The sequence below is a fragment of the Euprymna scolopes genome, chromosome 23 (genome assembly GCF_053919585.1).
Source record: "Euprymna scolopes isolate OS-2025 chromosome 23, ASM5391958v1, whole genome shotgun sequence".
Lineage (NCBI taxonomy): Eukaryota > Metazoa > Mollusca > Cephalopoda > Sepiida > Sepiolidae > Euprymna > Euprymna scolopes.
In genome coordinates this window covers 46,741,668-46,885,846 of record NC_136504.1, presented here as the reverse complement: position 1 = coordinate 46,885,846, position 144,179 = coordinate 46,741,668, and the positions used below count along the sequence as shown (strand labels likewise).

The 144,179-nt window shown below is 34.8% G+C and overlaps 1 protein-coding gene across 2 annotated transcripts; it reads right to left on the bottom strand.

The window, feature by feature from the left end:
* Positions 1 to 44,389: 44,389 nt before the first annotated feature.
* LOC145245875 (actin maturation protease-like) lies at positions 44,390 to 138,504 on the bottom strand. Of its 2 annotated transcripts, none has more exons than XM_080107590.1 (7): positions 137,983 to 138,504; positions 62,969 to 63,159; positions 60,576 to 60,659; positions 56,283 to 56,404; positions 51,053 to 51,170; positions 46,838 to 46,908; positions 44,390 to 44,839 (listed from the first exon to the last, which is right to left on the bottom strand). In XM_080107590.1, the coding sequence occupies exons 2-7, from the start codon at positions 63,154 to 63,156 to the stop codon at positions 44,505 to 44,507; spliced, it is 918 nt and encodes a 305-aa protein (XP_079963716.1). In that variant the 5' UTR covers positions 63,157 to 63,159; positions 137,983 to 138,504; the 3' UTR covers positions 44,390 to 44,504. The 2 variants fall into 2 exon arrangements, with proteins under 2 accessions (XP_079963716.1, XP_079963715.1); XM_080107589.1 differs by lacking the exon at positions 137,983 to 138,504 and adding an exon at positions 71,532 to 71,663.
* Between the last annotated feature and the right edge of the window lie 5,675 nt (positions 138,505 to 144,179).

The window sequence follows — 144,179 nt, the reverse complement described above, 5'->3', positions numbered from 1 at the left end:
TTCACACTGGTCTTCAAAGACCTCTCCTTGATAACAACCTGTGGTGTTCCAGTACTCTCCACCTCTTTCGATAGCATTTGCAAATGACTTTGCATTATCGCAACAGCCGCTTACCATTAATTTCTCACTGGCAGCGGCCATTGGTCTTCACTGGAATTTGAGTGGAAATAAGCCTCTCCAAGGTCCCAGTTCTCTTCACACTTGTCCAGCGAGGTCAGTGCTCTCCTCGGTCTTACTCTATTTGGGGGGGGGAGTAATGGGGAGATGGAATGGGGGAGGTAAAGGACTTATCGGTATGCCATTTCAACGTTCTTGGTTCCCTGTAGCGCTTCATGCTTTTCTTCTGCAGTAGTTTGTCTGGCCCGCGCATGTGGCTCATGTGTGTAGGTGTAGGTCTCCACATTCAAGGGTTTTTTCAGCTGTTTTTATTATTATTATTATTATTATTATTATTATTATTATTATTATTAGCAGCAGCAGCAGCAGCGGTAGCAGCAGCATTAATATTGTTATCATAATCACTATTATTTCACAGAGAAAGACGTTTTATTGGAGAAGAAACATTCTATCGTTATCACAACTACGCATTCTTTTCTTTTTTTTTTTGTTGTTGTGTTGATAAGGATCATTTATTTTGTAATTTGTTTTTCTTTTTATCTTTTCGTTATGTAAAAAAATTAAAAAATTGTTTTCAAATGAAAAGTATACACATATATACGTTATATACGTTATATATATGTATCTATATGTGTATTTATATGAAAATATATATATATTTGAAATGTGTATGTACATGTGTGTGTGTTTGTATATGAAAAGTGCATATATATATAAACTATATATATGCATATATATAATTTATATAGATTTATGTATATGCACACATATGTATAATATATAATGTATATAAAATATATACATATAACATATATTATATCTAATATATGTAATATATATATTCACGAACATGTATATTTCTTGCAAATTGGTGTTGGTACGGGTTAAGATATTATTTTTTTTTTTTTTTAATTATTCAATTTCCATATTGTTAAAGAAGGTAAAAACCGTCAACACTATGGCTGTGTTTGATTCGGTAAGGGACAAGCATTTGAAGGTGAGGTTCAACTGGTTCAAACCGGTTACGAATATTATAAAATTTCACAGAACCAAATTGAACACTTACTTAAAACAAAAGGGTGTATGCTTATATCTACTTTTATTTATTTATTTTATTTATTTTTATTTATTTTTTTTAGTGCTTGTTCAGATTGGCACTTATGGCGGCATTTAAAATAAAAGAAATTGCAGTAATGTCTGTATGTACGTACATTTACTTTAGGGCGAGGAGGGGGGTTAATTACAATAATACAGTTTCAGTTTTCATACCAGTCACGGGAGGAAGATGAAAGATTCCAAAAATCACGTAATTTGATCGAATAGGTTTTTGTGTTTTTTTATTATTAAAGAAAATAAAATTTTACTCTGTTTCGATGAGGGGGGGGGGGAATGAAATCAACGAATCGGTGAGCAAGGGCAAACATGCACGAGGAAATTGTCAAAATAATCACTGATTACTTCCCCTTATTATGTTCTCTAGAGAAATATGTCCTCGTCTGTCACTTATCGGTAAAAAGAAAACAAAAAAAGGTAAATTTGTTTTTTCATAAATAAATAAAAACTACTTGATCAATTTTTGAGATATTTTTTTTTTTAATATAAAATCCTCATTCCGTGACAAGTAGGTAAAATAAAAACGTTTTTCTTCATTTTTTTTTTTTTATCGCTATGAGTTCCGATCTGATAAGCACCATTTTTTAATATTTTTTTTAAATTTCTTTGCGCATTGTTTGTCTTTGTGTCTGTTCAATATTTTATATGTAATAAACTATTGATGTAATTTTTCAAAGGTTCACAACATTAGCCAATTATTTACACTGCTGAAAAAGAGGTGATAATATCTAACATATAAAGTAATCTAGTCGGATCTTCAAAGTAAGACGTAAATAGCATTTAAGCTGACAAATTAAACTTTGCACCGGACTAGTCAATTTCATTTGTTATTGTTGTGTCATGTTATTGGCAATATAATGATATACTCGACTGCAATTTCACATCTTTGCTCAGTCCAGCTCAAGTTCTTTTTTATTGTAAACCGAAAAAGGTTCTTTTAAAGTCTATTTCTGATATCTAATTTCAGTCTAAAATGTTCCCACGTGGCATGTCATTGATGTCTGCCGCTCTCTCCCAAGATGGCCGTTTGCAGCATGTCATCTTCTGCTTTTCTCGTGTGAAGATGCACTGACTGTTATATCAGAGTGACTCTGCCTCTATAGAAAAAAGGGTTACTTCCCCTTGGCCATGTTATCGCCCTAACAATGAAACGTTTAAAGTAACCACCTAAGAATAAAAATTAGCATTGATTTTAACTTGTTTTCAATTGAAGAATACAATTGATGTTTTTTTTTTTAGCCTAAGTTTAAAAATGTGTCCGGCAATCATTGCATCCGTGGCAAAGCCGTTTAGGTAGAGTTAATTAATAAATGGAAAAAAAAAAAAACAATTTCAGAAAAAAAAAAAAAAAAAAGAAAACGTCTTAAAACATAATGAAGATTTCCTTCCGAATCCATTTTAGACGACGGAGTAAGTGGGTCGTATTTGCTTTCTTGCTTTCTCTCTTCTCCTAAACACTTGAAATTTTTTGTCTGAAAGTTTTTTACGCGTTAAATTTTGTTTAAATTTTGTGTAACAAAGCAGATATACATTTAGGAACAGTCTTTCCTTTAGACATGTTTCATTAAATAATATAGACAATTCTTGTATCTGTCTGGTTTGGTTTGGATTCTTTCGAACCTTCTTGTTAAGAAAAGAACTGCCTGGTGTAACTGCAATAGTCACTTTTAATTCGAGTACTTTCAAATCCGCTTGAATCCCTCGTCAGAGATAATTAACAGAACAGATTTTAGAATATTAATAGAAGTATTATCGGTTTTTTGGGGTTTTTTTTTTTTTTTTCGTTTTTATTTTCAGTACTAGCAGTTCAGCCCTGCTTTGCTCGGTCTCTATGTACTGTTCATAACTTTATGTGCATATGTAAATATATATATTAAATCTAAAATTTCAAGTGTTTAGATCCAAAATTGGCGGAGGAGTTTGGCAGAGTCTGCAAAGGCCAAATCTTTCAACTTTGACCTCTTGGCAGCCAAATTGTCGCCCAAAAACTGATTAAAAAGCGTGCTGCATATCTGAATACCCTTTACATAAAATTTCAAATGTTTAGACCCAAAATTTGCTGAATAGTTTGCTAGATACCGCAAGGGTCAAATCTTTTGAATCTTGGCCCCTTGGCAGCCAAATGTTCTGCCAAAAACCGATTAAAAAGCTTGCCCTATGTCTGAATACACTTTATGTAAAATTTTAAATATTTAGATCAAAAATTGGCTGGATGGTTGATTATTTTTTTAACTTTGACCCCAATTTTGACCCCATAACATTTGTTTTGGGCTCAAATCAATTTAAAAACTTTGATCCATGTCCATCTAAAATTTCAAGTGTTTAGACCCAAAATTGGCGGAGGAGTTCTTAAAGGTCAAATCGCTGACCTCTTGACAGCCAAAATTCTGGCCGAAAACCGATTTAAAAGATTTTCCCAAATCTCAATACCCCTTATGTCAAATGTCGAGTCTGTAGACTGAAAATTCTCTCAGGGATCCGAAATCGAATACAGTAGAATCCCGGGATACGGCATTAAAAATTAGTAACAAAAATACAGTACATTATATAATACACATAATCAAATAACATTATAAATAACACCGTAAGGCGGAACAACTACCGTAACCAGGGACCGGAAAAACATCGTATTCCACATCGTAGCCTGAAAAAACAAACGTATCCTAGAGTCACCGTATCCCGGGGTTCTACTTATGTGTTTGCGGGAGGTGGGCACTTAGAGTCGATGTAAAACATTTTATTTATTGTTTGTTGTTTCAGTAAAAATCAGTTATAAATTTCTGTTTTGTTTAATGGCTTATGACGCAACAATATGCTGATAGAATGCACTTATATTGGACGTAGAATTGAACAGATAGTAAGTTATATAATATTGCGTAATAATTATTACTGGTGTTACTGCATTGTTACTTTATTACTACTGTTATTATCAGATTATTCGTCGTTGGCAGAACTCGTATACGAGTATACAATTTTGCTCATTAGGATTGAGCCAGCCCCAGCTACCGATGTGTTTTAAGTGATCCACGAGGCGCAACTTCGTGTCGCACACACTTCAGGTGTCATCATTTGCTGCGGCAAACATGTGCATAACATGCAGGTTCAGGAAGGCATCCTGCAGCAGGTTGCTGGTGCACCATGACGTGGAGTACGGCCTTGTCGCCTACCAACCAGGCGAGTTTATTCAGGGGTGCATCTTCCCGAGTGAATTAAACTCGCTCCCAGATACTAGATTATTACTACTATTATCAATCCATTATTACTATTATTAATTAATTATTACTATTATTAATTAATTATTACTATTATTATTATCAATCCATTATTACTGTTATTAATTCATTATTACTATTATTAATTCATTATTACTATCCTGGGCAACAAGTGTCAAGTAAAGACCATATGTGGGGGAAACCCCACACATAAGTTATTGTTTAATGAAGGGGAGACCCTTCATACCAATTGTCACTATCCAGCTCCCTACTCCCCGGGGAGCTGGTCCCCATTTCCCCAATTTATGCACATTAAAAAACGGCCTTGTGCCTAATTTGTTCAGTGGGGAAGCAAATAAATACATACTATATTATTACTTATTCATTATTATCATTATTCCTATTAGTATTACATTATTATTACGACATACGTCATAGTCACGTTGACACACATGTTCCCGTTATATCACCGAAGTTAAGCAATGTTGAGACTGGTTAGTACTAAAATGGGTGACCAATTTGGGAATTCCAGTTGCTGTATGTGCTCTCTGCTTATCTCGGCATTGTTTCCAGTCGTATTGGACTTCTCCTTGCACCTGCAATCAAGCAGTGCCGATTCAGGAGAGGTGTGGTTGAGATTGCGTAATCCTTGTCTCACAATTTCACGCACGGCTACCCTTACATTGTCTTTCGAGACTGAACTGAGACTTCCGCATTATTATTATTATTATTATTATTATTATTATTAAACAACAACAACAACAACATTCATTACTAGTGTAACCTCGCCATCCAAAATGGCGGCATATTTTTTTCGTTGTTTTTCATTAATTGCATAACTTCGTCTTACTCGGTCGTGTGTGTTTTTACTTGCTAAAATCAAATACTTTTATTCATGTAAATAGAATATAATTTAAAATAACAAAAAAAAAAAGAACAAGATCTTATGTTCTCATTAACAATCTATATTGATATGCTTGGCCTTCGGATCAAGATCAAAGTGTAGTATCTGTTCTTCGGATGCTGCACTTCAATTTCTTGTTCTCTGTCAGTGGAGGAGAAAACTTCACGACTGAGACAATTTTTATTTTTGTTCCTTTTCTCCACATTAAAAAACGACCCTGGTGTCTAACTCTGTCCTGTGGGGAGGCATTGTAAATAGAGACAATCTATATTGATATGGTCTTCCCATAAATTCTTTACATTCCTGAAATAGTGTCTTCGCTTTCACGTTTCTTAGCTCCACTCCTTCTTTGCTCGTACTCCCCTCCACTATCGCCTTCAGTAAATGTACTCCCAAGCTTTTGGTTTTCTTATTTCTCTTTTTTTTTTCTTTTTTTTTTTTTTAAGACGTGTTCCACTTTCTTTTTTTTTTTTTTGGAATTAATGGTTTCTTGCTAGTCATCCTTTTACCGATACGCGTTCAATTTATTTTTGTTTCTTTACACGAAGTGCCAAGCCATGGTCCTTGCAAGTTTTGCAGAGTATATCTAATTATGTTTAAACGGGTTGTAGCTTCTTATCTGAAAGAGATAGAATTCGAGCACACTGCCCAGATAAAAATTTTTACAAGAACTTTACAAACGGGCACCAAAAAAATTAGCACACTGCTTAAAAAAGCCAATAAAAATTGTTGTTCAATATACGCAAAGTTGACCTTTTGACGCGGGGCACTGTTCATAACTGCAATGTATAGTATTTAAAAAAAAATACATGACTAAAAAATCATCTATCACAAGCATATATCTAATATATAAAGTTATATTGTCGGATTTTTTATGCTTCACTTAAATACATTTAACAAATCGATATTTGATCATGACAATCGATTTTTTACCATTTCATTATTGCGGTGTGTAATTTACACTTCGTTTTTTTTGGGGGGGTGTTTTTGTTTTTGTTTCTTTTCAAAATTAATTATTCCGGCAAGGTAGATTGTTATAATGGAGATAATTTTAAATAACGACCTAAAGCTCGAAATGCAAGGGAGATAATTCCAATTTTAACTTCATATGAATTATTGTACGTAATTATTTTTTTAGCCTTTTCCCATCTCTTTGTGACTTACACATTTTTGTTTTTTTTTGTTGTTATTGTTGTTACAAATTGTACTTAATGAATCCCGAGCTACGCCAAGTAAATACAGGTATTTTTTTTTAATGTATTGTTCATTAAATTTCTGCACAGGACCTACGGACAGATTTATATAGAATTACATCGGCCTAAGTTTGACCTTGGTCATCAGTAATTATGACTGTATCACCCAATCCTTAAGATAAATGTACCCCTGCAATGGACCAAAATTTAAGACTAGTTGTTTGATGAAAATAATGGCTTGTTCAGTACACGAGGTGCGTCCTTTAAACAATATAAGGTTCGCTTCGAGGTCTCATAAAAATATCGCCTGCAATAAATGACCGCATGCTATTCAGGTGAACATAACATTTTGTTTAAGTATAAAAGATGTCTTTAAAAAAACAACATTTATCATACGAGTATATACAGCAAACGAAACAAGTACCTGTCACAGCTTGAGTCGATGTTGTTTAAACCAGTCAAGGATACGTCCTCGGAAATCAGTCAGTCAGTGGACTTTGTCGATGTTGAACTGAGAGGTATTGTTCTGTTATGACCTAGGAGGTCCGCCCTACCAGGCCTGATCTTCTCCTCAGGGTGGGGGGAGTTGGTTTATTGTTAATTGCCTAGGGTGCTCCCACCTGGGAATGTCGACGGGTCAGATTAGGCATTTTTTGTAGGCTAGTGTGAACTTTACCTAATGCGCTGGCTTTTCAAACCTTCACTGAAGCTAAATAAAGTTGATCGAATAACAATTAATGTAAACGTTGACAGCTGTTAAATAAATGTCCGACAGACAGACAAAAAAAACTTTTATTATGATATAATTCACTTTTTTATTTATTTATTTTTGTTTCCATTCTTATCATCATCATTATCATCATCTTATTTTCTTTTTCAGGTTTATTATTATTATTATTATTATTATTATTATTATTATTATTATTATTATTATATTATTATTATTATTATTATTATTATTATTATTATTATTATTCAAAAATATGGGGGGGTATTGTTGATTGTATTGTTTCATTGTGTTGAGGATCTTAATGCTTGTTTTCGTACCTTACCTGAACACATGCTATGGTGTAAAATGACAGTTTTCTTTCTTTCTTTTTTTTCTTTTCTTTTTTTTAAGTATTTTCTTTTCTTTTTATTTTTTTGGTTGTACATATCGGGAGCAATAAATTATACACTTGATATATATATATATATATATATATATATATATATATATATATATATATATATATATATATATATATAGCCTTGTAAATAAACACACTCAACAGATCACATGTTTTTGTTGTTTTTAATTTCTTTAAAGTTTTGTATTAATAATGTGTCTGTTAAACTATACAACACGTTTCCATAACCTTTGATTGTTTTCCTCGTTATTAACTCTTAAATAATTTGAGTGAGCGAGTCAGCTTGTTCATATACAAGCTAGTACATATATTTGGTTAGTTTAGGAGGCAGGAAGTGTTCTGTATGGCAGACCAACAATGACTGGGAAGCCAAATCGTGAGAAAGGAAGTCTGTGTTACAAGTGGGCGGACGTGACGTTATGTAGGCGAAAGCGAGTTGACTTTGGTACAATAATCACAATTAGTCTCAGAAAATGTTTTAAGAAGAACAATCATATAATTAGTTATGTAAAAAAAAACTTTAAACTTATTTTTTTTTTCTTTTTCGTTCTGTTTCTGTCAATGAAGACTATGCCACAATCACGACTTGATGTAATTGGCCAACTACAAAGTTAGCAAGAAGTGGAATAAATACACAAAATATGCTGTCAAGTCTGCTGCAAAGAAGGTTGGCTCCCTCTACCAAGATAGAAAACTTCTCACTCCTGCCAGTATCCTGTAACGTAGTAAATGTCAGCACTCTGGACTCACACATTGTATGCAGACAGTCGTAAGGAAACAAAGACGAGGAAAGAATTCAACTCACTTTTTTTCTCAATTGAAACAACAGTCTTTTATTTACAGGTACTTCCAGAATAACACCTTGTCTGTTGCTCAAAAGTTTTCTCGCACTTCAATGTGCTTAACAAGACTCTTCCGTGTCGAACATGTATTTATAATATTTTTCTTTCCTTCTTCCTGGCTGTGACGTCACCTCACACACAGTTCGATCATTTGCATGTTTGCTGCTGCTGTTGCCATACGTGTGTCCGTGCTCTGATACAATCTTATAATCTCTATAGAACCACCATTCGCCTATGCATGGCGTATTGTTATCACAGATGGGATGGTACATCAAACACTATCCTTCCTAGACCGGGTCCAATAAACGAGCCACTAATCTAACAGGTCATATAATGTTTACCACGATCCAACTCCTGTCCTATTGTGGCAATGTTGCAATCCTGTGCTTATTTTACAAGTACGTAAGCTCCAACGATGCCACCCCTCCCCCGTCAATCTAGCCCCTAATTCACAGTAACTCAATTGCAGTGTCTTGTTTGGGGTGGATTGGAGTTAAGAATAAAAAGTAAATTATTTTACGTGATTAGTGAGTGGGACCTTGACATTTGTCGAATTAATTGCCTTTCATTTTTATGGGAAAAGCATGTCTTTCGACCTTTGATTTCACCTCTACATTGTGACAACATACTCCTGCCAATTCACACGTTGATAGCGGCTCTTAAAGACTGGACGTTTATTTTAGGTACTTGTCCAGTTTACGACCAAATCTTCGGCAACTGGAATATACCAAAGTGTAGATTGCCAGACGATTATTTCAAATATGGCATCCTCCCTCTTCCCATGTTAAGAGTGGCTCTCTATTTAGAAGGCCATAGCATATTGAAAGTCATTTCTGGTTTTAAAAAAATATTTGTTGATTTAATGAATTTCACGCTTTCATTAAAACTTGTCTTTTGACAGCTGATTGGATAATCGCTTCAGCTTCTTCTAACTGCTGATCATCCTTGAAAGGTTGCGAAGTCGGAAGCTATGAGCGTCGACCTTGACTCCTTTTTTTAAAAGAGATTGTAGAATGGTGGTTTATTTTATGTTCATAGAAAGCTGGTTGGTGGTATTTTTTATAGAAGCTTGGTTAATAATATGTTGGTAGAAAGTTGGTTGGTGGTACTTTTATATAAAAATTTTATAGTAATTTTTATAGAAAGTTGGGTGATGGTACATTTATAAAAGGCTGGTTGTTACTACATTTATAGGAGACTGGTTTGTGGTATATACCGGGTGTCCATGAATTGAGGCAACACACGTTTTGTCCTCTACCCTAAATAATAGAACACAAAAACTATATTGCTGTTTATGATTAAATGGGTTAAGGTAAAGACTTTCAAAATATGTATAATTATTCGATATAGCGCCCTTTGTATTTAACTACTGCATTTAATCTGGATGTGAACGAGGCACAAGTGGCAAGGAGTATTTTTTGAGGGATGGCGGCCCACTCCTTCAACAGTTTGGCCTTAAGTCCCTCCACAGTTGGATAAAGGGTGGATCAAACCTTATTCTCCAAGATAGACCAGATGGAATAAGCTAAGGGGGTTCGAATCCGGGCTCTTTGATGATTTATGAAGGAGGGGATTTCCGTCTAAATCCAGGATTGTGTGAATTTGGAGCCATGAGAGGGAGCAGGGTTCATGGTTTGCCTTGGAAGTGCTGATTGGGTCAAGGTAGCAGACAATCCTCTAAAATGTCAGCGATATACCATTGGGAGTTTAATTTGATTTCAGATGGGACAAAAAGGAAATGGTGATCTCCCGGTTGTTGTGACAGCTGGCCAAACCATTACAGACTGGGGTTTTTGACGTCTGGTGACGATCCTTCCTTTAATGGTGGACGAGGAGGCTCAAACTATCACTTTGCTGGTTTACCCCCTGATGAATGTCGAATTTCTTCTCGTCTGTGAATATCAAGTAAGGCAGCGTGCGTTCATCAATGTCCTTCAAAGTTTTTCTGCATTTTTGGGCCCGCATTGCCACATGACTATTTGTCAGCTCATAATGATGCAACATTTCAAAAGATCTTAATCCAAAATCGTCTCTCAATACTTGGTGTATGGCTCACACCATTTGCTGAAGCCAATGTCTTGCAACTTCGACGAGGCTTTCTGCACAGCTTTTTTCCCTCGTGTTTTGGATAAGTTGAGAGGTGTGAATACTTCGGTTTCTTTCTCGCCCTTCCCCGTCAAAGGTGTTGCCGGTCTTCTTAAACTTCTTAACAATTTTTCAGACTGTGGAACGGTTCATTTTCAGCCATTTTGCAATTTTTACATTACGTTCACTAATTTTGTGAAATTTAATAATTGTATTTCGATCTACAGCCATATATCTTAAACTTTAAAATGGTGTTTTATTTCACCCAGAAAAAAATTAAATGCACCTTATTTGACCATAAAAGTTGGTTGCCTTAATTCATGGACACCCTGTAAATAGAAGGTTGGTTCATGGTACACTTGTAAAAGGCTGGTTGGTGATATGCTTATAGGAGACTGGTTTGTGATATATAAATAGCAGGTTGGTTGATGGTAGGTTGTATTACATTTTTAGCCCAGGAATCCTGCAAAGGTGAGTAGGATAATCTACTAGCGAAAATGCGTCATCCGATTCTCTCCCTGTCATCTGAAAACCTATGAGACTGGTGGAAATCTTTAAATGACATCGAACTGAAAGCATTAATGGAAGGTTAATAGAAGCATGCACACATATAATAAAATAAGAACACGGATGCGGAGACTTCAAAATTTTCCGTTGGTTTTTATTTATTTGATTTATTTTACAAATAAATCAAATAACGAAGAAGAGAAAAAAAAGAGAAGAAAATAATAAAATCTCAATTGTGATGAGAAAAAGGGGTAAACCAAAGTTCTGGAATACAGGGTACAGCCCCATATTATATTTTCAAGGAAGAAACAAAAGAAAGATAATAATCCCAATAACTTATAGAATATAATATATAGGAGAATATGGGCAAAGAACACCGGTAAAGAGTTACTTCCTTTGAGGAACACAAGGACAGCCTTGACAAGGAAAGTACGTTTATATCCCTCGTAGGAACTATGCCCACTATGAGACTAAGTAGAACTCTAGCCACTTCTAAAGTGAGTATCGATATATTGTTGTTCTATATTGTGATGTTACTTTATTCTTTACGTTTGTTAATTTGTAATAAAGTTGTATTTATGTACTTGGGAACTATTTGTGTTTATTAAGTATTTGTGTTTAAGGATTTTTAGTTTCAGTGAATCAATCAACTATGAGACCCCGAATACTTACAACAATATGTTGAAGTGGAAATCACCACGTGTGCTGAGACGCATCAAAAAGTCGTTAAAAGTTCAAATTATATTTTCGGAAGGAAATCATAGTCCAACAGGTTTTCCGACCAACAGAAAAAGCACCAAGATTAAACAAAGAAGAAAAATAATTTCTTTACTAACCTTTGTTTTCTGATTGTATCACTAGATAGATTAAAAAAATATAAAAAAAATATAAAAAAAACATGAATGCGTTCGATTCACAACATAAATCAAATTACATAAATCAAATTACATAAATCAAACTACATAAATTAAATTACATAAATCAAACTACATAAATCAAATTACATAAATTAAATTAGATAAATCAAATTACACAATTTAAATTCACGATCCTCGAATAACATAACTTTTAACAAAAGCCCCTTTTTTTCATTTTGCTTCTCACAAAGCGAAACGTTCTCGTCGTTTTGCGCTGTTTTTCAGCTCATTATATATGAAGTAAAGTGTCCGTTAACTTAGCACCTCTGTTTTTATGAATAGTCGACTCGGAATCGAAATTCACATGTCGACAGCTGATTTCAGACTGATTTTTTTATTTCTTCAATCTCTCGCGCAAGGTCTGGCCCATGCAAGACGCACATGCATTCAACATGTCGCCATGCTGAAATTCTAGAAAAAAAAAAGGCTAGGGTCTACGTGATGAAATGAGGGAACGACGAAATGGAGTTTCATTCTATATTAAAACAACTTTATTTGTCATTTTCGTTAGTGGCGTTATTATAAGAGTACAAGAGAGAAACGGGTTAGTAGATTGAAGTGTTCTTGTGTAGGGATAAGAGAGAGAAAAATGCTCAATGTGTTTAAAGATAGAATTAATATCATGCCGGCTGGTTGAAGAAGAGAACAGTTCAGTCCACACGTGTTTATAGCTAGCAGTAGCCGTGGAAAACGAAACAGATTAAAAGAGAAAGAAAAGACAAAGTCTTCAGTGTGTTGGCGTGCGTGAGTGTGAGTTGCATGTCCTTTAGCATGACAAAGAATATTCATTTGGGCAGTCCTGTAGAATAATAAAGTTTGTGTGGGTACAGCACGTGGAAATACATGGTAGTTACCAGAGAGCCATAGCTAGTTTGTAGTACTCACGTTCAGCCTGCAGCCTAAGCCTCAGGTTACGTCTGCTCCCAGGCAGGATCAGGTTGAAAGAGGATTAAAGGTTCATGGTTTCGCCTTTTATATACTCGGTCACGTGATTGAGAGCTGGCTTGTGATTGGACAAGCCAGGGAGAAAATGGATTTCAAATCTCGTCGAGCGCTTCTGCCTGTATGTAGTGGGTGTCGGCTGCTACAGGCTTGTGGTTAATGTCCATGACGTCGCCAACTGGATCATTCGCGTTACTTAGCTTCTTCCAGGAGAGAAACATCATATCCTCCGCCTTCAAAGAATGAAAAAGAAAATGAAGGGAAGCATCACCCCTTCCCCTCACTTTTCTCATTCCCTTTTACTTTCTTCTTCCTTTTATTTTGCAGCCATTTCTCAGACTCAACAGTCTCAAGTCTTTAACATTTCGACAGTGCACCAACTGTCTGGGTTTTGCATCCTGATATGTAATTAATTTCCGAGTTATAATTTTGCAGTGTTAAGTTCCAATCTTTCAACATATATCGAATTTCCTTTCTCAAACTTCCCAGTCTCCTAATTCGGGTACTGTTTCGTAAGTTTGTATAATTCAAATTTAAATTCTCGTTAATGATGTTGTACATCCTCTGCTGATCCTGTGCTTTTATAGGAGCTTCACTCTCCCAGGCTTTACCTTCTTCCTTTTAGAACGGGTTAGTTTATTTGTAAGTAAGCATATTCCCTGAGAATATGCAGACGAGACTTTTCTTTTCTTTTTTTTTTTTTTGCAGATCAGAGAGTTCTTCTTCTAAGACATTGGCTCTTTAATCCCACTTTCCGACCCTTGTGTCACATCCTCTCGCTGTGGTAGGGAGGTAAATACCAAGAGTCTGCTGATTTTCAAGTCAGACAGGGAATCTGTCCGGCTTTGTTGCCCTTTGTTCACATGGCGCATTGGTTTGAAGGAGTTGCCCGCAGCCATACTAACGTCATTCGCACTACTCGCAACAAAATTGAATGGATGAGATGGAAAACCAATAGTCATGACGGGACGGGGAGAGGGCAGCAAGTAGAGAGTTGATAGGAAGATAACTGCAAAAAAAAAAAATGGCCAAGTGCGGCAAGCCGTGTGCAGCAAAGTGTAGATGTTATTCACAATCACATGCAGCAGCTTTAGTTCTGGGTGTGGTTGGCATCGTCATGACCTTTCATAACAGGTTGCTCCACAGAGCAGAAATACGGTTAAAGAAATGCTGGCCTTTTTTTTTTTTTATTATTGGAGTGACAGTTATAGATCGTTTGTGGATGCTCACAGAGACCAAGATTTAGCGTGGGGGTAAAATAAAAAATTAAAAAAAATTAAAAAAAAACTCATTGAAAAGACGCGAGGAGATTTGATTCTGTCATACAACGAGAATATGGCCCAGAGGTTTTTTTGGTTGGTTTATAGACGGAGGAGGGGTGAAGGAAATGAGGCCATAGAGGTCACATCAAGGAATACATTTAATTGACAACGTTTGAAATATGTAGAATCTGACTCCATGCAATTAAGGACAGACGAATATTGAAGTTGAGAACCGGTTTTATTTATTAATGACAGTTTTAATTAGAAGAGGTAAAGTGTTCGTAGGATGTTTGCAGGTGTGTATGCATTGATAAGGAATGAACTTTTGTAGGCTTGTATAATTAAACAAAGAAAGAATGTTCGTAAGCGTACTTATCTTTTCGGACGACGGGGGTGGTAAGTGGGTGGCCGGTCGTGCTACTTCGGTGATATGTGTCTAGGCTTTTAACTTGAAAGCGGCGACTACTTTCATCAACAACTAGCAGCGCGGCGTCTTCGCCTCCTGTGTTTTTCTCCTTCTTTTTTTTTTTTTCTTTGGTTTGTTTGAATTAGACATTGTTTAGAATTGAAGGCGTCTTGGCCCATAACTTGAGAGCGTAGTCGGTTTCAGTCTACTTCACTGGTGCCTTATTTCTTTTTCTTCTTCATCTCCTTAGGTCGGGTGGGAGAATGTCCGTGCGTTCACTGACGCAGCTGGGCGAATCTCCTCTTTTTCTTTTCTGGTCCCCTCATTTTATAGTGGCAAACAGGCTCCCAGCGACTGTGATATTTTAGGCCTTTATTTTCGGCGCGGAGCTCTGCCATTGGTTGATAATTCTTTTGTGGTTATCTTATTTTTCTTTTTCTAAACGGAAGCTATGCGTGGAGCCATGTGCAAAAGACGACTTTTCATTTTGTCTCTTATGCTGGAGACGTTAGCATCCGGTTGGCTGCCAATTCTCATCATGTTCCCACAAGAATCTAAATCTGAATCCCGTTCTACAACAGAATCAAATTTCCTCGCGTCCTCTGCTGCTCAAGTGAGAACAGTCTATAAAGCTGGGGGGGGGGGTGTAGGTAAGCGTGGAGAACCCCGTCACTATCCTGAATGCCACCCGTTGAACACGGTCCAGGCGTACGATATCTTTTTGTAGATAAGTATTTGTTGCTTGGTTGCCATCCTCAAGAATATTCCATACTAGAGTTATGTATAAAGGATAGAAAGTATCTGCCGTAAAAACTCTGGGTTTCTCTCGCCACCAAAGCCAACAACATGTAAGCCATTTTTTAAATCACTTTTTCCTGTTGACTGTGGTATGTTGCTGGTCCTGTTCAGTTCTAGACGGTCCACCCTTTTGAGCTTTGCTTTTTACCTTTTGAGAAGGATTTAGTTTATTACTAATCACTTGAGGGGAGTATGCCAACGAGGCATTTTTTTTTTTTTTTTTTTTTTTTTTTTTTGCATGCCAGAGGGTTAACAACAAGCACTTGTATTTTTATAACACTCTATCGCATATGCAAATAACATAAAATGTCCAAACCTCGTACAAAATATGAAATTTAAATACGCGATAACGCAGGGAAAATAATCGAAGTTTTGTTATTCCCCTTGTAATTCTTTTTTCTTTCTTTTTTTTTAAATTATTTAGTTTTGTATTCTGAAAACTGGAAGAATGTTTTGTTTTTGTTTTTTGTATTTGTTTGTTCTTTTTTTTTTTTCGTGATTTAAATGTTTATGATTCATGGTGTTTCTATATTATATTGAAAAATATGACTGTTGAGTCATCTGATGAGCTCGAGTAAGATTGTTTTAATCGGAGAAAAGTAAGTTTGTAAAGTTAGTTTAATTTAATAAAGTAATAAATAAATAAAAAGTCAATCTCACTTTACGACCTTGAATCACATCTTCCCACCATGAGAGGGAGATAAATACAGTGCGAGCTCTTGCAAATTACTCAATGGCTGACGGAACGAGATTAAATAAAGGGTCCCGGTCGAAATTCTGTGCAGATTCCAAAGTTTGATAGAAAGATTCCCAAATTTGACAAGATACACCAGAAAAAGGTCAGAGGTTACATCAGCCGAAACGTTATAAGAATAACACTCAAGATGAGCATAGTGTTTTGAAAAATCCACATAATACACATAAAGTTGAGTTCATCAACGTTTATTTCCTTAAAGCGTTTAATTTTTTTAATCACATGAAATACATGTAAAAATATTCCTTGATTGAGTTATGTTTCAAAAAACTGATTTTGTTTTAAGTAGTAATTTGCAATTAACTCTATTATTAGATTTTTATCTGTCATTGCTATCTTTTTTTACTCTATGCTCTTTGACTCCACCTTGCTTATTTTATATATTGTGTGTGCGTACGTGCGCGCGTGTGTACGCGCACGCGCTTATTAGCAGAAAAAAATTATTAATTATTAATTATTAAATTATTAAAATTATTAATTATTTAAAAAAAAAAAAGAAGGAAAGAATGAAACAATTATAAACAAAAGTAGAATAGCATCCAAAGTAATAATACTATTTAATCAGTCGCTGGAAATAAAATAGGTAGATGGTGAGCAGAAGGAGACTAATTTCGGATGTTTTTGTTTTTTTTTTTAATTTAACTGATTCTACGAACTTATTTTTCCCTGATTCAAACAATCTTACTCGAGCTCAGCAGATGACCCAACAATCATACTTTTCAATATAATTAAAATTATAGAACCGCCATAAATCACAAACATTTAAATTATGAATTTTAGAAATAAAATAAAGTCTTCCAGTTATCAGAATACAAAACTAAATAACTAAAAAAAAAAAAAATTATAGAGTTACAAGGGGAATAACTCTGTAAAGTAAAACTTCGGTTATTTCCCCTGCATTATCGCGTATTTGAATTTCATACTTAGTATGAGGTTAAGGAATTTTATGTTATTCACATGTCATGGAGTGGAGTGTTATAAAAAAAATAAAAGTGGCATGTCTTACATAGTAATATATCCCGAAATTACGAAAATTCATCGAGTAGAAAATTTTTTTTTTTTTTTTTTTAGGAAGGTAACTGAATGCATGGCAGGCTAAAATGGGCATGTGTCAGCAAAAGACTTTTTAAGTTATGTCGAACGTAATTGTAATAAAAACGTTTTGTAAAAAAGAAAAAAATGCTGACCTAGGTTTTATTTGTTTCTGGTTTTATTTTTATGAATTACTTAAGTGTAATGGCCGCGTTACATAAAGATCAAATCGAATGTGTTCCATAGGTTCAAATCTCCTATATACCAAGCTTCAAGTCAAAAATTGACAGAGGAGTTCCTCAGACAGACAACAACAACAAAAATCCGGCGATAGCAAAATTTTGCAAAATCTGAAAAGTCCACATACAGCAGGAATTTTGATTTTTTAGAAGTGTTTTTGTTTTTTTTTCTAATTAATTAATCCAAGAAACTCTGTGGAAAATATATTTAGAAGAAAAATTGACGTCAAAAAGAAAATGCAAATAAGATCTCCCAAAACATTTAAGGTTCGTGCACAGTTGCATTTTAAAAAAAACTTTTAATATATTTCAGATTTTATGTATTTATCACAGAATATCAGCTAAAAATAGATGAAAAATACATTAGATGCCTTTTTTTTTATGTAAATCACTCCAGACAAGGTATGAAGCCACTTGATATAAGGAGATTAAAAAAATATATTACTTCAAGGTCAAAAACCTTTCCCCTTTGTCAGAAACATCGCCCATGAAATGTGAGGAATCAAGGGAAGCGATAGCAAAATTTATGGCTTGCTCTAAATATTATTTTGCTAAGAATATTTCCTCTGATGAAATGAGTCATTTATTGAAAATCTATGGATTAAGGAAATAACTTTAAATTGTTGCATTCCTTGTCGAATGATGTGTCGTAAATGATTAAAAATTTACTGAATTTAATTCCAAAGCCGCACTGATGAGCTCCGGTACAACGAAACACTACTGTACGTGGATGACTATATATTTTAAGGCCCCTCTCTTTGGGTAGAGCACTGTCATAAATGTATCTCACCTGCTGCTTAATTGGCTATAAAGCGAGGTTCGCTCTTTGATTGTAAATAAGCAAGCAGCTCGAGCACTGTAAAAGCAGTGGGCGAATGTTTATTTAAATGGACATTTGATGAGGTCATTTGCGAGCACCGATCCCATGGGCCAGAGGTCAGAACTGCCGACTATCAACAAGATGGTTGTAGGTTCAATCAACGGTTAGGGAAAGGTGTTAGTCTGGCCACACTGATGAGCTGTGATACAACGAAACAGTACTCGGCGTTAAAACAATACTCGATATATTGGGTAATGACGTGTCCAGATGGTATTAAATTAGGCGAGACTAATAATTTTGCCCCCAACCCCGATCATAGAGATAGTCTAGCAGCAAACGGTAAAAGAATTTTCTTCCCCGCTCTCTCTCTCTCTCTCTCTCTCTCTCTCTCTCTCTCTCTCTCTCTCTCTCTCTTCGATTTCCTCACTGACAGTTTTGCTTTTACAAGACTCTTTTATTAAGAGTCTTTTTTCATGTACGGAAACATCCCATTTTCCTTTGAGTTCTCTCTCCCTCTCTCAATTATTCTAAGCCATAATTTGCAATTAACTCCACAACTGACCTATTACTAGATTTTTATCTTTTTTTTTATTCAATTTTCACGCCACACAAGACACAGTGCCACTTTGAAGTAGGGAGCTACTATCGGGGGACGTAAGTTGCAGGGATATTATGAAAGGAGATGAGCAGCAAGATGTCTGTTCACATTACACTTGAACTTCTGCATGTCAGTACAGTTGGGAAAGCAGAATCCCGGAAGGGAGTTCCAAAGTCTAGCAGTTCTGAGGAAGAAACTATTGGAGTAGAAGGCTTTCTTACACCTAGGGATTTCTACTGTGTAGGGGTGGGATTTAGCTGCTTGTCAGGTTTATCAGGGGTATTTACGTCGAGGGGGTACAAGTGCTTGTAGTTCATCAGAGCATTCACCATAAAAATACTTGTAGAACAGGCAGAGGGATGCAACATTTTGTCGATAGGACAGGTTCCCAATTCATTTCATATTCTCTCTCTCTCTCTCTCTCTCTCTCTCTCTCTCTCTCTCTCTCTCTCTCTAACTAGCAAGATTTCTTGCACTGCCCAGACATAGCGAGCAATCGATACCTCTGTTGCAATTCTCAACCACATCTCTCCTGAATCAGCACTGTTAGAGTCCAGTGGCAAGAAGTCCAGTGGTAATTGGAAACAATGCCAAGATAAGCGGAGTGCACATACAACACCTGAAAGTCCTAAATGGTAACCCATTTAATACTGACCAGGTTCAACATTGCTCCACTTTGGTGATCCAGTGGGAACCGGTGTGTCAACGTTATTATGCCGTGTTGTAGCGATCAATAGTCTGTATCTATGTATCTTATTTCTTGAATTAACTTCTAGAAAGTTCTAAGCCTCTCCTTGACTTGTTTTGAATGTTACTTTTACTGCCTTCGTTCAGGATTGAACTCAGCACCTTTGGGTAACTGTAAACTTTGATACAACGTCTAGGACCACTAGGCCATACGTCACTAGGACATATATAAAAAGTAACATTCAAAATAGAGAATCAGCAACTATGTCTCAGAGCCTAGCTAGAGTCCGAACATGGTACCCCCATAATAATAATAAAGGGTTGGGTTCGAGACTCCTAACAAATGGTTCCCCAGTTCGATGCAAAACACCTGATAAAGGCCGGAGGGCAAAACGGCCAAAACGTTGTGACGATAACAACCAAGATGAGGAAGTCAGTCCGACAATCTCAATCAATGAAAACACCTAATCTCAAAAATACAGACAATTACCATCTACCCGTCGTTCATGAGCAAGTTCTGGTTCCAGCAGGATGAAGCAAGTTCTCACACCTCAAACCTGTCCCAAGATTGGCTGAAAGAGAATTTCGGAGGCCGAGTAAGCAGTCACAAAACTGATTTTGAGTGGGCACCCCATAGCCTGGACCTAAGCCCCCCCCCCCCAGATTTCTTTCTTTGGGGCTATCTTAAGGACAAAGTCTATGCAGGGAAACCCAGAACCATCAAGGAACTCAAGAAAGCCATCAGGGAGGAGATGAGAGCCATTACCAATTCAGTCTGTAAGAACATCATGGACAACTTCGTGCTGGCCCTCAAGAAATGCAAGGAGCTAAATGGATGCCATCTAGAACATATGCTGTAGAACGGAGAAAAAAGGCCAAATACCCTAGTGTGATGTTTTGAATATAATAAACTAGTTATGACCAAAGTTTCATTTCATTTGGACAAAACACTAAGAAACGGGGCCTAATTGAATTGGTGCCCGTTTTTTTTTTTTTTTGAGTCACCCTGTATTAAGATTTACTAAAAATTAATGCTTTTCAGTGAGCTTAATTAACGATTCATAATTTGATATGAATCACTTTTCTAGTCTTTCTTTAGTAACTGAAATTACAAGAGCATTACATTGAAAACTGTACAAAATATTAACTAGCCATAAGTGCTCGACTGAGCTTCAACCTCTGGTTCCTTCTTGTAAAACTTTCATAGTAACCACTTATTATTCTACCACTACTGCAAAGAACTTTTTCCATGTGCCTAGCATCAAGCAGAATTTTTTTTTTTTTTTTTTTTTTGAACAGAGCTTCTTTGCTAGGGGTTTATAATCTATGGAACACATTATTGCAAGACTGCTTCCTTGAAGATTACAACAGTCAGCTTTGATTCCAATGTTAACAAGTACTTGTCATAAACTGTTCCATAAGTAATCAAACTTAGTTCATACCATTGGTCAATATTATATAATCGGATCTATATAACGAGTCTAGGCAATGTGTTCATATGTGTATATGGCATATACATGCTATATAGTCTATTAAACTTTGTATATATGTACATGTCTGGTTTCGTCTCTAATGTTTGTGATCATCTATGTAATGTTTGTTGTGAGTTTGTGTATGTGTTAACACATATAATAAACAGAAATAAATACCTTCAACAGCAGTTCAACAAACGGAACGAATAACATCTTTGTTTGCTTGCCCAGACAAAGGAAAGACATACCTTTTTTGATAGCACGACCATCGCTGTATTGTTCCAGGCGTGATTCCAGTCTCTCTCTCTACGTGTATTAAAACTATCTCTGTTTCCAAGCGTCAAAACAATCATATTAATTATCGTCTGGGTTACTTGGCGTTGCCCCGGCAGTGCTACTATATAACACTACCATACTCATGGCCAAAGAAAGCCTTGACCTTGCACGGTCACAGATTTACTGCAGATGAAATGATGGGAATGATTATTTGGACGAAACTATCCAATATCCCAGAGAATGTTTCCCCCAATAATTTTCTTCCCCCCAAAACTCAGAAAACCAATTTTTTTTTCCACATGCAAAATTTATTTTTGGTCCCAACTCTTTGTTCACAGGGTTGCACGCCGTTCCTTTTTCAGGATTACATATTACTGTCCTTCCAGTTGAATGCTTCCCTGACTGAGCGACTCTTTCCCAGATGAGAACTTGTCTCTCCTGTCTTCTCATTCCAACTCTCCACCCTGTCTCTCTCTCTACGTGTATCCAAACTATCTTTGTTTAACTCTCTGACCACACGACTACTAATTAATGCTACATAGCACTCAAGAATCATCACCTTATGTTTGTCACGTAATTTTGTTTATGTAAGCTAAATTCCTAACTGTTTGTAAAATTCCATTTTATCAAGTTAACATTGCTGGTACATATTTTAGCTGACATGTATGTCTGTTTCCAAGCGTCAAAAACAATCATAATAATTATCGTTTAGGTTACTTGGCGTTGCCCCGGCAGTGATACTATATAACACTACCATACTCATGGCCAAAGAAAGCCTTGACCTTGCACGGTCACAGATTTACTGCAGATGGAATGATGGGAATGATTATTTGGACGAAACTATCCAATATCCCAGAGAATATTTCCCCAGATAGAAACAGATCTCTCAAGGAAGGACCTAATAACCCTGAACCAGGCAAGAGCGAAAGTTGGAAGGACAGTCAACAACATGCACAAGCAGAGAAACCACCAATAAAAACATATAAAAAGTACCTTACTCCTAAAATAAAGAAAAAGAAAAAAAATGGACATAAAGTAGAATTTATTTGGACAGAGATTCTTTGAAAAGATTACTGCAGGACGGCTTCCCTGCAGATTAGGACAGTCAACAATCTGCACAGCAAAATAACAAGGAACTGGCCTTGTGGAAATTCCAGACAGACAATGGAATACATCCTCAGTGAGTGCGGTGATGAACCAACTTGCACTGACATAAATTTGATGGACTTTAATGTTGACGCCCAACAATGGATGCAGAATTGGAATAAGTATTTCTTTCTTTTTTTTTTTTTAAATTTATAGTGTTCCTCATCTTTTGACTCGCAATGATTTCATCCTCAAATGACCTTTAGCCTTGATAAGTGATGACTCAATACAGCAAAAATGTTTTCAATCTCCCTTTTACTTAATTTGCTGCTCAGCTCCCCATATAGACATGATCCCAAATAGTAAACCCTTACGTCTATGTGATAATATCACTTGTTTGAAGTAAATAAAAATGATGTATATATATGTCAAAACATCGTTAATTCATGACCCACACAACAGCAGCCGTATAGCATAATGGTGAGAAGCCTTGACTGCCATTTGAGCAGTCGGGTTTCAATCCTGGCTTGAGACAGTTGCCTGTCTAGCTGCACTGATGAGCTGTGAAACACCGAAACACTGTTTCACCGAAACAGTACTGTATGTGATGACTATATATATATATATATATATATATATATATATATATATATATATTAATGTATTTATTTGCTTCCCCACCAAAGCAAATTAGGCACAAGGGCGTTTTTAATGTGGGGTAAAAACCAGCTCCCCTAAAAGTAGGCAAAAAGGGGGCACTCTGGTTACCAAAAATAATAATTGTCCCAGTATAGAGGGTTTCCCCTCCATTGATTGGTACAAATTATCTTAAGTGCAGCATCTGCAGAACAGATACTACACTTTGATCCCGGCCCGAAATGGTGAGACGATTAAATTGAGAATCAGAAAAATAAGAACTTGATGGAACAATCAGAAAATTTGTGATTACTTTTTAATACCAAAACCGAATTTTTTTTTTTTCAAAACTTACATTTCCATTGAGGCATTAATGATAAAATGATAAATATTTTTTTTTATTATTATAGACCAACCATCAGCACAAGTGTATTTTTATGTTTATCAAGGTTTTTTTTTTATAGTTTTTTTTTTTTTATAGTTTTTTTTACAGTAATTCGAATAAAAATAAAATTTAAAAAAAAACAACAACTCTATAACTAAATATTTAGTTTGTTTGCTTGTTTGTTTGTTTTTAGAATCAGTAATTGTATCGGAATTGGCAATTTAGAACAGAAGCGGCAATTCTATCAGAATCGGGGAAAATATTGGAATCGTCCCATCATTCATATAATATATATATATATATATATATATATATATGTATATATATATATATATATGGTAGTTTCCTTCAGTTTTGACAGACTATGGATACTAACTGTAAAGGTGCTTGCACGTGGAATTTTTGTGACAAGAGTTGTGTAATTTCCAACCGCACCTCACCTGATTCGGCGTTGCTAAATACCAGTGACAAATGGGAGTTCAGGATATCTGGAAACAATGTAGATATAAGGGGAAAGCACATACAGCGCCTAGAATTCCCAAATGATCACCCATCTGGTACTAGCCATGCTCAACGTTGTTTAACTTTGGTGATCTGACAAGTACCACTCTATTAACGTGATTATGCCATATAAAGTGTGAGAATAAAATTTTAATTCTGTAGATTAAAATATACATAAAAATATATTCAGGTTAAGAATTTATTGTTTGAAACAAGGAGAAGAATTATATTTATTTCCTTAATCCATGGATTTTCAATAATGGCTCATATCATCAGAGGAAATGAAATGCAGTTAGATATTATCCATTATTGAAAGTCCACGGATTAAGGAAATAAATATAATTCTTTTCCTTGTTTCAAACAAAAAATTCTTAACTTGAATATATTTTTATGTATATTTTAAACTACAGAATTTTACTTTAATGCTAGCTCTTATATTTTGTTCTATATTTACCTTTTTGGCTTGGATCCTTTTAAAAATATTATCTCACAGTAATATTTAATAAGACAATAATTAATTTGACTATCTAATGCACACATATGCACACAGATACATATATAGATACATATAGGTTATTTTGAAATATCAAATGTGGTTCATTTTTCTGTGTTACGTAGTTTTTGATGCTTTTTTAACTGATCTAAAAAATTAAGTTTTCACGAGCGATCTACGAAAGCATTTTTATTTTTCGTTTTTTAGTTTGGGGGGGGGGTTCAATTATAAAACTTTTCACTGGTGCTTCTGCAGTTTAATTTACCATTTTTCCCTAAGTAACGCGCCGACGTACACCGAGCAGAAGAACTGTTTAATTTTTCACAAAAATTTTGTTTACATTCGAGGGGGGGCGGTGGAGGGGCGGGGCAGTGGCAGATGGGGGGACATTTTTTTTTTTGAAAACTTTCTTGTTATTTTAAATGTCTGCTAAAAAATTCTTCCGCGATGTGAAAAGTCACCTTACTATGCCCGTACATGCGCAAACGCATCATGTAAGAATAATGGCGGTGAGTTGGCACAAAATAGTGCGACGGTTCAGAGGTTAATACCATGCAAACGGTAAATTTGCGACGGGTTTGAATATCAGCAACCCCGAAAACCAAACAAAAAAAAAAAATTAAAAAAAAATTTTATTGATCGGTGTTCTGTTGTAGTTAAGGTAAACATTTACCCATTAAATTTTTCTGCTGGTCGCCATGGAACTCAACGCCCAAGGAGTACCAGCCTTTATACCAATTTTTATGTCGACGAAAATTATTTCTCTTAACTTTATTCTTATACCTGTTACCGTCTTCATCATTTTCGTCGCTTGGTGTATCTTTATTAAGATTACGTACATAGTTGCCGTCATTATGTTCTTCCCCGTCATCCTTACTATCATCGTATACTACATCTTCGTTTCCCATCTTGTCTTCATGATTATCCCTGTCTTTGTCAAACTCATCATTATTACAGTCTCCATCGTCGTCGTCACTATGGGTCGACTTATTCTCGTTAGGGTCGTCAATGCTTTCCACACTTAACTCGTTTTTCTCTTTCGAGTTATTAATTGAAATTTCCTCCGCTGCTATGAATATTTTCTCGTATATTCTATCTCCGTCACGTGGTTCATTCTCGCAAGTAATATTACCGTCATCTTAATTGTTCGGTTTGTTTTCATCAACATCACTATCATCATCGTCGTAATCGTTATTACTATTGTCGTTTACGTGGACTTCGCCAACCTTCTTTCCAACACAGGAAAGTTTAGTCTCACTGGCTTCCTTAATGAATTTCTCCCCCTCAGATATTCTTTTACTGCCGCCGTCGTCATTATCAGTATCATCTAGCTTATAACTGTCGTCCTCCTTGTATTTTGATATATTATCGTGGTCCTTATCACCTTTATCGTCCAATTTATCCTTGCTGTCGTTTTTAGCTTTTTCTTTCAATTTATTCTCACTAATATCACCATCTCTGTAGTTTATTTTATTTATTCCGTCATCGCTATTGATTGGCTTAACTGGGTTAGGACAAACTAGTTGGGGTGGGAAATTCGTAGAACTATTTGTGAACATGGCTACTGCACCTATATGTTCGTCTATCAACGCCTCCATTTCTTCCGTACTAGTCGCTTGACTTATTTTTGTATCAGTTTTCTCTGTTTCAACACGGATTTTCTCTTCAGCTGTCGGTACTAATTTTAACGTGGCTTTATCGAATACTTTATTTTCTACTAATTATATTGTCACTATTCTTTCTAGTTGAGTCTTCCTCATACTGGGTGCGACCGCTAAGTTATAATGTTTTCCAATTGATATAATGTCGTCTTTCTTTAAACTACGTAGTCCTTCGAATGTGGGAGATTCTATGAAACTGTCTATTCCTGTCATGACGTTTTTATTTCGGTTTTTAAGATATTCTTCTACTATATGGATTATTTGTACTCTACGAAGAGCAGGTCTAACATCTAGTCCATAATATCTTCTTATTGTCACAATATCATCCTTGGGTAATTTTTGGAGGCATTCGCACGAAGGCGACATTAAAAATACTTCTACACTAGACATTTTTCTATCCCCTAATCCTATCAACTTCGCTACTTCTCGCTTGTGTTCGTCTGTCCCGCGTGTCTCACCTACAAGCAGATTATATGGCTCGTAGCCCCCAGTGATTTAACTCACGACTAGATTCAAATTTCCCGGACGAGAGCACCATTTGTTACATATGCGATAAAAGGTGTGGTAAGGCAATTTATAACGTTAGGGGTATGAACGGAAACTTAATGATAAAAGCAAATATCGTTTACCTTTGTAACGCGTTGCCAAAAGTGGGGGGTATAAGGGAATGTACGGGAAAGCAGAAACCCAAGTATTTTTCTCTTTATCGCATATGTGACACAGCAAAAAACTAAAACAAGTGGATAGAGATACAAGGACGAACACAATAAAAACGCAATGAAATAACGAGGTAACACACTTTTCCAAATGATACAAAAATAGATTTATTTAATATTAAAAAAAAAAGGAAGAGTTTAATGAAAGAAAAAGAAATGTATTCAAAGTTATGGAATCTGAAGTATATCTACGCGTATTGAAATGAACGAAAGTCTTGGGGGGGGGTAATCAAAGTCTTTGCACTTACAGGTCTCTTTTGTTTTCCCTTTTTTTTTTCTTTTGCTGGTATGTTTCCCAACTCGTCCACGACGCAGTTAATTCAAGATGGGTGGGAAAAAGTTCGAAATATCAAATTCACGTGTTCTCTTTTCTTGCTCGTGCTTCATATATCTGTCTCCTTCGTGAGAGATAAGCTATCACATCGTCCGCGTCAGTACATCCGCATCTCCTTCGCATGATGGGGAAAAAGTCATCGTCTCTTTCGTGAGAAAGTAAATTAATCACATTCTCTCGCATGACTGGAGAAGAGGGTCGCATCGTCCATGTGTCGTGTATCCATATCTCCTTTTCGCATGAGGGGAAGAAGTCGACCCCTTAACAGGTCGGCGACCAAAACCGATAAAGAGCGATTTTCTCTATTGTCCAGTTAGAAAGGAAAAGGCAGGCGATACCACTTCCGGTCCCGCCTCTTCCCCTTTGCTTCACAATCCGGTCTAAAAATAGACTTGACGATATCTCTAGTCGGTAAAGTCTCTGCAAGTTTTAAAGGAGATACATTAGTAGACTTTCGCTCAGTTCGAAACACCAACTATATTAGCCTATCTTGTGGGAATCATGTTTTATTTTACCTCGGCGACAAAATATAAAAACAAAAAACGATATATCTCGTCAGTCTAAAATTAAATATTTAAATTTTGATTTGAATACATAATCCAATTTAAAGATTAGGTCATAATATATGCTAGCAGTATTACCCGGTTTTGCTCGGGGGTTGCTTTGACGCCTTTTTATGCTTATTTTGATCTTTAATAATTCCAATATTTTCTCTTTTTTTTTTGTAATCCTAAAATTATTTTAGTAAATTTCAGTTATATTAACACCTTACTGATCAATATAGCCCCCACACAGTGGATGCAACGTGTCAGCAACAATACAATTTCTCTGATTTGTCCCCTTAGCAACTATGTTTACAGCTAAAAACGAACTACTTTGGCGAGGTTTGGGGGGCATGATTTCTTGAACCGTATCCGAAAGAAACCACAGGATCAACATGGACTATCTATTAGTAGTAAGCATTTATGTGGTTGTCGCTGTATAGTTCTACAATTAGTCAACTGCGTCGAAAAATTCCTTATATATACCGGGTCGTTGCTGGCCATAGTACTTGTGCTTGGTTGTTGGGACCCATGTTTTGTTAAACCGACATATAAGAAACCTCTGAATCACATTTTCACTAAATATGTGCGTAGACTGTTTTGCATTTTCTTCAGGATCAGTTATTTTGTTCAATGAACGTTCAAAAATAGAAACATAATTTACTTTTGCACTGCTAAAAAACATGTAAATTTTCAAGTCTTATAAAATTCTTTGCAGTTAATGGAAAAAAACTAAGAAATTTACGTGCAGAGTTTAAACCTACAGACCACACCATGCAAAAAAAAAAAAAAAAAAAAAAAAAAAAAACATGCTATTAACTTACCCACAGTAGAATTTTCACGGCCCGTTGTTCTATCATTGTTGCTAAGTGACAACATGAAAAAAAAGTGACTTTACCAATGATAGATAAATTAAAATAACGGTTTCAATTATCGAGGGTATTCGGAGACAAAACTTAACTAAGATCACTCCCAGACTTATACACTAAAGTTCTGTAAATTTTAAAGAAAATCTGTTCAGCCATTTCAGAGTCTATAAGGAACGAACTTACAAGGTTGCATTGATATATAAAATCCTGCAATGTAAAAAATGTTATTTTCATTTTTTAAAAACATCTTATCTTCATGATTTCAATTAAAAAAAAACACGTAAAACTTCATGATTTCAATAAAAAAAAGCACGTAAAACTTCATGATTTCAATAAAAAAAAACACGTAAAACTTCATGATTTCAATTAAAAAAAAAACACGTAAAACTTCATGATTTCAATTAAAAAAAAACTCGTAAAACTTCATGATTTCAATAAAAAAAAACACGTAAAACTTCATGATTTCAATAAAAAAAAAACACGTAAAACTTCATGATTTCAATAAAAAAAAACACGTAAAACTTCATGATTTCAATAAAAAAAAAACACGTAAAACTTCATGATTTCAATAAAAAAAAACACGTAAAACTTCATGATTTCAATTAAAAAAAAACACGTAAAACTTCATGATTTCAATAAAAAAAAACACGTATAACTTCATGATTTCAATAAAAAAAAAAACACGTAAAACTTCATGATTTCAATAAAAAAAAACACGTAAAACTTCATGATTTCAATAAAAAAAAAACACGTAAAACTTCATGATTTCAATAAAAAAAAACACGTAAAACTTCATGATTTCAATAAAAAAAAAACACGTAAAACTTCATGATTTCAATAAAAAAAAACACGTAAAACTTCATGATTTCAATAAAAAAAAAACACGTAAAACTTTACAAGAATAAAAAATAATTTTATTGTTATCAGCGTTTCTTTTGTTTTTGACATATTTTTCAAAAAACAAAAACGTTTTTATTTAAAAAAAAAGAAAACTATATATACGTACATTTATAGGTAATAAGCATGTCCGTACAATGGCAGTGGCTGCTTTTAGTTCTGCTTGTTTCAAGAGAGACAGGAAAAGATTAAGAAATAGACTGGTTATATAAATCACTTTGAAAATATATATATATATTCATATTTATGTAAATATATCTACATATGTGTATCTTAAATAATATATATGGGCAGCAATCCTTCGTAAATACAGGTTTTGTTAAATACGTCTGACAAGGAAGGATTATAAATCGTTTTACAAAGTCATACCTTCTTGCACATAAGAAAACGGATCAAGATGAAAAAAAAAAAGAAGGAAAATCATTCTCTTCAGAGATTTTTATCATCGACAGATTTCTCAATATTTGATTCTGGTTCGTCAGTTTTTTTAGTAGACAGTTGCAGTAAGTTGTTACGAATGTAATTTGGTATAATTCCTTCCAGAAATTACAATGACAAGGTCGGAATTATTTTCATATGGACGCCATATTAAAAAAAAAAAGGGAGACATAACTGTGTATTCGTTAATACAGATACATTTTTTCCTTTAAAATGAAACTTATTTTGGTGAAAATAAAATGGCATAGTTTAAAAAGACATGACATGAACATAGACAGAAATCCTCAATTTTATCTTTAGTTTTTTTGTTGTTGTTTTTTTTTTCAAGTTACCATAAATGATAATGTGTTTATAAAAAAAATTTGGTGCTCCTACACTATTAGGACGAAATTTTAGAAATCGTAATACTGAATTTCACATGAAAACTATGGTATCTACATATTCCTTGTATTTTTAAGATGATTATATCCAAAAGTTACGAAAATCGATAAGGTAGAAAATTATTTATTAAAGAAAATAGAAAATAGAATTTGATGAAAACGATCGTAAGACACAGGAGGGCTCAACAGGGGGTAATTTCTCGTTTTGATTGGTGGAAATTTTTCACCTGCTAACACGATTAAAGTTGTTTTGTTTAATGATTCAATTTCGACTGCATATTTTGGAAGCTACCATTGTAACCTATTAGAATTGACAAAAAAAAATCAGTTGAAACCATTGTTTTTTTTTTTATTATTTGAAAACTCCATTTATCGACTACAAAATCTCGTCCCAAGTCTGTAGAAGCGCCAAAAATTATAATATTGTCATAATTGTATTATTTTATGAGTATTTTTAATGATACGTCTAGATAAATAGCGAGACTTTTTTTTTTTTTTTTTTTGACGGAGGGTGCACACTAATAAGAAAGAATATTGGTAATACCTAATCCAATATGAGGATGGAAAAAAATATATATATATGCATTACGAAACAATGTCTCAAGTACACTAGAGATATTAGGTTTAGTGAGACTCCCTCACCCCCACTTGAAAAAAATAAATAAATAACTCTAAATTTTCCTATTGGATAAAAGGATTAGTTCAGAAATATTCTAGAGTGAATTTTACTTAAAGGTTGCAAGTTCAATCCCTGGTGAAGGAATTTATACAAATATCTACTACAGCATAAACTGTCTCAACTGAACTCCGCAAAAGAAAAAAAAAACAAAACAAAAAAACACACACACACACACACACAGCTTTAGACGTCATCCCACCTACACAATCGTTCCATTCTTTTTTTTTTTTTTATCCAGAAAAGTTCTTTGTATAAAGTTACTTATCTTTTTCCTTGTCAGTCTACATCTACCAAACCCTGTATTAATATACGTATCGATATATAATCACGGTTAACGATCAGGTAATTTTATGATACTTATATGGTCACTTATCATTTACAACGAATTGGTTTTGACATTATTCTCAATAAACGTATTTTGTATTAAAATTATGATTTGTTATTTTCTTTGGTTAAAACAATATTTAACAAATATTAAGTGTTTATCATATTTATTTATTTTTATTTATTTATTTATTTATTTTTTTTTTTTTTTTGTAATATCTTTTATTATATAAAGGGCAGTTGTATATGTGTGCCGTCGCTGGAACTGTGAATGGCTGGATCATGCCGTCAACTCTGCTGCCGATCAACAAGGGTGGATGGGTTTGACGCAAGATGCGATTAACACCAATGGGGCCAACTCGACCCATGCCGGGTGAATGTCGCTACAAGCATGGGGGGGGGGAGTATGTGCTTGCGTGCTACAAGTACAGGGGGAGGTATGTGTATGCGTATGTTTGTATGTCTAGCTAAAAGTTCAAAACTACAAAACAAACACCAACAAAGTATATTTCTGATCGACGTTGCTCCAAATGAATAATACCCAAAATTTAGAAAAAAGAACAATTCATTCTTTGACCTTTAACTGGCACATAACACATCAGGTTTTCAAGACGTTTTTATGCACTAACTAAAGGGAAGTAAATCATTTTTGATCAAAGAGTTATTTCCCTTAATATGACTAATTCTTTGAGGAATCTATATAAAGGCAAGCTGTCTGTGTGCATGTTTGGAGAGATGAATAGGCTGGGATGAGGAGAAAGAGAGAAGGAAAGAGAGAAAGATGGATACAGAGGGGTAAAAAGGTACAAGTATTTTTTTTTTTTTTTTGCCTCAGGCAATGCTGGGGAGCCGTTCTAGTGCTCAAATAAAAAGTAAATATGGCAGCCTACCTTATCCACAAAATTATTTAGACTTTAGTTTTTAACCCGATTCATTTGCTGGGGAGAGTAACCTGAGGTTGTCCGTGTGCTGAGGAACGTTTCTGGAACAATTGTTATGCTTTAGACATAGCAACCAATTCCTTGGGTGTTAACCATAATAAAACGATAGACACATCCTCTTTAAATCAAGGGGGTTGATATGTCGTTCTAAATTTTTTTATATGTATTTTTTTTTAAATTCAATTTTCACCTCAAACAAGGCAATGTGCTACTTTGAATTAGGGGTGCTACTATCTGGGACATACGTTGCAGGGATATTATGAGGGGAGGTGGGCAGCAAGATGTCTGTTCACATTACACTTGAACTTTTGCATGTCAGTACAGTTGGGAAAGCAGGATCCCGGAAGGGAGTTCCAAAGTGTAGCAGTTCTTAGGAAGAAATTATTAGTATAGAATGCTTTCTTAAACTTAGGGATCTCTACTGTGTAGGGGTGGGATTTAGCTGCTTGTTGGGTTTGTCGGGGATATTTACGTTGAGAGGGTACAAATTCTTGTAGTTCGTTATACTGTTATTGTTTTAAAGTATTTGTAGAACAGGCAGAGAGATGCAATATTTCATCGATCAGACACAGATTGAAGCTTAGATGACAGTTCAGGACCTATCAGGTTGGCGACTCTCTTTTGAACCCTGTCCAGGAGTGAGAGACTAGTAGCAGATGCACCAGCCCAAATGTGACAACAATACTCCATACATGGGCGAATGGTGGCCTTATAGAGGTACTGGATACTTTCAGGCATTAGTAGCTTTCTAGTACTGTAGAGAGAGCCCACCTTCTTCGCAGCGGCCTTAACAATGCTCTCGATTTTTGTTGATGGGGCAGAGATTGAAGCTTAGATGACAGTTCAGGACCTATCAGGTTGGCGGCTCTCTTCTGAACCCTGTCCAGGAGTGAGAGACTAGTAACATATGCACCAGCCCAAATGTGACAACAGTACTCCATACATAGGCGAATGGTGGCCTTTCCAAACTAAAGTTATCTGTTTTTAGATAATTTTGTTGAAAACATGGGCCACCATGTTGCCTTTGTTTGAATATTAATTAAAAAAAAATATTTTTTTAAAGATATAGTAAACATCTAATATCTGTTAAGTATTGCTTTTTTACTCAAGAAAGTGAACTAAACAATTATTTTCAGTACAAAATAAGTTGTTTGTGAGTAAAACGGAAACCTATTTCAATGAAAATAATATGAGACCATACATTTGGAATTTACAGAAGATCATAGAAAGTCATTTTTTGAAGGAGGGGAAGTTACTATTTATGTATGACAAATTAAGGCACGACAATGGCGCTCTACTGATCCTATAATCGTATAATATTTAGGCACGACATTCGAGCAACCTGGGATTCTTATATCAAGATCAACAAGAAGCAATCTATTTTAATTTAGATGACATGCTGTTATTGTTTTGTTTTTCACTAAAAATCTTTGAAAAAAATACCCCCTTGCTCCAAAAAAAACAAAAAAAAAACTGATGAGCCAAGATTTGATGGCACTAAATAATTTGTTGTCATTTTTTTTTTTTTTGGTAAATTAAAAAAAATCACTTACTATAAAAAAAAATGAAAAATACATTTACAGTATTAAAAATGTAAACAAATATTTTTTTTTTTAATTTAAATCAATTTTTTTTCTTTTTATGCTATGTATTTTTTTTTTAATATTCATCCTAATTGTAAAAAAAAACAAAAAACAAAAAACAAACAATAATAAAAAAAAACAGCAAGAGCCATTTTTAATTTGTTGTGCCTAACCATCACACAAATAGAGAATCAGCAGGAGCCGTTTGTTATGCCTTAATTTGTCGTGTATAAATAGTAAAAACGTTCTTGTGGGATTGTTTTTTTTTTTTTTTTGTGTACAGGGGTCAATAGAAAGAGTATGAAAATATCATTCATATTTAATCGGCCTGTAAGACTAGATTATCAAAATAAAAACTTTTGCCACTGACAATTTTATATAAAAAAAAGCATTTAGATATCATCAGTAGCGATTGCAAATGGCGGTTACCCTCTCTGGCAAAAGTAAAATACAAATAAAAATATATATTTAGTCAGAGCTTTAAAAATAATTCAAGATTACAAATGTGTTAAAATTTATTTGATGGGAATCATAAAAAAAAATGTGATTTGTGTCCAGAATTCTACCTATATTTAAGAAAATGATAAAATTAAGAAAAATCAGTATGGTGTATGTATCCATAACGAAATGAAAATATCATATTCCAAAAATCACGTAAATTGATCAAGTAGTTTTACTTTTATATAAAAAAAAATCATTTTAAGCAATGGGAAATTCGTAGGTATTACAACATAAATCTTACAAGTTTGAATTAGTGAGTTTTGTTCTGTTTTTAGATTGTTTTCAAAATGGCGGATAAGATGGTCGTTCTTTGGTTACTAATAAAATTTGATTTTCTTATTTAAAGTAAAATTACTTGATCAGATTATGTGATTTTTTGGAATACGATATTTTCGTTTCATCATGGCTAAGTATATTATACAGCTTTCTCTTTGTTTTGTTTTTTAATAAAGGTGGAATACTGGGCAAAACTTTTGTAAAAAACACAACTTCAAAATACCTTATTACATAAAACCAATACATCATTTAATGTGAGATTTTTTTATAAAAAGTTGTGGTGTATTTGGATTTTTTTTTCGTATACAAATAGAATCATATGATTGGTCGACAAAAAAAAAAGTAGGCAGAGTACATATTACTAAGGTAGTAGATATTACATTGTCAGTGCTAGAGTTCAAATCTCACGCAAAGCTAACTTATTGTTTTTAACTGGATACATATTTTATAAATTCAAAGAAATTAAGATAAGAACAGATCACATAAATATTATCTATATAAATAAAGCTCAACGTATGTGTGTGTGTGTGTGTGTGTGTGTGTGTGTGTGTGTAAACTGATCACATACAATGATAGAAGAGGTATCAAGGAGCAAAAATTGTATGATAAAGCCACCCCCACCAACAGGAGCAGGAAAAAAAAACCTATGAATGTTCACACCGTTTCATGAAGAGCTACCAAATTTAGCAGGCTAACCCACCATGGGATAAAGGGGGGTTGACAGGTTACACGGCTCATCCTCCCTAATGGGGTAGGGGCCCCAAGGGTGTCAGTTATAAATGAGAACCCTATGCACGCTCAAACTGTTTAATGTAGAGTTACAGAACTTGCCATGATTACCCCACCATGGGAAGGGGACGTTTTTATGGGTTACATTTTTTTTGTTAATAAATCAATACATGTTTTATAAATTCAGTTATAAATGTAGTTACTATGCAAATAGAAAGTAATATATTTTTTCCCCACAAAATTTTCATAAATATTTTTCTATAATATTATACAATAATAATACCAAAAACAAAACAGACTAGACTGAATGAAGTATCAATCTGTCAGACAGATTTCTATTTGGATCTGATCTTGAAAATTCGAAAAATAACTTTATGCATTAAGATGTTTTGGAATAGTGACAAGCAAAATTTTTTTTAGGATTTATATTAACAATAACTATCAATTTTTCATTTATTTTTCTTTGGATAAAAAAAAAATTCACTTTTTCATTTGTTATATATTTTATTGAAAATAAGTTCTTTTGTTCTTAAGTTTTTAGCACCTTCAAGAAATATTGTCTGCCATTGGTTTAGGAGCATAAATAAACCATAATGCTAGACTCTGGCCTATCAACTTTAATTCTAGCAAGACATTACTTTTTGAATTGGCATTTTAAAGACTTCAAAATCAGATTGAAATTTCCTACGGAAAATAATAACCATTCTGTTGGATATTTTTGTTTTCATTAGAAAAAAAATCTACATAAAAAAAATGTGTGTTTCTCACAATAATGTGACTTGCATATTATTTTTTTTTTTTTAATTCTATTATTAATCGATTATTTAATTAATTACAAATTGCAATAGTTTTAAGTGCTGAAACGAATTTCTTAAAAATTCACATATGACAAAAAGTTAAGCAACGTTGAGCCTGGTTATTACTAAAATGGGTGACCAATTTGGGAATTCCAGGCTCTGTATGTAGGAGGACGTCGACACCTCCCTGCAAGAGTTGCAAAAGCCTAACGTTGTCATATCTCCTAACGGGGATATACATGCGACTGGAGACCGCTTGTGAATTTCATATTCCTGTGGAACTTCCTCCTTTGGAGGAAGCTGGTTAAACCCACATAGGGTTAGTGCCGATTCCATATGACAAAGAGAGAGAGAGAGAGAGAGAGAGAGAGAGAGAGAGAGAGGGAGAGAGAGAGAGAGAGAGAGAATGCCTATTTAATATTTACTCATTTTTTCTCTTCTTGTATACCAGCAATAATAGGTCAGCTCTCCTGCATTCATCCTTTCTATTAGACAACTGATAATCAGAAAAAAAAAAAAAATTGAAAGTAAAAAGATTCCCGGGCAACGCCGGAGAGATAGAGCTAATTATATATTTTTTTTAAAAGGAAATATTTATATGCGTAGGAAATTTTGAATGTGATATTGAAACCTTTAAATTAGTGGTTCATTTGTGTTCATAAAAAAATAAATAAAATAACCAATAATCTAGAAAAAAAGTAAAAATAAACATTCTCCGTTCCTTAATGAAATGTTTTCAAACAATTTTTCACTTTCATTAATTTTAATAAAAAAAAAATGCTTTTCATTCTCTACTCGTTAATGAAATACTTTATTATTATTATTTATTCCTGAAGGGAACCATTTTTAACTTGTCATTTTTTTTTTTTTTTTAATAGAACAAATTTCCCAGTCTTTATGTTTTTTTATTCTTCATCGTTAAATGCAAAAATATATCATTTGTCTTATAAAAAGATAATTTCCAATTCTATATCTGCAAATGAAAAACTTTTTTTTCTTTCGTCTTCATTAAAAATTCCATTTAAAAGGAAATGTGTTTAGTATTTGTCCCTTAATCATAAAATGTTACATCACATTTTTTTTTCAATTTCCAAGAAAATTGAAGATAATTTTTTTTTTTTTAATTTTTAATTTAAAATAAAATTTTTAATTTAAAATAAAATTGAAAACAAAAATATTGAAAATGGGGGGAAAAAAATATGGAAAATGGGGGAAAAAATATTGAAAATGGAAAAAAAATATTAAAACTAGAAAACAGTTCCTGTTTTCATTTTTTAGATTTCAAATCCACATTTTTGTGTAAAATATCTTCCCAATCATTATCTTATAATGAAATAAAAATTTTATTATCTTCAGCACTAGATATCAAAAACCATTCTCAATTTTTGTGGAGAAAAGAGACAAGTATATACACTTATCTTGCTGTGAATAACCAATGAAATAAGAATTATCGCAAAAAGGTCAATCTCAAAAATCAGTAACTTCTGAATACATTTAGCAAGTAAAGGTAGCTGTGCATGAAAGTGTGAGGCAAAGGTTGCACAATCTCCAACCACACATCTCCTGAATCAGCACTATTTGTGTCTAGTGGCGAGGAGAAGTGTAGGACAACTGGCAACGATGCAGAGGTAAGCAGAGAGCACATACACCACCTGGAATTCCCAAATGGTCACCCATTTTAGTACTAGCTAGGCTCAATGTTGCTTAACTTCAATGATGAAACAGCAACCGGTATGTCAACGTGATTATACCGTCCATTCATTGATTCAGGAATTAAATTAATGATTTTTTTTTTTTTTCTTCCTTTGAAGATTGTAATGCTGGGTATGGGGCAGCCAAACCAGCTGCCAACATTGCCCCGCTTTTTTATTGAAACCAACCGAGAGCTCTTTTTAGTATCCTCCCTGTTCCCTTAAGTGCAATTGTCTGAATCTCTTTTGCACTTGGTTCACCAGGAATATTAGTTAGGTAGGACTTCAGGTTCTTCTTCATAAGTCCTGTGGCACCTATGATAACTGGTATGATCGATATCCCCTTTAGGTTCCAGTTTCTTTTCATATCATACATGAGACCTTGGTATTTATGAATGAAATCAGATGTGTGCAAAGAAATGCTTAAACTTAAAAAAAAACAATCATAAGGGACAATTGAAATAAAAACGTCTTTAAGATAATGAAGAGTGAAAACGTTCAGCCTCAGTTGTAGGAAGGCACTAAGCACTGGCTTTTGTTCAGATAAAAAAAAAAATTAGAATTGATGAATCGCATTTTTTTGAGTGGGAGACGAATGCATACAGCTTGTCGACCAGATGGAAAATTGATTAGCTATGCAATCCTTTCTATCTCTCTGTCTGGGTGGGGCACAAACGTTTCTGTAGACAGCTAACAACTTTGTCGAGCCCCTAGGTTGATAGGCGACCGGCCTTTGATGGTAGAACCATGATTTGGTAAGCCATTTTGCATGACCATGCCCAAAAGCCAATCATTCTCTTGTAATCGCCGTATTAGTTAGCTCCCAAGAATTTATGCTAGCCTTAATATTTTTGTAGAGATCATTAGCTGTTTACTATGAAAAACTGTTTCAGGGATTTAAAAACAAAACAGGATTTATTTCATGGCTCTCTAGCTATATATATATATATATATATATATATATATATATATATATATATGGGTTCGGACTCTGGTTCAGGATGAGTGCTAGTCTAGCTATTTTTTTTTATTTATTTATTTTTTTTACATAGTGGTGACCACTTATCAAGGCCGATAGGCCACTCAAGTATAAGGGTTAAAGAGTGTAGAGTAGTCAAAAGGACAATATAGTAATCGATAGTAATGGAAGTTCGGTAAATTTGTTAACTTAAGTGGAACGGCTCATCTTGAAGACAACCATATTATAGACAGCTGGAAAGCAGGAAAACGGAAGACAATTCCACAGGCGTGCAGTTCTAAGAAAGAAGCTTTGATCATGGAATCTATGTTTAGGTTTGGGCACAGATAAAGAGTGGGGAAAATTATTGATAATGTTTTCAGCTAGTCTAGTGTTTCTTGTGAAAGTTTGGCGAGGGGGGACCATAGATTGAAGCTCAGTCGAACACTTTCTATGAAAATAACAATAAAGCAGAGACAAACTCGCAACATCTCTTCTGTGAGATAGAGGTTGTAGCGAAGAGAAAAGGACATCTCCCACCAGGCCACGAAGTCTATTTTGAACCCTATCAAGGCAGGACAAGTCTTTTCTAGCAGCTCCTGCCCATATGTGGCAACAGTATTCCATCCTTGGACGTATCTGGCTCTTATATAGATAGCTGCACTAAAGAGTTGTGATACAGTAAAACAGTATGTGGATGAGAACTATTTTAAGCTCCCCTCAGAGCACTGTCATAAGTGATTTCACCTGATGTTTGCTTAATTTATCACAAAACTTTTAGTTTGTAAATAAACAAATCGAGCACTGCAAAAGTGTAAAGTCAAATGTTTATATAAATAGACATTTGAGGAGATCGTTTGTGGGCACCGATCCCATGGGTCTGAGGGTAGAATTGCTGACTATCAATTGATCGTTGTCGGTTCAAACTCTGGTTTGGGATGGGTCCTAGTCTAACTACACTGAAGAGCTGTGATACAGCGAAACGGTGTCTCTGTGGATATCTACTACATGTGTATATAAACTACTACATATGTATATATATAATTAGCAAGTCAAATAGATAAACTTAAATAGAGTATAAATAGACAATAACACTGAACATAAGGACGATTAAGCCAAATTTAAAGTATTATAAACTCAAAATACTGCAAGTATCACATCAGCCCAATGTAAAAACTATTAGGTCAAACAGAGCTATTGTTATAATTTTTTTTTATTTACTATATATATATATATATATATATATATATATATATATATAGTATATTTATTATACAAACATTATTGGTTACATATGTGCATATAGTTTTCAGTTGTTGCTCCTTGGTCTGATGAAGTGTTCTCTCTGAATTGAGATTCCACTGAAACATGTATGCACATATGTAACCAATATGTATTATGTTCGCATAATAAATATATTATATACTTGCTCTGTCCTCCATTGAGCACTCCTTTATAAACATAAGGGTTTCAGTGAATCTACATCCAGGAAACCAAACTGTTCTACTAATATATATATATATATATATATATATATATATATATATATATATATATATATATATACATATATAAATGTTTCTCTCTGTGTGTTTGAGTGTTTATATGTTTACATTTTATGAGTGTGTATATTTGAATATTTTGTGCATTGAATTATATACATATGAACGGACTAATACTATCGTTAAAATGTATATAAAAAACCTAAAACAGTTGAAACGTTGTGTTGATCAGTGCAATGTTTCTTTGTAAAGCAATCCTCAAAAATCTGTAAACTATTCTGCAACGCTGGTGTTAGTTAGGTTCTTTAGCAGAAGAACTGTGTAGAATGTGGCAGAATGGACTCTGCTGATTAGAGCGGTTATAACTATGAGGAGAAGGGAGGCTATATTTCTGGCATATAAATTGATAAAAAATGTCTGCTTTTCTTGGAGAGGAAATATAACTAGCACAAGCAAGGGCATCTTTTCTCTCTATTCGAACATTGTAATACCCAGGAGAGTCTTAAAAAAACATACTTAGAAAGCAAGCAAGAATCATTTGACATCTTTAGCCATGGAAGACTGGTTAAAATTTAAGAAATTAAAAAAAAAAAAAAAAATGGAGTTTGTATTACAACCCATGGAGATACAAAAAATCTGTCAAAAAAAAAAAATATATATATATAAAAAATAAATGTTATCAAAGGCAAGAAAAGTTAATTTTCTATCTAACTGGATAAGTTTTTCAGTGTTTTTATTTAATGGAAAATGTTTATTCGGCTCGAAAACAATTAATATTGAGCGCCAGTGAAGAACAAGAAAAAATGACCGCGCTGTCTTTGAAGTTTCAACAAAAACTTCGAAATAAGAAATAAAACAAAATGATGGTAGAAACACACCCAATAAATTTTACCGTGACATTTATGTGGTGGGTTTTTACCACCATTTTGTTTTATGTCTTTTTTTTTAAGTGATTATCGAGACTTCGAAGATGTAAAGCAACATTGCGGACATTTTTTTTCTTCTCCGGTAGCGCTCAATATTAGTTGTTTTTCGTACGGAATAAACATTTTACATTAAATAAAAACACTAAAAACTTATCCAGTTAGGTAGAAGAGTAACTCATCTTGCCTTTGATTACATTTATTTGTTATATATTTGTTTTGTTTTTTGGTTTTTTTTGACAACTTTTTCGTATGTCTTTGGATTGTAATATAAACCCAAAAATTGAATTATATTATAAACATTAGAAAGCCAAATAAAGATGCATTTTCCTTGTTTCTTTTTTTTTTTTTTTCTTCAGAATAAATCATTTAGGCTAAAGAAATATATAAACAAACTTTCAATTTAAAAAAAAAAAAAAAAAAAAAAAGAAGAAACATGTCAGAACCTGCAATTCTGAATTTTTAAGATGAGATATGAATGCTCGTGTTCTGTGTATTTTTCGGACTATTATTCTCATCTTGTATGTTATTAGCACAATGTTTCGGTCGCTGCAACTGCGACCTTCTTCGGGTGTTGAGAACATGCTTCTTTTCCTACTAAGGAAAAAGCAGGTTAGCTCTGCATTACAAAGAATTCGAACCGTTTGTTTGAGGGTGGGTCCGTAGATCATAAAGAAACGCTTTTTTTTTTTTTTTTCATTAATATTAACAATTAGTATAGATATCCCCAAAAATTGAGCCATAGAAAAACCTTTAACAAATATCTTAGTGACCCCTGATGATTGAATCTTCTTTATGATCTACGAACCCACCCTCAAACCCACGGTTCGAATTCTTGCTACAATGTCATAAAAATTTATATTAAAATTCTTTTTTTTTTATTTTTTTTATTTTTATAAATCATTGTCCTAAAAGATTCAAGATTTGGTTAATTCCTAAACAAGACTTGGATTGTCTGAACAATTGGAGAAACGACTGTTCAAAATGAATCTTTGTTGGAGAATAAAAACATGGTCGTTGGAATCTGATTTTCCATTTTCTATATATAAAGGCTCTGGAATCATATATTAATATACATTGAGCTTAAACAACAACGTTTCGATTACAAAAAAAAAAAAATAACTATATACATATGAGATGATAATAACAATATAAAAAAAATCCAAACTTTATATATTTCAGGTTTGGATAGGAATCTTTGATGGCTGTGCTGGAAATGGAAGACATCAACCGGTTTCTCAATGCTGTTTTTTCTGTTTTCGGACTATTAACTCACAAAAAAATTAATTATTTTTACAGTGTTTTGTATATTATATCGATTTTCGGCACTTCTGCATTATATGGACGATGCCATTTTTTGATGCGTTTAACTAAATATCGCCAGGTGGCGCTTCACTCCATTCAAATTGTTTATTAATTTTGACTGGTCTTGATCTGTTTGTTGGACATATTTCTAATGAACATATTATGTCTGTCATCGTTGAACTCTTTGATCATCCATGTGCAAAGTTTAAGATTTCTTCTCCGGATCATCTCCGAATGTTAGGAGAAGTGTTAGATATCAAGTATCACCTGTATAAATACTTGAGCAGAAAAAAAAAAAAAAATTCGAATATTTATAGGACTTAAATTCATAATTTTTGTAATACGTCTGATCGATTTGAATTTAATAAATAGTATTATTTATAAAATTTAGCCAGAGGTAGATTTACACTGACTGCAGCAATATTTACAGGCCCACCCACAAAAAAAAAAAAAAAAAAAAAAAAAAATTACAAGAAGAAGAAGAAAATACATATATATATATATATATATATATATATATATAATTACAGCTTGGGATACGGTGGCTCTAGGATGCGGCTTTTTCAGGTTACGATGTGGAATATGATGTTTTTTCCGGCCCCTGGTTACGGTATTTTCTCCACCTCACGGTGTTATTTATAATGTTATTTGATTATATACATATATACTGTACTGTGTTTTGTAACTAATTTTTAATGCCGTATACCGTGGTTTTACTGTACTTTGAGACAACAGCAGGTTGGGAAAGCAATATATATATATATATATATATATATATATATATATATATATTAGTGATAGAACGATTCGATATTTTTACCGATTCCGATTCTTTATAAATCTCGAAATATTTAACTATCAACTAGTAATTTTTCCTGATTACCATAAACATACATGTTAAATATTCAGATATTTTTCAAATCAGTAATCTGAAAAATAATTTACATGAAATAAACAACTGTACAGTTAAATATTTTTTTTTTTTTAATTTTAAAGAATCGGAATCGGTAACTGTATCGGAATCGTCCCACCACTAATATATATATATATATATATATATATATATATATAACTACTTAATTTACTCACATAAAATTAATATACGAAAGTATAGATTTATGCGTAAACTTTAAGTATTTACTTCAAAAGTGCTCAATACGTAGGTAAAATCTCAATAGGAGAGGAGCATATAAAAACGATAAACAACCACAGAATTCGCGCATAAGCCTGAAGAGTCCTAGAGTGGATGAAATGCCGAATATTCAGTGTAGCTTAATCGCCATATATATTTTATTTTATTTTACTTCAGTCGAAGTTCTCAGAAATGAACGGACCCACTACCTGGGGCTAACACTTGAACTCTATATGAGATACATAGATATTCGAATGTTCCATTTAAGTTCTTTATCTCTCAAATACTGAGTTATTAAAGAAATTGAGAATATAATTTTCCTCTCCCCAATTAACCATTTTTATACGTTGTAGTATATCTTTTGTTTTGGTCTCTTGGTCTTACTGACTCCAGGACAAGAATTTATTTAGTCTGGTGCAGTATCCAGCTTCGTGCTGTTACTTGAGGTAACATCACTTGGAGAAGGTGCACCACTGCACCATTCCTCGTAAAAGCTAATATGGGTTAGCCATAGTGAAGAGATCTTATTTGGGCAGCGAATACTGAATGTGATTTTGAATATTTAGTTAGGGTTTACTTCTAGGAAAAAGTATCCTCATGCCAGATTGTTCTGAGAAACCCCTGTACAGAGAGATCTTAGACACTCGAGGATAATGTCTAGTAGGCATTAAAGTTTCATAGTGTGTGTGCGTGTGTGTGTGTGTGTGTGTGTGTGTGTGTGTGTGTGTGTGTGTGTGTGTGTAGATAAAATATAATGCCAGAGAGGATATCAACATATCAGTTTCAAAGTACATCACAAAACGCTGTAATCTATTTCATTTATCATGAAATAAAAATTCTTTAAAATTTTAAGATAAAAATAAAAAATTACAAAATAAAAAATAAAATTTGTAAAAAAAAAAAAAAAATTTTTTTTTTTTTAGTTTGGCTTGAGTATCACAATTTTGCCACAGAGTTCATTTTCAATCCCATTTGGTGGAATCACGTAAGTCTCATTGTTACGGACCGGGCTCACTTTAAACAAGTTCTGGTTACTTGCGAGGAGATCTTTCAGCGACCAGACCCCGGGCCGACGGCTTTTGCCCTGCATCGTGTAAACAAATGCATTTTCAACGTTGCTCAGCAACTTATTGCAAAGGACAGTATCGACTGAGCTTTCAATTTCAGCGTGGAACAGTGGTGGTAGTCCGGGATCCCGTTCAAAATTTTCCTCCAGAAAAGTCTCCGCAGACTCCTTTAGCACCAGAAAGCAACCTGAAAAAAAAAAAAAAAATCAGCTGAGATAAGTTTTAAAAATATATAAAGAGGGTAAAAAAAAAAATTTTTTTAAATCAACATTTAAAAAAAATTTTTTTTTTTACCCCAAACAATAATTAGCTAGTAATGGTAGCTGTAAAACCAGGTATATAAAACTACCTGATCTTGAGAACCGTCGATTTTTTTTGTTTTTTTACGGTTTTCTATTTGTCTTCATATTCATATAATCTAGTTCTTGTTCTGGCCGTGTCGTCTTGGTGATTGGCAAAAACATGAGCACTGGTTTTACAAGTATGAAAATAAAATAAATCTCACACGAGAAAACAACTCTATACATTATGTGTGAATCAGTTGTGCTTGGAGTGCGTGATCCTTTGTAAATTCTGTGTAGTTTAATGAACGTATATGTTTTCAAAACTATATATACATATATAATTTGTTTAGCTTTTTCGTTCAAGGGATGCTATTCTATATCAGAAGTATGCTGTATGATCTCCCTTACATAATAATAAACATTTTCTTAGATATTTTATGAGTTTTAACTGTACTAATCAAATTTTATATTTTACTAATTTAATAATTTTTTTTAAACATTTATTTATTATATTATATTATTTATATCGGTTTAAATAAATAACATAATAAATAAATGCTAAAAAAATCATAAAATTAGTAGAATATAAAATTTAATTAGTACAGTTAAAACTCATAAAATATCTAAGAAAATGTTTATATTATATAAGGGAGATAAAACACTATATATATATTACTGTTATTTGAAATAAGTTACACAGCAAGCCTACTTAAAAATTATGAGCAGTTTAATCTATAGGCATAAAAAAAATAATTAGGGAATCTATTATCTAGAGAGGACATAAATTCTGTATTATCTCAAGTAGTCTTCTCTTGCAACATATGAATTCTTGTTTTCAAGAATTTATTATTTTTCAAAAACTGTAGCTGATTTCTTTTTCTTGGCTGGTCTCTTCTGCAATTTTTTTCCCATTGCAGCTCTGTTAGTTGTATTATGCATTCCAATATAGGTTTTTCATTCTTATATTTCTCATCAGTAGGTTCATGTGCGTTTTTGCTGCTAAATGACTTTCGATGTTCGATTCATAGGAAAATCATGTTTAATTTTCGATTTTTGAGCGATTATTCCGAAAAATAAGTAAATTTACACGAATAAGGAGGATTTTTTTTTCTCATGTTTGAGTGATCCGTCCGTGATTTTTCATTTTAATATACTTTCATAGAAATGTTTCTGTTATGTCAAAAAAAAACTATTTTCTTTACATCACAAGTGTCATGCTCATGCATGAATTCCATAGCTAATATAACATACTGACCCAACGGGTTACGGATAGTCTAGTATATATATATATATATATATGAAGAGAAAAGAAATTTACTTGAAGCATTACTGTGGTATTTATGAAGGATGATAGCAATGCAGAAAAACGGGAATGGTGAAATTTACTCTACTAATATAAATAAAAAATCTACATAAATTAAAATATCCTATTTAAGCGACTTTCTCCTTATCTATAGACAAGGGGAGATAACTCAACTGTCTTAACAGAGATTAACATTAAGTTGGAGTACTACTACAACTTCTGGAGAGCTACTGCCCAGACCACTTTTCCTTGACTTGACAGAGTATAAAATCAACTTTGAAATCTAGTGGGGTGATAGTGATTTCTTTTTCCCTATATAGTCTATAATTATATAATATATAATAATAAAGAGACATTGCTAGTTTTTCTTTATGTAGCGTTATTTCCATGGAACATGTTCTATTCATTTTCTATCTGATTCCTCTTCCTTTTAAAATATTTAGAGTAAAAAGAAAGAAAAGAACAAAAAACCCTAGTCTTATTAACACCACTGCAAACACCCTTTCAGAAGATGGAAAAGGTGATTATCTCCCTAAACAGAAAAAGGACATTTTATTTTTACTTTTTTTTTAAATTATTATTATTGTATGTCACTTACCTGTGAGCAGCGCCCAATGGGCTTTATGTCCATTCTGAAGACAAGGGTGGTAGTTCTTATCCGAATCATAACTAGAATAAATGTTAAGGATTATATGAAAACATTAAGGTTTAAGATGTTGAAGTAGTTTGCTTGAAGCATTGTTTAATGTGTACATAAACAGAAATTTAAGTTTATAGAAGGCAGAACAATGCAGAGATTTAACGGATGGACTCATACTAAAGCAACTCTAATGATGGAACCGGCCATGCATTCCACTTTATTGAAGCAATACATGTGTGTGTGTGTGTGTATATGTATAATCGTGTGTGTGTAATATATCCAAATATCAAGTTTTCTTAGTTGGTCATTTCTTATTTTTCAAAACGTACTCATTACAATATTGTTTCGTATTGCGACTAACAAGACTGCAAAATTATATTATTGCTGCATATTTAGTCACGTACTCATCAAATGTTTACTTAAAAAAACTTATAAAAACATCATTTTGGACAACTTATATATGCTCTGCCGTTCCTGAGAAAGATATTTTAATTAATTACGATGGGTATATACAACTGAGTACGTTTCAAGTAAATGATTAACATATATATATATATATATATATATATATATATATATATAGACTTATATGTAATATACTGAGTTCGTGTAATTCAGTAAATTTTCATATACCAATAGGTTTTAAGCCAAAAAAGGTTGACTTAAGGATTAAGCTACAAAATTATCACATTTCATAATTGAGCATTAATATACTGTGTGTGCAAAGTCAAGACTTCAAGACAAGGTGTTGATGGCAACGAAAAGTGTATTTCATTTTATGTTACAATTGTTTCAATGTCCAGTTCGACAGTTTCAAGCATTATATCGTTTTAAAATTTTCAAAAACCAGCATTTCTTCAGACTTTATGAATAAACACACTTTTGGCAATGAAGCATTTTTTGAATAGAAAGATAAAAGAGGGGGGGGGGGTCCCTAACGGGAAAAACATACAAGAAACATTTACCTTTTTTCTTTCTATTCACACAGTATATATATATATATATATATATATATATATATATATATATATATATATTTTATATAACATCCTACATATATATTCTTATTTGCGTCAGGTGGCTTGATGGCATATCCGTGATGCTATATATTTCGGGAAGGCATCTCTTCATCAGGGGTATGTTTAACTTTCAAGCATATATGGTGGATCATCCTGTAGATCGAGCTATTCTGTAAAATTTGGAAATTATTTTATTTGTTCAAAATGTGTTAGCACTGAATATTATTTATAGTTTGTTTTATTAATATAAATTAAAATTAACGTTTTGCTACAAGATTCAGGAGGTGGCAGTAGTGAAGTGGCTAACGATGTGGACTGACAACCTGGGTGCGCAAAGGGTTTTGCTGTTTCTGTGTAACAGATGACCCCTGCTGATTTTCGATTCATGTTATTTAGGCGCATTGTTCAAGCAATCTGGGATTCTTATGTCAAGAACAACAAAAAACAACCGATTTTAATTTAGACAAACTGGCATGCTGTTTTTCCTGCTAAAAATCATTGTAAAAAAATGGGGGGGGGGGTTCAGATTAATGTACTGAAATTTTGGAATTAAATGATTTGCTGATATATCTAACTTTCATTGTCATTTTTTTGTGAACATTTATTATTTTAAAATAAAGTACTAAACAAATAAATAAAAGTGTCCCTTTTTTGAGGAGCTGCATGTTCCCCCACATTAAAAATGACCTCATGTCTCATTTTGCCCTCGTGAGGAAGCAAATAAATAGAAACACTATTAAAAAAGCATAACATTTTTTTTTTAAATGTACCGATCTGGTCAAAATGATAAGACCACTTTAGAAAGTAAGCGTTTACGCATATTATCGAACTTTTAATCAAAAAAATGATTGAAACCATTGCCAAAAAGGAAAATATGATGGAAAAAAAAATGAAATCTGCTTCATTAGAAACCTTAACCCTGATCTAATAATTATTTTTTAAATAACAAACATTTTCACCTGGTCAAAATGATAAGACCACTTTAATAACATCAGCTAGTTTTAAAAAAATTATTACGAAAAGCTTTCTCTGTTACTAAAAGCAACTTGTTAGTGGATAAAAAACATCTTATTAAATTATAAATGGCAAAAGAGAAACCATTATTAGAGTTTGAAAGAAGAAGGATCTTTGAGCTTAATAGGGGTGGACTCTCCCATAGATCCATTGCAAACAAAGTGAATCGTAGCAAAACGGTCATCACAAATTTAAGAAATCCAGATCAATATGGGCACAAAAAGAGTCCAGGTCGACCAAAAAAAAATAACCCCATCACTGGATTGCCGTATCAGAAGTTTAAAAAAAAAACTCCAGTATGAGCTCAAGTCGATTGAAAAACAAAACAGCAGCAGAATGTAGTCCTAAAACCATCAGAAGGCATCTGAAAATGAAGGGTTTCAATCATTTAAAGCGACTGCAGAAACCACGTCTTCTTGAGCAGCACAAAACTAACCAACTTAAATATGACGCCAAATACCAGACTTGGGATGAAGAGAAGTGGGAAAATGTAATTTTCTCCGATCAGAAAAAGTTTAATCTAGATGGTCTAGATGGATTTCAACACTATTGGCATGATAAAAATTTGCCCAAAGAGACTTTTTCAACTCGGCATAGTAGGGGAGGGTCTTTAATGATCTGGGGTGCTTTCTCGTCAGCTGGGACCCTAAAGTTGCAAGTAGTGAAACGCCGGCAAACATCATTGAAGTACATTTCAATGCTTGAAAATGCTTCTATCAGGACTGAAGGTCCACGTCTGTGTGGAAGAAATTGGATTTTCCAGCAAGACAACGCTGCGATACACACTTCTTGACAAGCACGAGAATACTTTGTTCAAATAATATAGAATTGTTAGATCATCCAGCATGTTCTCCGGACCTCAATCCTATTGAAAATCTTTGGGGATGGATGGCAAAAGAAGTGTTCAAGGATGGAACCCAGTATGATTCGATAAAGGAACTTTCTGATTCAGTTTTCAGTACATGGGATAAAATTCCTTCGCAACTGATAAAAAACTTAGTCGCAAGCATACCGAAGAGAATTTTTTAAGTAATTCGTAATAATGGAGGCTATACTAAATACTGAGACCCTTTTTAGTAATTTATAATTGCCTTTTGTTAAATAAATTATCAGTGGTCTTATCATTTTGACCAGGTGAAAATGTTTGTTTTTTAAAAAATAATTATTAGATCAGGGTTAAGGTTACGAATGAAGCAGATTTAATTTTTTTCCATCATATTTTCCCTTTTGGCAATGGTTTCAACCATTTGTTTGGTTAAAAATTCGATAATATGCATAAACGCTTACTTTCTTAAGTGGTCTTATGATTTTGACCAGGACTCTATGTATATTTTAACTTATAAGGACATTGTTTTCTTTTTCTTTTTGATTCATATTTTTTTAACTATTGTTATAGTTATGCCAAGTGCTCGTCTGAGCTCCAATCTATGGTTCCCCCTTGCCAAATTTTCATTAAAAAAAACACTCAATTAGCTACAACCACTATCAACAATTTCCCCTCACTCTCTATCTATGCTTTAATCTAAATGCAGATTCCATGAACAAAGCCTCTTTCCTAAAACTACCTGCCTATGGAACATTGTTCTGCTCGCCTGATTCCCAACCAGCTACACTATGGTAGCCTTCAAGTCCAATGTAAACAAGTTCTTGTTGAATCGTCCCCTTAAACCATCAAATTCTACCCAACTGGCACAATTAAAGATTACTACACTACCACCTTATATTCATTAACTCTTATAATTGTTTATTTTTGACAGATATTTTTAACGAAAAAAAATTAACAGGAGCCATTTGTCGTGCCTTAATCTGTCATGTATAAATAATAAAACTGCAAGTTCGAATCTAATTGGTTCCATAAGACAATTTTTACTTATGGATGTTGGCAACTTCCACATGGTCTTTCCGTAAGTACCTGTTTCTAGAAAAAATCTTGGAAATCGATTTCAACAACACAATCAAATTGGTCAAAAAAGGGTTGTCATTTTTTTTTTTTATAGCAAAAAAAAGAAAAAAAAATTTTTTTTCACTGTAGTAAAATTACATTTTCGCAGGTAAATAAATGTACTAGGTATGATTATGTTTTTTTTCGTATTGATTGTTATAAATGATTTTTTTTTTTTTTTTTTTTAGAAAAGGATACGGCACAAGGAGGAGAAATCCCTGCAACAGACACTCCCAGATCACATTTGGACAAAGATGGGCACTGTCAACCACTTGAGCACTACAGAATTCTTGAGCGAGGTCCTCCATGAAATATGCTGTAAAAGAAATGATAAAATAATTATAAAATAATATTCAAAAAAAAAAAAATAATTTTAAAATAAGTAATAATATTTTCTAAAAACAAAAAAAATTTTTTTTAAATGAATGAAATAATGCCGAGGAAAGATGATGGGTAAAAGTGCAGTATAGTTAACAATGAAAAAAAGGAACAAAGAAATACAAGTGAAGCATGCATAAGTTCACAGAGAATGAGGCATAAAAAATGATTAACAACATTTGCCCTCTTCCCATTTAGCCCCAAAAGTCCCCAGGGGACGTCAAATTCTGGTGAAAATGATTAAATGGTGCAGTTTTAGGCCTTAACATATGTAAATTTAAGTTCTGCATCATGCAAAAAAAAGAAATGACCAAGTCCATCATTTGCACCCCCCCCCCCATTTAGCCCCAAAAGTCCCCAAGGTCTTAACATATTTAAATTTGAGTTCAGCACCATGCAAAACTGCTAAATAGACATGTACAGAAAATTTTGAACAAATATAATAAAATAGTCCCCAAAATGGAGTGTTTTTATTAGCCCTAAAAGAGTCCTTGGGGTACATCCAAGAGTTATTGTAAAGTATAGACAAACGAAATTATTTAGAAATCAATTAGTTACAATTTTTCAAAAAGTTTTATGAAAATCCAAGGCATCAATTTTTCACAAAAGTGTCAATTTTAGCCATTTTAACCTGCAAGGCACCCCTAAGGGAACAACCAGAGTTTTCTCAGAAAATCTGTTCTGTTACTTTTTTTACTCATATAATGTTTAATGTTTGCGCAAAAATTTTTTAAAATTCCAAGGCATAGTTATTGAGAAAAGTGCAGACAGACGAACAGACGAACGGACAAGGGTGAATTTACAGGTCCCCCCCCCCACCTTTTTGTCAGGGGGGCCAAAAATGGATAAAACAATATCTAGAAAAGATGAGGGGTAAAAGTGCAGCATCGTGGAAAAAAGAAAAACAAAAAAAAAAACAACCGTTATCAAACTATAGAAATTTTAATATTCTACCGACTTGCATCGTTCTAAACTTTTGAAACTGTAAGTTTTATTGGCTCAAAATTGGTTTCACGTAACCAATTTTGTCAAAGATAGCGGTCGATTCTTTCTTTTTGAGGTGGTCGCTAAGTTCAGACTTGAAATATATTCTCAAAGATTTAAACGTTTTTCTCCATCATTTTTTTTTTTTTTTTAATTTAACTGGAAATTTATCTCGATTTTAGCTTTTTTTTGCAACCTGTCTGTTTAAATGTATGTATCCATGTATGTATGTTTGTATGTCTGCCTAACAGTTTCGACAGAGGCGAGGGATTTTCACGAGATCGGTATCGTTTTGAAGCACGTCTTTTCGGATGACAAATGTAAATAAAATTGGTCAAAAACATTAATTCCTTAACCCTCAACTGGGTACTTTTCTACAAGGAGGGGTCGCTTTTTTCGACAATATTTTCGATGGTCATCCCCTCTTTTCTATTGACTAGCCTTTATCTAAACTTTCGCCACTTCTGGTTTTGCAATGGACGCAATAGAAAAGACATCACGTTTTTTTTGGGGGGTGGGTCATGTTCTTTTCCTCCTTTGCAGTACAGGTTCGAGCCTGCCTGCCTGCCTACTAACACTTTTTTTTTTTTTTTGCTCAACACACACTTCCAAATACCCGGGCAAAGCCAGAAACCCATGCTGGTCTAATATATAAAAGGCAAAATAGGCGTGAGCGTTTGTGTATGTCCGCGAAAGGCTTTTTGCATCGGGGGGTCTCGCGTCGGTTAGATTCTGCAAGAAGTTTTTGCATAATTCCCAGATCGTAACATCCTTTCTTTCCTTTTTTTTTTTTTTTTTTTTTGATCAAGTTAAACAAAATTCCTACAATGGCGTCGTCTCGGGTGTTTGTTTGACTTTTTCGTATAAAATGAAACTGTTTAAAAAAAAAAAAGCGGGAAGCTTGGCCTTTGGGCCGGGATTTCTGATGCCTCACTAATTGATCCTCGATCAATGTAGAGGAAAACATTCAAACTGAGACAATTACTATTTTTTTTTTTTTTTTGGGATACTGTCAGAGGGGGGGGGGCTAGTTTTCCTCCACATTAAAAACGATCTTGTATCTAATTTGCTTTCGTGGAGAAGTAAATAAATAATAATAAATAATAGTAATTTAAATCATCGTGCGTTCGATTGACTATGTTTAAATTCGACGCACGCAACTTCTGCTTGCGTGATGGCGACATCAGCTAAAGCGTTACATTTTTTTCACCTTCTTTCCCTCCTTCACATTACGGATTCGAGCTTGCCTGCCTACTACTCGACTTTTTTTTTTTTTAACCTCATCTTTTTTTCATCTTTCATGTTACGGGTTCCAGCCTACTATCACTCTTTTTTTTTAACACCTCTCTCCACCCTGTGGTTTCTCTCCCCACTCCCACAGGCTGCTTTTTATTCCCACCCTTACTACACCACCGCAACACATCCGGGCAACGCCGGGTACCCCCATTAGTCTATTATATAAATCTCACCTGTCTGTTTAAATGTATGTATATATGTATGTCTGCCTAAAATTTTTCTCAGCGGCAACAGACCGCGTCAAAACTGGTGCTGTCTAAAAGGGCGATGTCTTGTTCGAATAATATGTGAAAATCAGGAAAAAATAAAGGTCAATTATTTCCCATAGAAATAGACGTTCGTAATGAAGGAGGGAAGCAAAAAATCCTTCCTTCATGACAATTTAGCCAAACACGCACGCGCAAAAAATGTTCTTTCTTGAATTAGTTTACTCCCGCTAGTCCCTGATAAAAGAACAACCTAACTGTATTTATATTTGAATTATTCAGACTACTATTCATATCTTGATTGTTATTGTTCACATTGTTTTGGATGATGCAAGCGTTGTATTATAAACCCTTTTTAAGAATTCAAAACACAACAACCATTGGTGTAAGCAACAGCCCGTTTTTTATTTCTCCTGTTGTTCTTGCTTATGGTAGATAGAGAGACAGAGTGAGGGAGCGACAGAGAGAATTATCGTGGTGTCCACTCGGTTGACAATCAAATCTCCAACTGCAATCTTTTTCCTTCTGTCACTTTTTCCTGTCAATCTTTTCAAAACATCCACATAATCAGATTCCTTTCTGTTACATTTTTCATAACAATAACAAGGTTTGTTTATATTTGTGAGAAATATTGAAACAATTCCCGTTTAGCTTGTCAATTTCTGACATTTCATCCGCAGACGCGTGCCACATTTTAATTCATGAACATGCATATATGTATATACACCTATATACATATACTAGCATGTCAACCCAGCTTAGACCGGGTCATTCGTGCAACACAAGTACTTCCTCCTTAGGTGTATCTTTTCAAAGTTACAAACCGTCTATGTGAACTCTGAAAACTATATAGAATTACACTGGCCAAACCCTTGTGTAAACATAACAACCTAAATGAAAATAGTTTAAAAATACAAATTATCAATTTTTATTCATTCATTCATATATAATAAAACAAAGTCGATTATTCTAGTTTAGAAAAAAAAAACATTATAACTTTGCAAACGCAGACACCACATATAAATTTAATATGGTCAAACTACAATAGAACCCTAGGATACGGCATTAATCCATTTCAGAGTTGGGATCATAAGGTGAAATCGTCATATGGCAGGGCCTAAGCAAAATTTTATACAGTACATATTAAAAATTAGTAACAAAATACAGTATAGTATATAATACACATGTATATAACCAAATAACATTACAAATAACACCGTAAAGCGAAGAAAATACCGTAACCAGGGGCTGGAAAAAACATTGTATTCCACATTATAACCTGAAAAAAATCGTATCCCAGAGTCACCATATCTCAGGGTTCTACTGTACTAGCTAATATCTGGTGCAGGTTTTGCACATATCATTTGCTTCCATTCCTTATTATAAATCCTTATAACAATTTCTAGAAGTTTTATAAACTGGAATTATGTAAGTGTTAATCAGAAGGGATTCTTCCTCAGTGACAAAACTTTTGCTAGAATGAAATATGTTTATTTAATACTAGCAGTTCAGCCCGGCTTTGCTTGGGCCTTATAACTTTATGTACATATGTGTGTATATATATATATATATATATATATATATATATATTAAAATGTTTGACTCATGTCCAGGTAACCTACATCTAAAATTTCAGGTGTTTAGAGCAAAAATTGGCGGAGGAGTTTGGTAGAGTCTGCAAAGGTCAACTCTTTCAATTTTGACCTCTTGGCAGGCAAGTTTTCGCCAAAAAACTTATTAAAAAGCTTGCTATATGTCTGAATACCCTTTATGTAAAACATCAAATGTTGAGACCCAAAATTTGCTGAATAGTTTGCTAGAGATTGCAATGGTAAAATCTTTTGAACTTTGACCCCTTGGCAGCCAAATTTTCGGCCAAAAACCGATGAAAAAGCTTGTCCTATGTCTGAATACACTTTATGTAAAATTTAAAATGTTTAGACCAAAAATTGGCTGAGAAATTTGGTAGAGACCGCAGAGGTCAAATTTTTTTAACTTTGATCTCAATTTTGACCCTTGAACGTTTGTTTTGGGCGCAAATCAAATTAAAAAGTTGGAGACATGTCCAAGTAACCTACATCTAAAATTTCAAGTGTTTAGACCCAAAATTGGCAGAGAAGTTTGGTAGAGTTTTGAAAGGTCAAATCGTTGAACTTTGACCCCTTAACAGACAAATTTCTGGCTGAAAACCAATTAAAAAGATTTTCCCAAATCTCAATATCTCTTATGTCAAATCTCGAGCCTGAAGACTGAAAATTGACAGTAGTAGGGAAATGTACACACACAAACACACAGACACACAATTTCACTTTTATAGATACATAGATAACCGACTTTTCTATTCCCAATATACTTTATCTTCATGAAATAGTGAACATTAATTGGGAAAAAGTAACAAAGGAAATAATGGGAAAAAAGTAACAAAGGAAATAATTAATGGGAAATAAACAAAGGAAATAATTAATGGGAAATAAACAAAGGAAATAATTAATGGGAAATAAATAAAGGAAATAATTAATGGGAAATAAATAACAAAGGAAATAAGTAACAAGAAAATTACTCACCTGAAAAGAGTTCTCCCTGAATCGTGTAGCCTTTCTGTTTCCCAATCTTCACCAATAAATCGAGCGTGAGGTCATCTTTCTTCCAGATTTGGGCGGCCATGTAGAGTGCAGCAAAACCGCATCTTAAAAAAAAAAGTTATCACAATATGAATAAAATTGTGTTACTAATTACACATTTATTTATTCATTTATATACTACAGTCTGGAGCTCAAGGGTTTGAGACTGAACTTGCCTAAAACCAAAGTGATGGGGTGTGGTTCTGGTCTACAATCCTTCAAGGACTCTGGTTGGCATCTTTGTTCAGTGTGTCAGAAGGATGTTAGAAGCAATGCATACGGTGTAACCTGTGTCTTCTCTAGGTGCACAAAAGTCTTGTGATCTGAAATTTAAGTTAGTCCTTAACTGTTGGAAATGCATGGGACAGGTGCATCCTATTGACGGTCATCACCACAAAGAAATGGTACTAGATGACAATACCCTGGAGGTAGTAGACTCCTTCTGCTATCTAGGAGATATGCTGATATTGTTAGTATTGATAGTATTTATAGTATTGATAATATTGTTAGTATTTATAGTATTTATAGTATCGTTAGTATTGATAGTATTTATAGCATTGTTAGTATTTATAGTATTGTTAGTATTGATAGTATTTATAGTATTGTTAACATTGATAGTATTGTTAGTATTTATAGTATTGTTAGTATTGATAGCATTTATAGTATTGTTAGTATTGATAGTATTTATAGTATTGTTAGTATTGATAGTATTGATAGTATTGTTAACATTGATAGCATTGATAGTATTGGTAGTATTTATAGTATTGGTAGTATTGGTAGTATTTATAGTATTGGTAGTATTTATACTATTGTTAGTATTGATAGTATTGGTAGTATTGATAGTATTTAGAGTATTGATAGTATTGTTAGCATTGATAATATTGTTAGCATTTATAGTTTTGATAGTATTGTTAGTATTGTTAGTATTTATAGTATTGTTAGTATTTATAGTATTGATAGTATTGTTAGCATTGATAGTATTTTTAGCATTTATAGTTTTGATAGTATTGTTAGTATTGATAATATTGTTAGCATTTATAGTATTGGTAGTATTGTTAGTATTTATAGTATTGGTAGTATTGATAGTATTTATAGTATTGGTAGTATTGATAGTATCGGTAGTATTGATAGTATTTATAGTTTTGTTAGTATTTATAGTATTGTTAGTATTTATAGTGCTGAGTCATGTAGATCAAACTTTCGGTTTATATTTGTTGTTTGATAGACTTGACAGTTGTCGCAGCCGAACTACTGTGTGTGATAATAATATTTGGGGGGGGGAAAGGGGAGGTCTGTCTCTTCCCTCGGGAAGCAGCATATTCTTTTTTGGCATTACCTCGGACAAAATATAGGTGATATTTATTTTAAATATTCATTCTTTTGGAAGTCAACAGGAGCAGAATTATTCAAATGGGTGGTGTCAGCATTTAGACAATTTTTTTTTTGTTATTGTATAGCAATTTGGGAGAAAATTAACGGGTCTTGAGAAACACTAGTTTCTGAGGGGTATTAATACAATATTACATTTAGTAAGTGGTATATGCTAGAGAGAGGGAGAGAAAATGGGGTGGGAGAGATTTTTAGGAAGATGTTACAGCCATTTAAAATTTTTCTATTTAGTTATGTATGGCTCTGAATAACACTGTGTAACCATGCTAGCATAAAACCTATAAGCGACAATTCAAAATTTAATACGGGAGAACTTGTTTATGATATCAGGAATGTCATCTCTTGCAAACGTTCATGTTCAAATGCTTATTAATGTTAAATTACTAGAAAAAAAGTGACCCGTTGAGTCAGCATCTGAGTTTGAGTTACAGTGTTTAAATGAGGAAAAGTGAAGTTGTAAAGCCAGTTAAATATAAATAATAACAAGCCAGACATGCGGGGTCTCCCTCCATGACTAAAGAAAATTATTTTCACCATGACTAATGCTTGAGCAAAATTTCTAAAAAAATCCAGATCGTGGTTATTGACAAAAGTACGAACAAACAAACAGACAAACGATTTGGGACCAATTTATATCTATAGTGGCCTCCTAGTGCGGTGGCAATCAAAGTTATCCCCAAAAATCCATTCTGGCAAAAATTTATTTTCACCATAACTAATGTTTGTGCAAAAGTTTTAAAAAATCCAAGGCGTAGTTATCGAGAAAAGTACAAACAAACAAGCGGACGAACGATTTTGGGGCAATTTATATCTGTAATGGCCTCCTACTGGGGTGGTATTCAGAGTTATCATGAAAAAATCCATTCTGGCAAAAATTTACTTTCACCATGACTAATGTTTGTGTAAAATTCCTTTAAAAAAATCCAAAGCACGGTTATTGAGAAAAGTGCAAACAGACGAACGAGAGTGAATTATTAGGTTCAATCTCTCCTTTGTCGGGGGGGGGGGGTGACCAAAAAGACAAAATTCCAAAGTAGTCGCTTTCTGCTCACTATAACCTTGTTCTCTCGCTCTCTCTCTCTCTCTCTCTCTCTCTCTCTCTCTCTCTCTCTCTCTCTCTTTCTTTCAATCTTTCCACAGCTAAGGGTTAAATAATATTACCACCCCTCGACATATTTTGTTTATAATGGATTCTTACAATCTTTTTCTTCTTTTTATTATCTGAGACTATTAATTATAATATTTGAAAGTTACAGAAGTGAGAGTGACAGATAACATTTAAAATTAGAATAGCAGGTCAAATAGACAGTGAGTGAAGGTGAGAGTGGTAGGTAGAAACTTAGAGCTGGATCACTTGTTTAGTTAATTGCGATTTTCAGTTTATTGGAACAATTAAAATGGAAGTTTGTTCAAATATAACTCAATCCCAAAATTAAGGAATATTTTGCGTGATCAAAATATACAGGAAGAAAAAAAATCTTCAGCAAACGTACATTGATTAATTCATCTTTAATATAATATTAGATTCAATTTGTCTTGTCCGATAGAGTTTCTGTTGATTCTAGATTACCTTTACCTTTAAAAAAGAACTTTCTCCTCCAGCATTGGTAATCCAAAGATTTTTTTTTCCTCTTTTTCACCCACAAACAAGGCACATTGACACTTGGAACATAAAGGGGCACTATCAGGTTGACAAGAAAGTTCTTGCGGTTTTTAATTTTTTTTTTAATTCAGATGAACATATTTCAGTTCAAACAAAAATTTATTGATCAACATAAGCACCATCAGAATAAACACATTTTCACCAAAACAACAAAAAGTGTATTTATGCTAGTAACGTAAAAATCTCACGTTCTGGTGGCCATGAAGTCGCTGAAAATGTTTTTGATATCACGTAAGTTTTTGAAGCACTTCTCATGCAGAAAGATGTCAGGATGCTTGAAAATGTGGTAGTCGGTAGGTGAGAGGTCTGGAAAGTATGGCGGATGAGGCAGAGTTTCGTAGTCTAATTCATTCAACTTCTGCAGGGTCGATTTAGCAACATGCGGTTGGACATTGTTATGGAGGAGAATTGGGCCTTTTCTGTTGATTAATGCTAGGTGCGTGTGTCAAAGTTTCTGATGCATTTCATCAATTTGTTGACAGTACTTCACTGCCAGAATGATCTTGCCTGCATTCAAAAAACTAATGGATGAGACCAGTTGCAGACGACCAAAGAGTCAACATAATCTTCTTTTAGTGCAACTCTGGCTTTGGGAAGTGGTGTGAAGCTTTGTCGATGCTTAACCATTGAGCTGAGCATCGCCGGTTTTCATTAAGAACCCACTTTTTATCGCAAGTCACAATCCGGTCGAGAAACGGGTCGTTCTTGTTGCATAAAAGAATAAAAGATGACACTTCACAACAGCGTTTCTTTTGGCTGTCATTCAATTTGTGAGTCTTTCAAATCTCTCTCAAGTGGTTGGAAATCATCGTATATGTTACGTCTAATTCGGAAGCAAGTTCTCAAACAGCTGTGCGTGGATTGGCTTCAACTAAGCCTCTTAATTGATCGTTGTCAACATCTAATATGCGACCATTATGCTCATCATCTTCAAGATTCTTGACGCCACCACAAAATTTCTTAAACCACCATTGTGATATGCGTTCAGTAGTGATTCCTGGGTCAAACGCTTCATTGATATTGCAAGGTGTTTCAGCAGCTTTTTGGCCTAGCTTGAATTAAAATAAGAAAATTGTGCATAGATGTAGCAACAATATTCCATGCATGGATGAATTGTAAAGGTATGGGATGTTAAGAATACTCTCCTGGACCATAACACCATAAAAGATGCAAGTGATACTCACTGTGGTCCTTTTTGTAATACTCCTTCAGCATAATGTCCAAATGATAAGCAGAGAGGGCCTAGGTCTGTCGTCCATCGTCTTGTACTGAAAGAAATAAAAATTATATTCAAAGAAAAAGAAATAATTAACACCATTTTTATTTCAAACTAGCAAAGGGGCGCCAAGCCTTGCCCGGTCGTAAAATACGCTTAAATATATTTTATTTCATGCAGATTTCGTATTTATTATTACAGAACCAATTTTCTTTATTGAATATTATATTGAACTATATGGTAATGATTAAAAAAAAAAAATGACTAGTGCCATCAGCTAAAATCAAAACCGAAACATTTAACACTCCAGCTATATTCCCTACTATTTGAGCTACTAACAGATAGATAAGAAAGATTTAAAATTAAACCACTTCAAGCTATGAATGAATTTATGCATGCACACAAGTAATAGAAATATGTCAGCAAGTTGAAATAAACATTTTGCATTACAGCTTGCCGACATATTTCTATATGCGTTATTCATCCATCCAAATAAAAATTATATTCATTATAAACCATCCTTTGTGTGTGATTACTATTTTCTGTTAATTTCAGTATTATGCGACCAGTAGTTTAAGAGTTTATCGGTTAAATATTCACAGACAGACACATACAGACATCTGTTTTATTTATATAGATAATCATTATTATATATATATATATATATATATATATATACTACTGTGAATTAGGGGCATTCTAAGTAGTGATATGTTTATTCACATTACATTTAAACTTGTACATGTTAATGCGGTCATAAAAGAAAGGAACGGAAGTCCAAAGGCGAAGAAAGAAGCTATTGGAATAGAAACCTTATCGTAATCTGGGAGGCCTCAACAAGGAAGAGGTGGAATCTTGTTGACTGACAAGTTGATTGGGGATATTTACATAAAGGGGGCACATTCCATCAAAATACTCGAAAAACAAGTACAAGAGTGTGGTAATTGGACAGAGGCTGATGCTTGTTAGATAGTGTGAGCTCTGCTACCTCAACTGTTCCACATTTACTGACTCAAAAATTGTCACTCATTCTTTCAATGTGGCCATACCATCAGAGTCTCCTGCTCTTCACACATATCTTTATACGTTCCAGATTTAACCTTTCTCTAATGTTATTAGAACTAAATCCGTCTTTAAGCTACAACATGGTCGCCTGCAAATCCAGTGTCAGCAAATATTGTCATATGTAATCAAATTTTGTTAATTTCAATATTCTTCATTATTCCAATCTATCAATCTCTTATCCTTGAATGCCATTTAGCCTGGATAAGTGGTGGCTCATTAGTAAAATAAAGAAAAAAACGTAATAATAGTGCAGTAATAATTTAATTTTTCTGAAACTGTTTTCAAGGTTGGTTGTTTTTGTTTTACAGCATATCAACCCTTTTCAGGTTATTTAATGCCGAATCCAAAGATTTTTTAATAGAATATGTTTGTTGTTTTGAAGTCGGTTTCTATTTAACCCATAGTTGGGACCCTAACACGTACCACCACTCCAGGTCAGAGTGGACCTGAAAGCCCGCAAGTTGGGGCCTCACCACTGGATATAGTTTAAGGTCATATCCTGGACCAAAACTGTTTTCAAACATTTTTAAATAAGATTTTTGTTCAAAGCTCACTTCGACAGACAAGAAAAAAATATAGCTTTTTGGAGTGGTGGGAGAGCTTAATTTCTTAAAAAAGAAAAAATTTACTCTACCACTAATCCCAAGTCAAATAGCTTATCATTCGGATTTAGGGTTAGTGGTAGCTTAAGTAATAGTTAACAGCCAACAAATACAAAAACTAAAAGAATATACAACAAATAACTTTTACCAAATGCATTTAATTTTTACCGACTTGTGCGCTTTTAACTTCCTTAAACTGTTTTCAAACATTTTTATTTTTAAATTAGAATTTTGTTCAAAGCTCTCTTCAACAGACAAGAAAAAAAAAAATGATGGCTTTTCAGAGAAGTGGGAGGGGGGAGAAGCCTTATTCCAAAAAAAAAAAAATATAGTAAAAAAAAAAAAAAAAAATTACCCTACCAGTAATTCAAAGTCAGAGGGCTTGTCATTCGGACTTAGGGTTAGTTATGGCTTTTTTCTTCTTTTAATTATTTTGTAAGGAATGGAACCCCACCAACAGTTAAATGATAAGCCGCCAATTTTTTCTTGTGTGACAAAAAAAAAAAAAGAAAAAAAAAAGAGGGATTTCAATGAAATCAGAACGTTAAAAGTATACAGGTCGGAGAAAATTAAATTTGGTAAAAGTTATTTTTTGTACATTTTGTTATTTCCATTACACCACTATCAATTATACTACAAAACTTGTGCCATTCAGTAAATGGCATAACACTGGACAAAAAGAGGATTGTCTTACTTGCTACTGACTATACAATCATACGCCTTGTTTCCCAAAGATTTGCTATCATCTTCGGGATATGTTCCAGACACTGGGGACATCTGAAGGCAACACCGGGAACTGGTATTGTTCATCTGTGGTGGTGGTGGCAGTGGTGATGATGAGGCTACAGTGAAGTATGTTCTACCACCGACAACCTCTGACATAACCTGAAAATAGAAAAAAAAAAGGATGTAAAGAAAAAGTAATTCAATATATAGATGTTGTGCAGCTCCTTTGAGGCTCCCTTACTTTGTAACAAGATTACTTGTGGGAATGTAGACAATGTAATGATACTACTACTACTACTACTACTACTACTACTACTGATGATGATGATGATAATGATGATAATAATACTAATACTAATAATAATACTAATAATAATACTAATACTACTAATACTAATAATACTAATACTACTAGTACTACTAATAATAATAATTGGTTATTCAAATATGGATTGGAATGCAAAAATTATGGATTACAAATTGGAATGCGAAAATCCAGTGTAACTTGACCATTTCGCACACAAGTAAACAACTGGTAATAAGCATGTAATTACAAGGATCTTTGATTTATGCAGCTCACCAAAAAATCAAGGATCGCTCCTGGAAGAAAAATCTCTCGAGCAAAAAGAGAAAAATTACATACAAAATGGCGACAAGAATTTTTTCATAGTAAACCATATTGAATTTATAATTCCTATGAAAATAAACTGTTTTCTTTAAGGAAATGGGGTCTATGCAAGATGCATGTAAAAGATTGTGTGTGTGAGTGTGTGTGTGTGCGCGCACGTGCGTAATTTTACTTTTATACAAGAATAATAAAGAATGATGATACTTCAATATAATAATAATAATAATAATAATAATAAATATTATTATTATTATTATTAAGAATAATGAAGTAAAAAATTATAGAAGCAACAAAAAATTGGGGGTTATTTCAAATGGATGAGGTAAGGTGGTTAACAATGTACTGGTCGCTTTTGGAACTCAAGACTGAGTCTACTTTGACTAGTTGTAATTTATGAAACTATCGTAGTGATACTATGAAATAAAAATTGGATTTTGCTGATGAAATACGGATACATAAAATCTATCTGTAGCCAGATCTTTATTCACTTCACGTTCTCTCAAATCCGTCATCTCTATCTCTCATGGCTTCTCCTGCCACCTCAGCTGTTCTACATCTACTAACCCAAGAACTCTCATCCATTCTTTCAACATAGCTTTACCATCTAAAATCTTCCGCACACATCTCTCTAAACATTTCTCAGATGTAATCTTCGTCTGAGGTCATCAGATCTATGCTTATCTTTACGACTCGTCCGTTGTATCATTCTCATATCATTTCTCTCCATGCAACGCATGTCCTCAACTCTAACTGGCCAGCTCTAACTTCCATACATCATCACACGTCTGATAGATTTTTCCCTTGGTCGACAGTGGTAACACTGTGTTAGTTAGTAATGGCAAAAGCTTCTTGAACTTATTTCAACCACGGCCAACATTTATAATCACACCAGCACCATCTCCTCCCTATGCACTAATGGTAACAAAACTTTTGAACAAACTCAGCAACTTGGAGATCAAAACGTACTTCTTCTATGTGTACGCAATTTAAAGGACTTGGTTGGGCGGTTATTTTGCTTTATGGCATATCAACCCTTTTCGTGTTATTTAATGCAGTAATTTTCTTTTTTAAGTTTCTACGCTTCAAGTTCTTTAGATCTTCAAATATTTATTTATGGTGTTTGGCTTGGTTGTTTTGTAGAGGAAATTTTTTTTTTTTTTTTAATTTTTTATTTTGCAGAGCATAATTGAGTTTTGCAAAATGAAATAAAAAAAAAGAATGATAACATTAATGTTTGTTGCATTTTAGGTCAGGACACCAATATCTAAACACAACCTGATCTGGTAACACTCATGATTGGATGCATTCAATTGGTGGCTCTGTACCAATATTTAAGAGGCACATATGTAAAAATAAGATTAATATCGGGAATTTCTACATAAGGTTAGAATTAAGTAAAACAAGCGAAGCATGTAGGGTCTCCCGTGAGTGCACTAAGTTCAGCATTTCCCCCCCCCCCAATCCTATTTAGCCCCAAAAGTCTCCAGAGGACGTCAAATCCTGGTGAAAATGAGCAAACGGTGCAGTTTTAGGCCTTAACATATGTAAATTTGAGTTCTACACCATGCAAAAAAAGAAATGACTAAGTTCACCATTTGCGCCCCCCCCCTCATTTACCCCCAAACCTCCTCAAGGCCTTAATATATTTAAATTTGAGTTCAGCACCATGCGAAACTGCTAAATAGACATACACAGAAAATTTTGGACAAATATGATAAAATAGTCCCCAAAATGGAGTGTTTTTATTAGTCCTAAAAGAGCCCCTGGGGCACACCTAAGAGTTATTGCAAAGTATAGATAAATAAGATTATACAGAAATCAGTAACAACTTTTCAGAAAGTTTTATAAAAATCCAAGGCATCAATTTTTTTTTAATAAGCACAAAATGTCAATTTTAGCTATTTTAATCCGAAAGGCACTCCTAGGGGGGCAATCGGAGTTTTTCCGGAAAATCCATTCTGTTACGTTTTTACTCATATCATGTTTAATGTTTGTGCAAAATTTTTAAAAATTCCAAGGCATAGTTATTTAGAAAAGTGTGGACAGACGTACGGACAAGGGTGAATTTACAAGTGCACCCTCCTTTTGTCGGGAGACCAAAGAAGTGGAAAATTCCACTCAGAAGTCAAGTTAGAAGTTATGTGACGTCATGGAGAAGTAGTCTGAAATAAAGATTTTGCAAAGATTAGAAAAAAATTTGCCTATTCCTGCCTTTGAGCCGAGCGTGTTCAGATGCTCTTTTCAAAGTTTTATCTTTGCCTGCATTAACCTGGGGGCGTAAAAATAACACAGCAAAAAACACGAGATACCGAGTCGTTGCCATTCTTTCTTTTATGTTTGCTGATATTATTGCTACCAGAAAAAAGATGAATATGACTGATGAAGATGTCAGGAAAAGAAGAGCAAACTTATTTCCGATAATATTAAAGACTACTAAAAATTATCAATGAACGAAGTATAAGCTTTAACACATTTAACAACTTACAGATTAAATAGTGATGAAGAGGCTGCTGGAGGTGTGATGATTTAAAGTCTGTGTCACAAGACTCACTTTTGCTTATCTCTCAAACTGTTATGGCAAACATGCTCTTGTCAAAAATGATAACTCTCCATTCTTCAGTCCAAAGGAAATAACCTTTTTTTATCTTTAAGTTGATACATAACGCAAGCAACCGTTTCTGATACTGTTACTGTTAAGAGAGTAAGATTTCTACATAGAACTCACAAAGATCGTGCCTCAAGATTGCCAGGTCTGCATGTAGTACATCTCGTTGGCCTCAGCTACTCATTTAATTGCAGGATTTCAGGCTTTACCTTAGACACAGAGAGTAGCAAAGTGGTTGCATATGAAGTCAGGGAAGGTTCGCCCCAAAGCATGCAAAAGAATGGTGCAAAAAGCGACACTGGCACTTTCGTTCCATAGATTTACAGTTCTGCACCAGAGGTAAAGATGAACAAAGAATGATACTGATGGCAACTCCTCCTGGATTTACACCAGAGCCTCTATCATCAGGACATAATGACTGGCAGAGCATTACCGCTGTCAACCAAGGGAAGAGTTTATCAAGCATGTATACCAGGTATAGAAGTTAAACCTGACCAGTGAGTGCTAAGTTATCGACAGAGAGATAATAAACATTTAAAATTAAACCACTTCAACTATGAATGAAGTTGTGCATGCACACAAGTAATAGAAATATGTCAGCAAGTACTGCAGAGATAAAAATAACTGTCTTCTACAAGAAAAATGTTTGACCAAGAATTCAGGAACAGTATACCCAGGAGATACTCCGGAACTTGTCTTCAGAGAGAGGTGTCTACGATTGGAATACCCGGTTGATGGTGGCTACGATTATCATTATAAACACCACTGTTCATCTACTGACATGCGTGCTAGAAAATTTTTTGAACTTAAACTTGTGACAGCATTTGTTGTGGGTCAGTTGAGTAAATTCATCCTGAACGAAAGCAGACTAGTAAGGGAGACCAAGAGCAGTTCTTTTTGATGAATAAAATGATGGACAATCCATGGGGATCGTAGAACACCCCCAACCCTTTGTTACAGTTCTACAGCAAAGTCTTAATTATCTTTTGTTCTTTGTTTTCCTACAAAGAATGCTGTTTTGAATAAATAATTGTGAAACAGAAGGCTTCATTAAACGACTCGTTACAATCAGGAATCCGGCCCTGTCGGTGGGGCATTAGAATACGCCAGAGGGTAAAAGTCCCTCAATGGGGGTCCTGGATATGACCTTAAACTATATCCAGTGGTGAGGGCCCCAGCTTGTGGGCTTTGGGGAGTGTGGAGCCACCCTTTAATTACCATTGCTCCCAGGCCCACTCTGACTCGGAGTGGTAGTACCTGTTAGGGTCCCAACTATGGGTTGAATAGAAACCGACGTGAAAACAGCAAATATATTCTATTAAAAAAAAAATTTTCTTCAAAATCTTTGGATTCGGCATTAAATAACCCAAAAAGGGTTGATATGCCGTAAATCAAAAACAACAAACCAACCAACCAACAATCAGGAATCCATTTTCGCTTTAAATTGTAGAACAATAATAAATTAATTTATTTTTTACTGCAACTTTTTTTTTTTTATATACAAAATAACAATTATTAATTAAGAGCACAAGAAGATGAAGTAGAAGCTATACTCTACTTTAACATGAGTCAAGAAAAAAATTTAAAAATTGAACAAACTTAAAAGCCGTACTGAGTGCGGCACTTACAATCCATTCTACTTCGATTTAATTCGAAATTTCATAAACTGTGACATTTTTTAGAAATTAATAATACAACATATAGTAATAATAACAAACAATGAATGTAACTGTCGAGATAAAAATGACTGTCCTCTACAAGAAAAATATTTGATAAAGAGTATATTATATTTAGGAACAGTACATCCAGTCTAAGAAGATTTTGGTGGAACAAGTATTGATTTTAGAACCAAATACAAAAACCATAAAATATCTTTCAGCAATCTAGAACCAAATTACAACCCACAGGCCATATTCGGCCCACCAAAGTTTTTAATTCGGCCTGAGGAGCTTTTATGGAAAGCGTAAAAATATTAAGGAATAATTTTTTAAATTGGAAATGTGTGAAAATAGTGTGGAGGTTTTCCTTTTGTTCAGAAAATGATTAAAAGAATGAGGGTGGGGAAAACCAGTTTCGGTAAAAAAAAAAAAACAATGAGAAAAACAATATAAAACACATCCAGGTCATTTTTTTTATTTTTTTGCATTTTGGCCAGCATAGCAAAAAACATTTCAGCAATATGCCCCCCCCCCACATTTTGTATGGATCTTTTTTATAATAAGGTGTGTGTGTGTGTGTGTGTGTGTGTGTGTGTGTGTGTGTGTGTGTGTGAAATGGCACACACCCTATTCAGGTTTAATCTGCACCCTCCGAAGGAGGAAGTTCAATGGGAGTATGAAATTCACAAGCGGTCCCCAGTCTCATGTACATCCCCGTTATGGGAGATAACAATGTTAGGTTTTTGCAACTCTTGCAGGAAGGTGTTGACGTACTCCGACATACAGCGTCTGGAATTCCCAAATTGGTCACCGATTTTAGTAATGACCAGACTCAATGTTGTTTAACTTCGGTGATCTGATGGAAACCAGTGTGTCAACAGGATTATGGCATATATATATATATATATATATATATATATATATATATATATATATCAAAATTTGATATAAAGCACTTATTTAAAGTAAACTGGACATAACTTTTGCCCGTTTTAAATAGGTTAAAAAGTCTAGCAAATATATACATACTAGCAGTTTAGCTCAGCATTGCTCGGGCCCTATGTACTGTTCATAACCTTATGTGCATATACATTTATATTAAAAAGTTTGACTCATGTTCAGATAACCTACTTCTAAAATTTCAAGTGTTTAGACCCAAAATTGGCGGAGGAGTTTGATAGAGTTTTCAAAGGTCAAATCATTGAACTTTGACAGCCAAATTTCTGGACGAAAGCTTATTAAAAAGATTTTCCCAAATCTCAATATCCCTTATGTCAAATCACGAGTCTTTAGACCAAAAATTGACAGAGTACTTTGGTAGGGAAATCTACACACACACACACACACACACACATTTTCACTTTTATGGATATATAGATAGATAAATGTACATTTGATGGCGACCTAGTTCTGTTGACAGGAAAATTAAGTTACAAATAGCAGTTGAGCTGGGTGCAGGTGGACGATGTCATCACATACAAATTTTACAAGAAGTAAGGTTGTTTTACCGCAGAAAAGGTAAAGGAACCACTACACACCATGTGTGCTTGTTTTACAAGTACTTCTACAAAATGTGCTCCGACGAACTTACTTCAATTGTACCCTCCCTTTAAATAAATACTCTGGACCAACCTTACTAACAGCAAAACCCCATCCTTTTTGGTATCCTTATGGGTTACAAAAACGTGGAAGGTTCTATTTATAGACAGGGGCAATAAGAACTAACCAATCAGATGGAACCCCACTGCTACCAACCAACCAATCAGAAATCGGAATCACTCCATAAAATATGCTGAATCTTAGAATTCCTGCACATAACTTTTCGTCTTCACACAAAAAGGAACTCTGCTGTTCGTCTTTGTCTGCAGGCTTTTACAATTCAATACTTCTTCGGATTGCCTACCTACCAGAAAATCTTCATCTTCGTCTACAAGGTTTTACAATTCAAAGCTTTTTGGGATTAATACCGCCATTTTGTTGAGAACAATATTTCTATTCTCTTCTAAAATGGCTTATAACTAAAAAAAAAATAAATAAATAAAAGTAAGAAGAAATAACTTGCAAAGGTGCTCAGTTGCTGGAAAACTTTCCACTCTAATGAAATTCTTGCCCTGCTTCCTGTACCAACATGCAAAAATTTAAATTTAATATGAACAAAGATCTTGTTGCACAACGCCCCAGTTAGGGCGCCTAGTCTTATGTTTTAATGGCAACTATTTGCTTGGGGTGAACAAAATAAAAAAAAAGACAATAAATAAAAGACAAAAACACGCACACACACACACACGCACACACACACACACACACACACACACACACACACACACACACACACACAAAAGGCTTATAGAATGCAGAAATGGATGGCAAATATTTTCTATGATTACATGACTCCCTACAATACGGCCTCCTCGCTCCCCCAGATCTCAATCATTTGCACTACTATGCATAATGCATAAAGATGTGATTCAGTTAAATATACACATGCACAGCAACATTTTTGTTGAAAAACATGTTGTTACTGTTAAGAGACTATAATTTTTCAGAAACATCTATAATATGAATCTCACCTATTTGTTTAAACGTATAAATGTATGTATGGATGTTTGTATGTCTCGCAAAAATTTTTGACAGAGGTAACGGATTTTCACGAGATCGGTATCATTTTGAAGCACGACACTTCGGATGATAAATATAAAAAAATGGACTAAAAACATAATCTCCTTCACCCTCAACTGGGCACTTATCTACAGGGAGTGGTCGCTTTTTTTAATAATATTTTCAAAAGTCATCCCCTCTTTTCGATTGACTAGCCTTAATTTAAACCTTCGCCACTTCTGGTTTGGCGATGAACGCAACAGCAAAGAGGTCACTTTTTTTTTCACATTTTTATCCTCCTTCGCAGTACGGGTTCGAGCCTGCCTGCCTACTAGCACACACCTCCAAACACCCGGGCAACGCTGGGCACTCAGGCTAGTTTAATATAAAGTAACAGAAGACCAAGTTTATTGTTTATGGTTAGTTAATCTAGCCTTGAAACAATATAATTCTTCAGTAAAGAACTACAAGGAACGTTTCAAAAGTAATGTCTCCTATTTTTTAATTCGGTCCAAGTGGATCAGAGGAGATTGAAAATTTCATTGTTATGTTGACTGAACTTATGCATTCATGACCTGAAAGTTTCATCTTGCTGTTGCAGATATTGACGGTATGAAACGCTAAGAGAGCAACCCCTGTCAAGTTTTTTCCTTAGTAAAGAACTATATTGGGAGCACAAAAAACTTGTTTCAAGACTAAATTAACTAATCACAAACAATCAGATTCCTATACCCGGTGAACCAAGTGCAAAAGAAATACAAACAGTGGCACTTAAAGGGACGGTTAGAATTTAAAAGAAAAGATCTCTCGGTTGGAGTAACTAAACTAATGGGAGAATGTTTGGCATCCGGTAGAATGCCCCATCCCCAGGAAAAACAAAGTGATAAAAAAATTTTAAAAAAGAAAACGGAAAGCCGTGTCAGGTTGCATTTATTATGGCCTGGTAAACTATACTTTTCGTAAGGCAATTATTTTGTAGAGGGCACAATTCAGTACTACAGTCATTATTTGTACGTTGACTAAGTTGCTGCTGAAATCTTACCTTCATCACGGACTCTAGAATGGGTTAGAGGTAGCATCGGCTGTGACCACATGACCAGACATCCTTTATTGCTCAGCAAATATTTTTTCTTTGAGCAATATAGATAATTCACGGAGCTATAATTATGCGGTGGCAAATTATCTTATTTGGGATTGTCTTTCTTTTTTCTTTTCTTTTTATTTATTCAACTGAATCCAGTCTTTACGCACGCAGTTACATGAACAGCAATTATGGCAGTCGGCAACGTATTCAACCATTCAGTTTTGAAGGAAGGGAGATTTACCAACAAATGAAAATGATTATTATTTACTCACTAGTAGTAGTCACTTAGGCCATCATCAAAGATTTCTCTTTGTGAACAACTTGTGGTGTTATCTGGCGTCTGAGTGACAACAAGTCTCCCCAAATATCCAGTACTCACCACCTCTTTCAATAATCTTTGCAGTTGAATTTGCATTATCGCAACAGCAGCTTGCCATTGATATCTCGACGGCAGTGATCATTGGTCCTCACTGGAATTATTATGATTATTATTATGATTATTATTATTATGATTATGATGATTATTATGATTATGATGATTATTATGATTATTATTATTAGCATTATTATTATTATTATAGAACCAGCATGACTATCTGGAATTGTTCGAGTGCATGGTAAACAAAATAGAAGAGTATGCAACATTTATTACGGTTAGTTAAAGTGCAGTATTTATTTATTTATTTTTCATTTTCGGGACAATTCTAGTACGGGAGAGGGGAGACAATCCAAAATGTAATGATTTTCCAAATCCAACTTTTTGGGTTATTACAAAACAAGTTATTGTAACGAAATAACACAATAGAAAACATTACTTACCGAAATATTTATTGCAATTAGTTTTTTTTTTTTTTAATTCATTATATGAGCAAAAGTATTTCAAAATAAATAATTTTTTAATTAATAAATAAGTTGTAACATTCCATATTTCAAAATAATTTTAATATAATTTTTCAAAACGTATAAATAAAGTATAATATTCAGCTTAAACTATTATAGAATAGTTGGAATATATTTTCCTATATAACTTTAAGAAAATATAATTATTCATATATAAAATGTAAAAGTCAAATAAGATAAAAAAAAATTACCTGATAATATAAAGTAATTAAGGGTAAATATTAATTAAAGCAGAAAATAATATTGAAAACCAAAAACACAGCCGATAAGGTAAAAATATAAAATAAAAAATAAAATGAAATCTCCTAACGATCCTCAGAGAACAGCAGAAAATCAACCAAAAAAAATAAGATAAAGGAATAAAGACGAATTAATAATACAAGTATAAGTAATTCAGGCTAAATATTAATATATAAAAAAAATGATATCGAATAACAACACACCTCCGATATTAATTATGTATCTGGAACAGGTAAATTAATTTTCAATTTCTGCAAACCTACTTCATCTATAATAAAACCTGCCGTGCCCATTTGAAAGTCAAAAAGTCAAACACACGCCTGATGAAGGGAAGACATCCCGAAATATATCATCATGGACACACCACCAGTAAGAACATCCTACACGTAAAATATTATATATATATATATATATATATATATATATATATATATACACACATGAATTGGATAAATAAAAATGAAACTAGATAACTGGTTCAACCATTATATATTAAGTTGCGTCAGTTTGACTCTATCCGCCACACCTTTGCATTGTTCTACCTTCTATTGACTTAAATTTCTTCTTATATATATACATTAAACAAGATTTCAAGCAAACTGCCTTAACCTATTACATTAGAATAAGTTAAAATATTAGCTGTTACTTTTTTTTCAATAACTTTATTTGCAGAAGTTAAATTATGAATGTTGTTTTGTTTTTGTTTTTTGTTTTTTTTTTAAATACATTTCTTTAATAAGATAAGTCTTCAAAATTGTAACAGACATTTTAGAATATTTTGAAGAACTTATTTTTCCTACAAGAACTCTTCTGAAAATGAAAACACAAAAATACTTCCGGTTCGTTAGAGTGCAGGAGTGCCCATTTTTCTTTTACTCCTTTTTTCTCTTTCTCTCTCACAACTAAAAAAATATTGTTAACGAATTACAACATAATAAAATTAAAAACTACTCTAAATGTCGACCACCCTGACTAATTCTGCTTCTTTTTACCCCCTTCCCAAGATTGAATATTTAAAAGAAAATATGCCTATATTTTGTCAGTGGCAATATCACAAAAGGATAAGTCAACTTTGTGGGCGTGTCTTTGGTTTTATTTGATTTTTTTTTTTTTACTATAAGTTGAGCACACAGGGACACAACATTCTTTTATATACTATATAGAATAGTATTTACCTGGTGTTTCCCGATAGTGTGCTTTTCTTTATTCAGAGCTTCCCTTCATTGCTTGGAGCAAAAGTGTAACATGTCTCTATTAAAACTTCTATTTCTCTATCTTTTTTTTTCTTTCCCACTTACTCGTTCTCCTCTCTCTTTTTCTACTACTCTCTTTTTCCTCCGTTCAGCCTATTCCTCACTGTGGACATATGCACACATAGACTACTCGTTCTTATAGCTTTCTCAAGGAATAACTTGACATAAGGAAACTAACTCCTTGGTTAAAAAATCAGAGTTATTTTCCTTTAGTTAGTACATAAATTAATCTTCTTTTTTTTTTTTTTACGAAATTTTAGATATTATTTATCAGGGCCAATGCCGATCAAGAAAATGCCAACTTTGTTGCTATAAATAACTTCTTTTTTTTTTTTACATAGGCATCACCACATTATCAAGGCCAAGAGGCCACTCAAGGATAAGGGTTAAAGAGTGTACAGTAGAAATTGGACAATATAGTAATCATTAGTAATGAAAATTTGGTAAATTTGATAACTTATATGGAACGGCTCATCAAGAACTTATTTACGTTAGACTTGAAGACAACCATATTGTAGTCAGCTAGAAAGCAGGAAAACGGAAGACAATTCCACAGGCGTGCAGTTCTAAGAAAGAAGCTTTGTTCATGGAATCTACGTTTAGGTTTAGGCACAGATAAAGAGTGGGGGAAATTATTGATAGTGTTTACAGCTAGACAAGTGTTTCTTGTGAAAGTTTGGTGAGGGGGGATCATAAATTGAAGCTCAGTCGAACACTTTCCATGAAAATAACGATACATCAGAGACAAACTCGCAACATCTCTTCTGTGAGATAGAGGTTGCAAGGAAGAGAAAAGGACATCTCCTACGAGGCTACGAAGTCTATTTTGAACTCTATCAAGGCAGGACAAGTCCTTTCTAGCAGCTCCTGCCCAGATGTGGCAACAGTATCCCATCCTTGGACGTACCTGGCTCTTATATAGATAGAGAATTGCATCAGCAGTGAGATATCTACTGGATCGATAGAAAGATCCCACCATTTTTCCAGCGGCCTTGGCAACAGATTTGATGTACGTGTTCCATTTAAGATCAGGAGTAACGGTCAAGCCCAGAAGCTTGTCAAAACTTGAGGCCTCCTGAAGACGAGAGCCATTCATTTCAATTGATGCCAGATGGGGATCAGAATGTTGATGATGTGAAGAGAGAAGCTTGGTTTTAGATGGATTAAAAGTAACCAGCCACTCCTTTCCCCATTGTACTACATGCTCAAGATCAGAGGAGAGAGAATTGGAGAGAACTTGGTCGTTTACTGTCTTAGATGTGCTACCATAAATGGTAGTGTCGTCAGCATAAATGTCTACAAATGATGTAAGGATGTGATTTGGAAGATCATTAATGTAGATCAGGAAAAGAGTTGGGCCCAGGATGGACCCCTGAGGGACACCGGCATTAATACTCATGATTCAATCTACCTTCGATGAATGCTGTTGCTTATGTTGAATTTGGATGACACAATTAATGACACATACACACCACATGCATACAGGATCCTGCATTTTTTGAAAAATAAAACAAACAGCACAACTACGTTACAACAGTGCAATTTTGAATTTTTGAGATGAGATGTGAACGTTTGTATTTTTCCGGTTACTCGGACAACTATCCTCATCTTGTGTGTTATTAGCACGTTTCGGTCGTTGTATCCTACGACCTTCCTCAGGTGTTACATTTATGTTTCCTTTTCTCTACTAACCCCTCTTTTCCTTAGTAGAGCATCCCAATTATAGTGTTAAAAAAGCTTCAACCAGAACTTGCTCCCATACTTACGAAACTATCTAAGCGCTGCCTTAAGGAGAAGTGCTTTCCGACCCCCTGGAAGACCTCATCAGTTTGCCCTGTATTTAAGAATTCAGGTGATAAGTCCTCTCCCGCTCAGTACAGACCAATAAGTCTCCTGTGTGTTATGAGTAAGTTGCTGGAATCCATATTAAATAGAGAAATAGTCAAACACCTCAGCAGGAATAACCTTCTTAGTGACGCACTATATGGTTTCCGCTCTGCAAGATCTACCGCAGATGTGCTGACGGTTATATCCCACAGGATTAGTGAATCTCTTGACAAAGGCTTCCTTTCTAGGGCAATTGCTCTTGACATATCAAAGGCCTTCGACAAGGTATGGCATAAGGGTCTACTTCACAAGATTTCCAGCTACGGTATAACTGGAAATGTTTTCTCAATCATTAAATCATTTCTCTCCGATAGGCTCATAAGAGTAGTGGTAGATGGACAAAAATCGGAGGCCTGCAATATAAATGCTGGAGTCCCTCAGGGGTCAATCCTGGGCCCAACTCTCTTCCTGATCTACATCAATGACCTCCCTAAACACATACTTAAATCATTCGTTGACATCTATGCTGATGACACGACCATCTACGGCAACACATCAAAGGCTGTAAATGACGAAGTTCTCTCTGATTCTCTCTCCTCTGATCTCGAGCACGTGGTTCAGTGGGGGAAGATGTGGCTGGTTACCTTTAATGCATCCAAAACCAAACTCCTATCCTTACATCATCAACGCTTTGATCCCCAGCTGGCATCAATTGTGATGGATGGCTCTCGTCTGGGTGAGGCCCCGTGTTTTGACAAGCTTCTGGGTTTGACCTTTACTCCTGATCTGAAATGGAACACGTACATCAAGTCTGTTGCCAAGGTCGCTGGGAAGATGGTGGGATCCTTCTACCGCTCCAGAAGATATCTCACTACTGATGCAATTCTCTATCTATATAAAAGCCAAGTACGTCCAAGGATGGAATACTGTTGCCATATCTGGGCAGGAGCTGCCAAAAACAGTCTATCATGCCTTGACAGAGTACAAAATAGACTTCGTGGTTTAGTGGGGGATGCCCTTTTCTCTACCCTGCAACCCCTCTCCCACAGAAGAGACGTTGCGAGCCTATCCTTGTTTTATCGTTATTTTCATGGCAGGTGCTCGTCTGAACTCCAATCCCTGGTCCCCCCTCGCCAATCTTTCACGAAAAACACCCGTCTAGCTGAATCCACTGTGAAAAATTTCCCCCACTCTTTATCTGTGCCTAAATCAAAACACGGATTCCATGAACAAAGCTTCTTTCTTAGAACTGCATGCCTGTGGAACTCTGTTCCGTCTGCCTGCTTCCCTTCGGACTACAACTTGGATGTCTTCAAGTCCAATGTTCACAAATTCCTAATGAACCGCCCCCTTAAGTAAACACTTCATCAAATCTCCACACTAACGTAATGTACTTGCAATAACCTTTATCCCTGAGTGGCTTCCGGGCCTTGATAAGTGGTGATCACTGTGTAAAAAAAAAAAAAAGAAAAGGAAACATGGATTTAACACTGAAGAAAGGCCGTAGGTTATGACAACCGAAATGTTGTGCTAATAACACCCAAGATGCGAATAATTGTCCGAGTAACCAAACAATATATATGCTAAAACAGTATACTACGTTTATTACATATACTAATATGTAATAGTCACACCTATTTATTATTTTATTGTTTTTGTTTTTTTTATAATGAAGGTTAGGTGTATATGAATAACTGATTTTAGATGTATTTCTATCGAATATAGATTTTGGTGGATCAATAACACACACACGCACACACACACACATTATATTATATTATTAATAGGCCGATTCCGATATTTTTCCTTGATTCCGATATACTTACGGATTCCACACAAAATTCCCGATCCCAATACAATTATAGATTCCATTTCTTTATAAAATCTCTAAATAAATTTCTAAATTTTCACTATAAAATTCTTATTTTGTCCCGATTAATGTAAAAACACATGTCAAATGTGCAGATATTTTCTCTAGCACAAAAAACACATATGTGAGGGGGGGGGATCTATAGATTTTAGTTATACTGAAATTTAAATCAATAAATATTTTATTACTATAAGCAGTGGAATATTTTTTTTTTTTTTTTAAACGAACTTCAAATAAAAAAATACAATTAAGGAATCGTTTTTTGGGCATCGGAAAATAGGCATAAATTTTTCCGATAATTCAAGAAGTTCCGATTTTTCTGATTAATTGTGCGAGCACTTTATATATATATATATATATATATATATATATATATATATATATATATAATAAAATGCTAATTTTTTTATTCTTTTCTGATGAGAAGCATTTAGCTTTGAAATGCCATGGCCTAAAGAGGTTCTGCTCCTATTTCCAATGAGGAAGTGTCATGGGACTATCGAATCCTCTAGTTGCTTGTAAATCCCTGACGTTAGATTTTTGCAGTTCTTGCAGGGAGAGGTCAACATTCTCCTACATACAGTGCCTAGTATTCTCAAATGGTCACGCATCTAGTACTGACTATGCTTAACGTTGCTAAACTATGGTGAGAATCGGTGTGCTAAATTGATTATGCCTTATATGGATTCAACAAAGGAAAATCAGAAAAAGCACTTTAGAAAACGTAAACTACAAATTAAAACAAAAATAATACATGAATTACTGGGTCAACACAGCAACTACAATTACAAGTTTTGGGGGGATTTCCAAGGAGGATACAACTTCATTTCATGTCCCTTGCATCCGATGCACAAAATGAGGAGAAACACCAGCTTCTACGCATTCATCAAGGAGAACATATTAACACCACTATGGAGTTAGCGGAAATATCATCTGACATATCTGTGAAAAATTGTAAGAGTAAATCCAGAAAAAAAAAATCGCAGTATAAACCTGTCACTAATCTTGATAAATGTAGTTTAGTTATACAAAACAAAATAACATAAGTTTGAATCTGCAGAATCCAAAGGACCCATAGTAATATCAAATAGGAGCAGATTGCTGCATTTGACCGATTGTTTGTTGCAACATGTTCTCTGACACCATTGCACAAAATGAGGAGAAACATTAACTTTAGAGGAGGAGAAAGTAGATTGTTGGTTTACTTTTGCCAACTTTATAACTCTCGCCTTCTTTATCTTATCCTTTAATCTTCACATTCAATAAGCTATGTTTCTGACAAAGGAGAAAGAACAGCTATTTTTTGGTTGGACTCTATCTATTCAGCACTTATCATTGGCTAATTTTTTACCTTAGTGTAGAATTTTTTTAGCTTCTTACATCAAGTAGCTTCATACCTTGTCTGGCGCGATTTTCATTTAAAAACAAAATGCCTAAAGTGCACTTGAAGGATCCTTGTGACCAGATCAAACTATCTGTTTTGGTCTCTCAAGCATTACCTCCTCCTTTAGACAAAATGTTTAATTTATTGCCAATAGACTGAATTTCTCTCACCGGAGAGTGTCGAAGATGGCAAATTTGGACCCCATCAAGAATGTTCACTCTTAGGGAGGGGTTTAAGAACCCCATAATTGAAACTGACCGTGTGTCTAATTTTGAGAGCGAAAAACAGGTAAATAAACTATATTTGTAAGAGAATGCCCAGGTTACTGCATAGTTTCTTTACTTACATGGTTTCAGGTGCTTGATAAAGCACTGCTGAAAACTCCACCATCGCTACCACACAACAATTCTTCTTTGCAGGTCTTTCCATATTTTATAAAATTCTTTACATTATCTATGAAATTATTTTAATTCTTTCCACAACTGTAACGTAGTTGCTGGCTCCATTATTTAAATGATCAAGCTAGGACATGTATGCATATCGACGACTCACGTGCAGAATTAATGCAGCATCAGCATGACATCACAGAATGAAATCAAGAGAGCAAGTTGTTTAGAAATGTGTTAGTAAACAGACGTGTAGACGACCCTGTTGAAAGCAGAAAGGGCAACGAGTGAAAATGTAGAAAGAAACTCAGCGTGCCAAACTCCCACAAGGGAATCTATAACAACGAGTTATATTTTAAAGGCACGTGGTTCAAGAACTAGTTAGATCAGGTATGTAGAATTTCTATAAAAAAGATGTATAAAAAGATTAAGCTGCACTGATTGCAAAGTGGAGGGCAGACAAGGCAGTGCTGCATCATAGGGTTCCCCCCCCTCTTTACATTCACAGATGGTTGGATCGGTTTTGTAGCCTCATCTGGCTACACCGTCAGCCGAGTTTTTTTGTTTGTTTTTTTCCTTGGCACCAAAATCCACAAGGTCTATGCCATTTCTGAAATGGTCTTTTCTCTGTTGACTGCAGTATATTGCTAGTCTTGCGCAGTTCTAGGAGATCCACTCTCCCAGGATTTACCTTCTCTCTTTGGGGAGTTTAATGTTGACGGGGATGCTCAGGCACATTTTGCAAGCTAGAGTACTTCTCCTCCAGGGCACTGGCTCTTCAATCCCACTTTCCGATCCTTGTGTCACATCTTCTCGCCGTGGAAGAGAGATAAATACCTAGCCTCATTTGTTCACAGCAGCTTTCGGTAACTAACAATAAAAGCGAACTCGACCTCGTGTCACACATTGCCCTCGTAGGGAAGCAGGTAAATCCTAATACACTAAGTGGCCCAACAAGTGGCCTTGAATGCTCAACTGCCATTATTACTCCTAACCAGCGAGACATGCCCCCTCTACCTTCCACTTTCATTACAACCGTACCCACCACTTTCAGTCACATGACGAAGTTTCGTTGTCACCCATCCCAGCCCCATGTAATGTAAACATATTATATATATGTTTACTTGTGCATTTGTTTGGGAGTGGATTTTGTTCAGCGAGTGGATGGGGGTCGGGCATTTGTCCGCGGGGGCGCGGGGCTAATGAAAATACGAAGAAGACAAAATAAAGAAATGATTAAGATTTTTGTGTTTCTTTCGGGCAATGAAAACAGGTTGGCGGCTAAGAGCGTAAATACTAGGCCAGTTGCAATTGACAGCGAAACATTTGTCGAACAATATAAATATAATTAGATAAGTATACGGACGAGCACGTACGTGTCAAGCGATGAAGAAGGAAAGAAAAAGAAGAAGAAAAGATGCCGAGTGAATGAAGAGAAAAAGGGAAGAAAAAGAGATTAGAAGGGAAAATAGAAAAGGGACAGAGCAGGAATAAAGAGGTGATAAAGAAAATGGAAGAAAGAAGAAAAGATATTTGAACAGAAAGAAAGGGGGTAAAGAAGAACACAGAGAGAGAGAGAGAGAGAGAGAGAGAGGGGGGGGGGACCCAAAAGGAAAAATTAAAAATGAGAAAACGAACAGGAAAACGAGAAAAGAAAAAGAAACAGTGAATAAAATGGGTGAAAAGATGAGGAATATGGGGAAAAAAGAAGAAAAAATTAGGAAAATGGGAAAAGGAAAAAATAGAAAAAGAAATAGGAAACAGAAAAATAAGGAGAAACGAAAGAGAGGAAAAGTGAGGGATGAGAGTGAAAATGGAGAAAAAACAAAGAGAAAGAAAACAAAGGGAAAAGGAGGAGGGCGAAAAGAAACAGGAAAACCGAAAAAGGGAAAATGCAAGGCTAAAACTAGCGACGGACAAAATGGGGGTGGACTATAAGGTTTATTTTGACAGAGTCTCTTTAAAAATCTACCAAAAATTAGGTAATTAATTTTCACCGATTATTAAGTAGAGAACGAACTTTATAAAGGGGCAATTTTTTTTTCAGATTCGATATATACGTACAGTGGATAGCAATAGTATTTGGTACATTGGTTTTTTTTTGTTTGTTTTTTTCGTATTTCTCAAAAAATATAAAGTTAATTTAAATGAAATGTACACTCAATCTTTGATTGAGGAACTGTCTTGATGCCCAACTTGGTCAAATAGTCTGTGACAGGGATGGAAGACCCTTGGGACAAACTTTACACAAATTTACTCGAGGATAAGGGTTATAGTGATTTTTTTTAGTGATTTTCAATTGAACGATATCATTGAAACAATGAGTAGAAAACGCAGAAGGTTACTAAGAGAAACTGATTATCCAAGAGGACGATTCAACAAATACTTGTTTATTAGAATCAAAAACGACCACACTGTAGTCAGTTTGAAATAGACTCATGGTACATTGTTCCACAGATGGGATGCTCTAGGAGAGAAACTTTCTTCATGGAAGTTCTGTTGAGCTTTTGGTACTTATGCACTTATTGAACCGTGCTGTAATAATAACATTATTTAGAACGCCATTTTTAACATGGGAAGAGGAGGGTGTTTTGTAACTATTCTGTACTTTCACCTAGCAATTTACTAAAAAGAGATATCGTAAAACTTTAATTTAACTTGAAAATACTATTTAAAAATAGCACGGTTCAATAAGTGCATAAGCACAAAGTTTTTAATAAACAGAGAGAGAGACAGACAGACAGAGAGAGAGAGAGAGAGAGAGAGAGAGAGAGAGAGAGAGAGAGAAAGGAAAGCTCTTTGCTGTGGTTGTAGCTAAATGAGTTATTGTTGTGAATTTTTTACAGGTGGGGTGAACCAAGAGATTGGAGTGAAGTTTCCTATGAACATAACGATGCAGTAGAGAGAGGCTAGAAACATCTCTTACATGTGCAAGAGGCTGTAAGGACAAGAAGAAATCATCGCCCACTAGATTACAAAGTCAATTTCGAACTGCGTCAAGGCAAAAACAGAGTGTTTTGAGTGGATCCCCCTTACCCCAAGACATGATTGCAGGATTCCGTCTTGATGATAGGTAAGCATTAGTATATAAATGGTAGCAGTTACGCATATTAATATGTGTATATTATTCCCATCGTTGTTTGATCAACCAAAATAATCGATCGATAGGAAAAAAAAAAAAAAAAAAAAAAAACGTCCGTTTCCTATGCAAGCAATGACTTTCGGATCAAAAACCAATTTGCTGGCAAACTGACTGGATGTCCCCAAGGCACATTGTTACCATAGCAACGTAGCAACCACGAACCATTTTCAGAGTGACTTAATCGGAATGTTCAAATGGCAAGTTAATAGCCACTAGCAGAAGAAAAAAAAATGTGGCACGTTGAGTCATCCATTCAGCTCGGGTTAAATTGTTTGAATCAGGACGTGAGTATGCAAAATAAGTTATATATATATATATATATATATATAAGAACACGAATCAGGAATGGAAATGTGGAAGACCTAAAAACTCAACGTTTCGCCCACGGTTGTACAGGCTTTATCAGGAGATAAACATCTAAAAGTGGCACATAAAGACAGGATCTGTACTTTTGGGGAGTGTATGTATTGATAGGGTATAACAACTTTAAATTTATGTCGAGAAAGAAGACATAAAAAATATGTGTGTATATATATATATATATATATATATATATATATATATATATATATATATATATATATATATATATATATAATTTGAGGTTGCTATTTTCCAAAGGTAGGGTAACCAGTGAAATATAACGAGGTTTATACAAGAGTGCTCAATACAGAAGTAGAGCAAGTTACATTTTAGATTTGTCTTTACATAAGCAGTAGTTTGTTGCTACACAGTCATGAGCATGTTTCGGTCTACTAGTATTTACTAACTAGAGACCTCTTCAGGCAACAACCCTCCGTTTTCGAAAATGAGGGTTGTTGCCTGATGAGGTCTCTAGTTAGTAAATACTAGTAGACTGAAACATGCTCATGACTGTGTAGCAACAAACTACTGCTTATGTAAAGACAAATCTAATATATATATATATATATATATATACATACATATATTTCATGTCTGGCCGCACTAACGAGTTGTGATACAACGAAACAGTACTGCATGTGGATGACTATATATATATATATATACACACATATAAGGGAGACTCGACGTTGTCCGGGATTGAATGAGGATCAACAAATGTTCCACCCACCAATACTTTCATTGTCGTCAAAATCGGTGAAATCGTCCATTTTTTAATCAAATCGATTGATTACCTGCTTTAGTTCCCCCCCCCAGTGTACCGGGAGGAAGCTTAACATGCTTCCCTGCAGTGAATTAGTCCACAATACATTGCAGTCCACATTACACTGTATAATACTATCTGTAAATAATGGCTTCACTCCAAGTTTAAAATGCAAAAGTCGAATATCATGGTTCAATTGCGCTCTAAACATAAACATTCATTTCGAAAGCGCCCTTGTGTTATCAAAAGAACCAAGTGTTATATTTATAAAGTTATGTTTACATAATCACTTGAATTAAAGTTGTACAAAAGTAAAGTATCATGTTTCAATTGTGCTCTAAAAATAGGCATTCATTTCGAACGCGCTCCTGTCTTATAAAAGCTATGTGTGCTGATGGATGAGGCCTGCTTCTGGATTCATTTCAGTGTGTTATGTATATCAACTGTGATCCTGAAGATCTGAGGCAGCTGATGGAAGACGGAAATCTGGAGCGAGTGAGTCACATTGGTTTGAGAAAGGAGCCCGACCAGATAGATGGTGCTGGGAAAGACAAAGTCTAAGGGAGTAAACCCTGGCAAAAAAAAAATCCGGTTTAAAGTCTCGATAAGCGGATAGTGAAGCACTGCATTACCTTTCCGGCAACTCTTGCAGCTGTGCTGGCTCCAATCATATTGGCTTGTTCTTCTGTCGGACTTTGTCTGCAACACTGAGAGAGGGGGGGGGGGCTTATAACTGGGCAAACCTTATCATTCATCCAGCCAATATGATTGGAACCAGCACAGCTGCAAGAGTTGCCGGAAAGGTAATGCAGTGCTTCACTATCCGCCTATCGAGACTTCAAACCGGATTTTTTTTTGTTTTTTGCCAGGGTTTTGCCTTTAGCCCCTTGCCCAAACCAATATATATATATATATATATATATATATATATATATACTCACATTCACCCAAAACAAGGAATATTGCCACTTGGACGTAAGGGACTTCTATTTGGGACTATGCCTAGGAAGATTAACAAGATGTTGGTTCACGTTATATTTAAACTTCTGCATATCAGTACAGTCAGGGAAGCAGGTAGCAGGAAGGGAATTCCAAAGTCTAGCTGTTCAAGGGAAGAAATTATTAGCATAGAAAGCTTTTTGACATTTAGGGATTTCAACAGTGAAAGAGTGAGATTTTGCTAAGTGGGTTTATCGGGGATATATACGTCGAGGGGGGGCACAAGTGCAACGAGTTCATCAGAGCACATTCCATTAAAATATTTGTAAAGCAGGTACACAGATGCAACACTGTGGCGATGAGACAGGGGTTGGAGCTTAGTTGATAGTGGGACCTATTAGATTTAAAACTCTTTTTTGGACCCTATCCAAGAGGGAGAGGCTACTGGTAGATGAACCAGCCCAAATATTCAGCATGGACCTCCTGTCACATTCTATGCATTGAACTCCTGTAACACCCAAGCTCTCATGACCATGTACCTTTCGGCTGACTTGAAATGCCTGCAAAGGCAATCGATATGTTACGTTCATGGCTTTCAATGAGATTTGAACTCTACCATGTCCAAGTCAGCATCCATTTGCGCCGCATCTGCTTGGATTCATATGTTAGTAGGTATTTACTTCCTTCCCAGTGGAGGAGAGTTAACCCAGTGCCTCTAAAAGATGAACATTCTGACCCTTTAAAATGCCGTCAGCATTCCCCAGTAGGGGTGTTTCACTGTTTCAAGCAGTAAACAATAAGCTTACTCCAGCTGAAAGACGAGAGACAGCGACCTAGGAGGTTGGACCTCCTAGGACGACCCAGACCCATAGTACAGCCAGACATATCCTACTCAAAAATGACAAAGACTCTGATTGTCGAAGACGTATTCTCGACTGTTATGAATATAATCTACTCAGGCTGTGCCACAGTTGATATGTTAGTATACGTTTCTTAGTCAAGCCCCTTTTATCGACCGTTGGCCGTACGTTTTCAACACAGGATGTAAGTGGTTGACATAGGCGTAAAAAACAAACATACAAACATGTACCCACACAAAGGAGAAAAACGTATAAACGTATCCCTCTCCATTTGAAAGTTCGTAATATAATACGTACAATAAACACTTCTTTGGCGTCAATTAAGAACAAAACACGCGTGTGTGCGTGTGTGCGCGCGCGTGTCTATGTTAACTCCAATTAGCAATGTCAGATAAACAATAAAGTACTTGACCCTGTTTCTAATGCAGAAGACATCAGATCCGAAATTATAAAATCAAGTGTCTGGAAAGTTCTGGGCGATTTTGACCAAGTATATATTTAAACACTTCACATAGAGGCAGTAATATTGGTTCGTCTCATATATTAACACTACTTAGAGGCCTGTAATCTATTATATAAATCTCGCATGTCTGTTTAAATTGGACGCAACGGCAAAGACGTCACTTTTTTTTACGTTCTTTTCCTCCTGCGCAGTACAGGTTTGAGCCTGCCTGTCTACTACCACTTTTTTTTTTTTTTTTGCTTAACACACACCTCCAAACACCGAGGCAATGCCGGGCATCCAGGCTAGTTTAATTATATAACATAACATAGTTTGAAACTATGGAAACAGACAGACATATAGGCTTTTATAATTTTTTTTTTGTGTGTGTGTGTGTGTGTGTGTGTGTGTGTGTGTGTGTGTGTGTGTGTGTGGGTGTGTTGATATTCATATTAAAACCCCTATTTTTCTATTTACAGCGGCTCCTCTACATACGAGTGACTCCATTTACGTGAAATTTCGGGATACGACATGTCTCCTGAATAATAATCTTGACCTACATACGAGAGAAAATCCAAGTTACGAGAGTTTCCCGATGCTACCGCTAGGTGGCCGAGCGGTCGGCACCGCCCACGCCCAGTATCAGCTCGTCCCAATTAGCACGTATATTTCCCGCCATACAGACATGATCGTGTGTGCTCTTGTATTGTGTTGTTTTTATCACATTGTATCTCCTTTTTGTGACTTTTTGCTACCTTTACAAGGAGTTCGAAAAAAAAAAAAAAAAAAAAAAGAAATCGAAAGTTGTCCTCTGAGAAAAAAGGAGGATGATGTCGATCGAAATGAAGCAAAAGATAATAGGCAAACATGATCGTGGTGTTCTCATGTGAGTGATCTCGTCAAGCGGTACGATCGGTCATCATCAATAATCTACGATATTGAAACAGAAAAATGTTATAAAAGCTATAGAACCGACCAAGGATGTAACTATTATTTGCTGGAAATATTCTTAACAAGAACTTTTATGCAATTTGCATAAGTGACTTTATGCAAATTATTCAATATTACTTAAGGAGAGGCTACATATAAACACACAAAAAAAGAATTTACTGGAAGGACCAGAGGTGCTTAAAAAAGAATTTACCGAAAAAAAAAAAAAAAAAGGAGCTGAGTAAAAAAAAAAAAAAAAGAATTTACCAAAAGGACGAGATGAACTAAAAAAAAAAAAAAAAGAATTTACCAAAAGGACGAGAGGACCCCCCCCCCCCAAAAAAAGGATTTACTGAAAGGAATGGAAACACTTATCACTTCTGTTACCATATTCTTTTCAACAAAAAGAACATCTCCAGGACAATCGTTTTGAAAACAATCAAGTATATAGTATTACCTTGTATTGTATTTGTAATAATTGAATATAATTTGTTTTCGAATAAAATACCTTGATGGTTTTTAATTGCCTTCGTACAAAAAACGGAAGGTTATTCTGCTACAAAAGATTGTTCTTTTCTATCTATTAAAAAAGGTGTAAGAAATAAACAACTAAAAAAAAAAAAATCCAACATATTTCCAAATTGAGGACTGATACCCATAACGAGATGGAGAGAGTTTTGTTATTCGCATTTTTTTTTTTTTTTTTTACATGGTGGTCACCACTTATCAAGGCCCAGAAGCCACTTAGGGATAAGGGTTATTGCAAGTATAGTACGTTAGTGTGAAGATTTAATGACGTGTTTACTTAAGAGGGCGGTTCATTAGGAATTTGTTAACGTTGGACTTCAAGACATCCAAGTTGTAGTCAGGTGGGAAGCAGGCAAACGGAACAGAGTTCCACAGGCGTGCAGTTCTAAGAAAGAAGCTTTGTTCATGGAATCCGCGTTTTGATTTAGGCACAGATAAAGAGTGGGAGAAATTTTTCACAGTGGATTCAGCTAGACGGGTGTTTTTTGTGAAAGATTGGCGAGGGGGACCAGAGATTGGAGTTCAGACGAGCACCTGCCATGGAAATAACGATAAAACAAGGATAGGCTCGCAACGTCTCTTCTGTGAGAGAGAGGTTGCAGGGTAGAGAAAAGGGCTTATTTTTTTTATTTCCTTAAGACCATTTTATTTATCTTATTACAGTATTTTTATGTTTAATTACTATTTGAATGTGTTTTTAGTAATCAGGGAGATGTGTTTTATAGTTAATTAGCTCAGGTGTGGAGAGATTTTATCATAAGGGTATTGAGCAATCCAGCCCTAAAAAATAGCAGCGTAAAAAAAAAAAAGCCGCAATAGCCAGGCTCGAACCTGTAACGCTCAGAAGAAAAGGATGTGAAAAAAAAAAGCAAACACTTTAGTGTGACGTCAAGAGCCTTCATAGAGCCTCATATCTTTTATACATACGTAGTGATCGCGAGGTGTGAATGACTTTGCAAAAATGTCGACGCAAAAACTAACCCCATCTTGGAAAAAATGTCCCAGTTGACGGCCAAAGAATTAATATTTGGGGCCAATTTTTAGATATTTATCGTCCGAGAGATGGATTTTCCTAACAATACCGATTTTGCTAGTGTTTGTTGCGTGTGTCGAAGGTTTTTGGGAGACACACAAACATACATTTTGTATTTTACATATTAGACTAGCAGGGGTATCCAGCATAGCCCGGGTGTGTAGAGGTAGTATAGTTAAAGTTTGGGCTAAGAAAACAACAATAAGCAGCCCGGGTGGAGAGTGGTTTAAAAAAAAAAAAAAAAAAAGTGGTAGCAACGGGGGTGCCCCAGGGGAGAGGAAATCAAAACAACGGAAGACAGCCCAGGTGGAGAGAGGCGTTAAAAAATGAGTGGTAGTAGACAGACAGTTAGGCTTGAACCCGTAACGCGAAGAAGAAAAAAAAGGTGAAAAAAAAAACTAACGCCTTAGCTGATGTATCCATCGCGAAACTAGAAGTCGTAAGCGTTCAAATTAAGGGTAGTCAATCAAAAAGAAGACGATGATTGCAAAGTCTTGACGAAAAAACCGACCCCTCCTTGTGAAAAACAGCCGAGTTGAAGGTGAAGGAATGAATGTTTTTGGCCAATTTTTTTTATATTTGTCGTCCGAGAGACCAAGATTTAAAATAATACTGATTTTGTCATGTTCTGACGTGTCTGTCCATAAGTTTTTTTGAAATGTACAAACACACACACACACACACATTTTGCCTTTTATATATTAGACTAGCAAAGGTCCCCGGCGTTGCCCGGGTGTGTCGAGGTGGTGTAGTAAGGAACCTCGGGAGGTGTTAAAAAAAGTGATAATAGCGGGGAGTGGGAAATGAAAACAACAGTAAACAGCCCTGGTGTAAAAAAAAAGAGTGGTAGTATGGCAGGCAGGCTCGAACCCGTAACGCGAAAAAGAAAAAGAAGGTTAAGAAAAACGTGACGTCTTAGCTGATGCGTCCGTGGCGAAACTGGAAGTCGCTAGTGTTGGAATTAAGCTTACTCAATCCAACAGAGACGATGACTTGCGAAAATGCCGACGAAAAAAGCGACACCTCCTTGTAAAAAAAAAAAATGTCCAGTTGAAGTTGAAGGAATTAATATTTTTGGACAATTTTTCGATATGTGTTGTCCGAGACGTCGAGCTTCAGAACGATACTGATCTTGTCAGGATCCGTTGCGTCTGTTGGAAGGTTTTGTGAGATATAAGCACACACATTTTGCCTTTCATATTTTAGATTAAAGTTAACTTGGATGATGTTGGGAGCCGGGAACGGATTACTTGGTTTTCAGTTATTTCATATGAGGTAATTCGTTTGAGATACAAGAAATTCTAGACACGAGTCTCATCCGGGAATGAATTAATCTCGTACGTAGAGAGGTCACTGTATTTAAAAAGAAAATGCAACTTTCTTATACACGAGTCGTGGAATTGCGTACATCTACAAAAGATCTAGATAATTTCATATTTTTTTACATATTCATTGCAATTAACTTCGTGTTAGTTTTTTTTTTTTAGTTTTAGTTTTCTTATGGGATGATCATCTTTAGTTAACTATTTCGTGTAATTATATTCATGCAGATATTCTACATGATTTATACTTACGTAATATTTGCGTAAAAAGGTTATAGTAAACACAAAACTCTTTCTATATATATTTATGTATGCGTATATATAATTGTTTTAAAAAAATTGCCTACCAAACTCCTGTCAGTTGTTGCTCTACAGGCTTAATATATAGCGCATTCGAACTCATGTGAAATTTTATATTCGGGTTTTAGCCGGGGAAAATCTGAGCAAAAATGCGAAAATTAAAGAAATGAAATTTGCCAAGTGAAAGTTGAAGGATAGCATTATGAACATGCATGCGTAACGTAATAGCTATTGGTTTACGTTTTAATTTTTAGCCTTGCAACAAACACGTCTTCATAGCTCAGGCATTAATGTCAAAGGAAAAAGTAAATCGTAAGCTAAACGCTTTGGTTTCGATTCTCGGTGGTGGCGCACAAGTCATTTTTTTTTTTTAAATCATTACTATATATAGGGTCACATATAATAATAAATACGAAATTTGCATTAATCAAAATACATTTAAGCGTATTTTACGTCCAGGCAATGCCGGGCAGCCTGCTAGTATATATATATATATATATATATATATATATATATATATATATATATATATATATATATATCCTTTAAGATGAGTAATTTGTATATTTATATTAAATTTCATATCTGTAGAAAAAGATGTGTGGTCTAAGCAACAATAATAAATGCAGGTTCTGTAGCACTGAGGTTGAGAGTGTGGGCCACCTGATTTCTGGTTGCAAAGTCCTACTTGGAGACGGTTATTATACAGATCGCCATAATGGAGTTTGCAAATACCTTCACTGGAAGATATGTAAGAAACTCAACATTCAGTGTAGTAAAAACTCCTGGGAACATATACCCGAACGAACAGTTGGGAATGACAACTACACTATTCACTATGACTACATAATCCCTACTGCTACATATCTTGAAAACGCAGCTGTTAAACCAGATATAATGATTTGGGACAGAGCAAACAAAAAAGCGACCGTAATAGAGGTCAGTGTACCCAATGATACAGGGCTTAACAGAGTTGAGAGGGAAAAGATAACAAAGTATCAAGGACTTATGTATGATATGAAACGAAATTGGAAATTAAAAGACGTTTCAATTATACCAGTCATCATAGGAGCAACTGGGCTTATGAAAAAGAACTTTAAAAAGTACATAGCAAGCATACCCGGTGAACCAAGTGCAAGTGAAATACAAACGATTGCACTGAAAGGGACGGCTAGAATCCTGAAAAGATCTCTTGGTTGGACTCACTAAAATAGGGGTAAATGTCAGACATCTGGTTGGATGTCCCATCCCCTAGAAAAAAAAGTTTAAGAAAAATGAAAAAAAAAAAAAAAAACAGTAGACTAAAAACTGACAGGAGTTTTGTAGGCAAAATCTTTTAAACAAATATACTAGCAGGTCGCCTGGCATTGCCCGGTCATAAAATACGCTTAAATATGATATTTTGATTAATGCCAATTTCGTATTTATTATTATATTGGACCAAATATTTAGTAATGATTTAAAAAAAAAAACAACTTAACTTAAAAAGTTAAATAAATAAAAGAATATGCAAATTAGCTAGATCTTTTGCAGATGAATACAATTCAACGACCCATATATAACAAAGTTGCATTTTCTTTTTAAATGAATAGAAAAAAAGCGTTTTAATATGAATATCATTACACACAAAAAAAAAATAGAAAAAAAAATGATAGGATTTGTGTGAGGATAACGGTTTCCATCCTACCCAAAGCAGGTCAGAGGATTAGTTGACCAAAATGTGGTGAGACAACAACAACAACTAGAAAAGGCAGTAATGATTGGGGATAGCGTTACAAGACTCAGCATTCCTATCACGTTACAGTTAATCACCTGAAGAAGGTCAGAGGATAAGTTAACCGAAACATGGTGAAATAACAGCAACTATGAAAATGAGAATAACAGTCCGCAAATATACAAATAAATATTTTAGTAATATAGTAATATATAAGTATTCTAGTAATATAAGTAGCGAGTGGGAACACAGGCGAAGCATAATTTTTTTTCAGCCATCTTGGACTGAAGGTGTATATTAGTTTTTTTTTTTTTTTTTTTTTTTTTTTACTTTTTTTTTAAAACTACCTCCTGCAAATCTTTCACAAGCACCCGTCTAGCTACAACCACTGTAAACAATTTCTCCTACTCTCTATCTGTGTGTTAATCTAAACGCAAATTCCATGAACAAAGTTTCTTTTCTAGAACTGCCCGCCTGTGGAACTCTGTACTGCGAGCCTGCTTTCCAGCTGACTACAACACTATCGTCTTCTAGTCCACTGTAAACAAGTTCGTGTTGAACCACTCCCTTAAATAATCAAATTCTACCCAATTTCCACCACTGCCAATCACTACGCTGTTCTCTCCCATTACACTGATTAATCATTATCCTCGAGTAGCCGTCGGGCTTTAATAAGTGGTGATTCCCTGTAAAAATAAAAAATAAAAATAGAAATAAAACTCAACCAAAGGTTAACTAATATTTTACATTGAGGGATATAAACAGGAGTTGTTTACCTTACAAGTAAATTTTTTTCTTTTTTTCTCATCAGTTTGTTCAACCTGGGGATGAGGCATCCGGTAGGATGCCAAACAATCACCCGCGATCTTGTATATTGCAACCAATAGATCTTTTTAAGGTTCTGACCGTCCCTTTAAATGCAATTTTTTTAATCTCTCTTGCACTTGGTCCACCAGGTATATTTGCTGGTTAGTTTTTGAAATTCATTTTCATGAGTTCAGTTGGTCCTATAATTACTGAAATTATAGAAATCTTCCTAAGATTCCAGTTTCTTTTTGTGTCATACATAAGACGTTGGTATTTTGTTATCTTAGCTCTGTTTAACCTGGCATCATTGGGATCACTAACTTCTAAGGTTGCCTTTTTTTCTCCCGATCCCATATTACTATGTCAGGTTCAATACCTCTGTTTTCAAGGTACGTAGTTGTAGAGATTTCGTAGTCATAATGGATGGTGTATGGTATGACTTATTTTCAACTGTTAATTCTGGTATTTTTTTTTTTTTTTACATAGGCATCACCACATTATCAAGGCCAAGAGGCCACTCAAGGATAAGGGTTAAAGAGTGTACAGTAGAAATTGGACAATATAGCAATCATTAGTAATGAAAATTTGGTAAATTTGATAACTTATATGGAACGGCTCATCAAGAACTTATTTACGTTAGACTTGAAGACAACCATATTGTAGTCAGCCGGAAAGCAGGAAAACGGAAGGCAATTCCACAGGCGTGCAGTTCTAAGAAAGAAGCTTTGTTCCTGGAATCTACGTTTAGGTTTAGGCACAGATAAAGAGTTGGGGGAATTATTGATAGTGTTTACAGCTAGACGAGTGTTTCTTGTGAAAGTTTGGCGAGGGGGGACCACAGATTGAAGCTCAGTCGAACACTTTCCATGAAAATAACGATACATCAGAGACAAACTCGCAACATCTCTTCTGTGAGATAGAGGTTGCAAAGAGGAGAAAAGGACATCTCCTACGAGGCTACGAAGTCTATATATGTTCCCTCCCAAAATTTGCTACTGCATTCAGTATTCAAATTTTTTTTTTTTTTTTTTTTTTTTTTTGAAAATGCGCGAACAAATAAATAAATAAAATGACTTCACTGTATCCCAGGCAACGCCGGATACGTAGAGTTATGGGGGAAAAAACCCAACATATTTACTTTTAAATAGCATTTTCAAAAGAGCCTCGTTGACTCAGGTCAATTGAATTTAGAAAGTTTATCTTATTTCTATAATGTTTTTTGTTTTCTTTCTTTCTTTGTTTAATTGCTTCTTTTTTTTTTCTTTTCTTTCATTTTATTATAATTCTATACGCCGTTTTTAAAGAGCTATCGTATTTTTCTTTAAAAGTTCGATTGTGTCAACAATCACCGCGGGGCAAAGTCAACTCGAGCGTTTAACTTATAATTAACGCCGCCTCCGCCTTCATTTTTTTTATTATATAATTTTTTTTTTTTTTTTTTTTTTTAGATACGGCCACGCATATCTATAGTGGGCTCTGCCCATTGGACCGACGGTCGGTCACGCATGTTATATTCTTATAATGTGCTTCCACCCATCTCTGTGATAAGCCCGGTCCGTTAGTCCGTCACACATAATATTCGTTCGTGTTTCACTTATTTATTATCTAAGTATTCATACGTCGCATTGTGTGATCGAATCTGTAGCGGCCGACGGTAACATATCGGCGTCCAAATACACTTCGGCGCATACACTAACCAGAATAAAAACAAATAATTATATTTCTGGCCAATCAGAGATTATTCGAAATGGTCTTTCTGGGGGCCACTTCGATCCCTTAAAAAGCCAATAACATTCCCAAATGTTTACTAATTTAGAATTGCCCAGGCTCAGTCGCTAAACTTCAATGATCTAACGGGAACCAGTGTGGTCACGCGATTATATATATATTACACGTATGTATGTATGTATGTATGTATGATTATTATTATTATTATTATTATTATTATTATTATAATAATAATAATAATAATAATAATAATAATAATTACTAATACAAATGAAAGAATAAACCTCCTAATGTACATGGATGACCTGAAACTTGTAAAAAAAAAAAAAAAAAAAAAAAAAAAAAAAAAACTAAGGAAGTAGAGATGCTAATAAACACAACCAGAATCTTCAGCCAGGATATCCGAGTGGAATTCAGTATGGAGAAGTGTGCATTGCTGATCATGAGAAGGGGAAAACTGGAGACAACAAAAAGCATGGAACTATCCAACCAAACGGAATTTGGGAATTCTGAAAGAAGACAGCGTCAAAGCAATAGAAATGACAGAGAAAATTGGAAAGGAATACGTTAGAAGTACAAGAAAACTCCTCAAAACTAAACTATATAGTAGAAACCTAATAAAATTTATAAACACATGGGCTGGGCAGTGTCACTAGTAAGATACTCTGGACCATTTATAGGTTGTACCAAAGAAGAACTGAGGTATCTCGACGAGAAAACCAAGAAACTCATGACTATGCACAATGTACTACACCCAAAGGATGATGCTGATCGACTCTATGTGAAAAGGAAAGGCTGGTTTGTATAGAAAACTGCATAAATGACACAAAAAGATAAATTAAAAAATACATAATGCAGAACACCGAAAGAACAATTACCACAGCAAAAGACACTGAAAAAAAAAAAACGAACAATGCATATAAAGAAAGGCAAAGGATAAGACGAGAAAAGAAAAATGAGAAGAGAAAGGACTACAAGGATGATTCATAAGGATGACAAAAATCGAATTAAAAAAAAACACTTGGACATGGCTACAAAGAGGAAACATAAACAGAGGAACTGAATCCTTAATAACAACCGCACAAAATAACGTGATTAGAACCAACCACATCAAGCGAGGATCAACAAGACATAAGGAAACAATAAATGCAGACTCTTTGGACAGAGAGACAAAACAATAAACCACATAAGAGAATGCAGCATACTAGCTCAAAAGAAAACTATAAAGCAAAAATCAAGTTAAAGGGATAAACACCTGAGCAGTATCACCAATAAGAACCTTTGGACTATTTGTAGACTATTGGAAACTGCACAGAACAATGCAACTAGAACTAGCTATATTAAAGCTAAAATAGATAAAACCCAGAAAAAGGTAAATATAAACTCTGTAGACAAAGAGACGAAATAGTAAATAACAATAAATGAATGCAACAAACTAGCACAAGAAAGAATAAGAAAAGACAACTGAAAACTCTGCAAACCAGAGAAAATCACAGAAAATCAAATCTAATGCACAAAGTTCGCCAGAAAACTGAAAGTAATATGAAAGAAAATCAATATAGTCCTAATAATTCCAGGAATAGTCTAGCAAAACCTGAAAAGGACTAGGAAAATTGGAATCAAGGGGAAGACAGACTGCACAGCAGATTGCAATGATGAAAACAACCGAAATCGTAAGGAAAATCCTTCAATGCAGAAACTGATATAAAGTGCAAACATTAACCAGATACATGGAAAGCATAACGGATGTAAAACAAAAAGATGGCTGAAACACCACATGAACCAAAGAGAAACTAAGAAATTTTATTAATTGTGACAACTGCCCACCTCTCCAAGAAAAGGCATCAACTTCAGCTGATACGACACAAAATAGTCGTAAAAAGTCAAAGAGTGTGGAAGGATAGAGGAGAGAGAACATTAACCAGAACCCCACTGGATAAGTGCAAAATGGAATGTTGAGGAGGCTTATTGCCACCCAAATTCCAATAAAGAGCAAAGCTCATCGAAAGAGGTAGAGAGTGGTGGAAATCTGAGAAGACTTGTTGTCATACAGAACATGGAACACCACCGACAAAAAATCAGTGAGTAATCGCCGATGATGGCCTCTGTAAAAACTACTACTACTACTACTAATAATAATAATAATCTACATAAAATTCTGCTTTTTTCCTTCCTTAGTTAGTCCGTACATTACAATTTGCAAAAAGCTAAATACAATTTTTGAAGGTTAAACTGCTCTCAAAGAAAACACGACACGTTTCCCAGACCAGCACGATCAACATGCCTCACTTCTAGATCTCTTTCTGACAACGGTTCCCAATGACTGTACAACAAATGCCCACAGCCCACTCGGGAATGCTGATCACGCTGTGATAATGGTAGAAATCAGCCTAAATTCTCGCCCTAAAACTGAAGACCCACTTCTCAAAACAACGAGGTATTACAAAAAGGCTGACTGGGAAGCCATCAGGGAGCTCATCAGAGATGCCCCATGGCAAAATATCTTTACTCTTCCAGCGGAACAGTGTGCAAATGAGACAACTGAATGGTTCAAAACTGCTATTGAAGCACATGTTCCCGCACGGAAATACTATAGCAAGCCCCACTCTCCCCAATGGTTTACTTCTGCTTGTGCAGCTGCCATTTGTCAAAGGCAGCATGCGTTCCGCAGATTCAACCGACATAAGTCCAGCTCAAATAAACAGAAGTTTATAGAAGCTAGAAATAATTGTAAGAGAGTGATAGACACAGCTAAGACAGATTACTCTGAAACCACCAGAAAGCGCATCGAAGCACTGAAATTAGGAACCCGGGATTTTTGGAAAATCTACAACAGCGTAGTTAATAATGGACAGTCAATTATTCCCCCACTAACAAACAATCATGAGGTTGCTTGCACGGCAACTGACAAGGCTAATCTGCTTGCCAGTCGGTTTGCCTCAAACTCCACACTGAACTCGGTACACCACTCACTCCCTGATTTTCCTCTGCGAACAGACGCCACACTTGACGATTTGAAAATCACCCCTTCTCAGGTACATGCTATTATAAAAAACCTAGACACCTCAAAAGCATGTGGACCAGATCTCATCCCGGCTGTGCTATTAAAAAAATGCTCTGCCGAGGTTGCTCCAGTTCTCTCCAAACTTTACAATAAATGCCTTAACGAATCTTGTTTTCCCGACTGCTGGAAAATCGCCTCTTTGGTACCAGTCTTCAAGAATTCTGGTGAAAGAACTGACCCACTAAATTATCGCCCCATTAGCCTCCTCCCGCTTTTCGCCAAAATATTTGAGTCCTTAGTTAATCAAGCCCTAGTCCAGCACCTAACAGCTGCTAAACTCCTGACTGACAAACAATATGGATTCAGGCAAGCCCGTTCAACAGCAGATATCTTAACTGTAGTTTCTGAACGTATATACCGTTCATTGGATAAAACAGGGGAGGGTAGAGCAGTGGCCCTTGATATATCTAAGGCTTTTGACAGGGTATGGCACGATGGTCTTCTAAGAAAAATTAGATCATATGGAATCACTGGAAGAATTCATAATGTAATTAAATCCTTCTTAAGTAATAGAAAAATCAAAGTTGTCCTCGACGGACATACATCCAAACAATATGACATAAATGCGGGAGTACCTCAGGGGTCTATCCTTGGACCTCTATTATTCCCGATATTCATAAACGACCTCCCTGATAAAATTGTTTCGGAGATGGGTATATTTGCCGATGACACCACTCTCTATAACAGATATGAGGGGAAAACAAATGAACACATATCCAAGGAAATGGCAGAAACACTAGAGGACGACCTCCAATCCGTAGTGGAATGGGGACAAAAATGGTTGGTCACATTCAATGCTGCTAAGACTAAGCTTGTTTCCTTCAATAACTACAAGAAATCTTCTCTACCACCAATAGCAATGGCCAAGAACACATTGCCTGAAAGTACTTCTTTTAAACTCCTCGGCCTAACGTTTACAGGGAATATGAACTGGAATAGATACATTGAGAGCATTGCCAAGGCTGCTGCAAGGAAGGTTGGCTCCCTCTACCGTGCTAGAAAACTACTTACGCCTGCCAGTATCCTATACCTCTATAAGGCAACCATTCGCCTATGTATGGAGTACTGTTGTCACATCTGGGCTGGTGCATCTGCTGCTTGTCTCTCGCTCCTGGACAGGGTTCAAAAGAGAGTCGCCAACCTGATAGGTCCTGACTGTCATCTAGGCTTCAACCTCTGTCCCATCGACGAGATGTTGCATCCCTCTGCCTGTTCTACAAATACTTTAATGGTGAATGCTCTGACGAACTGCAAACACTTGTACCTCCCCGACGTAACTACCCCCGACAAACCCGACAAGCTACTAAGTCTCATCCCTTTACAGTAGAGATCCCTAGGTGCAAGAAAGCCTTTTACTCCAATAGTTTCTTCCCCAGAACTGCGGGTCTTTGGAACTCCCTTCCGGGATTCTGCTTTCCCAACTGCAATGATATGCAGAAGTTCAAGTGTAATGTTAACAAACATCTTTCTACTCTTCTCCCCTCATAATGAGCCCGCTAATTAATTCCCTAATAGTAGTCTCCTGCTTCAAAGTGGCACTGTGCCTTGTTTGGGGTGAAAATTGAATAAAAAAAAAAATAAATAAATAAATAAATAAAATAAATAAAAAGGCCAATCTGGACAAGAATATGGGTTACATTCCTTTGCTGTAAGCTAGTTTTCGAGTATCATTATAATAATGAACGATCATTGTTGTAATGGTTTGAGAAAAGAACTCGTAATTTCGACATGCAACAGTTCTTCAAAGAAAAAAGTCTGCAGAACGTTACCTAAAAAAGAACATCCAAAGAAATATGACAAAAAAACTAATAAAATAAAAAAAAAACATTGTCTGCCAAGAAGCGCTGAACTGAAGTAGCAAATTAAAATATCGTCTCTTACAATGTGATTTTATTGTTTTTATTGAACTATGTAGCACAATATTACTTTCTGAGTATTTATTAATACTTATTGATTTATCTCATTTGAACCAGTTCTATATTCAAAATACAATCTCACTGTTTTCATAGAAATATTAATAAACTTATATTTGTTGCGTGTTATTTTTTTATTTATTTTTTATTTATTTTTTTTTTTGTCCAAATTTTTGTATCAGCTTTATCAAAACTTATTTGTTGATTAAATATATTTCTCATTTTGTGAAATTTCCACGGGTCTTGCTAGTACAATATTTATAAGCTCCAAAACTATTAAACATGATTACATTAAATACTGCATAAAGAACCATTGAGTTTCAGTGCATTAAAAATTAAGAATGCCAATTACGGTGCTTACATTAAGAACAAATGCATGTTTGAAACTAAACATTTGACTACATATATCACACCTGAGAAAAAGAAAGATGACAGGTGAGTACAGACAAGGAAGTAAGATTACACTGACAATCGCCTTATACTCATCTGCCTCGTCGGATAATGGGGGAGGGGGTTCTGGAACAAAACACAAATATCCGGAAAGACTGTGAGTATTCCACATATATGATGACGTGACTACCCTTTCTATTTGTTGTGGAATCTCTTTGTCTGGCGTCAATGGAAAATTCCTATTGATTATTGTGATGAAGAGAGAGAGAGAGAGAGAGAGAGAGAGAGAGAGAGAGAGAGAGAGAGAGAGTATGGAATATTTAAAATTCTTTCTTAACTTCATTTTTTTTTTCTATTTCAACAAATAAGTCTGCTTACCCCTAGGCAGCTAAAATAAACTTCTTTTTTTTTTCAATCCCACGGTCGAAGTTATTTTCAAGCTAGCAGAACTATCCAGCAAGTAATTTATTTATTTATTCATCAGTTTCTTAACTAGGGAAATCTTGCAGAGAATGGAGATGACGCGGAGGAACAAAATGACTGACTGAGATAAATAAAATGAATCATATATTTACTTTATTTATTCATTATTCATAATTGTACCTATTTACTATGCCTCCCCACGGGACAGAGTTAGACACCAGGGTCGTTTTTTAACGTGGAGAAAAGGTACAAAAATAAAAAATTGTCTCAGTCGTGAAGGATTTCTCCTCCACCGAAAGAGAACAAGAAATAGAAGTGCAGCATCTGAAGAACAGATACTACACTTTGAGATATTAAATCTTTTATTCATGTTAAAAATACAGTAAAAATCAACGATGAACAAAAAACTTAGGCACATGGCCAACTCAACACTTTCATCTTGTCCCGAAGGCCAAGAACGTAATGGTTATAATGTTCGTTAATAGACTCGGTTAAGTCATACAAACGATGTTACTTGATTTTCTCTTGTTAAATACTCAGCAGATAAGGTGACAGATCAAGGGCAAGTGGAGTAATCGTGGCAAAGGAGTAGTGCTGTAGCAATTAAAAGGAAGCCTTCAGATAGCTTTTGACTATGGTTGACCACATTTCTTTCCTTATATATAAACTAAAGTTACATTTTATACATTTTGGAACCGATTAAAATATTTAAGATGAGCGGGACTCTGTGAAAATTCCACAATTCTTTCCAAATCCATCTGTATAGTTTCATTCTTTCATAAAAATAATTGTCCTGGTCTTGAATATTCTTTTTAAATAAATAAATATGGATACGTCACTTATATATTTATAATTGTAGTGTATCATTTTAATAATTAAAACTACACAGAGGCTTCCGTGTTTAATCCCTGTAGGGAATCGCCAAACTAAAATATTAACGATTCCCTATGGGAATGAAACGCGGAAGTCTCTGTGTAGCTTACTTACCATAAATATATTTGGTAATGGTGCATAACAGGAGACACTGACTTTTAAACACACCGGAAGTTGGCACCCGCGTCTCTCAATTGAGCTATGGAAGCACAGAATCGATACAATTTTCAAGTTCATTTTATGTTTATTTTTTTTTTCACCCCCTTATAATAAAAATATTTAAAAATACGAAAACTTTTTAATCAATTATTTTTTTTTTTTTAATTTTAAGCGCATACCTTTATATAACATTAACTTAATTAAACATAGTTATTTGAAAAGATATATGATTAAAAAAATTTTTTAAAAATCGATAAAAATGTTTACGTATTTTATATATTTTTATAAATTTTTTTAAAAAATTTGTTGATATATTTTTCAAACATTTACTTTAGTTTTTTAAATATACTTAGTTTTTTTTTGGGGGGGGGGGTTGCATCACCGATTTAAAAATAACTGTTTCGGCAATATCATCTACTAGATTCATACTTATTTTTTTGTCTGAATTTAGTGGGGTTTTTTTAACATATGTGAAATATTCACATTTTAAAACTGTTAAACTATTTTCTGTTGAACATTCACCTTTTTTAAACTGCTAAAACTAAAAAAAATGTGATACATTCATATTTTTCCATGTTTCTGTAAATAAATATATTTCAAAAATATGTATACAGTTTGACAAAATATATAACATTAACTTAAATAAACAGTTATTTGAAAAGATATGCGATAAAAAAATAATTGAAAAATAAAGTTTACTCAGTTTCATATATTTTTATTACAAGGGAGTGAAAAAAAATAAACATAACATATAATTGAAAATTGTATCGATTCTGTGCTTCCATACCTCAATTGAAAGACGTGGGTGCCAACTTCCGGTATGTTTGAAAGTAAGGCTCTCTCTCTTTGTTCACAATTACCATACATTTTCGTAACTTCCTACTGAGTTCTACTCATGCATTGAGCGCTGATGAAATATCCATTCCTGGCTTCTGGTTGATGGTTTTTTGGGGGGAGGGGGGTATCCGTTCATTTTTTTTTTTTTTTTTTTTTTTTGCCATCTCCATTTTTCAATATAACCTCCAGATTTTAAATTCAGTTTTTAGTTGAATATACATTTAATTTACACAGCTTCCTCAAAAGGATTTAAAAGAATTTTTTGGCGTATAAAAAAATTCCTTCTGCTGAATATAATATTCTCAACTTCTCTAGTGCATTTTTTTCTTAACAAATGAACAACACCTTTACAAACTTTTTTGATATGCATACACATAGTTTTTTGGAACTATTATGAAATTCATCCGGGCTGAACTGCTAGTATATATATATATATATATTGACAGAAACTTGATCTTTGGAATTCATTTAAACCCATAAGAACCTTAATTTTTCCCATTGCCAGTTATGGCAATTTCTCTCTCCTCAAAATTTGAAAAGGTCTGGAACCTTTTTAATTTTTGCACTTTAATTTTTCTTGCCTGATGATATCTAATATGATTGAAACGGTCTACACATCGTAGCAGATATGACTGTATTTACATAAATAATAAAATAATATAATTTGTTCTCTTTGATCGAACACTCTCAACGACCCTTGTTGAAATTCAATTATTTTCAATTTTTGGAAATCTTCCTACCCAAAAGAAAAAAAAAAGATATATATATATATATATATATATATATAATTGCAACGTCTTGTCAGACGAGTGCCACTCCCTTAGACATTTAACGTCCATGAGCCCAAAAATGATTTTTTTTGTTTAAGTCCTACTGGTGAATTCACATGCTCAAGCAGGCATGACACTGAAGACGGTCGTTGAGATCAATTATTACATGCTTCCAGCATTTCAAGCCTCTACGTGTCACAACTTTTCCATTGCCACAGGACCATTTTTATAGACAAATGCCTGAAGAAGTATCTATATACAGATGATGTTACAGAATCTTAGCTTTGTACGACATCTAAGTCTCTCTCTCGGTTCAAAATGTTGAAATCCAGCAACAAGCAAGAGCAAGATAGCCAGCAACAAGTTAAACTGCAGACCAGCTTAATACAGGTACTGGTCTCCTGCTTTATGGTTTTTTAAATCAGAGATTTACTTCTCCTAGAAAGGTTGCCTTCACCACGGTTTATGGAAGCCCTCTCCACCTCAAATACATATACATATATATATATATATATACACACACACACACACACCTAACTTTATAAAAAGAGTTATGGCATAATCGTAAACACTCAGCATTATAAGTGGAAAGATCAAGCTTGGGTAATCCTGGAAAAGGTGTGATGCCCTCCCCTACACCTTTGTGTACTATCTACTGCAAAGGAAGCATTCAAGTTACCCTCGACTATGGTCGACCAGTTTACTTTTTACTTCAAGCATTAATTCATAGTAAAAAAAAATTAAAAAAAAAAAAAAAAAAAAAAAAAACATGTCCCATGCGAGTCATCATCTAAATTTATATGTTGAATAAATTAAATTGGTATTTAGTGAATTGTGAATAATTATGAATGCTATTTAAAAAAGGAGTAAACATGACAACATTTCAACAAGGTAAGAAAAGAATTCAAATGGGATGGTTCATGGCTTTCATACGCTGCCACGGATGGATAAGAAGCAAAAAAGATTTGTCAGCCATCATCATTGTTCGAGATTCTTTTTCTTTAGTTCACTTGACCCCGAGGATAACCTTCAAGTACATGCGAAGGTGAGGCCACAATTTGAGAACTTTGGAGTGGGGAGTTACTCCCCTATTTATCATTACTCCTAGATCTACTAACACGAACTAGCAGTACCTGTCATTTTCTATTATAATAATTATAAAATACCACATGGCAGGCATTAAACGAAAAAGATCCAAATAATTGTAGTAAAGTATTTTATGGTATGAAGTCTTGTACTGATTAAAAGTCTCCAAGAGTGTGGTTGGTGCTATAGATCCATCCTGTGTCGAATATTCCATAGACATGTTAAAATGTTTATTCTTTTTCGCTATCAGGTCGTTGCAAAAAGTTTTGCCTGTTTGTAGAATGGACATTTTAAATTATTGTAATTTATCTTATACATATTATTACTGAAACATATTACCAAGATTGATTTATAACTTTTCTTTCAGATTATTAAAGTATTGTTTGTGTTGTTTTTTTTTGTTTTTTTTGTTGTTCCCCCCCCCCTCACTATTCTTGCTCAGGCTCACCTGAAAACGATCTTCTTTAATCAACAGAAAGAGAATCATCTTCCATCATGATAATGCTCGTCATCACACAACACTACTGATCAAAGATATACAAGAAGAATTCGTCTACGAAATCTTGCCCTATCCCACATATTCTCCCGACCTAGACCCCTCCGATTATCACTTATTTCAAGGATTACAAAACCATTTAGGTTAGCATCACAAGATGAGACTGAACATCATTTAGATGCATATTTCACTTAAAAACCTATGGAATTTTACAAGGGAAGCATTTATAAGCTCGTTGACAAATGGAATCAAGTTATAGAGAGTAAAGGTCGTTATTTTGATGAATAAAGATTTTCAAAAACATAGTTTTTCAGTTTCAACATGAAATCTTACATTGGCAAAATCTTTTGCACCGACCTGATAATCTGTAATATAAAGCAAAATTGTATGCTTTTATTTTTTGGCTAAAACTAAAGAACGGCAAAAATAAACATCCACAAAATTAGTATTTTCTTGATCAGCATTATCTCAGATGAATAATATATAAAATGTATTAAAAAAAATTAATCATTCTTTGATCATAAATTTGTGCAAATTTTGTAATAGTGGGGGGGGGGCGGTTTTCCAGCCAGATTATGTACTAACTAAAGAGAAGTAATGTTAGATATTGGTAGGGCAATGCTGAAAGATATACTAGTCGGCAATTATTATGATCTTTATAATATTTGTAAAAATAGAATATTATCATAGCGAAATAAATATTTACAGAGAAAATTAATGTTAAGATGTTTTAATAGAAAAGAATGTTAGAACACAAACAATAATTTAAAAATAGGTTGACATCTAGAGTCTGATGTAGCATTACATAGAGCTCCCTTCAAGTGAGGTGGACTTGGGGTACAACTTGAAAAACGTATCATTTTAATGTCAAAAATCGGGTGTGAGAGAAAGCGGTCGCAGTCAAGAGAGGGAGAAAGACGACCCACGAATGGTGATGGCTCCCAGTAGAGGGGATCAGAATGCATCAGTTTAACACCAGTGTTGCAGCTTTCCAAAGGGAAAACATTGGTAAATAAAGTTGCTGAAAACCCGAGATTTGTTGATTCATTGGGATGAATCTTCTTTGCAGCTTTTCCGAGGATCCGTCAAACAAGATCAAAATGGACCAAGTACGTTTCTCTGATTAGCCCGATGTTTCAACCCCAGGGAACTGTTATTTGCCTTTTTCTGTTGTAAATGTTACATGTCCGTTCTTAAACTGTATCTGTTAATATATCAATAATGTCGTAAGTGTTATACACGCATCAATTCAACAACCGATAGAAAAACTAAATTAGACGAACACACATGTATAGATCACTGTGACACGTATATACAAACGTATATATACTCTGTATACACATTCATTAGAAAAGCATTTTATACCACTAGGTGATGCAGGTGTTTAGATGCACATACAGAATATATACTCTCCCACTATATAACAATAACTGATTTTTTAATCAAGAAGTTCCCTTGTTCTGACTTAATCCTTGGGAAATCTATAAAAGGTCAGTGTGTGTGTGTGTATGCCCAGAGAGAAGAATGGAGGAGGAGGAGAGAAGTGAGGAGAGAGAGGGAGAAAACAGGGAGAAGAAAAGATAGAAAGATAAAGACAGATGCAAAGATAGAAGTTTTAATAGAAATATTTTACACTTTTGTAATGCAGGGTAATCTTGTTAATCAATATATATAAAAGCGAAAACATGTTCGCTTTTTGTGTATGTCTGCGAAAGGATCTTTTCCGGCGACTTATCGAGGCCGTCACTCATTTTAAAACTTTTTATATCACGTCGAAATCATAATATCTACGAGTTACGAATGGGGGTCGCATGTGTATTTAATTTGCTCGACTTTCAAAAGCTAAATATTCAACATTTTTCGATCGTCGCATGTAGATTTGCCTTTCTTGTATAATAAAAGCGAAACTAATAAGAAGGTTGTTGCATCGTTCCCAGCGTCCAAAAGCAATCAGCTTTGATCAATGCAGTTTTTTCCTTATATCAGACAATTGCTATTCAATTTGGACAATCCCCTTTCAATGGGGAGCTGGTTCCCCCCCCCCCCCATCATCTTGGGGAAACCCAAACTGCCCCGCAGTAAATGAAAAAACGGTCCTGCAGTGAAACAAAGTAAACAAACGCTATAAAACTGCCTGTCATCGTAATGCTCCCGCGATGACCTCATTAAGCGGTCACCTGTGAATCAAACCTACTTGAGTTGACTCACTTTAATCGCTCTTACATTAACATTGTCGCTGTAGCGCAAGTGTTCAGACTCAGTCTATAGGCCTCAAGGCTCCGGTTCGAGCCCACATGCAACCAACCCCTTATTTTTTATTTTTTGTTTTTTCAAATCGTTATCGTTAATTTCCTTTTTGTTCTGATTTACCCCTCCACCCAAAAAACACACACCTACAAATACCCGGGCAACGCCGGGTACTCCCCACTAGTCTATAATATAAATCTCACCTGTCTGCTTAAATGTATGTATGTATGTATGTATGTATGTCTGTCTAAAACTTTTGACAAAGGTGACGGATTTTCACGAGATTGGTATCATTTTGAAGCTCGACCTTTCGGACGACAAATATCGAAAAATTAGCTAAAAACATTAATTCCTTCATTCTTAACTGGGCACTTTTCAACAGGAAGGGGCCGTTTTTTTTCGCCGATATTTTCGAAAGTCATCCCCTCTTTTCGATTGACTAGCCTTAATTTAAACATTTGTCACTTCTGGTTATGCGATGGACGCAGCGGCAAAACGTTAAATTTTTTTTTTCATATTCTTTTCCTCCTTCGCAGTATGGGTTCGAGCCTGCCTGCCTACTACCACTTTTTTTTTTTTTGCTCAACACACACCTCCAAACGCCGGGTGGGCACCCAGGCTAGTAAATAAAAAAAAAAAAAAAAAAAAAAGTCCATCTAACTTTACAGATCAATTAGCAAATGACACTACAGAAATAGTTTTTTTTTTTTTTTTTATTTGGGCTGTGCTGAAAAGAAATTAAAATCAGCTGAAAGTCAATCTTTACAAATGATGTCATGTGACTTGGTAGATTTATCCTATTGTTCCTATTTATTTGCCTCCCCACGAGGGCAGAGTTGGACAGAAGGTTGGTTTTTAATGTGGGAAAAATCACTCTGGATAGGAACAAAAATAAAAATTCTCTCGGTCATGAAGGATTTCTCCTCCACTGACCAAGAATGGAAAAGGTGAAGTGTAGCATCAGAACATATACTACACTGTGATCTTGTTTATATAGTTTGCTGTTCGAAAAAATTACAATTAATGTTAAACAAAAACTGTGAAAATTACAAACGAAAAACTTAGGCATGAAGCTCTTAAGAAAATTGGGAGAGAGTGGATATGTACAGGGTCTTTCTAGTAGGTCTATAAAACTTTGAAGATTACTCTTGGCTGGCGCCATTCACCATAGAGTTAAACCTACTTAAAGTATCCAAAGCGTTTAGTGAAAAATATTTACATGTGTGCGTGTGTATATATAATGTTTTTTTTTTTCTTAGCCAATTGTTGGAGAGTTGGGGAAGCCAATCATCTAATCTGCATCTGTTATTTAAGTCTGAACCCAAACGCAGCCGCCAGCGAGCGATTCAATCTTGCCAAACGAACTTATGTCACTCAGAAATCGGTGTTATTTTATTCACCTCCTCTGCAGCAAGTTAGACACAAGGTCAGGCGTGGGTTTGATGAAAATGTTTCTGTCGAATGAACTGGATTAAGACTTAGCACATTCCGGTTTTAAGTTTGTGTCATTAACTAGTTAGCTATCATCATCCGGTTTTATTAATCGCTACATTGCTTTCATCGTTTTATGACGTCATAGTTAGGACCTTTGTGGTGATCTGATTTTGGTAAACTTTTAGTATGTTGTTCCCCACATATAATAGTAATAAAAAAAATAATAAAACGTTTTCTTCGAATTTGTTCAGGGTAAAACCGTGTTTTAACTGGACTATCCTTGCAGACAATTAAATCTAGTCCAAGCTGCCTAGCTACTGGAATCTTAGCGAACAATACAAGTCATAGACTATTAAATATAGCTGTAGATCAATGATCGCTTTCGTGGTTGCACTAAGATAAAAACACAAAACATGTTTAGCTGTGTGTGTGTGTGTGTGTGTGTGTGTGTGTGTGTGTGTGTGTGTGTGTGTGTGTGTGTGTGTGTGTGAGTGCGTGTGAGTGAGTGTTGATACCATCCTGTAGTGTAGAAAACATCCATAAACGTCGTCTGTTCGTATCTGCCAGCTTATCTTCTCAACCCAAACTGTTCTTGCCAGACTGACTCCAATCTCTTTTGGGGGGGACCTCAAAGTCGCCAACCATCATCAACTGTCCTAAACTAAAAACTAATTTAAACTAATTTCGACTCCTAAATTTAGAGACTCAAAATCGGAAATGCAACATTCAGTCTTTTGTCTTAGTCACCGTCACATCTGATTGATAGAAACTGACTACTTCCACACTTGCTCTACCTATTTGGAAACTGAACACCGACCACGAGGCGTCTTCTTGTCTTTTTATTTATACCACTTTCTATATTTCTGCTCTGTTAATGAATCACCATTGTTGGGGGTCGTTTTTTCTTGGGCGAGGGGTGTCTATAGTATCACATAGCGACAGCCTATACACAATCTCACTCGCACATAATTCCATGCACATACAGACAGATAATTTTTTAGTCTAGACCAGGAGTCTCTAAACTTTTCGAATGGAGGGGAGGGGGGCATATCGCTGAGGTTTTAGAGTTACATGGATCAAAAAATAAAAAAAAATGGCATGGATATGTTTCCTACTGTTTTTTTTTTCATTAGCATTGCTTTTTAGTAGTGAACACTGGTTCTCCAAAACCTCATTCTTTTAATCATTTTTCGAAATAAATAAATAAATAAATAAATAAATAAAACACAATGCTATTTTAACACATTTCCATTTTTTACATTTTTCCCCGAATATTTTTACGTTTTCCATAAGAGCTCTGCGGGCTAGATTAAAAACTTTGATGGGCTGGATATGGCCTGTGGGTCGTAGTTTAGAGACACCCTGGTCTAGATCCTTTGAACTATTTTCTTCTAAACTTTTTATCAGGTGGTAAATAAAGTTGCTGTATTACGTATTAATAGACTGTCATTACTTTTGAATAATCTTTTTTTCCACTACATAGTCACGTTGGGGGTCACCAACTATATAGTGAAAATAGACAAAGTAAATAAAAAAAATCATAAAGTTGCTATATTATATAGACTTTGTCATTATTTTGATAATGACTGCTTTCTACTACAGATTCATCTATCGATTAAATTAAATTTGTCCCGGACACAACACTAAAATGCCTAGGATACCCTTCAGCAAGGTATTTAACTATTCTATTATCCTGAAATTCATCTTCTCAGCTTTTCCTGACTTTTTTTTTTATTTCTGTCTACCTCTTTTCTAAGTTTTACAATCTACTCAAGCGCTTCAACCGTTCTGTGTAATACAAAAAAGAAAACATGCATTCAGTAGTGAGGACATAATGTTTGAAGCATTGGAGAATTCACAGAATTACCAGTACTCCCGAGTTCACTCTCACCCAGAGGAGTGGTACAAAGTGTCAGGATCTCATCTACAAGTTAAATAGAATCTTTTTTTTTTTTTTTACATAGGAATCACCACTTATCAAGGCCCAGAGACCACTCGACGATAAGGGCTAAAGAGTGTACAGTAGTCAATTGGACAATGTAGTAATCGTTAGTAATGAAAATTCGGTAAATTTGTTAACTTAAGTGGAACAGCTAAGTATTTTTCATTTTATCATTAATATTAGCTATGGAAAATAAAAATTTTAAACAGAAACAAACAATAAAAAAAAATTAAAAGAATCGTTTTTGGCTTTGGAAAATAGGCAGAAATTTTTTCAATGTCCCACAAAATTTGGATTTTTCCAATTTCCCGAAAAATTTGGATTTTTCAGATTCCCGAAAAATTTGGATTTTTCAGATACCCGATTCCGATCAATCATCCACTCAAGGACCAATCATGTACAAAATACAACTATAATTCATGCAGGATGTCCGAGTAAAAATGTGCTTCATTTGAAGATCAATAACTACATCAATATTAATGATGTTATTCTGAACTTTTCAGGGTTGATATAAAATCAAATGTCATTTCAAAATCGTCCAAGAAAATGGAATTATTATTTAATATTGTATTATTAGTGTTATTAATTATTCATTTCCAAAGTGATTCAGTGATAAAACCCACTTCTCTTTATCAGGCCTCGTCAACCGCAAGAACTGGGTTCTGGGGATCTCAAGTGTTCTTCAAGAGCCATGGAACTCTGTCAAGTGCACTGTGTGGGTCGATATCTCGAGTCGCCATAATTAGACCATTTTGGTTTGACAATGAGGTTGGGGAGACAATGGCAATCAATGAAGGATGTGGCATTGTTGTGCTTAGAAAATTCTGGAGGGCAATCAGCATCCGCCGTGATATGCGATGAGAGGAATATCAGTTTCAAGAAGACAATGAAACTGGCCACACTGTTAACATCTTTATATCAAATGACTATTGCAAGTCAACTGATTAGCAAACGATGTTGTCCGAAATGATCGCTACATTCACCATATTTCTTTCTTATTTTAAAAATAAATAAATATTTTTTTTTTTTTTTTAAGTATGTGTAACCTGGTGCTCACCTTCGTGATTGCACTACACAAAAAAAAAAAAAAGGTGCAACTACATTTATTATAATGTAGTTGCACTTTTTTTTTTTTTTTGACCAATTCGAAATTTTTTACATTGAATTTTAAGGCAAACCAATGGCTTCTACTTAATTATTATGTTACAATAATGAATGTATCCAAAAATTATGAAAAACGATGAGGTAGAAAAATAAATTATTAAAGAAAACATTTTTTGACGAACAATAAAAAATAAACGAAAATAAAATGTTTGGCTAAAAAAAAAAAAAAACTCTGGAGAGTTCCAAGAAGAGGTAAATAGCATGTAACTACTGCCAATTTTTTAATAGATTATGCGTTAACAATCATAAATATGAGTTAATTTGCCTTGTTTTTAGCATAAATGAGTTACTTCCCTTGTTATTATGTCACATGCTACCAAAGAAATATGGCAAGGGTTTTTATGATAAAGATCGAAAACTCATGATTTTTTTAAAATTAATATTTTAGTACTAAGTATTAAGTAGATATCATTGCTTTTAATTGAAATTGAAACAAAAAGTTAGTAGATACTATATATATATATATATATATATATATATATATATATATATATTATATATATATATTTTTTTTTTTAACTGATTTTTTCATTTTCTAAATTTTGCTATTATAGTGCTTTTTTTTTTTAGTTTAGGCCTCTTACTTACATAACATAGGGCTGCAATGACACTCCTTCAACAGACCTGGTTCTGGCTGGTCCTCTTCAGTTCGGCCCATGTCATTCCGGCAGCCCTGATCTCAGCCTCAGTGCTTCTTTTCCATGTCTGCCTCGGCCGACCAATTTTACACTTGCCTTGTGGGTTCCATTCAAGGGCCTGCCTGGTGATGTTGGATGCAAGCTTTCGCAAGGTGTGACCAACCCAGTTCCATTTTCATTTCTATCTCCATTGGGGTTTGGTTGGTTTTGTCCCACAGTTGTTCATTGGAGATAGTCTCTGGCCATCTGATGTTTAGAATGTTTCTGCGTCATCTGTTGGTGAATGTCTGGAGTTTGTAGGTGTTGGTTTTGGTCACTCTCCAAATCTCCGATCCATAGAGTAGAACCGACTTCACATTGGTGTTGAAAATTCAGATCTTATTCTGGAGTGAGAGAGCTGTTGTTCTCCATAGTGTAATTGCATAAAAAAAAGAATCTACACATGTCGTTTGTATAACTCAGTGGGTGTTTGTGCATGGGATATTACAATAGAAAAATGCAAGCATGAAAAGTAATATGGTTAAGCTTAAACATGGAAAAGTAAAGGACTAATTGTTAAAACTGGAAAAGAAAAGGACAAGATATTCTAGTAAAAAATATAATGAATTTATAACTTAAAATATTGCAGCATTAAGAATTGATTATATAATGTTATAAATTGAATTTAAAAAAAATAATCTTAATGCTGCAATATTTTAAGTTATTAATTTAATATATTTTTTACTAGAATATCTTGTCCTTTTCTTTTCCAGTTTTAACAACTAGTCCTTTACTTTTCCATGTTTAAGCTTAACCATATTACTTTTAATGCTATGCTCGCATTTTTCTATTGTAATCCATGATTTTTCCAGGCTTCCAATAAATTCACTTGTTTTTTGTTTAATTTCAGTCTTATTTTTTTTACCCCATCAACACATATGTAAAAACAATGTACGGCACTCGTCTGCTTTCAATAAAATCCCCCAACTATCTCCCTTTCATGCTTTCATTGTCTGTTTCACTTGTTACTTCTCTTTTCAAATTAGTAGCAATAGTAGTCACTGAAGCGACGTTGTTTCTATGGAAACCAGTCATAAAAAACGTCGCTCACCTCCTTACATATTTTTACGATTTTGAACACCAGAAAATTCATCATAACTTTTGTTTTACTGAACAAAAATTGAATTTTTTTTTCACACTATTGCCGAGAAAGTGATGTATAAACTGTGATAATTGTTTGAAATTTGGTTGAAAAATGAGTGAACAGTAAAGCTTTAAAGCAGTTCTAAATGACTAAAACTGTCACTTAACCATATATTCAAACACGGTAGTGATTGAATGATTATCATTTAGCATAGAAAAAGGACCCCCCCCCTCCTCTCTATCATTGTCCATTGACAATTGTCTGTCATGTTGGTTCCTAGTGATTATCTTCTCGGCCTGACCTGCTCTTGCCTAACTGATCTCTCTTGGGAGTAACCTTTGATCCACCAACCGTCACCAACTTCGAAAAACTGAAAACTAAATTTAAATATATTAACTTCAGGATCAGAAATTCCATGTATGGATCCTTTGTCTTACTTGGCTACTCCTGGCAGACTATCGATCCTATTAATGGGTATTTCACCTATTGTCTTTGTGTGCCTCGCTAAATCATTTTTAATCACTTATGACTTTTTTTTTTTTTTTTTTTGCTTTTGTAACGTTTACCTTTTTCTGAATCACTTTGTAATGCTTCCCAAAGAGAGAGGGGGCGTCCATAGTATCACACGTGTACCAGAACAATCTTTGAACAATTGTAAAACTCAAGGCAGCCATCACTCAGCAGACCTGTGGCATAACAGTGTGTCAGTTCCAAATGGTTCAACAATGCTTACTAAACAGTGGATTTTCTAATTATTTGACACACGCGTTCTACTGGCGTTTCACACTGTATAAGACATTTAAACCTTGTACTTCGTTAACATCTGAAGGCGTACCAAACATTATCATCATCATGATATCTATAATATAAATCTCACCTGTCTGTTGAAATGTATTTAAGTATGTATGTATGTATGTATGTATGTATGTATGTATGTATGTATGTATGCCTAAAACTTTTGGCAGAGGCAACGGATTTTCACGAGATCGGTATCCTTTCGATGCTCGACGTCTCCGATGACAAATATCGAAAAATTGGCCAAAAACATTAATTTCTTCACCCTCAACTGGGCAGCTTTCTACGAGAAGTCGATTTTTTGTGAACCATTTTTTTCAAGTCATCATATCGGTTGGATTGACTTTGCCTGATTTTAAGGTTCCAAACTTCCGGTCACATCATGGAGTAGTGGTAAGACGTCAGATTTTCTTTCACTTTTTTTTTTTCAGCTTTCGTGTCATGGGTTCAAACCTGCCAGCTTACTACCACTATTTTTTTCTTTCTTTTTTTTTTTTTTTTTTTTTGCTCAACACACACCTCAAAACACCCGGGCAATGCTGGACACCAAGACTAATGTAAAATAAATTAAAAAGAAAAAAAAATGTATTTTCCTGAAGAAGATTCTGTTATGAATCGAAAATTTGAATTTAATTTCAATAAATAAATATATTTATTTAATAAATTTATTTATTGAAAGAAAAAAAAATTCTGCACTTGTTTGGCCTTTTAAAGCGTTAAATTTTGAATTTCATATTCCATATCAACATTACTTACTAAACAGTAAAATTTCCATTATAATTCCAAATATGTATCAACATTGATCATTGATTATTGATTATTTAGAACATATCTTGTCAAATTTAATTTTATAATAAAACTAGATGTACCCGGCGCTGCCAGGGACAGCTAGTAATGTAATAGGCAAACATTCTTCCGATTCCAATACCACAAAATGTTCCAATTTTTCCAATCCCCAATTCAGATTAATCGTCCTAACACTTATCATTAGCTAGTTTTTGACCTTGTTTCTTTTTCAGCTCCTTATATTAAGTGGCTTCACACCTTGCATGGAACGATTTCTATAAAAAAACAAAAAAAATTTTTAAACCTAGTAATATGTTTTTTAATTTTTTTTTTTTTAAACTTTCCATAATATAAAATGTCAAATTCTCAAATGTTAACAAAATCAAAATAATTGTCTTTTGATTGATGGCTTGGAGTTCATTTGAAGGATTATGTTTACATTGGTTTGAGTTCATATGACTGTGACGACTTTTATAATATAAACATTATCCCGGCAAACGCTAAACTGCACGAACACATTACAGCACTACAATTTGGATTCAAAAAGAACTGAACCACAACATGATCAATACTATCTCCCGAAAGTATGAAACCCAGTGTAATGCTGAATCTGTGGGTGTGTGTATATGTGGGCGGACCGAACAATTAACAAGTGCAGCAGTCAAAACAGTAGATGTATGTATGTATACATGTATGTACAAATGTTTGACCGATAAACTCTTAAACTACTGATCACTAGGGCTGTGACAACAGCGTATTCTTTCCATTGTTTTGACTCTTGAGTATATATCTGTTAATATCTTATGTTTTTATATAGACGGATGTGGTTCTCGGTTGATTAAGTGTGTCTAACTGTGTCAGATATATACCTAAGAATCAAAAGAATGAAAAGAATATTCTGGTGTCACAGCTCTACTGATCACATAACCCTGAAATTAACAGGAAATGGTAATCATACACCTAGGATGGTTTATAATAAGTAAAAACTTCGTTTACGCAGATGAATCACGCGTACAGAAATATGTTGGCAGGTTGAAAAGCAAAATTTTCCTTTCAACTTGCCGATATATTTCTATTACTTTTGCGCATGTACAAATTCATTCATAGCCTGAAGTGGTTTTATTTTAACTCTTCCTTATCTATCTGTCGATATCTCAAAGGGTAGGGAACGTGGCTGGAGTGCTAAATGTTTTGGTTTCGATTCTAGCTTATGGCATCCAAAAAATGACCGGCGCCTTTCAAAATCTGACTTTTCCACCAAATTCATTCTTTGATTTCTTCTATTCTGTTAATCCATCATTCTTTTGTTCTTTATAAATGTTTCAAACGGCTACCTAACATCATAACTTAGTTACAAGATGGCAGAAGAATGTTCCACCCATTGACAGTAGATAAAAAAAAACAAAAAAAAAAAAAAACACGGTCACTGACTATTTCGTGCCAATTACTTTCTTTATATAATTATTTTGTCAAATTACTCAACCTGATTAATAAATACAATTTTTGGGTTGCCCTAATTATAACTTTTCATTTTTCATACTTTTTTTGCTACGCCTTGGTACCTGTTGATGCATATTTAAATACTTATAGATCTTATGGAGCTGCTAAACGAAAAATGAACGAAACAAAACATTTTGTTTGAATACAAAAGAATTGCAAAAATTCTCATACAGGTAAACTTTGAGGCATTATTGTGAAATGGCAGGCAGAATCGATTTGCAAGCAGTAAATAATTCCCCCATTAGCAGGCAAATCATTTACAACAAGGCAAATGCCTGCCTGTCTGCCTATCTCTGGCTGCCCTACTGGCGCTTTAAATTAGGAAAAAAAATTTTCGTCAACCTCTCCGAGTGGAAGGGGGTCCAAAAAGCACGGAAAGTATGGCTGGCTACCTCCTTGGTGGAGAACAACACTGCTACTATATAGTATTGTTAGCGGTCTTTTTACTTTCAGTTTGTTTCAGTCACCGAGTCTCTCACATCTTGCATTTTCTCTTAATTTCTTCTAACAAAATATTTACATTTTTGGAAAGATGATTAAATAAGAAATAGAGGTTATAGAAAATAGCGGTTTTGCAATAAAATCGACAGGGCGTCATATGAAACATTTTAATAGACATTACTTAAAGAGTATGAAGGTTTTTTTTTGTTTTGTTTTTTTTTTTTTACGGCAAAATAAATATAGTGCAAATATGCGTAGCAATACATATTTAGTGGGTTGCATAGTTGCACCGTATGTAAACAACCGCTTTGCTGCAAGGGAAACGTATTTAATTGACAGAATAAGGTCCATGAAAGAAACTGTAAATACATCTGACTTGGAATTTTGACCACCAGAATTTGATTCCTCCACTTGGAAAAGGTAATGCCTGGTAATGAAAGTGCATGTTGACAGTAAAATACTTATGGTGGACTTCTTGGTCGACTAGTTTTTTATATGTTCATAGATTGACAACTGATGATGTTCAAGTGGGCAACTGAATAGTATGACACGAATGTCTTTCTCTATTTTATATTTTTCTTTGTCTGTCTGTCTGTCTGTCTGTCTGTCTGTTCCACTTTTTCTTACTAGGCCGATCTGGATTAATTTTTGAATGGAACTTTGCTATGCTAAGGGGTAATAAACTAAGTATAATGGTATCCATTCGATACACAGTTTTTTCTTTTTTTTTTTTGTACTTGGGAGTCACCACATATCAATGCCCAAAAGCCACTCGAGGATAAGGGCTAATGAGCGTAAGCTGGTAGCCTAGTAATCGTTAATTGTGTAAATTAGGTAGAATTTGATTATTTAAGGAGACAGCTCAATAAGAACTTGTTTACAAAGGATTTGAAGGCTACCATGTTACATTTAATCGGGAAGCAGGCCAGTGGAACAGTGTTCATCAGGGGGGCAGTTCTGAGAAAGAAACTTTGTTCATGGGATCTGTGTTTGGATGTAGGCACAGATAGAGAGTGGGAGAAATCATATATAGTGGTTGTAGCTAGTCAAGTGCTTTTGTGAAAGTTTAGCAATGGGGGGGACCATAGAGATTAGTCACCACAATACTATATTTACTCTAGAAGTTTTATAGGAAACTACTGGTTTGATCTGGATGAAATTTAGTTCCGATATTTGTTGTTGTTGTTGTTGTTGTTGTTGTTTTTAGATTTGTAGAACATGATTTAGTTTTGCAAAGGCAAAGGAAAAATAAAAATCAATGCTTGGTGAATTTTAGGTCAGAAAGCAGACATCTTCAGACAGCCTGATTTTATAGCACCAACAATCTGATGTTTGTGAAGTTGAACTTAATTATATGACATCGTTTGATCATTACATGAATGTTTTTTTTTTGCAGACCATCTACTAGTTGGCCAGTTGTGTATAAATTCCAAGAGCGCTAGGTGCCTTTTATCGTGTCTGAAAGCAGAGCTCTACATTGCGAGTGAAACAGTCGCATTTGCGAGGGATTTTTCAAAGTAGCGACTAGAAATAATGAAACACTTATCTTTTGGCGATTGTATTTCTTTCACTGACAATCTTCCAAAGCTCACTACTAAGTGAAAAATATCTTTTCATTTTTTTTTTTTTAATATATAACGAACAAAGTTAAATTATTTAAACAATAAAAGTTTAATTAGAACAATATACTCTTTTTTTTTTTTTTTAACAGAAGCTGTTTAAAAAAATATCTGAAGAAATTAGAATGTTTATACCTTCAAGTATCAACATAAGATTTGTTGTATATTTAGAATTACACTTGTTAAAAAAAAAAACAGAAAAATCATTATAATGTACATACTCGTCACAGAACATACTTGTCATATTCTAAAAATCATGTGGGTTTGGCTAGTAACTTTTCTATTTGGCTAGTAAACGAAAATATTTAGTTGTCAAAGGTCAACTAAACACAAGTTTGTCCGTAGAGCCCTGGAAAGTTACACAATGTACAATGAGCGAGATCAGAGATGCGCCGCCATACAACTCATGCTCTTTACCGATCCAAGTTATGACAACAGGACCATTGCCAGCACCCTCAAAATGCACTGCTGGATTGCGACGAATAACAAAGACATGCCCAGGGTGATAAAAAGTTTTCAGCCATGGTTATGGTCTTTTGTGTGGTTTCAAGTGAGGACCACATCAAGCCACCTCACATCTTTGAAGTCGGTTTGAAAGTCAGCACCAATGTGTATCTGGATGTGCTGAAGAGTGTGATGATCCCTTGGTGCAATCAGGTAGCCGCTGGCAGATCCTGGGTGTGGCAGCAGGACTCGGCACTGGCCCACAAGTCCAAAGATACTCAGGCTTAGCTTCAGAAGGAGAGCTACGACTTTGCACCCTTCTCTCACTGCCCTTTCCTTCCCCAACCTGAACCCGCTTGACTACTTCGTCTGGTCATACGTCAAGAACATCACCAACATGACCTCCCATAACACCAAAGCCAGCCTGATTGCTGCCATCTACTGAGTATTTGCCGAACTCCCGCTGGCACTTGTGGAAAAGGCATGCTCTTAGTTCCGGACGCATATCAAGGTGGTGATTGAGGCTGAAGGTGGCTACATTGAATAGATGTCAGCTCTACTCTATAATCAAGTTACCTGAATTGAAGTTTTAAAATAAAGCTGTAGTGTTTTCTTTAGGGCGACATTTATCGTTCCACCCTATACATTTCAAACTGGCCTACCATTTATTAATTATAAATAAAAATAAAATTTATCGATAAAACTCGATAAATTTTATTATTACTTATAATTGCTTTTCTCCTGGATTTTTCACCTTTTCTTTCTATTTTTTTTTTTTTTTTTAAATTTTTACCAATTTCGACATAACACGTAAGTATGTAATGTTTTCACCTGAAATGCGTTGGTTTAAAAGATCACCAATCTGCACATGCACCCAGATTTTTATAAATCCAAAATACGTCAGCAGAATTTCAATTATTTATTTTATTTTTATCATACTCGTACCACATATTGGATACAATTGGTTTCTTGGCCCTCGTGAGAAGATCAAAGTGTAGTATCTGTTCCGGCAGATACTGCAAGCTATGACTAGCTATGACTAGCAAAGACCAGATGTGGGGGCAACCCCACATGCCTGACCTTTAACCAGCTTCCATTTCCCACCTCTCGGGAGCTGGTCCCCTTTTTCCCTTCCCCCTCCCTTCACACCTCACATTAAAAATTGGCCTTGTGCCTAATTTGCTCGGTGGGGGAGCAAATAAATACCATCTGTTCTTCAGATGCTGCACTTCTATTTTTTGTTCTCTTTCGGTGGAGGAGAAATCCTTCACGACTGAGACAATTTTTATTTTTGTACCTTTTCTCCACGTTAAAAAACGACCCTGGTGTCTAACTCTGTCCCGTGGGGAGGCATAGTAAATAGGTACTCGTTACCACATGGCTTAAAAGAAGAAAAAACTAAAATTTTGCCTTCCGATTCCCACGCTGTCAAAAAAAAAAAAAAAAATACAAATGAGATTTTTCATTTTCTTTTTTTTTTTTTTTTTCATGAAATTACATGTCAACACCCTTGAAATATTTGCATTTAATAAAAATAGTAAATAAACTTTACTATATAAACATCCGTTTCCTGGCCAGAAAAACGTTATTGATCAACCAATTCTTAAACACATTGCATGACAAAACCAGTAATCATTTTTAAAATTTCCAAAATGGCCGCTATTGTGGTAATACCTAAAAATGGATTTTCGTTCTGTTTTGTGTTCAAGTACTGAGTAATGAATAAACGCTTTCTATTTATTTTACGTTGTTTATATATTATATGGGTAAATAGCTCCATTGCCTTGTGGATGCCTTGAGAAAGGCAAAGGCTAAAAGCCATGCCAAGAAAAGGACCCTGTTCACTGGGCAAACCTAAGTCTCCTTATCACCTGCCCGGACCTGCATCTGGAGAGGCAACTTTAATGTATAGCCACAGCAGACGGTGGAGTGCATCAAATGCAGAAATCTATTGTCTCCCGAGAGAGAAGGTTGCCATCATCATCATTATATATTAAAGTGAACTCCATTCTAATGTCCCTATTTACAATGCCTCCCCACAGGACGGAGTTAGACACCAGGGTCGTTTTTTAATGTGGAGAAAAGGAACAAAAATAAAAATTGTCTTAGTCGTGAAAGATTCCTCCTCCACTGACAAAGAATAAGAAATTGAAGTGTAACATCTGAAGAACATACACTTTGATCTTGTCCCGAAGGCCAAGTTACACTCCATTCTAATGTCTTAATATTGTTTTTAGGTGTTCAATAACAGCACAAAAAAAATAAAAATAAAATTTAATTTTATTGATAAAACAATGGATAGTAAAATAAAATAAAATAGACAAGAAATAACTGTTACCAAACGCAAGAAAAATTGCTTTTCTACTTAATGGTGTAATTTTCCCCTATGTTTACTGAGTGTACGATTTATTATTTATGCATTTGTTCTTGCCATTTTTACAAGTCAATGTGGCTTCTTACATGGCAACGAATTTTATCGGGACTTGGTCGCGAATTTCAAGCTTCAAATATAATTTTAAAAATACAAAAAAACCCAACTTACTCCATAACGATTTGCAATCACCCTGCAATCAACCAAAAATGAGGGGGCTAGTGGAATTATAAGTCCTTTAGACTTACAATTCCACTAGCTCCCTCATTTTTTTTTATAAAAAACAAAAACAAACAAAAAACGGTGCTTGTTGAGAGAGAGAGAGAGAGAGAGAGAGAGAGAGAGAGAGAGAGAGAGAGAGAAGCGACAGATAGATGTCTTTAAAAATGTCATTTTACGCAAAAACAATGTCGCTTACTTGTCATGTCGAAAATAGTAATATATGCAAAAATTACGAAAATTCGTCGAGTAGAACAACTGCTAGTGTGTTTTTAGTAAAATAAAAGAAAGGTCTTTCACTATAGGGTATAGTACACGTTAGACGCCATTACGTTATAATCTAAAATATGCGTTCCGAGTTATGTCCCCTATGTATAAAATCTTCACTTTTCTCTGATTTTCCGTAAAAATTACTTTTAACTAGAAATAACTTTCTACTCGATGAATTCTCGTAATTTTTAGATATATTACTATTTTCGACATGACAATTAAGTAATATTGTTTTTGCTTAAAATGACATATTTAAAGAAATCGATTATTCTCCTCTGTTGGTTTTTAAGCACCCAAAAAACATTAGTGTAACCCGGATATAAGAGACCAGATTATAAGAAAACGTATATAAGATTTTCTCTGGTCCCAAATTAGAGCCTGTGTTATAATGTACAGTGTAAACACTGATATAAGAAACCCGGATATAATTGTAACCCGGATATAAGAGAGCTATAGAGTCTGCAGAAGAAGTCTCTTATACTCTGGTTACATTGTACTATTTTTAAAGCCCAAAATTCGCGACCAAATCCCGGAAAAAATTAGTGACCACGTAAAAAAAATAAATAAATAAATAAATTACCGGCACTGTCTTGGCTAAGTAAAAGTTACAATGAAAAATATATAGATAATAAATCTTACAATCAGTAGAAAAATGTGGAAATTATTTAGGTAAGTAGAAAAATTTTCTTGCGTTTGGTAACAGTTATTTGTTGTGTTTTTATTTTATTTTATTTTTTAACCCCTTTTATCGTTGTTAGCTATAAAATTAAATTTTCAAAGTGCGTTTTGTAGCCACTTCTTCACAAAATACATACATACATGATGATTGCAACGTCTTCTCAGACGAGTGCCACTCCCTCAGACACTTAAAGTCCATGAGCCCAAAAATGACTTTTTTTATTTTTTAGTCCTACCGGTGAATTTACACGCTCAAGCAGGCATGACACAAAAGACGGTCATTGAGATCAATTATTACATGCTTCCAGTATTTCAAGCCTCCACACGTCACAACTTTTCCATCGCCATAGGACCATTTTTTATAGACAAATACCTGAAGGAGTATCTATACATAGATGATGTTACAGAGTCTTAGCTTTGTACGACAGCTAAGTCTCTCTCTCTCTCTCTCTCTCTCTCTCTCTCTGTTCAAAATGTTGAAATCCAGACAACAAGCAAGAGTAAGATAGCCAGCAACAAGTTAAACTGCAGACCAGCTTAATGCGGGTACTGATCTCCCGCTTTATGGTTTTTTAAATCAGAGATTTGCTTCTCCTAGAAAGGTTGTCTTCACCACGGCTTACGAGAGCCCTCTCCACCTCAACACACACATACATACACACAAACACGCACGGTGCTAGTTGGTCGTTGACCCCGAAAAAGGGTTCATTCGCCTTTTGGAAGGTCTTGTTTTTAATCCTTCAGGGAGACAAGCCACCCTCCTTACTAAACAAGTCTGGCGGGGGAACCAGTTTAGTCGCCGGTGACACGACCATGAGGCAGGTAGTACCGAGTTACATAGTACCAGTAGCATATGACATGACCTGACACAAACATACATACATACATACATACATACATGATAATGATTGCAACGTCCTGTCAGACGAGTGCCACTCCCTCAGACATTTAAAATCCATGAGCTCAAATGCCTGAGGGAGTATCTATACAAATATGATGTTACAGAGTCTTAGCTTTGTACGACAGCTAAGTCTTTCTCTCGGTTCAAAATGTTGAGATCCAGCAACAAGCAAGAGCAAGATAGCCAGCAACAAATTAAACTGCAGACCCGCTTAATGCGGGTAATGGTCTTCCGCTTTATGGTTTTTTAAATCAGAGATTTGCTTCTCCTAGAAAGGTTGCCTTTACCATGGCTTACGGGAGCCCTCTCCACCCCAATACACATATACACACACACACAAATATACACAGTGCTAGTTGGCCGTTGACCCAGAAAAAGAGTTCATTCGCCCTTTATGTCAGGTCATGTCATATGCTACTGGTACCATGTAACCCAGTACTACCTGCCTCATGGTCGTGTCACCGGCGACTAAACTGGTTCCCCCACCAGACTTGTTTGGTGAGGAGGGCGGCTAGTCTCTCTGAAGGATTAAAAACAAGACCTTCCAAAGGGCGAATAAACATACATACATACATACATACATACATACATACATACATACATAGACATCATTTCTCTAGGGATAAATTGGATGAACTTTGTGCATTTATATCTCCCCTCAATATAAAAAGAATTAAAATCGGAGCATGTTACAATTTAATGCACGTAACTATCTTAATCTTAAAAATAAATAATAGCCAGATGATTGTGCTTAGCTTACATTTGATATTGATTAATTATTGACCGAATCAATTCCGGTCAGGGCAGTGTAACATGTGTTCATAAAATCAAACTGAAAATTCTTTAGCGTAAAAAGAAAAAAGTAAGTTTAATGATTAGCACGTCTCAAATGCCTCCTGACCCCGTGTCTATCACGTCTCAAAATGTTCTCTCCAGGTCCCGCGCGTAGAACGTCTCAAATGCCTCCCGACTCCGCGTTTATCGCGTCTCAAAATACCCCCTTCGGGTCCCGCACCAAGCACGTCTCAAATGCCTACTGACCCCGCGTCTATCACGTCTCAAAATGCCCCCCCCACCTCCAGGTCCGCGTCTATCACGTTTCAAAATGCCTCCTCCAGGTTGCACGTCTATCACGTCTCAAATGCTTCCTGAGCCCGCGTCTATCAAATGCCTCCGGTCCTGCACTTAGCACGTCTTAAATAAACGTTTGAACGTTTTACACATTTCAATTTTGATAAGATACATTTTTGCAAGTCAACAGAAATCATGCTTACTCTTGACGTTTTATTTTTATTGCAGAAATTTAACTTTTATCTTGATGGTATTATTGTTAATGCTATGGATAGCGTCAAAGTGCAAAGTATTGTAAAAACTGATCGTTTACCTCTTGAGATTAATTACAATTTTTGGTGCGCGATTTATTTGGTTCATATTTATTATTAGAGGGATCTGTGGAAATTCCACAGCGGACTTTTTCATATGTAAAATATTGATGTTGGCATTCTGATATTATTGTAGCTTTTTGTTAAAACTACAAAAGTATCTATCTAAGCTAGCAGGGATGCCCGGCGTAGCCCGGTCATAAAATACGCTTAAATATCATTTTAATGTATGCAGATTTCGTATATATTATTATAGAGTCAATTTTTATCGATTCTTTTATATTATAACGTTGTGATTTCTAAATTATATATATATATATATATATATATATATATATATATATATATATATATATATATATATATGACTTTGGTGCATCAGCTTAAATTGAAACCGAAATCAAAACTTATGAAGAATATATATATATATATAACTTGAGTTCCTTCAGCTATAATCGAAATCGAAACTAAAACTTATGAAGAATCTTTGGTAAAATTATCTATTACAAGAAATGGAAGGTCAGCAATTAACCGGCAGTCACTCGGAAGAAAAAAGATGTAAGAGCGACACATAAAATTACACACACACACGCTATCGTATTAATATATAGATGTTCGACTACCACCACATTTGTCGATTTCTGTCCGAGCAAAACAAAACCAGTTGAAATAATGGCGTAAAGCAATCGACTATTTTACATCTAAGCATTTACTTGTTTAGCGACCACGTGTTCAGGACAGTTGTGCCTGATGTTTCTTAACTGCTGCTGCAATATGTGGGCGAATGTGAGAAATGCACTCTCTTAATTTTTCTTCAATATTTTAATGTCTTATATTTTTAACGCCCGAAAGTATACTGTACCTCTATGAGGCCACCATTCGCCCATGTATGGAGTATTGTTGTCATATTTGGGCTGGTGCATCTGCTACTAGCTTCTCACTTCTGGACAAGATTCAAACCTGATAGGTCCTGAACTTTCATTTCTATAAATAATTTTCTAAATATTTAAAATATATAACCATTTATTCATTTTAAGAAACTTTTTTTTTTATACAAATGTTTAAAAGAGTTTTTTTTTTTCCTTTTGATAACACAAGTTTTCCTATTTATAATGCCTCCACACTGGACAGAGTTAGACACCAGGGTCGTTTTTTAACGTGGAGAAAAGGAACAAAAATAAAAATTGTCTCAGTCGTGAAGGATTTCTCCTCCACTGACAGAACAAGAAATTGAAGTGCAGCATCTGAAGAACAGATACTACATTTTGATCTTGTCCCGAAAACTTTCATACATTATTGATGACAAAATTCTGTGATAAAACTTGTGAAAGACATAAATGTTATTTCAAAAGACACCAAATGTAAATAGTAGAAATTCTATTAATTTATTGATTGGTGACTATTATTCTCATCTTTATTAGTTATTGTTTCACAACGTTTCGGCCAACTATTCCTCTGGCCTTCGTTAGGTTGTAACTGTGACGGATAGGAACTTCGAATCTTCTAACTGCATTCTCAGCAATCACTGCCATCCGTAGTTGCTGTCGTCTCACCACGTTTTTGGCCAAGTAAGCCTCTGGCCGGCTTTGGGTAGGATTGAAACCGCTATCTTCAGACAATTCTCATCTGGAACCGTAGCGGTTCAACGTCTCTATCAACTGCGCCACGGGCCCCGAAGGGCGATCAAGGTTGGATTTTTGTTTTATCTTATAAATCCACGTTTATTTATTATCTGATCTTCCATGGTCGGATCCGTACCGAATGGTATATATATTATTTTTTTATTGGAATTCATTATTAAGATGAGTCCGCAATAAATAAAAGAAAATATAAATAATACTTATATCAATAATGAATTCCAATTAAAAAATAATATATAAGTAGAAATTCCCATCAGCCTTTTTTTTTTTCGTGATAACACAAGTGTTAAAAAAAAAAAAAATATATATTCATAGAATGTAAAAAAATGGAAGTTTATTATTTTTTATTGTTTCATGATAGAACAAGTGTTAAAACCAGAATATTTTTTCAAATAAATTATTTCCACATGGTTTCGTATTGCGTTTCATGTTTAGTGACTTCCGCTCCATATTTAGGCAATTTCCTCAATATATTTGTATCAATCCACGTTCCTTATGAATGTTAAGCTGGGAAGTTTGAATGAGATGAGCTCTCCGGTAGGGTGTTATTAGTTATGGCTATTAGTGGTTAAGAAGGTTATTTTGTAAATGTTAAAGGAAAGAAGCTTAGTCTTAATAGTATTAAATGTTACCATCCATTTACAGCCCCATTCCACTACAGATGGAAGGTCGTTTTCTAAGTTTTCTCACATTGTCTTGGATATGTGTACGTTCGTTGTCGCTTATAATAGAGTGGGGTGTCATCAGTAAAATTCTATAGAATGTAATCATTTTTTTCCATTATCTAATTTTAACTGTAAATTTGAAACTAAGGAAAACATTCAATACCACACAATCTCTTTAGATGTCAGCACAACAATGCTATCTATGGGCATAGAATTGCAAGAAAAATTATTCATTTCCACAGGGCCTTCGGGAGTCAATAGAAATCAACCACGTATGCAATACATACAGACTTGAAAGACATATATCAAAACAATTGATAAGGCCATTGAAAAAAAAAAAAAATAGTTGGATTATTCTACCACACCAGAAAGTATCTCACTCCTGAGTAGTAATGGGACGATGCCGATATTTTTCCTAAATGTTGATACAATTCTAGATTCCAATACAATTACCAATGCCGATTCCGATTCTTGTAAACCATATAAATATTTAGCCATAGAATTGTCTTATTTTTTGGTTTATTTACTGATTGCCATAAAAACTATATAATATCTGCATATATTTTCGCAAACGTAAAAAAAACACTTGTGTGTGTGAGGTGGGGAGGGGCACATAGATTTTAGTTTTATTAATATTTTAAAAACATTATCATTTTATCCTTCATATTTGCAATGGAAAATTAAGTTTTAAACAAGTGAAGCATGCATGGTCTCCCGTAAGTGCACAGTGAACGAGGCATAAAAAAATGACTAAGTGCAGCATTCCTCTCCCCACTCCCATTTAGCCCCAAAAGTCCCCAGGGGATGTCAAATCCTGGTGAAAATGAACAAAAGGTACAGTTTTAGGCCTTAACATGTGTAAATTTGAGTTCTGCACTATGCAAAAAAAAAAAAAAAAAAAAAAAAATGACTAAGTCCATCATTTGTCCCCCACCCCGCATTTAGCCCCAAAAGTCCCCAAGGCCTTAACATATTTCAATTTGAGTTCAGCACCATGCAAAACTGCTAAATAGACATACACAGAAAATTTTGGACAAATATGGTAAAATGGTGTTTTCATAAACCCTAAAAGAGTTATCACAAAGTATAGACAAACAAAATTATATAGAAATCAGTTAGTTACAACTTTTTAGAAAGTTTTATAAAAATCCAAGGCATCAATTTTTTTAATAAGCACAAAAGTGACAATTTTAACCATTTTAACCTGAAAGGCACCCCTAGAGGGGCAATCGGAGTTTTCCCGGAATATCAGTTCTGTTACTTTTTTTACTCATATCATGTTTAATGTTTGTGCAAAATTTCAAAAAATTCCAAGGTGTAGTTATTTGAGAAAAGTGCAAACAGATGAACAGACGAACGGACAAGGGTGAATTTACAGGTCCACCCTCCTTTTTTCAGGGGACCAACAAAACAAAGAAAAAAACAAATTAAAAGAATCGTTTTTGGTATTATAAAACAGGCACAATTTTTGTTCGATTCTAATTCCTCAAAGAGTTCTGATTTTTCCGATTCCAATTAATCATCCCAATACTACTCCTTACTCATTCTCTATCTGCATTAGACTTGTCTAGCTGATGCCATTATCGATAATTTCCCCCACTCTTTATCTAAACGTAGATTCCATGAACAAAGCTTCTTTCTTAGAATTGCACGCCTGTGGAAGTCTCTTCCATTTCCCTGCTTTTCAGTTGACTACAATATGGCCGTCTTCAAGTCTTTAAGCAAGTTCTTGATGAGCCGCCCCCTAAAGTAATCCAATTTATCAAATTTCCACTACTAATGATTACTATGATATTGTCCCATTGACTAATGTACACTCATTAATCTTTATGTTTGAGTAGCCTCCAGACCTTGATAAGTGGTGACTCCTTTGTAAAACAAAAAAAAAAAGAAATTGAAAGAGGTCGGAAGTGATTGAAACGTTGTGAAAATGATACTCAAGATGAGAGCAGTAATTTGAATAATTCAAATAATACAAAGTAGGATCAATAAAAAATTTTTTTAAATATGCAGTATATCATTCTTCATCTTATTCTGGTTATGAACGCAAACTTTCAGCTGTAAATCAAAGAACATTATTTGAATCATCATCATTACAATCATCACCATCAGTTTAACATCCGTTTTGCACGTTGGCATATGTTGGGCGGCTTTTAGAAACCGACTTCCAAACTAACCATCTCTGGCCAAGTCTCTATTTATCACCCTTTCTTTTAAATCCATCCTCATCAATTCTTCCCTTGTTTTCTTTGGCTGTGAACATCTGTTATACATGATGGCATGTGTTGGACGGCTTTTAGAAATTAACTTCCAAACTAACCTATTTCTGACCATGTTTTTATTCATTTTTTTTTTTTTTTTTACATGGAGGTCACCACTTATCAAGGCCCGGAAGCCACTCGGGGATAAGGGTTATTGCGTGTACAGTAATCAATAGGATAGTATCATAGTAATCGTTAGTATTGGAGATTTGATAAAGTGTCTTACTTAAGGGGGCGGTTCATCAGGAATTTGTTTATGCTGGACTTGAAGACATCCAAGTTGTAGTCAGGTGGGAAACAGGCAAACAGAAGAGAGTTCCACAGACGTGCACTTCTAAGAAAGAAGCTTTGTTCATGGAGTCTACATTTTGATATAGGCACAGATAAAGAGTGGGGAAATTAATGACAGTAGTTTCAGCTAGACGGGTGTTTATCGTGACAGATTGGTGAGGGGGACCAGAGATTGGAGCTCAGACGAGCATCTGCCATGGAAATAATGATAAAACAAAGACAGGCTCGCAACATGTCTTGTGTGGGAGAGAGGTTGCAGGGAAGTGAAAAGGGCATCCCCCACTAAACCACAAAGTCTATTTTGTACTCTGTCAAGACAGGATAGGCTGTTTTTAGCAGCTCCTGCCCAGATGTGGCAGCAGTACTCCATCCTTGGACGTACTTGGCTTTTATATAGATAGAGAATTGCATCAGTAATGAGATATCTTCTGGAGCAGTAGAAGGATCCCACCATCTTTCCCAGCGACCTTGGCAACAGACTTGATGTACGTGTTCCATTTCAGATCAGGAGTAAAGGTCAAATCCAGAAGCTTGTTAAAACAGAACCTCTCCTAGACAAGAGCCATCCATTTCAATTGATGCCAGATGAGGATCAGAGCGTTGATGATGTAAAGATAGGAGCTTGGTTTTAGATGCATTAAAAGTAACCAGCCACCTCTTACCCCACTGTACCACGCACTCACCATGCTTTTTTCTCTGAAGTCCATCCTTATCACTTGCTTCCATGTTTTTGTTGGCTTTTCCCTGACAACTGACGCTGCTGCCTCAACTGTCCTACATCTACTAACTGAAGAACTCCCTTCCATGCTTTTAACATGGCAATATCACTCAAGCCTCTTAGTTTGCACACATCTGTCCAGATTTCATCTTGTCTTTAAGACTCCCATTACACATACATCGTATAGTTCTCATATCATTTTTATCCATGCAACGCATGTCCTCAACTCTCACTTATCAGGTTTCACTTCCATACTTTATCACTGCATACATACGCTTGCTAGATTCTTCCCTTGGTCGACTGTGGTAACGCTCTGCTAGTTAGTAATGACAGAAGTTCCCTGAATCTATTCCATCCACTCCTAACTAATTCCATTAGTGTTACGAAATTAGGTTGTCCGAAGATACTGGCTTCTGACCTAAAATGCATCAGACACTGATATTATTGTTTCTTTCCTCTTTCCCTTTGCAAAACTCAATTATATTCTGCAAAGCAAAAACAACAATTTTCCTCAACAAAACAACGAAACCAAACTCCATGAATAAATATTTGAAAATATAAAGAACTTGAAGCATAAAAGCTTTTATCAAAATGACTGGACCCGAAAAGGGTTGATGTGCCGTAAAGCAGAACCAAAGCAAACACTATGAATAAATAAATATAAAGGCATAATGAACTTGCATAACAGCATAACCCCCCCTTTTTTTTCCAAAATTATTGGATTCCACATTAAATAACTCGAAAAGGGTTGACATGCCGTAAAACAAAACAACCAAACTCCTACAAAGTCCAACATTAAAAAATCGGGCAACTCAGAAGTATAGGCGACCCAAAGTGCGATCGCATGTACCAGTGTCAGATGAAAACCTAGCCTTGATGTAAAAATTACAAAACCTAGCTTTGATGTTCCGATTACCAAACCGGACTTCCTGTTTTCAGCATCATATCAGGTGGGTTGCCCGGACCAAACTGACTCTTTCCCACCACAGGTCTCTATCTTTCATGGCCTTAGGAAGATCTTAAAGTTGCAAGCTAGTGTCTTCTGTCAATAATTTTGTGTACGTCTTGACAATTCTTCCTACTTTAACGGTTCCACATTTAGAATCCTCGTTTCACCTCACTGACGACCTCATTTTTTTCTTCTGTAGCAATGTCCGGCACACTGTGTTCTTCTTTCTCTTATTACAGAGGCTAATGGTTGCATGTGTTTTCCAGTATTTTTTTTTTATTACATTTTTTTTTAAATTACATTTTCACCCCCAAACAAGGCATGTTGCTACTTTGATGTAGGGGGCTACTATCAGAGACATAAGCTACAGGGGTACTACGTAGGGAGCTGGGCAGCAAGATGAACTTCTGCATGTCAGTACAGTTGGGGATGCAGGAACCCAGAAGGGAATTCCAAAGTCTAGCAGTTCTGGGGAAGAAACTACTGGAGTAGAAGGCTCTCTTACATCTAGGGATCTCAACTGTGAAGGGGTGGGATTTTGCTGCTTGTTGGGCTTGTCGGGAGTATTTACGTCGAGGGGGTACAAGTGTTTGCAGTTCGTCGGAGCATTCACCGTTAAAGTACTTGTAGAACAGGCAGAGGGATGCTACATTTCATCGATAGAACAGAGGCTGAAGCTTAGATGACAGTTCAGGACCTATCAGGTTGGTGACTCTCTTTTGGACCTTGTCTAGGAGTGAGTGACTAGTAGCAGATGCACCAGCCCAAATATGACAACAATACTCCATACATGGGTGAATGGTGGCCTTATAGAGGTACAGGATACTTTCGGGCGTTAGTAGCTTTCTAGCACGGTAGAGAGAACCTACCTTTTTCGCAGCAGTCCTGGCAATGCTAGCAATGTAATTGTTCCAACTCATGTTTCCTGTGAACTTTAGGTTGAGGAGTTTAAAAGATTTACTTTCAGATAAAGAATCATTGGCCATTGCTATTGGTGGTAGAGAAGGTTTCTTGTAGTTATTGAAGGAAACAAGTTTAGTCTTGGCAGCATTGAATGTGACCATCCATTTTTATCCCCATTCCACTACAGATTAGAGTGCTTCTGCCATTTCTTTAGATATGTGTTTATTTATTTTCCTGTCGTGTCTGTTATAGAGCGTGATGTCATCAGCATATATACCCATATGACAATTTTGTCAGGGAGGTCATTTATGAATATTAGGAATAATAGAGGTCGAAGGATAGACCCCTGAGGCACTCCTGCATTTATACCATATTGTTTAGATGTACAACCATCGAGGACAACCTGGTTTTTTCTCTTATCTAAGAAGGATTTAATTATGTTAAGTATTTTTCCAGTGATACGGTATGATCTGATTTTCCTGAGAAGACCTTCATGCCATACCCTGTCAAAAACCTTAGATATATCTAGAACTATCGCTCTATTGCTTTGTCAAGAGAATAGTATATACGCTCAGAGATTACAGTTAGGATGTCTGCTGTGGAACGGGTTTAAGTTTAACACTGCCCAGAGCATTTTAGTATAATTTCCGTCTTCCTTACAAGTTTATTTTACTGAGAGTCCATGCTGGTGAACCTTAAAGCAGCATGGTCTCCACTATGGCTCTAAAAAAAGTTTTTCTTGATCTGTTCCAAGCGGGCAGATTTCCATATACCTTTCAGTCGACTAAGTGCACCTCAAACTTTGGCTATTCTGACGTGGATGTCTTTTTTCGGTGGATGCGATGTGGCTGCTGAGATATTGTTGGAGTGGTGTTCTATCAAGTGTTTCAATTACTGGAAGGACGTGTATTCTTGCTTAGTTGTGTTTGTATGCAGTCCAATCATGACAGCTGACTTCTTCTAGGATATGTAGCAACTTTTGTGCATTAGCATTGTCATCAGCTAACAAAATCATCAGCGTAATCGACATTGGTAATCTTTCCTGCTTCTTGTTGGAAACAATGTTAGGTCATCTTACCCCTATCGAGCCAGATCACAAATAAGGAAGACGCAAGAGTGTCACCCTTTCGGATACTAGTGCACTGCACTGCACTGCACTTATTGATCCGTGCTGAAATAATAACGTTATCATTTAGAAAGCCGTTCTTAACATGAGTAGGGGAGGTGTTTTGTATCTAATCTGTAAGTTAACCTTACAATTTAATAAAAGCAGACACCATAAAATTTTAATTAAACTTGAAAATACTATTTTTAAAAAATAGCGCGGATCAATAAGTGCACTTGCACTAGCACCCAAACTTCCTGTTTTAATTTAAAATAAATCTGTAAAATATATTAAAATAATATTTAAAAAAAAAAAAAAAAGTGTTCAAAAGTTTCACATATTTTCTTTCATGTCAATTTGCTTACTTATTTTAAACTCAAACAGGAAGTCCGGTTTGTTAACCGAAACATTTTCACATTGAGGCTTGGTTTTCACTCGACACCGGTGCGGTCGCACTTAGGGTCGCCTATACTTCTGAATCGCCCAAAACCGACTAATTTGTGTTTAGGCTATGAAAGCGCTTTTTTTTTTTTTCTTTTTTTTCTGTTATTTATTTATTAATCTCGGTTTTATTTGGTAAATTTAGAAATATGGACACATTAATTTAACATTGAACATGCTCTGTCTCCCCACCCCTGAAAAAAAAAAGTACATTTATTTTAAGTATTCAGTTCCGCATTGTTTGAAAACAAAAGAATAATCTCAAGAGATATCAATGTTTCTGTCGTTTCTTTCTTTTACGCCGCGCTTTGTGTGTTTCCACGTCTTCCGGCATAGCGGGCGCATGTTGTACAATTTTAATAACAATGGAAATAAAAGGGAAATAGAAATAAAAGAGAAATGCTAAGGTTCATGCCTCCTCTCCTAAGAAAAGAGGAGGGAGTTAGTAACTAGCACTGTTAACAATCTAATTCTGGCGATGGGACCCGTCCAGTCGCAACGTCTTACAATGTGAATTCATCCCGCCCACCCACCATTAACGAGTCGTTTTATTGTTCTTTGTAGCTAAAAAAGATAAAATATGCGATATTTGTGAGAAAAAAGGAATGGGCACTCAGAAGATGTCAGTTCCGACTACTGACGGAGAATCTAGTGTTAGTCCCGGAAATGGCCGTAGGAGTTTACGATTTAGAAACTAGCGTTTCTTTTAGTTAGGGTTGTTTTTTGTTTTTGTAAATAAAGATACTTATGTGGTATACGAACCATGTTATTTTTTCATAAGATTTTCAAGTTTTACGATATTTTTAATTATTAAATTGTTAGGTGAAAGTACAGAATAGTTACAAAATATCGCCCCTCCCTTCCCCATGTTAAGAATGGGTTTCTGAATAATAACGTTATTACTTCGGCACGTTAATATAAGTGCATACTGCATAAGTACCATAAAATAAAATAAATAACCCTTAACCTAATTATTCATGCATGCTTAGTATCGCCTTCTTTTCACTTTTTTTTCTTCTCCTTCTTCTTCTTCTTTCAAATCGTAAACTGCTCCAGCCATTTCTGGAACTCGCGATTCTCCGTGAATACCCGAAACTGACTCCATAAGAACTGACATTCTTTGAGTGCTTTATCCCTTAAGTATCCTTCCCTCCACCCCAACACAATCTACAAAACTCACAATTCTACAGAACAAAGGTTTTAGCGTTTTTCGACTTGAAATCACGCTCTGTCGCTCTACTACTGCAACTACTATTCACGAAACAGACAAAAAAGAAGAAAAAAATCAAACAAGTAAATTTTTAACCTTTGCCTCCACGCTATTAATAGAAAAATAAAAATGGGATTTTTTTTTTTAATGTGACTTCAAGAGCTCCGTCTGTCTTTGTTTAACTTTTTCGTCAGTTCTATGTTTCACGATGGATTCCCTGGAAAAGTCACTTCTGATTAATGTGTTTACCAGTTTCCAAATATGCAGACGAACTTGACCGTTCTTTTTGTTTGTTTATTATTTATTTATTTTTATCAGAATAACAGAATTTGTTTAAAACTGGTAAACACTAAGCAGAAGTAACTTTCCTATGGCATTTGTGAAGCACAAATATCGGTGCTAATGCACTTACTGATCCGATCCGCGCTATTTTTTAAATCGTATTTCCACGTTTAATTAAAGTTTTATGATGTTTCTTTTTTATTATTCAATTGTAAGGTTAAAGTACAGAATAGGTACAAAACACCCTCCCCTCCCCATGTTAAGAATGGCCTTTTAAATAATAATGTTATTATTTTAGCACGGATCACTCTCTGCATGAGTACCCAAATATCAGCTGACAGAAAAAATAAACAAAGATGGGCGAACCTTTTTTACCCAAATGGACATTAGAAATAGCAGATTTATTTTTAAAAAATATATATATATTAGACTTTTAGAAAGACGTTAATTTTACGATATCCCGTAAAATGATAACCCAATTCTTTAACTAGAAAGCGTTATTGATCACAAAACGTAAGCCAGAACGAGTAACCATTTTTTAAAACTTTTTTCTAGTTTCTAAATACTCTTTCTGCTTTACGTTATATGATCACTAATGCTTTTTTTCCGGCCAAGAAGTGGGTGATTTGATTTTCCTTACAAAAAAAAAAATCCAAGTTGCGCTGGTTTTAGAGTCCCAAATTCTCGTAAAAAATATGGACAAATATCTTAGTAAAATAGAGTTATCTCCCTCGGAACAATGACGGATTGTGCAAAATGGTAAATAATTATGTTGCTATAGTGAAACGAAACGCACGCAGCTCTAAAATGTAAAATAATTTGTTCCACTTTTTGCCATCTATCTCCAAGATGTTGACGTGTAAATTACTCGAAAACATAGAATCTCATTTTTTTTCTTCCTTTTTCTGTCGATAACGTTGAAACAAAATGTAAAAATGGTCAATGTGCATTATTTGTCCAAACTCCAAATGGCTTTTATTCTGAAAGCCGTTCTTAACATCGTGTTTATTTCGAAAGGCATTTTCGTATTTTCAACCTTCCCGTAATCAACTTTTTAAAGTTAAGTCTCCCCCACCCCCTTTCACCGTAAAATTTAATCAGAAAACTTTTTCTCAATTATTGTCACACATTGAGGGTACACTGCAGAGAGTGATCCGTGCTGAAATAATAACGTTATTATTTAAAAAGCCATTCTTAACATGGGGAGGGTGTTTTGTACCTATTCTGTACTTTAACCTTACAATTGAATAAAAAAAACATACAACTTTAATTAAACGTGGAAATACGATTTAAAAAACAGCGCGGACGCGGATCACTCTCTGCATTATCACCATTAATTGTTTTCATTTTAGGAGAGTTCTGGCCGCGCAACGTAAGAGTTAACCCCCCCCCCCCCTGTTAAGAATTAATTTCTATTTTTTTTTTCTTTTTACAATGGAGTCACCACAGATCAAGGCCCGGAGGCCACTCGAGGATAAGGGTTAATGGGTATACATTAGTTAATGGGATTTGCTTCTGCTAAACTGCAGAAGTCCATCCCCCCCCCCAGACACACACACACAAAAAAAGATTCATTTATTATTTTCACAGAATTTGTAAAAATCTATATTGTGTAGCCGGCGGATTGGAATCTAATTTCTACGTAAATGTCATTAGAACAAAAATGCTGTTGTTAAAAGGTCGGACATCGATTACAAAGTGTCCATTTTGCGATGAAACGATAAATAATGATATTAATAATAAATAAATAAATAATGAAATTACCCCCCCCCCAAACAAAAAAAAATTCTCGATACTAATTTGGGTTCTTATTTAGAATTCAACCAAATTAAATATATGTATATAATCTTTATGATGTATGTACCCGTCATGGAAAGAACACGTCACATTCCGAAAATCATATAAATTCAATTAGGAAGTTTTATTTTTAACTAAGAAAATCGAATGTTATAATATAAATAAGCAAAAAGGATTATCTCGTGTTATGATTTTGAAAAAATAAATAAATAAATAAACAGGGGGTATTAAGGCCACAATAATTCCAACTTGCGAGATCAGCTTTTTAATGCTACCGATTTCATATTAATCGCTAAAAATCGTAAATTTAATTTTGATTTCCTTTGTAAAAAAAAAAAAAAAAAAAAAAAAAAAAAAAACTACTTGATCAATTTTCGTCATTTTTGGAATATGATATCTTCGTTCGATGACGGGTACGTACACTTCATACAGAATTTTCCGCAAGTTAGTTTTGTTTAAATAGATTTAATCATAAATAAACACATAATAATAATAACAACAACGAAGCTACTCCCACCCTCTTAGTAATTGATACTAATTTGTAGTCTTTTTTGTTGTCTTTTATTATTGTTGATTTTTTTTTTTTAATTATGGGATGCGGCTTTTATTCCGAAGCTCCACGGTAGACAATTTTTCAAGTTTAGTTTAATGACATTTAAGAAAAATACTCATAGATTATTCCGAATCACTATTGTTAATCTATTTAACATTTCGACCAATGTAAACTCCGACATTCTTCAGGCGCATCTTAGACGCTTCTCATCAAACTTTGAAATCTTTATTTCGGAGTCGATTGTCTGCTCGGAATTCCGTATAGGTCCCCGAATTCGTTAAGATGTAACTGAAAAAGGCCGGGGGTTGAAATGTGAATCTGTGTAAATATAACAAAACAACAAAGACGGAAACAGCAGTTCAAAAGTTCTGGAACCTAAAAATGCACGAACGTTTTGGTTTGTTTTTTCTTTCCTTCCTTCTTTTATATATATATATATATATATATATATATATATATATATATATATATATATAACCGGCACAAACTTTTTTTAACGATAAAAGATTTTTATTTGCAAGAGTTCCAAAATTTACTACTAAATTTATTGCTTATCAGATGCGCGCGTTTTGCCTGTGTATAATTTGAAGTTACTAACTTTGATAAATACACTAATTATGAATAATTACTTATGGCACTTCTGCAGTTTATGCACTGTACTTATTTATTTATTTGTTTTTAAATGTTAATTTTTAATATGATTTTCAAGTTGAATTAAAGTTTTACGATATCTTTTGTTTATTTAATTGTTAAGTGAAAGTACAGAATAGTTAACAAAGCCCAGACTACCCATGTTAAGAATAGATTTCTAAATAATAGCGTTATTATTTCAGTACCGTCCGCAAACCGCGGAAGTACCAAATCGAGCTAGTAAGTTACAAATAACAGGTGTACTTACCCGACTAACGAAAAAAAAAAAACGGGGCAGGGTTACCCCACGGACCGCGGTTGTTAGCAGTGTCAGTTTTGTTGGCGGCGATATGTTAATTTCCACACTAACAATACATTTATGGTTTGTTGGTTTGTTTTGTTTGTTTTGTATGTTATTTTTATTTATTTTTATTTTTTTTCCGAATTGAAGTTTTTTTTTTTTTGTTTTTTTTTAAGAAAGAAAGAAAGAAGAAATACTGCGCTTGACGTTCTCAAATATATTTTTGGTATATTCTTTTCTTTCAAAGATCAAAATAATAATAAAAAAAAAAAAAAAAAAAAAAAAAACTTGTCTCCAGAATGCCTGATGATGGACGAGTTTCCCCTACTTGGATCTATTTTTATTTCCGCGTCACTTTTTTCTTTCTTTTTCTTTAAAAACAAAACCAAACAAAAACGAAGTAAGTAATAAAAATAAATCCAACGTTTAAAACAGGCCGGTAGAGACGGTCAGTCAGCCGGCTCCACGGTAGTAGTCGTAGTACATGATACAGAAAGAGAGAGAGAGAGAGTGAGTGACGATTAACCTTAATGGCAGAGGGAAGGGGGAGGTAAAAGGAACACCGTTTTCTCCTTCTTCTTCTCCCCCCCCCCTCCCCGGTCTTCAAACGTGGTTAGAAAGAGAAAGACATCGAGCGAAAGGAGGAAAGAGTATAAGCAAATAGACGACAGAAGAAAGCGATAAAGTAACAGAAAAAAGGGGTGGAGAAATAAAGCGATAGAGTAAAAGAAAGGTGGAGAATGAAAGATAAGGAAAATGAGGATGACGCTAGCCTTCGAAATTCAAAAACTCCATCTCTGAGACAAGGAGGGAGTGGGAGTAGACTTTAGAGAGAAGGTGGGAGACGAGTCTTTGCGTATTATTTGAAAAAAAAAAAGAAGAAAAAAAAAGGGACCGTGAGAAAGTACCTTGTTAGACTGTTTAAAGTGTTCAAACCTCATCGAGGACTAATTACAATAACTCTTAATGCTGGAAGGAAGATTTTAAAGATATAACAATAAATAAATAAATAAAATAATAGGATAAGATGTAATAATCGTTATACTAAAAAAGGATTTTTTTAACAACTTCCACACAAATTTCGCACGCTCGTGCATGTGTGTGTGTGTGGGGGGGGGTAGCCTATACGCAACTTCCATAGAATACACATTAAATTATTTTTGTACTTCTAAGATGGGATAGAATGTTCCTCGATTACAATTTGCAGAACAGGCCGGAAATGGCCGAAACCGCTGCCGAACAGTCAATTAGTACAGATATTAAATAAGACCTAAGGTTAGGGTAAATTAACCCTTCCCCTCGCCTTCGTGCCAAAAATGGGTTAAATAATTTTCTTCAATTTTCTTTAATCAACTTTATATTTATTTATTTATATTTTTTTAAGGAAGTTTTTCATCTTTATTATTTTTATAATAAGCTAAAACGACTAATCCTAACCTAACTCTAACCTATATTCGTCTGCTTTTTACATTTTTTTTTTTTTTTTTTTTTTCAAATCGTAAATTGCTACCGTCATTTCCAGTTTGTTCCGTAAATTTAAATCAGAAACATTCGGACCGATATGGGTTACATTTTATAGATTTTTAGTGCTTGCGCATGTAGACATGATAGTAAAATATGGCAGTTAAAAATAAAATAACAGGAACAATTTAGAAAATACTTACTCGTTATGGAAAAATAATTTATTATTTTCCGTAATCTTTGGCGTACTCTATTTCGGTGTAGTAGCGTGCAACGAAAATTATGGAAAATTACCAATTATTTTTATTTAAGACATTCAACTTATATTCGTTGTCTTCAACCGCCGCCATTGGTAGCTATTCAAGGGAAATGGACCAAACTTTTCTTCTAAAATAAAGACGACAACAGGTGTCACTCCATCGTGAAATCGTTAATATTATTCAGTAATCCATTTGATTTTTTAAAATTATATTCTACTGGACATTTTCCGTAATTTTCAGTGTACGTCAATATTTTTCAATAACAAGTAAGTATTTCCTTAAGTTTTCCTATTATTTTATTTTTAACGTGTCTACATGCACAGACACCGATTTTTTAAAACTAATAATCAAATATATAATACAATAAAATGATAAAAATTTTATAAAATCCTATTTTGGGAGAAAATTCCCCCTTCCAGACAAGCCATGGAGCCACTTGATGTAAGAAACTAAAAAGAAATCTACTACTTCAAGAAAAAAAACCACAACCAAAAATCTAGCCAACAATAAGCGTTAGTTGAATAAATTCCAACTCAGAAAATAGCAGTTCTTCCCCCTTTGTCAGAAACATAACTCACGGAATATGAGGACTAAAGGACAAAATAAGAGAAATGAGAATTACAAGGCTACCGAAGGTTCACATTCTACTCTTCGAAACAAATGGAAACACGGTTATATTTGGAATTATTATTCTTTAAGTATTTCACCCGGGTAACGCTGGATAAACACAGTTAGTAAACAATAAAAGAAAAAAAAAAATAGTTCTTCGATACAACAGAGGCGCGTTCGAAAATCCATGGTTTCCTTTTTTAGGGAACACAATGACCATTAAAATTCAATCCAAGCCAGAAATTACTTACAAATTAACAGTTTAAAGCAAAAGTTGTGGGTGTGGGAGAATTAGGGAAACAATACCGGTTGTAAATAAACCGGTGAGTTGTTCCCTTGGCTTGGTAAGCAGATAGCTGACGAGGGTTTTGAGAAAGCACCTTCTCCTGTACAGTGGGTCAAAACCCATGTGAGAGAAAGCATGCAACCTCACGGGGTAGAACACATTTACCTTCCATGTTAAATACAAGCCTTACATTGGTGGAACAAATCCATCTTATCAATGATAGAGGTCTCCACCCATTGGGTTAGTTATGAACATTTGTATTGTTCTGTTGTGTTACTTTTTTTTTTTTTTTTTTCTTCCTTTGAAGATTGTAACGCTGGGTATGGGACAGCCAAACCAGCTGCCAACATTGTCCCGCTTTTTATTGAAACCAACTGAGAGCTCTTTTTTAGTATCCTCGCTGTTCCCTTAAGTGCAATTGTCTGGATTTCTTTTGCACTTGGTTCACCAGTAATATTAGTTAGGTAGGACTTCAGGTTCTTCTTCATAAACCCTGTAGCACCTGTAATAACTGGTATGATTGATATCTCCCTAAGATCCCAGTTTCTTTTCACATCATACATAAGACCTTGATATTTGGTCTATTTCTCTCTTTCAGCTCTGTTCAGACCTCCATCATTAGAGACACTCACTTCAACCAAGGTTGCAACACTCTCTGACTTATTCCATATAACTGTCAGGTTACATAGCAGCATTTTCAAGGTAGGTGGCTGTAGAGATCACATGGTCGTAATGTATGGTATATAAGTCATTGCCAACTCTTCTTTCGGGTTGATGTTCCCAGGATTTGTTACTACATTGGATGTCTAATTTTTTACAGATGGTCCAGTGGATGCACTTAGATACTTCATCATAGCTCGCTGTGTAGTAGCCATCCCCCAAAAGAACCTTGCAGCTTGATACTAGATGACTCACATTTTCCAATTCCGTGTGGTAGAATCTGCATTTGTTATCATTAGTGAGACCTGCCATCTTCTTGAATGTATTGGTCATCAATTCCTACTTGTCTGTATTGCATTTGTCAATGTGTCTATATTTGTACTTGGGTTCCGTCTTGTTAGTCATTATACATAATTTATGCTTTTTAAGTATTTTCAGTTTCAGGTTAATTGATCTAACTATACGACAGCAATACGTCCAATACAGGGTTAGAACGGAGAGTGTAATGTTTGACTCCGACTCCTAGAAAATTCCAAATATTCCAACTCCGACTTCTTATTTTAAAGTCTTCCAATACTCAGACGACCTGTTGATTCTTCAGAGGTCTAATATACTTGATGATCTGCCCTCTTGGATTATTGACCCCCCCCCCCCCGTTAAATAATTTTCTGCCCATTTCATCAACTGTTACTGATTCTCTCAAGGTAGCGACTATCATCCAACCGACGATTTCTTTAACACTTGATAAACGATGACTCATTAGTGAAATAAATAAATAAATAAAAAGTCGAAAAAATCCGACTTCGACTCCTGGAATTCTTCTTTTTTTTTTTTTTTTTTTTTTTTTCTTTACTCACGTTTACCCCAAACAAGGCATATCACCACTTGGACGTAAAGGGTTACTAATTGGGACCATGCCTAAGAAAGATTAACAAGATATTATTTTATGTTACATTTGAACTTCTGCATATCAGTAAGTCAGGGAAGCAGCTAGCAGGAAGGGAATTCCAAAGTCTAGCTGTTCGAGAAAAGAAGCTATTAGAGTCGAAACCTTCTGGCATTTAGGAACCTCAATAGTGAACGGGTGTGATTTTGTTGCCAAGCGGGTTTGTCGGGGATATGTATGTGTAATGAATTCATCAGAGCACATTTCATTAAAATATTTGTAAAACAAACACACAGATGCAACATTGCGGAGATGGGACAGGGGTTGGAGCCTAGTTGACAAATTGGGAGACCCTTTTTGGGATCCTATCCAAGAGGTAGAGACTAGTAGTATATGCACCCGCCCAGATATGGCGACAATACTCCATGCATAGACGAATGGTGACCCTGTAGAGGTTCAGGATACTCTCAGCACGATAGAAGGAGCCCACCTTCCTTGCGGTAACCGTCGCAATATCCGCCATGTATTTTTTCTAGTTCATATTTTCTGTGAATGTTAAGCCGAGGAGTTTGAAGGAAGGATTCTCGGGTGGGGAGTTATTTGTCATGGGTAACTTATGAGTTCAACCGTGGTAAATCTGTTGCCAAGATCACTGGAAAAATGGTTGGATCACTCTAGCACTCCAGTAGCTGTCCTGCAATTCCTGGCAAAAGTGCATTTAGAAGGGAGGTAACTATGTAAAAAATAAATTCTGACACAGAAAAAGTCGCTCGTTTGAATGATTCCACTTCCGTCTTCGTAGATCTTCAATTTTTTTAGTTAAAAAATAGGAGGTTTTATTTTTGGAACGACTCTCATATAACAAAGCGTGCTTTGGACGCCCATTTACAGCCATCGCTCATCACTGGCAAAAATGCATTGAGAATGGTGGTGACTATGTAGAAAAATAAATTCTAGAGCACAAAAAGTCGCTCATTTTAATGGTACCACTTCCGTTTTCGTAGCTCTTAAACTTTTGAAGTTAAAAAAAACAAAACAGGAGGTTTTACTTTTGGAACGACACTGTTATATTTGAGGTATTTAGTTTTCTTCCACGACAAGACCTTAGACAACAGGGTCGGAAAGTAAGATTGAGAAATCAACGCCCCCGGGGAGGAAACACTCTTACCCACAAAAAGTGCCTGGAAAGCCCCGTCGGCATTCCTTAATAAGAGCGCCTCAGGGGATTAGCAATAAATTAACTCCCTCTGCAAAGCCTGGAAAGGTGATCCTCCTAGAACTGCACAGAAGTAGCATTACACAGCAATCAACAGTGGCCAGATCATTATAGGCAATGCTCTAATTTCTATTGATTTTTTTTGCGGAGGATCGTATATTTAATTTCTATATTTTCTTTTAACCTCAAAAAATAAAATAAAAACAAACGTAACTCTATTTTTTTGTATTTATGTAAAAGTCTATGAAATATAATGTCCATTATACTAAGTTTTATTTCTCCGTTTAAAATGATACTCGACCGATAAAACCACATGTCAAAGTTCACAGATAAACGAATCATTATTTAGCACTAACTGCGGCCGGGGTGGTGGGGTGGACGCCCGACTTTGTCCGGTCGTAAAATATGCTTAAATATGATATTTTAATTTGTCCAGGTTTCGTATATATTATTATTAGGGCTATGACAACAGAATATTCTTATTGTTTTAACTCTCTGGTATATATCCGACACAGTTAGACACAGTTTATCAACCGAGAACCACATCACTCTATATAAAAGCATGTAGTTCTAGTCCTAATTATTATAGAGTCGTGGTTTCAAAAGTTAAAAAAAAGAAAAAGTATTTGGGTGACATTAGCTAGAATAGAAACCGAAAGTAAAACTGTAGCATTCAAAGCTGGTGACGTTACCACTGTACACATTGGGACACGCATATGAAATGATTAAAAATTCTCTGTGGGGATGTTATTTGTCATGGATATTGGTGGTTGGAGAGGCGTCTTG

Coding starts and splice junctions, on each gene's coding strand:
- LOC145245875 (XM_080107589.1), bottom strand. Junction 56,405..60,575: donor GTATTACAAAAAGGACCACA/GTGAGTATCACT, acceptor TTTTTTTTTAAG/ATGCGGTTTTGCTGCACTCT. Junction 46,909..51,052: donor GGATTTCTCCTCCTTGTGCC/GTATCCTTTTCT, acceptor CATTTATTCTAG/TTATGATTCGGATAAGAACT.